At 42.6% G+C, this 144,179-nt stretch overlaps 1 protein-coding gene and 2 long non-coding RNA genes across 5 annotated transcripts; 1 reads left to right on the top strand and 2 right to left on the bottom strand.

Annotated features, from left to right (window-relative positions):
- The first annotated feature begins 27,802 nt into the window (after positions 1–27,802).
- LOC109282882 (uncharacterized) lies at positions 27,803–56,429 on the top strand. The gene is made up of 3 exons (XR_002089918.2): positions 27,803–27,902; positions 54,582–54,655; positions 56,311–56,429. It is a non-coding gene; the product is annotated as an uncharacterized LOC109282882 (long non-coding RNA).
- On the bottom strand, positions 31,318–103,901 carry LOC109282881 (uncharacterized). Of its 3 annotated transcripts, none has more exons than XR_009459129.1 (3): positions 103,814–103,901; positions 37,283–37,376; positions 31,318–32,048 (listed from the first exon to the last, which is right to left on the bottom strand). It is a non-coding gene; the product is annotated as an uncharacterized LOC109282881 (long non-coding RNA). The 3 variants fall into 3 exon arrangements; XR_009459130.1 differs by lacking the exon at positions 103,814–103,901 and adding an exon at positions 93,540–93,601; XR_009459128.1 differs by lacking the exon at positions 103,814–103,901 and adding an exon at positions 57,936–58,243.
- LOC132247742 (uncharacterized) lies at positions 79,803–90,205 on the bottom strand. Its single transcript, XM_059720830.1, has 2 exons — positions 81,089–90,205; positions 79,803–80,363 (listed from the first exon to the last, which is right to left on the bottom strand). Exon 1 carries the CDS (start codon positions 87,000–87,002, stop codon positions 86,097–86,099), a length of 906 nt encoding a protein of 301 aa, XP_059576813.1. The 5' UTR covers positions 87,003–90,205; the 3' UTR covers positions 79,803–80,363; positions 81,089–86,096.
- Positions 103,902–144,179: the final 40,278 nt, after the last annotated feature.

Genomic DNA, 144,179 nt, shown 5'->3' on the forward strand with positions numbered 1-144,179 from the left:
AATCCCAGCATGCTCTGGGCTGGGCAGGGCTCTTTGCTCCATAGCTGGGCTGGCCCTCCCCCCTGCCCCCTGGCTGCAGCTCGGCAGGGACTGCAAGCTATTCACCCACCTCCCCCTTGCCTTGCCAAGAGGTGTCTGTGTATTAGCTAGCAGACTACATGCTGGCTATGGTTCCTGCTGCATTAACGGGTAGCTGGTAATGTCCCTCTGTTATTTTCTTACTGGGGTGATAAACACTGAGTTAGGGGTGATAAACATTGTTATTAATTCCTTGCTGGGCTAATAAGAATGTCCCGCTGGAGGCTGGCCATGTCACCCCTCAGCTCAGTTCTGTGCAAGTGAAGGGAGGGCTGTTCTAGCGCTTCCCCCAGCTTCTAGCCTGAGCCACTACAGACATGCACCTGCATTTCTGGGATGTCTGTCTCATTACAAAACTGATTTAGCCTAGCCAGGTTAGACTAACCTGCAAAGATTGAATCAACTCAGGCTTTTTAAATGTGTGTCCCTAGCCAACAAGTGAATTACAGCTAAACAAGTGAATTACAGCTAATTTGGTTATTTTAGTACAGACTATCCTGCATTCCATTTGGTTCATTTGAACATGCCAGCCTTTGTCATTAGCAAATTTTGCTAAATTAGTTTGTTAAGAGAATAAGAAACAGCTCAGGGAAAAATAAATAAGGAAAAAATGTAGCAGCTTAAGTTGGATGAGCAGAACTGAGACATATCCATGTTCTGATCTATAAGCTACTGCACATGCATGAACATTTAGTGGGGACAAGTTCTATTAGGATATAAAAGGACATAACTTATTTGAAGTCAACAGAGTTCATTTTCTTATATAAAGACTGAATTTGGCCCATTACAATGGTCACACTTCAAATTTCTGACAGTTTGAGATATTTTAATAGCTATTTCCTATTTATAGACTCTATTCTCAAACCAGCAAAAGTTTTTTCTGCAACAGCTGTCTGTCATGTGAGACAGGGTTTGGGCAGAAGGCAATTTAGTAGCAGGCACTCTGTTGTCATGGGAAGAAAGGGGATGATCTGAATTTCATCTAAAAAATTGCTCCCTGTGTTTACAGGAATGTTATACTTTGTTGAGGCAACACTCATACTACTGTTTAAAGAACATTTCACATTATGTTTGAGAGCCTCACGTTGTTGATACACTACAATGGTGCCAACATGAGAGAAAGGGATTAGAGCAATAGGATTTAAAACAGGGAAGATTTTTTCAGGCTTCTGCCTGTCTGCTCTCCTCAGCCTCCTCCACAATTGTCGTCATCTCCTCCTCCTTTCATTTCACTGTGTTTGGCTTGGCAAATAAATAAAATGGAAAATGACAAATAAAATAAAGGGCAAGGGCATTGCTGCAAAGTTGCTCTTACTATCTGACTTAAGTTGGACCTCAGCTTCATGAAGCTTTTAAGAACAGGCTCACATATGAAGTCCCTAGAGATAAGAAACATTCTGGTTTTTTTTAACCAGAGGTAAAAAAAGTATCCTAAACCTCATGGCATTATCCAAAAACCACAGAAAATTAGAACCAATAGACTAGTCACTAATAAACAACGAACAAACGACTCAACTCAGAGCCAGAAATCTCTCCAAGACAGAAGGATCTTTCATTCCCTTCAAGATGAGGGCAGGATCATGCAAACTATTATTTCCTTTAAATATATTTTCAGAATTAGAGGTTGGTTCCTTTGTTTTTTTTAATTAGGTCATCTAAGAAAAACCTTGCATTGTATCTCAATACATTTCACTGAAGCAAAATTCTCCCTCACTTAAAGGTGAAATGGCAGCTGAGGCAAACTCTTAGTAAACTCCAACAAAAGATGAAAAAGTGAAAGTGCAAATGAACTGGTGAGGATAAGAAAGGAAATAATATGGAGACAAAGGCTGACTTACAAAAAATGTTACCACGTGCACTTAATTAACCTGATCTGCTACAGTACATAGAGGAATATAGAAATAGCCCTTTCGGAGGCCTATGGAGCAGTTGCTCATACAAGCAATTTATGGGAGGCAGAACTACTTATTTAAGTAATTGCTTCCCAATAGGCATAAAGGGTTCTCAATTTGATCCTCACCCTGCAAACAGTGCTCCATATAAGTGTTATTAAGCGTGCTATTTTTCACAGACTCTGGAAGTCTCCATGCGTCTGATGAATGGAGTAGTTTTGCTGTACTGAACAGACAATGGCAGAATGGGATGAGGGGGTAATCCGGTAACATTTGGAAGCTTACATAAAAATAATGAAACAGTCCATGCTTCTGTTCCTGTTTCTTCTATATGCTCTTTTACCTAAATTGTGTATAAAATTAAACTCAGGATAAAGAGATCAGAGTTAAGTGGGACCCCTGATATGCTTCATGTAGCTCAGATGTGTAAATGTTTACAGCTCCAAGACCTTAGAGAGGTTAAACAATGACTGAACAGTTAATAAGTTCTACTTTCACATACATACCTAACAACAACGTCACTTAACTGTTTGTAACAGCTCTGGGCACAGTTCTCTGTGCATCTGAGCAGCAGACGGATAAATGTGACTGACAGCAGCCAGCCTATCAACACTTATTGAATAATAATTCTTTAAGCCTAAAGAATTTACATTCCCCTCCACATCACCTCTGTGCCTTTTTCCACCTTGTACTCCCTCTCTGTCCAATATAGTAACTAGATTGGGTCCTGGTTTTGGCTTGGGGTCCTTAGGTGGTATTGTAAAATAATTAATGCTATAATAAAATATAAGAATAAGCTGAAAGTATCAAAGGCAAAACAAATCCTCCAGAACGTTAGCATATATACAGGTACATTAGAAGTAAATGACAAGTAATAAAACAACTTAAAGTTTTGATTTTTTTCTCCTATTCTGCTACATGTAATAATTAGCCAGTAATACACAATTCTAAGCTTCTGGTAAATATGGCTTAGTTAATTCAGCCATCAATGTTCGGTATTAAATAGCTTATAAAGCTAAGGTTAAATAAGACTACAACATTAATGCTTCTACCTTAACAACATTTATAAAAAAGGTACTTCTGTTTTGCTTGCCATGCCAATTCAGTTAGTTTGGGGCTGCCTCTTCCTCTGGAAAAAAGCTTACGTTAATATAACTTAGAACAAATCACAGATTTTGGATGCGATTAAAATTGTTATTTTATTTATTTAAAAAAATGTATTTTAACCTTGTCACAACCCAAAGTTGTGATTTTGTGTTTTGTGTGTGCTTCGGCACTGCTAAATTTTTTTCCCGCTAAATTGCAGCTTCTTTGCACGGTGGAGTTTTCTGCTGCAGAAGACAACCCCGGTGCAATGGAGAATTTCCACCAACTTGTAGCTTTCTTTGCAGGGTGCATTTCTTTTTGCATCTAAGAAATGCTTGGTGCAAAGAGTTCTCGCCATTTGTATTGAAATTCGAGCCACATTATTGGTTCACATTAAATTATGCATACGTGGCAGCTAGCAATTGGCTTGCTAGCCGTATAAAGAGCTTGGGTGGTTACCGCCCAAGTCGGAGTTCGAGAGAGAGAGAGAAAAACCTTCGCCTTGCGTGAAGATCTCTAAGCGCTGCGGATCCTTACGGACCCAACGCATTTCTTAAAAGGCAACAGGGGCCTGATTAGCCTCTGGCCTCTCCTCGTCGCTGATAGATTCCTAGACGTATCCCTCCCTGCGTGCAGAAAGAGACAGACCAACGGAGTTTCGACAACTCCGTAGGAGATCGAGCTTGTCGTAATCCTCAAACGAGGATTTAAGCGGAGCTGTGCCTGGAAAACTGTCCAGCCTACACCACTACCATCTTTGGTGTAAGTAAACAATCTTGAATCAACCATTACACGTCCATGACCAATTCTAGTTCGCCCCCGGTTCTCTCCGACCCCACGTGCCCGGGCTGCTGGCCACAGCACGCGTGCATAAGACAGGCCGCGGATTGCTCCCGGCCTGCACAAACCTGATTTCCCTTTATTGACTTATTACAATCGAAAGCAAAACTATACTAGAAAAACAGTCATTGGGAAAACATGGTATCTGTGAGACCTTGAACATCAAGGGATATTTGCCAATAGTCAGTGGAAGTATCTGCAACACTAATATATTCATCTCCTTCTTTTAAAAACTAGAAGTGCACTTTCTTTTCAAATTGATTCTATGTTGTCAGGCATCAGATAAGTGCATTCATTCTCATCACCACTGGATATGTCTAGTCAATTGATTCTCAGAGTTTCTTTATAATTTTTTAGTTTTACATGTTACTTGTAAATTTTGGTCTCATAGAATGGATAAATCTTTGCTGTTTAAACAGCAATTACCTTAGAGTTCAAGCAACTGTAATCAATGTCCCCAGTCCCTCCATTAAATTCGTATTGCGTATAATTTTCATTTGGATTGCAAAATACCCATTATCCATTCGGTCCCTAACTTCATGAACTTTAATCCCCAGCATATGCTGAGTTCCAAACTCAGCATTACAAAAATCAACTTGCTTAAAAAAATGTTATAACTCCAAGTTGTTATTACAATTTCTGGCAGTTTGTTTCCACTATATCTTGCAAGTTGCTCACTGGCCTTCTGGAAATGATGTCATAGGGTGGCTTTATTTTTTCCACCTTCCTTTCTAAGAAAATAGTTTGTTCTTCCCTCAATATGTTGCTGCCTGATGTTCAATTACATTGGAAAGACATTAGTATGAACTTTTAAACCAGAAAAGGTACGGATTTTGTAGACAGATTTCTTTTGCCATCTTAATATTTCTGCTGTAACAGTACAAAAATGGGTTTCTGTAAAGATGGGGGAACTGCCTATTTAAACAGCTTTGGCAAGCTCTCACAAGAAGAAAGGAACTGACTCCAAGTTTTCCATCAGCGCACACACTTCCCTCCCAACCCTACAACATCAGCAATACCAGAAATGAGGTGGAACATGTTTCTCTCTCCTTGGCAGTCACTCCATGATTGGATCTCTGGAAGCATTTCCAGGGTGTGCAGACCCAATGGAAGGACATGTTAAGGAAATAAGAAGTTCCTTTACTTGAACTCTTTTCCTAAACTAGTCCTGGTTGCTTGATAAATTTTATTTTTCTTTGATCTCTGTATGAGACTGATTGGGTGATTTCCCTCACAGGGTAGTTGTCCAGCTGCAAAGATCTTTACTGCTTGATGAAAACCTAAAATATTAAGTGTATGATGGGTCCTAGGAAGACACTTTTTAACCCCTAATGACATCACTGAAATCATGATTCTGAAGGCATGTGCTCCTGTACACAGTGTAAGTCAGTGTTTTCTGTTAAATTACGATAGTGGTTTTCAACCTATAGTCCACAGACCCCAAAGGGACTATAGGGTCTGAGGGGTCCACAAAAGATGACTATGATCAATCAAAAGTATGTGAATACCTACACTTACAAATCAAAGGGGTCCACACCTCCATTCCAAATTTGAAAAGGGGTTCACTGCTCCATTCAAATTTTTTTAGACGTCCACAAAAGAAAAAAAGGTTGAAACCCACTGCATTAGAGAGATACTTACAGTCTTTAGTTCTGCTTAAAATGATCACATTTATCCAAATCCAAGACAACCTTGAATTTAAAATGACCCATCCTAAATATTTAGATTAAAATTAATCTATATTAGATATTATAATAGATCCCATTAGGACCAGGGCCATCTTTTTCCAGGTTTTGCAGAAACATGCAGGTCACAGGAAAAAAAGAATTCAATGTTTTTTACCCAGATTTTCCAAACAGCATATGTATATGCGTGAAGTTCAGCACCTGTCTAGTTCCAACTGTGCTAGATTGTTTGTAGGGCAGGATGCCTACTCCATGCAGGGGAAAACTCTCTGGAAGGCAATGGGACATGACTCCGTTCTATGTGAAGGAGCAATGAAGCCCAGTGCCTCAGGAGATGTCCATAGCCATTCTCATCCCTGTTGTTAATAGAGTGGTTAATGGTTGAGGCACTCTCTGACTGCACAGTAGAGCCTTTTACAAAACTCTTTACTGGGTACACTAACAGACTGCTTGATGGCTGTAACAGGAAGGGCCTTGCCACGGGGGAGGGTTGCAGTTGAGCATGTTGGACCTCTAAGTGACAGCGTGGGTTGCTGGGCTTAGCTGAAACCAGCAGCTGTAGGTGGGTCCCTCCTTCCATGAGCTGCTGCTTCCTACCCAGTCCCACTCTACCCCACCCCCCTGTTGTCCCAGTTCTTCCCTTCCAGGAATTCCTTACTAACCCCCACACCTCTGTACTCCTGCCTGCACCCCACACCATGCTGCTCCCACCCTGGTCCACCCACAACCTTATTCCTGCTGGCCTGCTCCCCATGCTCCAACAAGGATCCCACCTGCCACCTCTCCCCATTCCTGGCCTCTTAGCTCCATTCTGACCACACAACCTCCTCCCTGTCCTGCCTGGGGATATGTAGCCCTGCCTACCTGTAGGGTAAGCAGCCACTATTAGCAGGTGATGGTCAGGACATGCAGCAGCAAAGTGTGGAGGTGGGGAGGGTGGTGGAGAGGAAGAACTACAGAGGTTTCCATTGTCTACAAAGCTTTGAGATAGAGCTCCTTGCAGGGAGCTGAGCTGTGTTCCTGCTCAGACACCAGGTGGTGTTGCTCTATTCTGTCTAATACTCCATTCTAAGATGAGGTTTCTCCCCCCACCCATGTTGAATGGAAAAAATCCTTATCTTGGAATCAAGTAAATATGGTATTAACTGTTGAATCAGGATTCTTAAGTATTTACCTACAGCGGATGTTCTCAAAGGCTGGTTACAAATGTGGAACCCTCCCCCACCCCAAAAAAAGCATGGCATTTCACTTTCAGCTTCATGCACCCCCATGTGAGCACAGCACAGACTGAAAAAGGCACCCCAAAGTCCGTATAGATTGGGCACTTCAGCAGGGCTTTTTGGTGCTTTTTTCTAAGAGCTGATTGAATCAGTGCCAAAAAGCCTTGCTGAAGCACCTGATTTATACAGACCTGGGGAGCTGGGTCAAACTAACATGCTTCCTCTTCCAGTAAACCATTGTTTGGTGGTGGTGGTGGTGGTGGTAGGTGAGGCTGTTCCATGTCTGTCAGCAGTTAAAGACCATCCAAAACATGGTTTTGGGTTACTACAGATAAAAATGAGAGGGAGCAAGCTTGTTCATTAGAGGAGATGTCACCTTTGTCTGATAGTGCCAGAAAAAAAATGTAATTAAAAACATTTCCCCAAGTTCCCGTCCTGACCAAAAGGACAACCAGCCACAGCCTGAATCAGTCTTTAACTAAGCTATAGCTTGTCAATACATTTCTGATTTCATGAATGCTGGAAAAAGACATCAACACTAAAGTAATAACTCATTTGCTCTTTCAGGAAGGGATGGCAAGAGCTTAAAATATCTTTGAACTATAATCAATCACCTTTTGTCTTACAAGTACACTTCCTCTTTTTCTTGTGGTTACAAATATTTGGTCAGTAATTGATTTTTTTAAAACTTGAATAATTAAAACCAGCTAGTGAAAGTAATAAATTTTGACTGAGGTGAAGAGGGCATCTCCATTAAATAGAAAAAGGTGGAGAAAAGAGATATTAGTTGAAAATGAAAATATTCTTATTACCAGGAATAGAGGACATGTAGAAGAAAAAAAGCAAACGAGAAAAAACATGGTTTATATTACCATAGAAATGAATAAGTGTTGACCATTCTCCTTCTTCACCCACTCCTTCCACTATCCAACCCACTGCTCCACTCCCCCAAACCTTCAATTTAACTCCAGATACTTGAAAAGCAAGAAGGGAGAAGTGCACATTGCCCTCCTTTATGAGAAAACATTCTACATTTCTCTGTAATGGGAACTGGAAGGAAACAACATTGGGCACATAGCTTTGAAGGAAAGGGTCTAATCAGGTTAAGTGCCTTCCTCTTACAATGTGTCTATATCATTTTCTAGAATATGCCTGAGTCTGAGAAGCCATACCTATAAGAAACCAGAGATACAAACTTCCGACTTATGTTGAGCCAATAGCATTTAGACACATACAAGGCTTTCTCTCAGGTCCAGAAGATGGTTTTGTATTATTACAGATAAAAGAACATTATACGTGAGTTAGGGAACAACATTTTTGTAATTGGATGTATCTGTATTTGTAAATGGCTAAAATATTTTTACCATGAAAGCAATGATTTGTTCAGATCTTTCCCCTCTGAAAAGTTACTAGGTGGGAAATGTGGATGTAGAATGACTCATCCATAGCTTTGTTTATAGACTTCATAGATATTAGGAGCTGGAAGGGACCTCATGAGATCATCGAGTCCAGCCTCCCCCTGCCGCCAGAGGCAGGAAGTTGGTGGGGATCAAATGATCCCAGCAAGATAAACATCCAAACACCTTTTAATGAGTCCAGTGTAGGTGCTTGCACCACCTCTGGGGGAGTCTGTTCCAGACTCTGGACACTCAGACTGTGAAGAAGTTTTTCCTTATGTTCAATCTAAATTAGCCTTCCAGAAGTTTGTGGCCTCTGGACCTTGTTATTTCTTGGGAGTTCTGGTGAATAACTATTCTCCCAGATCCTGATGCACTCCCCTTATGTACTTATAGGCTGCCGCCAAGTCTCTCCTAAGCCTTCTCTTCTCCAGGCTGAAGAGTCCCATGTCCCTCAGCCTCCCCTCATAAGATTTGCTCTGTTGGCCTTTGATCATATGGGTGGCTCTCCTCTGGACTCTCTCGAGCCTATCTACATCCCTCCTGAACTGGGGGGCCAAAAACTGGACACAGTACTCCAGTTGGAGCTTCACCAAGGCTGAGTAAAGCGGGAGAACAATGCCCCTGGTTTTGCTAGAGATGCATCAGTGGATACATGCCAGAGTTTGGTTAGCTTTGTCAGTCACAGCATTGCATTGGTGGCTCATGTTCATCTTGTGGTCAATCAGGACCCCGAAGTCTCTTTCAGACATGGTGCTAGTGAGGGTAGCACTGCCAAGGCTGTAAGTATGATGCTGGTTGTTCCTCCCAAGGTGAAGCACCCTGCACTTCTCTACATTAAATGCCATCAGGTTTTAGTTCACCCACCTTGCAAGCGTGTTCAGGTTGGTCTGTATCCCCAGTCTGTCTTTTAGTGTGGCTGCATTCCCCCATAGTTTAGTGTCATCCATGAACTTTACCAGTCTACATCTGGTGCCTGAATCCAGATCATTAATGAAGATGTTGAAGAGTACCAGTCCAAGAACTGAGCCTTGAGGGACTCCACTGGTCACCTCGCACCACATTGATTCACTCCCATCAACTAGTACTCCTTGGGTCCAACCCTGGAGCCAGTTCCCCAATCATCAGACCATGAGAGGGTTAAGGCTGCAGTTCCCCAGCTTAACCATGAGGACATCATGGGAGACCAAGTCAAAGGCTTTCTTGAAATCCATGTATATAACATCAACCTTGTCTCCTTTATTGAGGCAATGCATCATCTGGTCATAGAAGGTGACGAGATTGGTCAAGCAACACCTTCAAGTAACAAAGCCACATTGGCTAGCATTCAGAAGTTTGCCTTCTGTTAGCATGTTGCATATGGATCCCATGGTGATTTTCTCCAGGATCGTTCCAGGGATGGACGTCAGACTGATTGGCCTGCAGTTCCCTGCATCTTCCACCCTTCCTTTTTTGAAGATTGGGACCATGTTGGCTCTTTCCAGTCTTCTGGCACATCACCCAAGTGCCACAAGTTCTGAAATATCTTTGCCATAGGGCATGCTATAATGTCTGCCAGCTCCTTCAAGACTCTTGGGTGCATACCATCTGGGCCTGAGGACTTAATGACATCTAGCCTTTTGAGGTGTCCCTTCACCTGATCAGTGTCAATTATGGGCCCATCCCCCACTCCCTGGAAGCTTTGCATTCTGTCTGACAGTATGACCCCCTTGGGGGGATGGCAAACTGACACAAAGTATTCATTTAGGAGATTGGCCTTCTCTTGGGCATCAGATGTCAGCTGCCCCATTTTATCTTGCAGGGGTCCAATGTTGCCTTTGTTCTTTTTCTGACTGCCCACATATCTGAAGAAGGATTTTATGTTGTCCTTGATTCTGATGGCTAGCCTGAGTTCAGTTTCTGCTTTGGCTTTTCTGAACTGCTTTCTACAGGTGTGGGTAAGTGCTGAGTAGTCCTCCTTGGTGATGATTCCCATTTTCCATTTAGTGTAGGCTTCTCTTTTAAGTTTCAGGAGGTCCAACAGTTCCTTGTTTAGCCCAGGGGGCTTTCCTGCCCACTGATTGCATTTCCTGCAGGAGGGGATGGACTTCCCTTGCACTTCTAGGATTGAATTCTTAAGGAATAACCATTCCTGGTGGACTCCCCTTCGCAAGGGGCCATGGTCTATTAGTGCCTAACTGACCAGTGTCCTGAGTTTGTGAAAGTCTGCCTTTTCAAAGTTGATGATTTCTGTTTTACTGAGGGATTTGTCCACCATCAGTTGAATGGAGAAGGTTATCAGTTCATGGTCACTGTCACTAAGCTTCCCCTTGATCCTCAGGTTGCTCATCACATCATTCTCTTTGGCCAGAACCAGATCCAGCAGTGCCTCTCCCCTAGTCAGCTCATAGACCTCCTGTGTTAGGTAGAGGCAAGAAAGCTATGAGACCAGTCATATTTGGCCATGTGCTCTTCCCAGATGATGTTGGGGAAATTGAAGTCCCCCATGACAATCATACATCAGGAGCATGCAGCCTCAGCCAGTTTCCTGTTGAATTTTTGATCCAATTCTTCCTCTTGGTTGGGAGGTCTGTAATAGACTCTTACAGTTACAGTTATCCCCTTCCCCATGCTCTCCCCGTACTTTAACCCAGAGGGTCTTGAGGTGCCATTCTTGGTTAGTGAACCTGGTTTGTAGGGAGGTGTACTGCTCCTTGATGTAGAGTGCTACACCTCCACCCCTCTTCCCAGCACAGTCTCTCCTGTACAGGGTATAGCCTTCTATACCCACAGACCAGTCATAGGTGGAGTCCCACCAGTTCTCCATTATCCCTACGACGTCATAATCTTTATTGCACAATAGAAGGGTCTTAACAGGACCCTTCCCTGCCCTACCTTACCCTAATTGCTTGTGTCCCAAGCTCCTGGCATTTGTGTACAGGCAGTTGAGTCGGCCATGGGAAGCCACAGACTTCCTTGTGTGATGTGGCATGACCTTTCCTTGGGCTGTTGTCAGAGTGGGTTCCCTTGGGCTACGCAAGCTGTTACTACTGTGACTGCCATGACCTGGGCTAGAACTGTTTATTGACTGCCTGTCCCCCAGAAATCTTAATTTAAAGCCAAAAAGGACAAAGAATCCCAGGTACTTGTGTTTGTCCTACTGACTGACCCCGGAGTAGACAAACCAAACTCACTAGGAATGATGGAGAGAAGACACTCATTCTAGTATGGAACTGCTGCTGAGATGGAATAACTCATTAAAGTAAAAGTGAGCAACTTCCTTCTCTCTGAAAGAGATCTCATCATACCCACTCCTTCATTCTGCAGTTGTGCTGGGGCTGCTCCTGTGGGAAGTCTGAACCCAGAGTAGTTTTCAAAACATTGTTACAGTTTAAAGTTAATCTGTCTTTGTGAAAGAGTGGGCTGTACTATTTGCTAAAGGACTTTAATTCAACTGTTAAGGAGAAGGAGATATGTGGCTAGGTGGGTCTTGATTGCTTTCCCTTGTCAGTTCTATTTTGGAAGTGTTAAATGTGAGCGCATGCTATGTAGACTTCTTTAGAAGTGCTCTAGTTTAAAAGTAGGTGATGGTTTGTAGTTACTTATTACACTTAGCTCATACTAACTGTGGAATGTTAAGTGGTGCTAAAGCTAGAACATGCTGTGAGCAGTCACAAGTGAAGGGTTAACACCATTTCTTGCCTGCACAATTCTGATTTTCCACTGGAGGAAAGGTGAGCAGGGACATGGCTAGAAGTCAGGACACCTAGCCTCTATCCCCATTCACAGTTGGGGAGACTGGGACCAGTGCATCCTTGGATGGTGGAGGACTGCAAATGCTCATTTTATCTCCATGAAGCAGACTGAAGCTGCCCTAACATTAGCTAGGTAGCACAGCCCAGAGCTAACCCTCCTGAAATGGGATCATTTTGAGAAGCTCAGAGGACACTTAGTACAATTGAGCTTTAACATATGAATGCTTTTGTTTTACGTGGCCTTAGTATGGTCTAATTGTAATGTATAACTTCACTCTAACAGTGCACAGTAAAACAAAAAAAAATATTGGCACCTTCTGAGATGAACACAGAAAATGCAAAACATCTCCTCTGGTGCCTATTTTCATTGTAGTATAAGATACCACAATACCTCACATTTATGAATGAAATATTCTTGCAACACCCTTGTGAGGTAAGGAAGTACATGGGGATACAGGTCATCATTTGGTTCTTACGTTCAGCATAACTCCTTGGTAGTATTTCTATAGATCAAATTTCCAATTAATAGTAATAAAGAATAGGACAGACTTGTAGTACATTCTTGAGGATTTTTTTCCTTTCCCATCTCAGAAGTACACATACCCCTTTTACAAAAACGTATTGCAACAGTTTGTGGGAAGTAGGGCTCTCTGATCAAGGGATCCAGCTAAGATGCATAGCTTAATTTGGCTGCATGTTATAGATCCCCCGTGCCCCAGGATTTGTTCCACAGCCACTTAAATTAACAGAGCAGAGAAATATGACATGATTATGTTCTACAGATTCATTAACACATTCCTTTGGTGCAATGGGAGACGAGGACTGCTTGAGCATTCAACCACCCGAGGCATGTATGAATGTGACTGACGCACCCCATAATGTCTCAATATGTAAAAATACTACTATATTACAATATGTAATATAACTTCCCAATTTACATCTGTTTAAAAAAAAGATTGTGAAATTACATATCTTTTTTTTTCTTATAAAGCAATTCCCGGTATCATAATACTGGTGCTGGTGATGAGGAGAGAAAAGGGAAAAGACCTAATTTTCCAGTAATCTAGTTTTCAGAAGTAATACAATGATTTTTCTCATCCACATTCCTCCCATTATCTTACCTATCTCTCAATGAATTTGGCAAAGCAAACTATGCTTTTTCAAAACTGCCATTTTTCCCTTGATGCATTTGCCCAGCTCCTGTGCATTTAACAGTCATTCACAGAAAAGCTGAGCTGCTTTTGAGCTTGTTTGTAGTTAAAAGACTAAATGGAAAGCTGATCACTGTTCCCCATTCAGATTTTAAATACAAACAACTCTGTATTTGTGTCTGCAAATAGGAACAACTGTGAAATTTACCAGCCACATCTAAATCTTTACTGAGCCCAGAGGCAGTATAGGGAGTGTTTTCCTCTTGTGGGAAGAAAACACTACCAGCTCCAAACACCACCTGTTTATAAATCAGCAGGTGGCAATCTTCCATTGGAATTAATATTAAATCCACCACAGTCTGAGGTGACACTGGGTACATCTACATGTGCAAATCCTGTGGGAGGGTTTACTCTAGAGGAAATTCACCCTGGGCAGGTGTCTACACACATGAGTATGTGGGAGCAGATTTACTACTCCTGGCAGTAGTGTGCTCCCACCCTCTCCAGCCCTGCAGCAGCCCCCTGCAGCAGCCAGGGGGAGCTCTAGGCTCCCATTGGGTGTTAGCCCAGGCTGGCAGGGAGCCTGGGGCCAGAAGACAGCTGTCTCATGGTGGGAAAAGGAAGCTTGCTCCCTGGCCCCAGGAGCTGCCTGCTACTGGGGTGGGCTCTGCCACTGAAGCCTGGGTGGGGACAATGGGCCTGGCTCCCTGACTGGAGGTGGGGGGCTTGGAAAGAGCTGCAGGGGATGAACAGGTCTCAACCTCTGTGCCCCAATCCACCAGTGGGACAGCTAGCAGTGAGACCCTGGCTGGGTGGGGAATTCCCACCCAGCTGGGGGCTTACTGCTAGCTTCCCCACTGGCCAATCAGGGCAGGGGGCTGGGACTTGCCTGCCCCAACCCATAACTCTTTCCAAAGACCTGTGACTCAATCACCTGATCAAGGCATGGAGCTTGGACCTGCCTCTGATTGGGACAGTTCCCAGCCAACCCTGAGCTTCATAGGGAAGTCTGTACATGCAGCCCAGAGCTGGCTGGGAACTGCCCAAAATGGGACAGTGCCCACCCACTTCCTGGCTCCATGTGCAGACTTCCCCACAGGTCCCAGCCAGTTACAGGTTGGGCAGGGAACTCTCCCCATGCAGAGAGCTCCCAGCCCCGACACCATGATTGTGGAGCAGGGGCTGAGAACAGGCTGGGAGCTGGGAAGCTTTATCAAACAAGCTCCCAGGCCCCACTCCACAATCAGGGAATGGAGCTGGGAAGCTCCCTACTGCCAGGGCAGAAGAACATTGTCTCCACCTAGGCTCCAGTGGTGGAGCCTGACCCAGCAGTAGTTAGCTCCTGGGGGCAGGGAGCTATCGCCCACCCCTTGCTGTTGACACATGCCATACTGAGCAGTAACTAATCCTGAGTAAATTTGGTAGTTGTATTTACAGGTAGCAAATTTACTCATGATTATAGCAAATTACTGTGGAGTAAGCATGTGCACATATAGATGGTGATGCTTACTTCACAGTAACTTGCTCTAATCTTCAGTAAAGCATCTCATGTATATGTGCCTACTATGCTACTGAAGTGATCATTTTGGGGGATAGTATGTAAAACTGAGTTTATTATGTCCTATATTTATTTAAAATTTCCAAATATTTTTCCAAAGAGTAAGGACATGGTCCTCATCAAATTCCATTTGAATCCATTCTGCCTACCTTAATTTCTCTTCTAACTTGCATAGGGTTCTTTATTGCCAGGCTTAAACTCTTGTGACTCAGCAGAGGTGGATGAAGATATAGTCATACCTCCAAATTCTAACTCCTAATCCACACCTGTAATTGATTGCAGGGCAAGTCTTTTGCAATGAACCAAATTCAGATTGAGATTGTTTTGCTTTTAACTCGCAACAAGTTAAAACGATTAGGATCCTTTTGGGTGAAAGGGTGCGCACACACCTACATACACACTTAAATATTTATACTTGCACACACACTGAGGGGAGGGGAAAAGATAGAGGAGAATAGAATCTCTGTCTGTGTCTGTATGCTTGTTGTCACTGCTGTACAAAATAGCTAGGTACTAACCCGGGAAATAAGCAGGATGAACTAGCGCTCCTGCTTGCACTAAACACCTATGACTTAGTGGGGCTAACGGAAACCTGGTGGGATTCATCCCAGGACTGGGCAGTACATATTGAGGGCTATAGATTGTACAGAAAGGACAGGGTGGGGAAGAAAGGGGGAGGGGTTGCGCTCTATGTCAGTGAGCAATATACATCAACCCTCATCAAGACGGAATCCAAGGATGAGGAAGTAGAAGAATTGTGGGTTAGGCTACATGGGGTGCAAGGAGAAAGGGATTTGGTGGTAGGGGTCTGCTACAGACCCCTACATCAAGGGGAAGAAAGAGATTCGGGGCTCCTGAGGCAACTCTTGGAGACCATAAAAGCTAAGGAGGCGGTAGCCATGGGAGACCTAAACTACCCGGACATCTGCTGGGAGTCACAGACAGCAAAGTCCCACCACTCACGCAGGTTTCTAACCTGTGTACAGGACCTCCACCTGACACAGGAGGTACACGGTCCCACTAGGGGGAATGCCATACTGGATCTGGTATTGGCAACAGGGGATGACATGGTAGGAGACCTCCAGATCGGTAGCCATCTGCGGGACAGTGATCACCTAATAATAGAATTCACCATAAGACGTCGAGTGGGTAAGATAACTAGTAGGGTGAAAGTGCTAGACTTTAGGAAAGCTGATTTCAATGAACTCAGGTGATTAGTCAAGGACGCACTGCAGAGTAGGAGATTTGAAGTGATGGGAGCCCAAGAAGGGTGGCTGTGCCTAAAGGAAACGATCCTTCGGGCACAAAGCAAGACGATCCCCGAGTGAGGCAAAAGAGGGAAAGGGGCCAGGAGGCTTCCCTGGCTGACCAGAGAAATCCAGGGCAGCCTAAGGGACAAAAGGGGAGCACATAAAAAGTGGAAACAGGGAGAGATCACCAAAGATGAATATACCTCCTCTGCTCGTGCTTGTAGGGAGGCAGTTAGACGGGCCAAAGCTACCATGGAGCTGAGGATGGCAACCCAAGTAAAAGACAACAAGAAATTGTTTTTTAGATATATAGGGAGTAAAAGGAAGGCCCAGGGCGGAATAGGACCCCTACTAAATGGGCAGAAACAGTTGGTGACGGACAGAGGGGACAAGGCTGAACTCCTCAACGAGTTCTTTGCCTCAGTGTTCCTAAGTGAGGGGCACGATAAGTGTCTCACTGGGGTTGTAGAGAGGCAGCAGCAAGACGCTAGACTACCATGCGTAGACCCTGAGATGGTGCAGAGTAATTTGGAAGAACTGGATGCCTTTAAGTTGGCAGGCCCGGATGAGCTCCATCCGAGGGTGCTGAAGGCACTGGCCGACATCATTGCAGAGCCACTGGTGGGAATATTTGAAAGCTCATGGCGCACGGGGCAAGTCCCAGAGGACTGGAAAAGGGCCAACGTGTTCCCCATTTTCAAAAAGGGGAGGAAGGAGGACCCGGGCAACTATAGGCCAGTCAGTCTCACCTCCATCCTTGGCAAAGTCTTTGAAAAAATTATCAAGGCTCACATTTGTGAGAGCCCGGCAGGACAAATTATGCTGAGGGGAAACCAGCACAGGTTCGTGGCAGGCAGATCATGCCTGACTAATCTAGTTTCTTTTTATGACCAGGTTACGAAATGCCTGGACACAGGAGGAGGGGTGGATGTCATATACTTAGACTTCAGGAAGGTCTTTCATACAGTATCCCACCCCATACTGGTGAACAAGTTAAGAGGCTGTGACTTGGATGACTACACAGGCCGGTGGGTGGTGAATTGGCTGGAGGATCGCACCCAGAGAGTCGTGGTGGATGGGTCGGTTTCGACCTGGAAAGGTGTGGGCAGTGGGGTCCCACAGGGTTCGGTCCTTGGACCGATACTCTTTAATGTCTTCATCAGTGACTTGGACGAGGGAGTGAAATGTACTCTGTCCAAGTTTGCAGATGACACAAAGCTATGGGGAGAAGTGGACACGCCGGAGGGCAGGGAACAGCTGCAGGCAGATCTGGACAGGTTGGAAAAGTGGGCAGAAAACAACAGAATGCAGTTCAACAAGGAGAAATGCAAAATGCTGCACCTAGGGAGGAAAAATGTCCAGCACACCTACAGCCTAGGGAATGACCTGCTGGGTGGCACGGAAGTGGAAAGGGATCTTGGAGTCTTAGTGGACTCCAAGTTGAACATGAGTCGGCAGTGTGACGAAGCCATCAAAAAAGCCAATGGCACTTTATCGTGCACCAGCAGATGCATGATGAATAGGTCCAAGGAGGTGATACTTCCCCTCTATCGGGCGCTGGTCAGACCACAGTTGGAGTACTGCGTGCAATTCTGGGCGCCGCACTTCAAGAAGGATGAGGATAACCTGGAGAGGGTCCAGAGAAGGGCCACTCGTATGGTTAAGGGCCTACAGACCAAGCCCTATGAGGAGAGACTAGAGAAACTGGAGCTTTTCAGCCTCAGCAAGAGAAGGTTGAGAGGCGACCTTGTGGCTGCCTATAAGTTCATCACGGGGACACAGAAGGGAATTGGTGAGTATTTATTCACCAAGGCGCCCCCGGGGGTTACAAGAAATAATGGCCACAAGCTAGCAGAGAGCAGATTTAGATTGGACATTAGGAAGAACTTCTTCACAGTTAGAGTGGCCAGGGTCTGGAACGGGCTGCCAAGGGAGGTGGTGCTCTTCCCTACCCTGGGGGTCTTCAAGAGGAGGTTAGATGAGTATATAGCTGGGGTCATCTAGACCCAGCACTCTTTCCTGCTTATGCAGGGGGTCGGACTCGATGATCTATTGAGGTCCCTTCCGGCCCTAACATCTATGAATCTATGAATCTATAACCCATAAAAATAAATTTATCTTTACCCGTTACTTGAGATTTTGGAAAATACTATCACCCTGCTTTACAGATGAGAGGAAAAAGGCAGGGAGGACTGACACCATAGAAACCTATTGGTTCAGAGAGTCATGAGCTTTCTAGACAATGACTTAATTCATCAGATTTTATGAGTAGACCTGTTCAATTTTATGGATGAGGAACGAAGGCATAGAACCATTAAGTAAATTGCCAAAAGTCATACATGTAGATTGTGATAGAGCGAGCTGGTGAAGCCAGGTCAAACTACTTTACTAGAAAGCCATTTTTCCTCCTTATTGACCACCAGTGAGAAATACAATTATATTATTCTTCAGGTAGGGTGTGATCTTGCAATATTTGGCCATTTGGCAGGATCAAGTGTGGAATGGGAAGAGTAGTGTTTCACTTACAATTTTATCTGACAAAGCTGTTTGTAAAGGAATATCTTCAATAGATTTGCCCTGCACATCCATTCCAGGTCTGTATTCTGTTCAGTCATGTAGTGGCATGGTCTATAGCAAGGCTGTCCAACTGGTGGCCCATTGGGCATATGCAGCCCTCGAGAGGTTAATATGTGGCCCTTGAACTCCCATCTGGCCCCTGGCAGTAGCAGCCAGGGCTCCCCTTTCCTTCCCTCAATTTTTGCTGTTTGACCCAGCTCAGAAAGCAGAGCAGTATGGATAGGCACAGCACAGTACGGCACAAGAAGTCGTTCCAGGGAAGGCAGCAGCCTGGAGCACTGGTGCACCATGGTGCCCCAGGGGAGCCTGCAGGAAGCTGCAGGTGAGGTAGAGCATGGGAGTACTCTGCCACCTTGTATAGGGTGCAAGCTGACCTCTGCTAGTGCAGCCCCCATGAAATGCAAGCCTTGTTGGTGCAGACTCTTGGGCATGAGGCCCTCATCTACTTAGAGATTGGACAGCCTTGCTGTATAGAAAAAAGGAGAGGTGCATGTGATTTCTTCCTAGAGTGCCCAGGCAGCCTTTGATAGTGCATTAATGGCCTATCACAGCCAGTGGAGTGAAGAAATGAGAAAGGCCCATTTTATTTTGATAGAATTTTTACACTTAATTTGCCTAGGTATAAGTAACTGCACAAGGCACGAGTCCACAAAAATTCAGGCCCAGATCATTTAAGTGCGTTGCCTAAAGACACTGGCAGTCACTGTTATAACCCAGCGTTATTGGATTATTGTTCAATTTGGTCCCATTGTTCAATTAAAAATACTTAAATTCTAAACTCAGTTAAATTACTGGCATTAACCACATTCCTCCACTTAAGTGTGTGGTAAGTGTTTGCAGAACTAGGACTAACTTAGAACTGTGAAGTTTCAGCCTTCATCCTGTTCTCATATTACCAGACCATTTCCCTCTATCAGAAGGTTATGGTTATTAATCTCCTGAGAAGTAAAATTTATAAATGTTCCATCTCAGTTTTTCCATGTTAACTAGGAAGTCTAAAGCCTATCTTGCCAGAGTGCTTTAATTGTAAAGTAAATTGTGAAGTGTGCGCAACATCAAAAATATGAAGGGAAATAAGTGATAACAATGAATGATTACAATGAATACATTCAGTGTGAAACTATAAACAAAGGACTTTATTTGTATTTAGATCATGACTCTGATCTACAGAATTAAGTTTTTTGTTGGTTTTTTTTTTAGTTCCCTCTAATTTAGGTACACAGTCAACACGGAAGGAAACCCATGAACCATGGAGGAATTGTAGTGAGTAGAACCATTTACATGGCATTTCTATTGACTTTGTTCTGTTCAAAGTATTAAATTGTTTCATAATTCTTCTATTAAAAGACACTTTTTTTAAAGAACAAAATGATTGTGTATTGGACCACACTTGGCACTTTCTTGTTTAACTCATTACTTTTGGAAAGCTTTTTTTTTTTTTTAATTATTCCTCCAGCTGTCTTCTATGAGTGGCCAAAATCATTTAATTGGAAGGAGTAGCCAGCATATAGGAAGTAATTTAATGATTCCTAAGGCAATTGGTGCGGTTAAATCCCAATTATGGCTATCTGGGTTGGGTGCAGCTCCCGAGGAACTATTGGCAGCCTTGTGGTTGCATCTGAAACCTTTAAATAATATTGGCTAAAAAAAGATATGACCTTTAGTACATGGTCAAGAGATGCATTACCATTAATTGTTAGTTTCGTATTTATAGCAAACCTTACATCAAGAGAAAAATGTTGCGGCTTCTGCTGCTTCATCAAGTATATTAGCAGTGTTCAACTAAGTTAAAGATGCCTAAATTAGGTTCACCTAATTTAAGCTGATTTATGATAAAAGCAGGCTGAAGAATTACCTATACAATTACATATTATCTGATGCTTTTTCATGTTGTATGCTTGCTTTTAGGCATCACACCACTGTACCTTAATTAAATGATTTGCAGCTTTAATAGTTACCTATGCTGTCTGGTGACAAGATGAAGCAGCAAGTAGAGAACTTCTTTTTTCCATTAATTGATTAAAATGAACAGAATTAGCTGGACTAAAACTTCCATTTGTCACTGCAGATATATTCACAGCAAGTCCACTGTATTTGGGGGAACTAAAGTACCTCAGATTGATGGGAGGAGGGCCACAGTCCTACCATGCAGTAAGGTCCCTCTATCAATACCAAATACTATTAACCTAAATGAGGCTCTGCCTACATCTGAGCTGATAGATAAAAGGATTTGTTTTGGCAGCAGGGTGGGGGTAGGAAGGGAGAGCACGGGAGAAGGGAACACAGATTTTTTTTATTTTTTTTTTTTGCATTTGTATGCTGTAATTAAAACCACAGAAAAGCAAGTTATTATAGACACTGTGGCGGAGCACAGGGTGCTCCTGCCACTTTAAGGGCCTGGAGCTGGCAGCCTCCAGGTGCCTGATTGTGGCAGCCATTTTGGGGCCTATATAAACTAGGCAGTTTGGCTGCAGGAGGTCAGGCAGCAACATTGCCTGGCCTTAGGGCTGCTGTGTATGACCTGGAGGTAAGAGGGAGCTGCAAGGGGTTGGCAGGAGGCTCCTGGTCCTAGGCATGACCTGAAACTGCACCCTGGTGGGAGTGGGTGGTCTGGTGGGGCTCTCAGTGGCGCTGGAGCCCCCAGGAAATGCCAGGCCAGTGATCACCCTGGTGAAAGGTGGGTCAGGGTGCCTTAACCCCTAGCTCCCACCACCACCGGGTGGGTGACCCCTGAGTTGGAGGAGGGCCGAGAGGGCCCGTGTGATGAGGGCTGAGAGGGCCTGTGGTTGTGAGGGGCCCAGAGAGGGCGGACCCGGAGAGTGGGAGTCATGTGGGCAAGGTGCCCGCGGTTGCTCCTAGGAGGAAGGGAGTAATGGCACGGTGAGGCCCGAGCAGTAAAGAGTGGCTAGAGAGACCCAGCCCGAAGGGGAGAGTCCCCTCGACTGGCCCATGCTGGGGCCAGGACCAGTGAGGGTCAAAAGGGCCGGGGGCCCACAGCGAGGGACGCCCAAAAGCCGGGGGCCTGGGGTCCCGACTGGCCTTGAGGTGGGCCAGGGCTAGGTAGCCGAAGGTTCCGGGGGAACCATACCCGAGAGGGGAACAAGGCTTCGGGTGGGGGAGGTAGCCCAGATGGCGGCGGAGTGGCCGCCTGTGTAGTGAAGATCATAGTGGGGTCTTGCATGGAGGATTCTGGGGCCCCGTGCAAGGGTCCGGTGAGGAAGAACACCGTGATGCCATCTGCGAGGCTTGGGCTGCGGTATTAGGGGAGGTCGGAGCTGCAGAGCGCCCCTGGGCATCGGGGCAGTCGAAGGGTAGCCTCCCGCTCAATTATCATCATAATTGAACTCATTATCATCAAAGGCGTGGCGGGCAAGATGAGCGGGCAGTTGTCCAGAGACAGGTGGGCGGGCCATGAAGAGCTCGGCCCTGAGTAGGCCTGCTGTCACGGTAACAGGCGGGTGGGCCACAGAGCGCGGCCCCGGGAGGCCCCCTGTCACAGACACAATAAAAATTATAATTTACCACAAATGATTTTCAATTTAAAGTAAATTTACAAAAAAATTCCTCTGTTGAGGATCAAGACGTTAACAAACTGTAAAGGTGCAACACGGGGATCAGCAAAGTTTTTGAGTGCAGTGCTGGAAACACCTGCAAACTTGACTTGTAAGATGTTGGCATGGCAGGGGCAGATGGTGGGGGAGCCACAAAGGGCCCAATCCTTGTTGTGGCAGTGCAGCCCTGTCCCCACCCCGAAGGCACCCCCTGCTCCAAGGCACATGATACCAAGCAAAAGGCCTTCACGTGCCATGTTCTGGCACCCGTGCTGGGGTGTTGCCTATCCCTGGTGTAACATGAGATCTAACTAGACAGTTCTGTACCCTGGGCTGTTTTAGCACATGTACACACGTGTGTGTGTGTGTGTGTGTGTGTGTGTGTGTGTGTGTGTGTGTGTGCACACACACACACACACACACAGGGAGTATCTACACATTTATTAGTGTACCATAGTGCATTAAGTTTAATAGTTGTATAACCAAGTACCAAATCAATGTGCAGTAACTGGTGCTACTGCACAGTAGCGCTGACACATGGCTCTTTAGTGCAGTAGCCTAATACTACTGTGTAGTAGTACATTAGCATGGTTTTTGCTGTGACATGCTACTGCTCAATAGTATTAGGTTACTGTACATCTGAAATCCTACAAAGCTGACACAGTTTCTATTTGTACCCTTTTTCACTATTCCAGAGTATCATAAGCTGTTTTGTTTTAATCACTAGCATAATATCTTTGTGTATTACAAGCATGTCTGAAACACAGAAAATATAGTAACAAAGCAATTTCCCTACAGAATCCCACAAACCTTTTATCTTGTATCTTTGCTCTCACTAACCCATCTTGCTCCCTGAACATGTTATAGGAGTCAACTGAGAACCCCACTCCAAATAGTATATATAATAAAACAGTGATGGTTGGCTTTAAAGGGGCAGACCACTTTGTTACATTGTTCAGTAAGCATTTGAGGTAGTCCTCAGATATCATTAGTGTAGTCTACTTCCTGCATGCTTGAATCTGACAGCTGTTACCTGGGGCCTCTTGCTCATAAAATTGTAATGAGGTACAAAGACTTTACTACAGATCTTATCAAATGTATTACAAACAAGCAAAAGCCACAGGTAACAGAGAAATATCACATATACCCAGATAATTCCCTCAGATTTCCACCACAGAAGTGATGAAATGTGTAGAAAACATCCTTAAACAGTGGAGAGTAGTTGAATCTAAATGGCATTAAGCAGTACACTCCAACTGAAGATTAGCTCTACATGGACGTATCTACGTGAGCATTTACATTAGTTTAAATTTACTGGGCAGTAAATAACTGAGCAATAAGCAAGAATAGGCCAGCATTTACATGTGCAGACGTTAAAGTTCATTAACACTATGTGTGGACTGGCTTGGGACTAAAGTTAGTACCAAGTCAGTCTACACACACACTGTCACTGCAGAGTTAAGTGTCTACATATGTGTTACTGCACAGTAACTGATTGGGTGTCAAGTAGGCATAAGTTGCCATATTTACTGCACAGTATAGGCAGGCATATGCCTGTACTGTGCAGTAATTTCAGTTACTGCACAGTAAACGCACACATGTAGATATGCCCACTATGATACTGTGGGCTACTGTGCCATATTTACTCAAATCCAAGATGAGGTCCCCCTGCCCATTTTAACATGGATTAAAAAGCTGATCATCTTGGATTTGAATACAAGGTAGTAGAGGGGTTGGAGACTGCTGTGGCCCTGGCCCTGATACTGCTGCACTCTCCCCCTTCATCTTTTCACCCCGTCAGTATCCCCCTTCCCACCACAGCTTCTGTTCCTGCTTACCTTTCAACTCTGGCTCAGGCAGCTCCCTCCAGCCCCATGCCAGCCTGGCAGCAGCATCAATAGCAGCAACAGCCACTACTAGGCCAGGCTGGAGCAACTACATGCTCCCTGCTTCAGGTTAAAGCAAGGATGGAACCCTGCCAGATCCAGATGGTAAGCTGCGGGGGGTGGCAGATGTAGGCAGACTGGGAGAGACAGTGGTGGTGGTAGTAGGGTGGGGGCAAGCAACAGGAGAGAGAAGTGGTGGGAGGGAAAGACATCAAGGGACAAGGTGTGGGGGGAGGGCAAGGAGCAGAGGTCAGGATGTGTAGCTCTTACTACTTCCTGCCCCCAACTGCCCTCCTACTACCCCCCTCCTGCAGCAGTGAGGGGGGTGGATTTAAGACAACACTCCCCACTAGATTTTATACATAGAAAATTATAACAAATTTATAATGTTTCTATGTCAAGAATCTAATTATTGGGGGGGGGTTGTGTTAAATTCAGAGTCAACTTAGATTCAGGTACATACAGTAATACTTGGGTATATGAATGGAGGAAAAACAAATAGGAAAAGGGAAGAGAAACAACTTCCAGATATAGCACGAGTCTATATTGTGTTCTATACTGGTGTTCCTCTTCAAATAAGGGACACTGAAAAAAATTATGAAAGGTTCATAAGAGACTTATTTGAGAATTATTTGATGTTATAGGACATAAGTCTATTAGTTTGGTATTTTCTCCTCATCTTTTTCTTCATCTCCAGTTACACAAACTCTTGTTATATCCCTTCTGATGTTCACAAATTGCCAAACCTGCCCTCTATTTTCCACTTTCTTTGTGGTCACTTCCTTTACTCTTTGAATCTAGGATGGTAATGCTTTCCCATATCTTGTTCACTCACTCTCTGACACTATGCACTGTTGGAATTTTTTTTTTTAATCATGAATCTTCTTCCAGGACAGCCACCAAGTGGGACTCTGGATGGAGGAACTCCCTTCTTGGAGGAAGAAAGAATTATAGCATGGCATGTCTCTAGTACATCACAATCACTTTTCCCTTGAAGGCTATCATGGTATTGAGTACAGAGTTTCATTATAAGGCTTAGAAAGCATGCCAAGAGATATAGCTAGTTATTTCTATGTGCTAGGGTCATGGGAGGGGGTTCTGAACCCAAGGGGATGGGAGTGGAGGGATCAGGCAGTCTTATCTCTGTGTTTATTGTAGCTGTAAAAGCCTTAGTTGAGGGGTGACTGTGAAAGGGTTAACACAGTAGTAGTTGGATGCAGAGCAGGAGGAGGAAGAAGGGAATAAGCAAGGGGAGTCCTACCTGAAGCTGGAAGCCTCTGGGCGAGCCTGTGCTAAGCCTACCCCTGCAACATCACTCTGGTACCCTTACCATGATCAGTGCCTGGGTCTTGCACCCCAGTCACTCACCCCTTGGTATGCTACTGGGAGTGCCTCATGGGATTTCCTCCAAAATCTTTGCTTGTTCTTTTGGCCTACCCAGGAATTTGTCTTGAAATATTTTTCATATAAACTCTACCTTTTTTTGTGTGTTGAGAAAAAGGATTAACCATTCAGACTTCAAATACCATGGCTTATCACAAACTCTAGAATCCCAGTTATGCAGTTTTCATAAAAACACAAACAAAACAAATGGATCTATCCTACCATTCACCAAGTGTTGGATAGTGACACCTAAAAACTCACTGGTTTGGCACTCTGGAGTTTGCCTGGCGACTTATAAAATACTGCTGTGTTCAAGTCCTTCGTTAACAGAGATTCCAACCCTCTGCTAGTAGAGACCCATGATCTTATATAAAACAATTTAACTTTCTTTTTCTTCTAATATTTCTACTTTGTTTTTTAAAGATATGGTACATATGTTTTAAATTACAAAAAGCAAACGTTGAAAAATAAGGATATGTTCAATTTGTTCAAGCATCTTTAAATCTACCCTCACTTGTATATTCAGGCTGTTCATTGAGTGAGGCAAGGATCCTATGGGAATAAAATAAAATAGTATGTAATCATGGAATTAAAGACTGTATCATAAGTGCTTTACTGGGTTAGACCAATAGTTCACTTGGCCCATTAACCTTTCCCTAACAGTGACAGTAGAACTACTTTAGAAGGAGAATATATAAACAACACATGCCTAGAGTGACCCAGGACCTACCATACCCTCCACCATCACTGATTTAGTGATATCAGAGAATACATTCCTGACTGTTTTATTTAATGACTATCAGTGGAGCTGTTCCCCAAAAATTGTTAATTCCCTTTCTGAATTTGTTTATACTATGAGTCTCTCTATAACCCCCTGTGAAAATGAGTTCCACGTGTTAACTACATGTTGTGTAAAGAAGTATGTCCTTTTGTTTGTGTTAAGTCTGTTTCCTGTTGTTAATTACAGTGCATGAACCCTACTTCTTGGATTCTAGAACTTGGCAAAAGACAGTTCCGTATTCACTTTATCCACACCCTTCATCATTTTATAAACCTCTTTCATTTCACCCCTCATTCTTCTCCTTTCTGAACTAAGCAATCCTAGCCTTTTAGTCTCTCTTAGTACCCCTGGAGAGACTATCAGCCCCTCCAAATGCCTGACCATCTGTGTTGAACTTTCCTAATTCTACTGAATCCTTTTTGAGATGCAGAGGCTAGAACAGCACATAGTATTTAAGACGTGGCACATAATTTATTTTTACACTGGTACAATGATGCTTTCTATTTTGTTTTCAATTTTCATCTTAATGGGGCCATGCTAACCGAGTGCTGAGCCTAGCATCACTCGCATGGGATTGGAATGGGAACAGGCACCAGGCTGGGCTCGACTAGACTAGGCTCAGCATTCAGCTGGTGCAGATCCATCTCCTGTGAGCGGTGCTGCCTGGGCCACGCCAGTGCCACTTGCAGGGGATGGGGCCGTAGCAGCTCAGCACTGAGCCTGGCACTGCTCATAGGGGATGAGGCCGTGCCAGCCAAGTGCTGAGCCCAGCCCCTTCCCTTGCAAGCAGCACCAGTCTCAGCACTCGGCAGCGCTGATCACAGAAAATGGGGACAGGCTTGGTGTTCAGCTGATACAGCCCCATCCCCTGCAAATCTGGCACAGCTGGCAGGGGATGGGCTGGCTCCAGCTAGGCACTGACCCTGGCCCTGTCCTCATCCCCACATGAGTGGCATGCCCCTAGCCAAGTGCCAAGCTCAGCACTGCTCACAGGGGATGGGGACAAGGATGGGCCAGGCTTGGTGCTTGGCTGGTGTGGCCTCATCCCCTGCAAGTGGTGCCATACGTTGCGTCCAGAAGGTAGGTAAGTAGGAAGATAGGAAGTTAGGTAGGAGCCTGGGCCCAGCTCTCTCCCCCCTCCACCCACATACTCCACTGCTACAGCTTCTCCAAGATGTCCCAGATATTGTGTGTGCAGCACCTGTTTCTATGGCATTGGGCACAGTCTGAGCATGTCAGATTGCCCATGTTCATTTTGTCTGGCTGCCAGGAATTCCTGAGCAAAACAAATGAGAAAACATTATGGGGATTTTTCCTCAGTTAAACAGGAAATGTACTTCAAGGGACAAAGAAAAAGTTGGTATTCTTGCCCTAGGGCTTATTCCTCCTATGCATTTGAAAGTAAAACAATGGAGGTATGACATTGTCCAAAAAGATGGTCACATAAGGAACTTTATGTTAAAACTTGCTTAACATATAAGAATATAGGACTATAGATAAACTTCTGTACAAACATAAATGTATTTATTTAGTTGGAAGCCATACTGCCAAATGTAGCCTATGAAAGGGCCAAACCTTAAAATGATGATGAAGCAAAAAAGTGATATCCATCCGTCATATGTACTGTCTTGCCAATGAGATACCTCAAAACTCTGATGTTATATAATGGCTCGTTTGCTCCCATTTCTTTCATAGCCAACTAACCCAGTGTGAATCTTTTCATGTTTAGCAGATATTACTGTTGGTAGAAGACTCTCTGATGCATGCAGTAAGAACAAAGCTGAATATTCATTAGCGTGTGGATAAAAGCGAGAAACAGTCCATGGCAGACAGGTAATTAAACCTTGCCCTGACTGACCTGTCTTTTTAATTAATACATTTAACTATTTTTAGTAGACTATTGTAGGATAAAGGATAGGCTAACAATGTATCATTTAGGCATCTCAGTGCTTTTATCTACTTTAAAACAATGAAGCCAATTAAGGGGGGAAAAATTCCTCCTCAGGGTCCTATTCAAACTTTTTCAGGTAGATTGTAAGAACTTGAAATCTGTTTGCCTTGCAAAGCTTCATATAAAGGGGAAAGCTGTCTGAGGCCAGATTCTGCCACTTTTACCAGAAATGAATAACACTTTACTTTGCAAACAGTATTGCTGCTATCAGTGAAACTCTTCATGGACTTGAGATGTACTCAGAGTGAACAGAGATAATAAAATCTGACCTTAGTCTGTGGGAAGTCTCGTGAGACTTCCACGAGAGATTTGGTGGGTAATTTAAGTTAACAAGTGTCATAAGCAGACTCTTTCAACATTTTTATTTAACTTTTCAAAGGTAAAGAGAAGAACAAATGAAAACTGAGAAACTGTTAATTCTTTTGTCAAATTTAAATGAGAAAAATCAAATGCAGATTTAAATGATATTGAAACTTACCTGAAATGTTATCTTGGTCTTTACCCCATGATAAGAATAACTTCTAGATGTCCAGCTTAGGCATTATTTTAGCTTGTTACATTTCATATATACATTTGTGAAAGCAATAGGAAAGAAGGGCTGTAAATTATAGGTTGTGTGTCCATAATTCAGTTCCTTAAACATTATACTGGAGTCATACCACAGATTGTTTTCCATTTTGTAGAGGCAGACAGCAAATAATAATGTCCTTAAGATTTGCAATTCCTCCTATGTTTGAAGAACAAAGTACTTCAGAAAATGTTTTGTCATGGCATCATTTTTTCATTGATCCTAGTACATTATGAACCACCTGAATTCTCTACCAGGGAGAATCAAACAGGAAAGGTTCAAATCACCGACAAGAATCTGGCTAGATCTTCAATTGTTAAGACAGAAGGGAAAAATATGTTAGATATTTTTGTATAACAGGCCCAGTCTAGTCAACCTTTAATATTTCATTGCAGTTCATGGTGAAAATATACTGTTTGATTGGCTGGGGTATAAAGAAAAATAGGAGTTGCCACAGCTTGCCATCGTGTGAACCAAAGCATAGAGCTTCAGATGTGGTGCTATTGTTCAGCAAATCCTTTGCTTTAAAAAACGGACACCTGTAAGCATAACTGAACAATATAAGAGAGCACATTTCTGGTCACATCCTTAGGGGATGTAAATTGGCATGGATTCATTAACTTTAGTGGTACTAAACAGACTTATACCAGCTTCAGGGCTGCCTCTTTGTTAATGGAGATTTCTGATCCATTTTATTTACAGTCTGTGTTTAACTGATCCAAAACACTGGTTTACGCAGCTTTCATTTTTCAAAAAGGATTTTAAGATTAAAAATTAAAACATTCCAGGTTTAGAAATTCTCATGAAATAGTAGCTGTCAACTGAGTTATAAATCACATGCTACAAAGGCAGGATACTATATAGTTCCACTTTTTCCATCCTGATATTTCTAGAGAGACTTCCATATCCTGTTACAGTTTAAATATGTAGGAAGGGTCCATTATAAATCTAGGTCCATTAAGAAGTAAAGCTACTACTGTGGTCAAATGGCCCTTGGCACAAGTCAAGACTGAAGTTTGAGCTCATGCTTCTGGATCTTCAGTGAAATGCCTTAGCTGCTCTGTTGCTGTGCTCTTTTTTCTGTTAATGAAAGGTTGAATTGCATCCTCTTTTCAGGAACCTGATCTAAACAAGTTGGTGTCTAACAGGAGAAGCTCTTTGCAACTTTAGAGTACAATAATATTTCAATATTGCATTACAAGTGTTACAAGAACATCTCCCATTTTTATTCAAATATAAGACAGCTCTGAATATAAGATGAGCCCCTCCAAAAGTTAGATTTTATATATGGAACATTTATTAATTTGTTATAATTATCCAGGTATAGAATCTAACTATTGGAAGTTTGGTTTGAATGCGTCTCCCTCCTTCTGTACCACAGGGAAACTAAATCTGAGGGGAGGTGTCAAATGGCCCCTTTCCCCCTGCACCACCCCCAACTTCTTCCCCCTGCAAGCCCTTCCCCTAATTCCTTACTGTCAGACCCTGCTTTACCTGAGCACATGGAAGTAAATGAAGGGCAAATTTCAAAACATTGACGTCACAATAAACATGCCTGTGATTTTCAAATTACTATGGTTACGCATAGACTTAGTTCATCCGGAATTGATGCATTTTGATTTTTTGGAAACTGCTGCAAGTTTTAGAGCAAGTACTCCATAAACACAATTTTAAGCAGCAGTTCTGCACCTACTTATATAAAGTAGGAATAATGCATGATATTGGTCTAAAGTCAAAAGAGTTACCATGTGGTTTACCAGGCTGGGTGGCAGCAGAGACAGCAGAGTTTCAAGCCGTGGTGACCCCACAGTTAGTTTAGTGCAGCTCAGTATGCATGTGTACTCCAGATATCCCTGCCACACTATATACTAATCAGCCCCCAACTCACAACAGGACCCAGGTGTTCTTGTCACAAGTCCTGGCATCCTGCAAAAATTTATATGCAGATAAGGTGCAGGGCAACCTGGCCTAGCTCCATATGTGGCAGAAGGTGGGAGCTAATGGGGCTTAGTCTCCCCAAATGCGGGGCAGTGGTAGGGCAGCAAGGCAGCCCAGCCAAGGGCTTCCAGTGGCTACAGCAGGGATGGGGAGGGAGTGGGGCTGGTGCTGCACAGCTGGTGGGGCATGGGATTGAGCTGTGAATGGCTCATCCAAGGGGGAGGGGATGCAGCTCCTGCTGCTACACTCTGGGAGGCATCTGGCTTCCCCCTGGGTGGTGTGAGGCTGGGGCTGATGCAGGGTTGTGGGGCCAGCAGATTAATTGATGCAGGGGGTGCCAGCACTGGGCAATGACCCTGGGTGCAGGGGAAGGGACAGCCACATGGGTGTAGTGGGTCTCATCCCCAATCCCAGTCCTGGGCCTGGCTTGGTTCAGCTCCCTCCCTCCCAATCCCTGCCCAGCCCCAGTCCCGCTCCCCATGGCCCTTTACCGTTTCCCCCCCCCCCCCCGCAGACTTTCCCACCGGGGGGTTGCACACACATGTGCTCAGTTCCCCCACCCCCATTTTTTTCTCCCTTTACCTATGATTGGCTCTACCTCATGGGGGCGGGGGGTGCACACTAATAGGCAACAGGCTGAGCAAGGAGGCAACAGGGGGATTCTGGGTGAATTGTTTGGAACCCCATTCGGTGGTGTTTGCCAGACATACAAGGCTGGTGAAAAGACAGGAATAATTGGAAATGGAAAGGAAAGTGTAGCTCAGCTGTGGGAGGGAAGAGAAAAAGTCCAAATATAAAACCGTATGTAATTTAGTGATTTATCATGACTTGAAAAAGAGTTTTTGCTGAGGGGGACTGCACTCAATAGGCCCTCGCATATTTTTTATTCATATACATTGCACCAATTTATCCTTGTAGTAAGCTCCCATCACCATTTTTTGTTACTAGGAGAGGCTGTTGGAGCTTGGTCTAGCCTGTCCAAGTGCTGGCCTGATACTACAGTACCTCCAGGCCTGGTACTCATTCCCTCCTGAGGGGAACAACTTCCTTTTATTTATTTTTTTTTTGTATGACCCTTAAAAAGCAGGAGAGGGCACCCTTCCCATAAGTATGTTTGCCCAATATGGGTCGTGTGTTTTATAGTCATGCTCAACATTTGCTGCATTTAATCAGTTGCATAGTTGGTTTCTATTACTGAGCATGCACTGCTTTTGGCAGTAGTTTAATGATAGACAATATATTTAATGAGGTGTTTGAATATGCAAATGTAAGATGAGAAGCCCTCCCCCCCATGCTGATGAGGCGGGGGGAGTGGGGAGGAAAAGGAAAAGAACAACAACTCATCTTCTATTCAGGTAAATATAATAAATCCAGTCCCTTGATAGTTGTTTACAACTTCTGTTCACCAGCACGCACTGAAGTCCTGGTGTACTCAGCCAGATGGAAGGACAACTTTCTCTCCATGATGAACTGTGTCTTCATTTTTTCCTTAGTTCTTTTAAGCCCTTTAGCTACAGCTTTTCTGTAAGGGAACAAGTTGAGTTATGGCAAATGCTATAAACTTGAGGTTGGGATGAAAGAGAGAGGAGAAGAGTTGCTTATACTCTCCACTCCTTACCCTCATTTTCTTATAGCTATTTTGGGTGGGGGAGAACCACTCCTTTTTTATACTTGACTGCATCTTAAATTAGCTTTTGTTATCCTTTCATTGGCCCAGAACATTAATGGATTGTTTTTAGTAATATCTTCTGTTCATAAATATGCATTCTATTTAATGCACATGCACTATTTGTGCTTCTGGTGGGGAATTCTCACAGCATCTTTAAAATCAGCTGAATAGAAGATAAAGTTGGATTAAATAATAGATAAACTTAACACTTTATTTCCTGAGCTATATCTTAGGTTTAATTGGGGTTTAACAGGAATTGAATTTTGTTTTAACTGAATCCAAAGAGTCTTACTCTTTTATACAAAGAGTTTCAGATCTCAAGATAGTCTTTTTATTTTAATTTAAATTGATTCTTAAAGAGTCTTTGAAATTAAATAGTCCTTAAAGAAATATTATCCTTTCTTCTTAAAGGACCTTTGGAGAGGTGAGTCTAATATTTCCAATTTAGTTCAAGTTTTATCAGTTAACTAACCAACTTCAATTAACACCAATAATAAATATATATATATATAGGAACATAGTTGTAAACATAATAACATTTTAGAATAAATAAATAAAATACATTTATTTTATGCAAGACTTATTATATGTACAACTATGTTCCTCAGGACATAGGAAGTCTGAGGATCACATTGATTATCATAATAAATTGGAAAATTATGCTAGTGCCAGTGATATTAACAAAGGGATCTAGACCTAGAAATGTTACAAATATGAGATATTTCACTTGAATACTTGGAGCAGTGACAGCAAACAGAGGGAACCAAAAACACCTGGTTAAATGGGAGAGCAATACTTTGCAATGTAACATGTTGAAAGGAGACCTGGAAATTAATATTGAAGAACAATTAATTCTTTCACTGCATGCAATAAGAATTACTGGAGAGGAAGACAGAATGCAGTGGTGAGTTGCAAACTAAGAAAGATCATAGAACACATTAGGCAAGCAATAGTCCATTATTGTATGGCACGAGTGATATTATGACTGTAATAATATGTATATAGAATAGTTTCTTAGTATTTGAAAGATATCAAGAAATTGGAAGAAAGACAGAAAAGAACAAGTAACCATTCAAAGAAGCTTAAGATTTGGCAAAACAACAGCTAGCTCAGGTCCTAGACTCACATGCATGTACACTTTTTGTACCCCAGTGAAACTAATTACAAAAAGTTAGGGTAAGCACATGTTAAATCTTTTCTGGATCAGGGTCTAAAATGATATCAACCATCATTATGCTTGACAAAGATGAAGAACAAGGAAGTAGTTGGACAGAAAGGAAAGAAACAACTGCAACTGCCAATGACTTGTCCAGCAGCTTAGGGAAAAAGTTCTTTTCAAAATACTTCCAAATTTAACAACAGTTGAATGAATGTCATGTATTAAAATTACCATGGGGAGATTGTGACAGGACCCACCCAAAGAGTGGCTCAGATGCCCCTGACTGCATACTAATCTTGAACTCTCTGGTGCCTTTATGATCTCTTCCTCTATGCTTGCCTGACACACCCTGATGTAAACTTAATATCTGGGAAAGATACCCTACAATCATAGAAGGAATCTCAGACTGGTCTCTACCATTGGCTCTTTTCCTCACTCTGGCTTCAGCCCCTGCTCCAGCTTTAGCCCTGGCTCTCACAGAATTAAGACTGCAATGTGTTCCAGTATGTCCCATTGTATAGGCTGTATAGTTACCCCCAGGCCTTCAGAAAGCAAAATCTTAACAGCAACACAGCCCCCTGCCCCTAGGTAAATGGAAAGAAGCATTAACAAAAATCTTTAATGTACCCATGAAGTCACAAACAAAGAAAGTCCCTGGTCCTACTTGTGATTCCTTCCCTCCTTGTAGGCCCTTAATTACTTGCATCCTTCAGAAGAGCTCCTCTCTACCCAACACTCAGGGCCAGAGAGGCTAGTTTGTCTTAGAGGCAACCCTATATATTGGCTATATACCAGCGCCACCCCGGCCCATCAGCTGATCCCTGCTTCTCAGTCCCAGTGCAGGGGTTCCTTATTATCCAACTGATAGTCTGCTTAAGCCTGCTCTGCTGGAGGTGGGTTCACAGCCCTGGGTCATACTCTTCATTAAGCAGCTTCTGTACCAGCTTTCAGCTCTTAGTTTATTCAACGTGTGGGGCAGAAGAACCCTCATTAAATCAGTCTTTGTGAAGCTGATCCCTGGACAGCTTATTGCCTTCAGGATTTGGTAGCCCTGCTCCTCTAGCTTCTGTCCTCCTTGGACCATTTACTCCCACATACTCCCTCCTTCCTTCCCTTGTAGTCTCCATTGATCAGAGATTTCTCTCTTCTCAGTTTTGTTGAGAGGGTTAAAGTCCTTGCCCTACTCTGAAGCCAAGTACAAGCCATCTGAGTCCTTGCCCCTCCAGGCCACAGAAGTCCTATTCTTAAAGAGGCCCTCCAGGTTTTTCTCATCCATAGCCATTCTATAGTAACAGGGACATCTGTTACAAGATAGATGATAAATGCTGTATTTCATCTGTGCTATAATGGCTGTTACAGAATAGTGTTATTGGGTGTGTTTAGATGAAATGGGGGCCCTAAATTGAAGCAGTGGGTTTTAAAAAACACCACTTCAATTTAGGGCCAATTAAACACCTGTGTCATGCACACCCCACACTGACCTATCTGCCTCTCTGGTGGGGAGGGGAGGGCGATCTGCTGGGAGGCAGAGCTGTCCCTAGGCTGCAGGAGAGGGCAAGTTGGTGCTTCCCTCCACGGCAGTGGTGGCTCCTCCCCAGGTGGCCCCCACCTGCAGGGACCCAGTTTGGGTGGTCCTGGGGGACACTGCACCTGCAGAAGGAACACTGAACCCCCACACAGCTCATGCAGGCAGGGGGAAAAAAAAGATCAGGCTTGTCACTTTTCTTGGGCAGAACCTGCTTTCCTGGACTGTTGCCAGGTTGCCTGCAGGGCTTCCTGCAGAGCCACAGAACTGCATGGAGCCCAGTCCTTCACTCCATGGCTTTTGGGGAGCAAACCTTAAAGGAGTTTTAGTTTGCTGCACCCCAAGTCATTTAAGGTGCATTACACCACCAAATCTCCTACAGTGGCTGAAATTAACGTGCAATATGCCACCGAGGCATGCAAACACTGACACCATTAAAGTGGTGCAAAGGGATTTAGCTCTCTTTAAAATGTCATGTATATACACCTCTCGTTTCATCTACACACAGCCAGCAATATCAAAATGGTTGCTTGAATACATTATTACAGTTGTGCAGACATGGTATCAATCAGTCATCAAATTTGTGAAGAGTATAACTAATTTGATTGATGTAAATAATCTTAACAACCTTAGATCCAGGGCTCTAACAGACATGCAGGTCCCCACTCTAACTCATGGCACTTCACAGAAAGTGCCATGAGTTAGAGTGATCCCCACCGCACAACAACAGACATGCACCTATTGGGTTGGAGGGGGAAGAGGTGGGGGAATCCTCAATCATGTCATGGATTGACAGAAGTTCCCAAAGGCACTGCACTTTGGAGTGCTTTCATCTGATCCCCCATCAGATGAGGGTTAATTTGTTGTGTGATTGGCCATTCTTAAAGCATTCTGTAGCTGTGCACTTTTGTTAGGGCACAGCTGTAAGGCACTTTCAAGGGGTCAATCTCATGACAAATGTCACTCCTCTCAGCACCCACAGAGTATTGCAACTGGCTGCTATCATGTTAATCCCAGGTAATAAGTTACATGAGACAGTTTAGGCATAGTATATTTCGTCAATTATAAGATAAATAATACTGAGTCTATCCTCCATATTGACTCTTTCCAGGGAAATAGTTTGTATAGTGCTTTGATCATCAATTCCAAATAACATACAATGGTTTTCCAAGCTATGTTAAAATATTCCTTGTATTATTCATAGAGCCTGCAGGTATTGAACTATGGATGTGTACAGTTCCACCAGTTGAAATACATTGTGTAAAAGTGCTCAGAGCACTTCAACTATTCTAAAAATGGCTGATTTGATGGGAATCTGCACCATGTCAGACAAGGTTGAAGTGCTAATCAAATGGGCTGCAAACATTTGAATGAATGCTTGTACACATTGCAAGTCAACCTGAGCTATTGTGCCAGCCTCTGCAATCCCATCTGCCCCACCCCAAAGGGGGACATTCTGTGACTTGAGATGTACTCTAGTGCTGCAGTCTGAGATGAAGCAAGCTCCTTCCCCCTGGAAGGAACTTAGAAAGCTTAGCTCCTCTACATAGCCCAGGAGCTGTGCAGTTCTCAGACCCTGAGCAGATGGGGACAAGCTACCCACCAGCACCCTTGGACCTGGACCCCGCAGACCCTAGGCCAATCCCTAACCCCCTGATAAACCCCTACCAACCCGCATACCCTGCAGGCTTCATGCCAGTTCCCAGGCACCCCTACACCGCCTGCAGACCCCAGACCCCACACTAGTCCCTGAGCTGGATGCATCTCCACCAGCACAGACCAAACTGTCCCCTTTCCCACATTCTCAGGCCTCCCACATCCCCTCCCCACTATGGACCCTACTTGAAAGCCCAGGCCATGCCCATGGGGGGGGGGGGTGCGTGGAGGGCCAGGGATTTTTGGTTTTAGCAGGGATGGGATTCACACCATTTGGGTACCAGAAGGAACAGGGTCTTGTGGATCTGGGTCCTGTTTGAATGGATCCTTCTTGACCTGGACCTGCCAGACCCTACCCCATCCCATACACAAACTTTGTGGATCCTGCTCCCACCAAGACTGGGGATTCCCTAACCCTCCTTGCCCCCTGCATAGACACTGCCACCCCTCACAGGAACTGGAGACCCTGGACCCATCCCCCTCCATGGACATAGATAAGGTTCCCATGTAGAGTCCATGGAGTGTGGGTCTGAGAGCCTAGTCCCCATAGGGGAAGGCAGGACAGTGCCCATGCAGGTGGAGAGTCTTGAGCAGAGTCCCAGACACTTCCCTTCCCACCTCCCACAGGGACCAGAGACACCAGACCCCTCTCATGGACACTGCCTGGAGCTTCCTGACCCACAGCCCACAGAGACACTGGCCAGCTTGTCCCCACCTCTCATTCCAAAATCCCAAGACAAACCATACCTGAAGGGCTGGAGAGTTGAGGAGTGAAGATTTTTCACCTGATCTGTGCTGAATCTGACAGCTGATGCCACAGGGGTAAGGTTCCATTCAGCTGCTGTTGGTAAAATTGACAGACTTAAGAAAGAGAACACCCACCTGGGTCTGCTGTCAGACAGCTGAGGGAGGGAGAGAGTGTTGTAAGGATGGGGGTTGAGTCTTTTGGGGCACTCTCAGCTGTATCCAGCCTGATAGGAGAACCTGCAAAGCATACTGGGTTGTGTGATCTGGGTTCCCCTGGCTGGGTGGTTTATAGCATTGTAAGCTGTCTTCAGGGTGATATGAGTCAGAATTAAATATGTTTGCAAAAAGTGCTGTAACCACAGTATAAGGGGAAGGAGTCACCACCACCTTCTCCTGTCATATTTAAAACTAAAGCAGCAACCTGTACTACATGTCATGTGTTAATCCATTAGGTGTGTTAGTGGACTCAATCCATTTCAAAGATATGGTGCTGGGCTGATTTTTCTTATAGTATGTAGATGCATTGACCATTCTTTCACAGGGCACAGACAGAAGTGACATTTTTTGTGTGATTTGGCATTTGGCTCCTGAAAGTGTACTACAGCCATGACTTCACATGTGCATAGCTGCAGAAGCCTTTTAAAATGGCCAATTGTGTGAAAAAGTAACCCTTGTTAAATCAGGTAATAAATGAAGGCACTCTAAACTAGAGTGCCTTAGGGAACTTGTGTACAGTTCCCTGTGAGGATTACCTGTCATGTCCTTGGTCTGCCACAGGAAGGAGACAGAGTCTCCTCCCTGTACAGCTGTGGAGTGAAGGGAAGAGCACAACCGTGTGTGTGTGGTGGGGTGGCCAGTACCCCCACCCCCGGGGAGAGGGTCCCCAGTGCCCAATGGCCCCACTCAGGGAGTCCACCCCCTGAGAAAACACCCCCACATGGGGGAATCCCTGACAGTCTGGGCCAAGTACATTTAAAAAAACCAAAAAATTGCTCTGAAGGATAAAACTGTAGTTAATTCCATATGATCAATGAACTCCTATGCTGAGAATAAGGCACAAAATAAATTACAACTTAAAGAAAATATTGATTTATCTTAGGTACAAATTTACATACAAGACAAAAATTGTGCTTCTTCAACTCTTACTCAAAAAAGATGGTCCTATTTGCCTTACTGGGGCTACTTACATGAGTGAAAACTATTCAGTGTGAGTAGAGCATTTAGAATTAGTCCCTAAATACAGAAGCCACCCACATGTGTGTGGTAGTAAGGATTAAATTTTTTGACAAATTTTCAATAAGCACAGGGACCTCATCCTTATTTTTCAAATGAATTAAGGGTCAAGTATACTCTGCCAGAATGAATCACAATGAAAAATTAGAATGAAGTAGTGAGGACATAATTTTCTACATTGTACTGTTCTCTCAGAAATATGTATGAAAACTCTGTATCTCCTGACCCCAATAAAATAAATGCATAGAAATTTTGACTAAGAAAACTGTCCTCCATTGTTTTCAACTTTGACTTATTTTGAAAAGAAGAAAACAAAGGAAACAAAATAAAAGAAGAAAAAGAAAAGAGAAGGAGCAGGAGCCAAAGAAGGAATCTCTCTCAAATGGCCATCTATAGAAAAATCTTCTCATAGGATCATAGGAAAGCCGGGGTGGAAGGGACCTCATGAGGTCATCAAGGCAGGAGCATACCTCATTAAACCATCCCAGCCAAGTGTCTGCCCAACCGAGATTCCACAATTTCTCTAGGTAGCATTTTCCAATGCTGGACTGCCCTCAAAGTCAGAAAGTCCTTCCTAAACTCCAACCTAAATTTCCCCTGCAAAGCTTCAGGTCATGATCCCAGCCCTGCCCCCTGCAGCCACAGAGAAAAACCCATCTCTATTATCTCTGTAATAGCCCTTCAAGTATTTGAAGACTGTTATCAAATCCCTCGAATCCCTCCTCCCCCCCCCCCAGTCTTGTCTTCTTTAGATTAAATATCCCTAGTTCTTTCAGCCTCTTCTCATAAGTCTTGTCTATACGCATCGGGAGAAAATATTATTTGGAGGGGTTGGAGGCAGTGCAGGGTGCAGTGTGGAGCATGCTGCTTGACCCCTACCCCTCCTCCATGGCCGTAGTAGGGCTGGCACATGCTGCTGCTGTACTCAGAAGAGAAGCTTGCAGCAGGGGTGCTAGGTGTGGTGCTGTGGTGGTGGGGTGTTGCAATGGCATGACTGGAGCTGTATTCGGATGCTAAGCCCTGCTTGCCACGGCCTTCCATCGTCTATGGTCTTGCCTCCAAGGCCCCTAATAATTTTTGTCACTGTGCACTGGAGTCTTTCCAAATTGTTGCATTCTTATTGAGGTGTGGTGCCCAAAAGTGGACAAGGTACTCCTGATGAGATGTCACCAGTGCTCAGCTGAGTTGAAGAATTGCTTCCCTTGATTTGCAAGTGACACTTCTGTTAATACAACCCAATATATTGTTGGGTTTTTTAGAAACAAGAGCATACTGTTGACTCATATTCAGCTTATCAAAGAGTCATAGAATCACAGAATATTAGGGTTGGAAGGGACCTCAGGAGGTCATCTAGTCCAAACTCCTGCTCAAAGCAGGACCATCCCCAACTAGATCATCCCAGCCAAAGCTTTGTCTACCCAGGTCTCAATCTCCAAGAATGGAGATTCCACCACCACTCTGGGTAACCTTTTCCAATGCTTTACAACCTTTCTAGTGATATATATTTTTTCAAATATTTAATCTAAACTTCCCTTGCAATTGGTATACTGCAACCCTCTGGCCCTTCTCTGCAGTACTGCATTTTAGTTCAGTTTGTATTTGTGCATATACTTTTTATATCCCAAATGCAGGACTTTGCACTTCTTGTCAAAACTCATCTGATAAATTGTGGACCATTTTTCCAGTCTGTTCAGCTGGGCTGTGTGAAACAGAATCATTTCATTTTGACTTCTGTTTTGCTGCTTCAATGGGACAGTATTTCAAGTTTTGTTTCATTTTGAAGCACTGTTCCATTTCGTTTCATCAAAGCTGTTTTGATGCTGTTTTGATGTTTCACCCATAACTTTGTCATTTTTTGGCAGATTTGGATGAAAGCAGCAGAAATGGTAGCCCCTTATGAAGGCATGAAATCTGCCAAGATTCAAGGAGATAGATGCAGAGGTTTCTGGGAAACTCTACCTCAAAGTCTTGAAAGCAAAACTCATGTCACTCGTCAGTGTGAAGGCACAGGGTGGTGCAAACAGTAGATATGGTAGCCCCTGCTGAGACCATGCAGTTTACCAAGTTTCAAAGAGATAGGTGCAGGGGTTTCTGGGAGACTGCACCTTAAGCTGTTGACAAACAAAATTTGTGACGTGTGATTTTGTGTGTATGCTAAAGTGCACCCTGAGTGGCGCTGGGACCTCCTCCTCCCCTACATCTTTATCTCAGTCCACCACTTTAAATAACAAAAGGTAATAACTTAGTAAGCAGCACAGTACCACTAGCAGCATCTCAGGAAGACAAAATGTCATAGAGCCTTTCTTTCCTTTCCTGCAGGAGCTTCTTCTCCAGCATCTGCTAGAGAACTCCCTGTTATCCCTAGCCCTGGGGCTTAGATGTGCCCAGGGCCCTGTGTCCTTCTGGTCAGCGGACTTGGGACAGGCGCTAGGGGTATTGGTCTTAGGACATGGTACTGGCAGACAAGGTTCTTTGGGCCAATCTAATCTGGTATCTTTTAGTAGATCAACTGAATAGTTACAGAAATATATTTTAGCAAGGTTTCAGGTTGAAAAACTCTTCATCAAGATGAGAAAACACCTGCAGTTGGTGTGTGTGCTGTTCCTGGATGGAAGGAATAGTAAAGAAGCCAGAGGCTGGCATGCAATGCAGGCAAGAAAGCCAGTCAGCAAAAGTGGAAATGGAGGCATCACGGGGTGAGGAAATAGGTGTGGATGGAGTGAGGAGGGTGGCATTCATTCCATCAGCACCTGGAGCTTGGGGAACTCCAGCAACAGGAGGTTCACCTTCAGGAACACCAGCTGCTCCACCAAACCAGGCTCCAAGGAGGTGTAGTGGGGTGTCACTGCATCACCAGAAATGCTGAACATCCTTTCACTTGCAACACTGGCTGGTGGACAGGACAGGTGTTCCCAGGCAACTGTGGCCAAGGGGTTGCACAGCAGCAGCTCTGCGTCCTTGGTGAAATAGGCAGCCACCAAGGCCTGAGCACTATCTGCTTGATGGTGGAGTCTGGTGCCTCTGGACCCCACTATGGAAGCCATGCCCTTGGACCACATTGGTAGCTCCTGTGTTGGAGTAAGAGACTGGCTGGTGGATGGCATGCTGGTATGGGATAGTGGATCCCCCTCTTTCATGTCCCCCCATTTCCACCGTTCTACCTCTCTGGCTCTTTACCAGCACCTCCGTCCATTGATTCAGGCATTGGCTGCTGCATATGCTGCCCTTCACTCTCAAGTTACACATGGCTGCCAGCACATGGATCTTACTGGACTGCAAGGGATCAAGCCATTTCCTGATGCCCTCCTTCAGCCACCTCACCAGTGCCTGCATGTCTGGTGACAGCAGCTTGCCCCAGCCAGGAACATTGATCCCCTGGAAGCTCTCCATTTGGCTCTGAAATTCCCTCACTATGGGGATCACCTAACTAAGGAGGGCATTGCTGATGCTGAGGGTCTCAGTGGCCTCGAGGAAGCACTTTAAGACCACCAAGATCTGGGAGATGTTATTCCACTTAGCTCTGTTAAGAGGGCCACTGACCCCAATCTTCTCAAGCAAGGCCATCTCAAGGATGGCCCTCTCTTCCTCCACCAGCCTCTCGAGCATCACATATGTGGAGTGCCACCAAGTCTTCACATCCTGCATGATTTTGTGCTGTGGGATGTTCAGCTCTGCCTGTTTGTCCCACAGCATCTTGTCCCGCTTGATGCTCTGGTGGAAGTAGCCTGCCACCTTCCTGTATTTCAGAATTAGCTTGCTGGTGGTGCTGGTGCTGTCACTGACAGCTCTGTCCCCCTCCAAGGCATCTCTGACAATGAGGTGGAACTTGTGTGCCACAAAGCAGGTGTCAACAAAGTTGGCATCATGGACCACCTTGATCATATTGGCCCCATTGTTGGTGACCATGAACCTGTGGGCGAACTCATCCTGCCAATGAGCCACCCCCTGTCCCAAGCAGTTCATGTACCGCATGATCTCTGTTGCCATGTGGGACTCATCCATCACCTTGGCTTGAAGGAGAGCCCACCAACAGCCTGACTGGTCACACCAGTAACCTGTGAGGGAGAGGTAGGTGTGATCTCCACCCCGGCTGCTCCAGATGTCCAAGGTGAAGTGTAAGGCCAACTGTGGACCTGCATTGTGTAGCTCCTCTCTCAGGTACTCCCTGAATGCCTCATACAGGGAGGGCACCACCATCCTGCTGAAGGTGGTGCATGCGGGCACTTGGTATAATGGGGCCATGAGCAACATGAGCTGCCTGAACCCTGGCCACTCAACTAAGAAGAAGGGCTGGCCATCCACAGCAAGCATCTCCTTAATGCTCTGGGTGATCTTGCTCGCATTTGCAACACATTCCCTTTCTATCCACTTTCCCCATACTGTTCCAGGGTGGCCTGCCTCTTCTGGGGGGGGGGGGGCTTTGGAGTGGGAGGGGGACTTCCTTTTGGGCATTCTCCTGCTGGTGCCAGGCTGAGGAGGAGCAAGGGCAAGGGGGTGGTGCCTGCAGAGATGCATCAGCATCCCCATGGTGCTCATGTGCTTTGTTCCCTTGCACCAGCTACTTTTGGCTTGGCAGTGCAGGTAGATAGTGTATGTGGGATCAATTGCCAGTTCAAAATGATCCCAGAATACACTACCTGCTTGCTTCTGGGGTGTGGTTGCATGCGTGGATGCTGCAATTCCTGTCCCCCCACCCCAGCAGACAGAGGCACAGCCTCAGCTGAGCTGCTTGCCTCCACACCCTCTACCTCAGCCTCCTCTGAAGTGCCTTCTGGGGAAAGAGACCTGGCTCTAGGGGAAACTTGAGGGGTTTCAGGCACAAACTCAGTTAATTCCCCCTCCTTCCCCAGAATTTTCCTTGCTATGGCACTCAGATCCAGCTCCAGCTCTTCCTCTGGCACTGGAAGACTCAGCATGGAAAGTGAAATGGGGGTGGAGGAGACTGTCATGCTGGTGCTGGTGTTGCTGCTTGTTGTCATGGTAGAAGTGATTGGTGCGAGGGTTATGGCTAGTGCTCTTGAAAGGGATGTGGAGTCAGGCACAGGCAGTGGCACTGGCACTGCTCCCCTGTCCTTGATGCCTGTAGTAGTGGAAGCCTCATGCCTGCTTGTTGTAGCAAATAGGCTGTGTCTCAGTTTGGGGGGTGGTAACTTGCTGCTCTCCCTCTACCTCCTCTTCTGCCCCTTCCTGAAGGCTTGCCAGCTGCCTTTCCACCACACTTTATGGTGTATTTCATAGTGTCTTGTCTTTGCCATGGTGTGCTGGAAAATCTGTCTCTTCTGTAATGTTATCCATCTGATTTATGTAATATATGTAGCTATTAAGATAACTATGTATGTATTTATGAAATGTATATATGTTCGTATGTATGTATTTATGTAATAAATAAAATAAAAATATATAAATGTATGTATGTGTTGCCCTATATAAATTTTATTTTATAATATGCAATATAATTATGCTCTGCTTCCCTGCACAGTGAATGGAATGCACACTGTAAGAGAAAGCACAGATTTGAAAAGAATCAAAATAGACTAAACAAAAAGAGGATTTTTGGGGAGGAATACATTGAAAGGAATAAATCAATGAATATAATAAAATACAAGAGTATAGAAAGAAAGAAAAAGATATTGCTGAATCCCACTTGCTAGGCTAGCAAGTAGGAAATGATTGGTAGTGTTTGTTGTCTAATGCTGTTGAGCTTCTGAAAGACAGCTCAGTAACTGACCCCAAGGCAGAAAGCAGCCCAGTTCAAACAATGCTGCTTTTTATGTTGGTTTTCCATCCCTCCCCCAGAGCACTGGGACCTCAGGGAATGATCACAGTCACTGGCCAGTTACACAGCCAATGTCAGAACAGTCCTTCCCCACTCTTCCCCCTCCCTTTCCTTACTTTCTGTTTCCGTGCAGGCAAGCCCAGCTTCAGCTTTAATACTCAAAACATTTCAAAAGTTTTGAAACATTTTGATTGCCCTCATTTCATTTCAAGGCTGTTTCAAAGCCCTTTGTGCCCGCCTCTGTTCTATCAATCGTTCTCTTGCAGCCTTGGCCCGGACTATTGATTTTGTCTGTCCCAGGCCTGCGAGTGGACCCCAAAGGCTATCCCGACTGATGTCCGGGGGTCCCCTTAACTCACCTGCCACGACTTTGAATGGAACCTCAGTGGAGGGGTTCCCCTTTGAGGCAGCCTTCAGGGCCATCACGCCTCTTGGCGGGCACTCACAAGGCTCCAACCTCTCCTACACCTCGACCACTTGCCACCTTCGATCACGGGACTTCTCGGTTTCTATCCTGGCCTCCCGTGGCTCTCCAGCCATGGGCCCCCAGTGACCCTGGGTCATGGTTCAGGCGTGAAGGCTCTGAGGCCCTTTTGTCCTAGCCCCATCTGTCCCTTGTCCCTAGCTCCCTATTCCACCCACACTGTGACTCACCGTGTGATCCCCACCACAGTGACTGTCGGAGAGATGTGACCAGTGGGCCAGGAGGCCCCAAAGGAATATAAAGTACCCCTCAGTCTACGGGCCCTGTGTTATTCTGGTGCCTCAGTACCCAAACCTGGTGGCTTGCCCCACTCGGGGCTCCTATCTCCCTCCATGGCTCGACCCTACTCCAGGGATGGTGTCCCGGTCGACCTGGGTCCTATGGGTCGCGACTGATTCTCCTGGGGGATGCTGTGGGCTCATCTGAAGGCTTCCTTACTCCGTTAACCAGTCCTGCTTGGGATCTTCTGCCGCTCACCCCGTGGCTACCCCGTTGGGGTTCCTGTCGTCCCTGCCCTCTTTACCTCTGCTCCAGGCTTCCCTGTAGATGCTCCAGGTTCCCCAGCACTCATCTCCACCTCTGCTCTCCCCACTCACCGCTGCTCCCTTAGTCAGCTTCTCTGCCAGCTTCTCTATCAGCTTCTCGGCTGGCTTGCTGGTCAGCTCTTCTGCCGGCTAGCCAGTCAGATTCCCTGCTGGCTCCTCTGCTGGCTTGCCAATTGGCTCCTTTGCTGGCTTCTCTGCCGGTTTGCCAGTTGGCCCTGCTGCCAGCTTCTCCGCAGATTTGCCAGCTGGCCCCACTGCCAGCTTCTCTGCCGGCTTTTCTGTGGGATCCTTCACCGGCTCCACTGCCGGCTTCTCTCCCACTGCCGGCTCTGCTGCTGGCTTCTCTGCTGGCTCCGCTGCTGGCTTCTCTGTTGGAGCCTTCGCCGGCTCCTCTGCTGGCTTCTCCACTGGCTTCTCTGCTAGCTTCTCTGCCAGTGCCTCTGCTGGCTCCACCTCCATCTTCCTGGACTGACGGACGCTGAGGCTGCACCTTTCGGGCTGTGGGCTTCCCCGCGGAGCCTCCGCTCACTGCCCCCCTGCGCCCTCGGGGCTGCCTTTTGTGTCCGCCGTGTGGCATCTCCAGGTGATGTCACTCGGCCCCAGCTGGATATGAGCGGGGCTGACGAACCGTGTGGGCGGTTTCTCCGCATGCATTTACCCATTTCAGCCCCTGCAGGAGGTAACTTGGGGCTTTCTTTTATTTTGACCTGTGGTTCTCTTGTAACCCCAGCACCCTTGGGACACCCTTTGTTTTGTTCAGATTTCTCTGTTTCAAGCTTGAGATGAGTCAAAACATCATCTAAATGAAACAGCCAGAGAAATTTTACACCGCCCTACTATTCAGGTCATCCTGGATCCTACCTTACAGAGTTTCTGCAACTCCCTCCAACTTGGCGTTATCCACAAATTTGTTAAGTGTGTACTTCATGTATTTAAGGGAAGGCATTCAGAGATATATATAGGGCCCAATCTAACACTCATTATTGTCAATGGCAAGTTTCTGCTCTATTTTAGTGCTCATTTTATATTGGCCTAGGGCAATGTCACTTTGAAAACTAGCCTAAGGCATTGGAAAGCTCCACAGTGCAGCCATCTAAGTTAAAACAGTTTTATACACACATTCATATGGATTTTGATGTAGATAAATTTATGAATAAGACATTCTTGTGCCACATACAGACAATAACTTATGCATAGGCCTTAGTGACCTGAATTTTTGAGCAACACTTACATTGCTATTCAGGGTTATATCTTTTGGCAGGGAAATTTACTTTCCTTGTCTTTAGCATTTGTCCCTTCTTGGTCACAGGTTGACTTAGCAACTTTTATCTCCGATTTAGTGATTTTTATCTCTACCTCATCTATTCTTCTGACTTTGTCTCTTCCTATGTCATTCTCAGTGATTAGGTAACGAAAGCTCAGCTGCCAGCTTTTATGACAAGAACAGTACTCTCATATGTATTCTAGTATCCTTCATCAAAGGAAACTTTCATTCCAGAGACAAAGTCAAACACATTTGTCTTTATCTTCCTATCATAACTCAAGGAAGTTTCCCTGAACCCTCATGATCAAAACAAAGAAAAGACATATTAAACAAAACAATACATATACCATCATAAGTATTGCTAACTGTTCTCAGGAAATGTAAGGCACTACTCTGGGGTCCATCTGGCATGGCCACTACTACACAAGATGCTCTACTGTGTGATAAGCACACGCGTCTACATGTGTGCATACTTACTGTGCTGTAAATTACACTAATTGCACGTAAATTTTCTGCCTGCAAATGTAGCAAATCTTTCCAAGTCCTGACCAGGACAGTTCCCAGCCCCAGTTCCACAATTGCAGGGCAGGGGTTGGAGAATCTGTTCCCTACCCAGGTCCACGATCATGGAGCTGGACGGGGAACATGCTGAATACTGTGTTCCCTGTCCAGCTCCATGGTCACGGAACTGGGCAGGGAGCAGGCTCCCCAGCCCCTGCCAGCAGGGACTTCCCAGTCCTCTCTCTATGGCTCCATGTGTGTGATCCTGAGCAAGTTACTTAAGCCTAGGTCCAAATGCAACCTAAATGTTGCATGACCTAATTTTTAGACAACTGCCTCAGCAGTGGAGACCACAGAACTAAATTAAGTATTTAGGCATACTGTACAATTCCCAAGCAGAGGTAACTCTTGTTTCTTTAAATATAGCAGTCAGAAGAGGAACTGCCACTGCCTATGTTTTTACAATATACTAGTATGAGAAGCACTAACCCAACCTGGAGGACAGCTGGTTAAATCTCTTCTTCTACCTGAGGGCATTCATAAACATATCTCCTATCCCCAGAAAGTTCCAGATGCTAAGCTGAAGGTTCTTAGCCTTTTTAGATAGAAGGCACCCTTCAGAAAACACCAAACCTTAGCTTTCACTCGTTTCTTGATTAGGGGAAAATAATGTAGCAATTCTTCTTTTTCAAAGAACTCAGAGCATTTTTGACACTATGAATTTGCATTTGAAGACTCTGGATTTATCTTGTGAATCATATGCACATGTTTGCATATCTAATATTGCACAGCACCCTGCAGCACTGTGGTTGCATATCACTGTGCTAAGTTCTTTTGGAGTAAGTTGAGAAGTACTTTGAGCTCCTACTGTTGAAATGTCTACTTTACACAAAAGAAAAAATGATTCATTGGGAGAGTTAAAGTAAGCATGACTCTGGCTTATTGTTTAGGGCAGTGGTTGGCAACCTTTTTCCAGCCACAGACTAGAATGACCTACCACAGGTCAGAGGCAGGCAGGTGAGCAGGTGCCAGGATCCATCTGCAGCCAGCACTTCTTGCCACGGCAGCACAGGAAGAGCGCTCACAGCTGAAATTCCCTACTTCCAAACACCAAATCCCCACATAAGTGGGTCAAATCCAATAGCCCTGTGGGCACTATCTGGCCCATGGGCTGAAAGTTACCTACCCCTGAGTTAGGGAACTCATCTGATAGGTGAGAAACTGAAGATCCATTTCATGCCCTAAGGACTGTTTACACACTAGCCTATAGACTAATAATTAGACACTCACTGCGTATAGCTACATGAGATGCTTTACTGAGCAGTAGACTAATCTAATGTGCTGCAAAGTGTCACCATCTACACATGCTCACATTTCATAGATTTCATAGACATTAGGGCTGGTAGGGACCTCAGGAGATCATTGAGTCCAGCCTCCTACCCCAAGGGCAGGAAGTCAGCTGGGGTCAAAGGTTCCCAGGAAGATAAGCATCCAAACGCTTCTAAAAGGAGTCCAAAGTAGGTGCTTGCACCACCTCTGGAGGGATCCTATTCCAGGCCTTGGGGGCTTGGACAGTAAAGAAGTTTTTCCTATGTCCAGCCTAAAACAGTCTTGGAGTTTATGACCGTTGGTCCTTGTCATCCCTTGGGATGCTCTGGTGAGCAGCTGTTCTCCCAGATCCTGATGTACATCCCTGATGTACTTATAGGCTGCCACCAGGTCTCTCCTGAGCTTGTGCTTTTCCAGGCCTGAGAAGTCCCATGGCTCTCAGCCGCTCTTCATAAGGCCTATTCTCCTGTCCTCTGATCATGTGCATGGCTCTCCTCTGAACTCTTTCAAGCTTCTACACAACCTTCTTAAAGTGTGGAGCTCAGAACTGGATGCAGTACTCCAGTTGTGGCCACCAAGGCTGAGTATAGTGGGAGGATGACATCCTGAGATTTACTTGAGAAGCAGCTATGGATGCAAGCCAGAGTTTTGTTTGCTTTATCAGCTGTGACATCGCATTGGTGGCTCATGTTCATCTTGTGGTCAGTCATGACCCCCAAGTCCCTTTCAGCCTTGGTGCTAGCGAGTATAGCATTGCCAAGCCTATAAGCATGCTGCGGGGTGGTTTTCCCCAAGATAGAATACCTTACATTTGTCCATATGGAAAGTTATCAGGTTTGTATCTGCCCACTTTTTCAGCCTATCCAAGTCTGGATAGTCTTGTATCTTGTATCTGCCCACTTTTTCAGCCTATCACCAGCCTATCCTCTGGTGATCATGATCATGGAACTGGGCAGGGAGCAGGCTAAATTTGCTAAGATTTGCTACATTTTCAGGCAGAAAATTTACGTGCAATTAGTGTAATTTACAGCACAGTAAGTCTTGTATCTGCCCACATTTTCAGCCTATCACCTGCCTATCCTCCAGTGTGGATGCTCTACCACAAAGTTTGGTGTCATCAGCAATCTTGGCCAGTCCACTTCTGACACCTGTATCTATGTCATTGATAAAAATGTTGAAGAGAACGGGTCCCAGGACAGAGCCTTGGGGGACATCACTGGTCATGGAGTGCCATGATGATTCACTTTCGTTGACCTCCCACTCTCTGAGTCTGGCCTCAGAGCCAATTTTTCAGCCATCAGACTGTGATGTAGCTGAGGCCACAGTTTGCCAAATTTTCCAAGAGGAGGTCATGGGACACCAGAGCAAAGGCTTTTTTGATGTCCAGATATATGACGTCAATCTCTTCTCCCTTGTCCTGGTGATATGTCATCTGGTCGTAGAAGGAGATGAGATTGGTCATGCATGACCTACTTACAACAAAGCTATATTGACTGTCCCTCAGGATGTTGCCAACAGCCAGCTTGTCAAGAATGGACTCTAATGATGTTTTCCAGAATTTTTCCAGGGATTGAGGTCAAGCTGATTGGCTTGTAGTTCCCTGGATCTACTTTCCTCCCTTTCTTGAAGGTGGGCACCAGATTGGCCTTCTTTCAATCTTCAGGTACCTCACCTGAGTGCCAGGAGGTTTTGAAAATCTTTGACAGTGGCTGGACTATGACTTCTGCCAGCTCCTTAAGTACTCTGGGGTGCAATCCATCAGGACCTGCTGACTTGAAAGTGTCCAGCCTCTCAAGGGGTTCCTTTACAAGGTCTACACCAATGCTGGGTATAATTTCACCCTCACCCTAGCCGTCCTGAATCTTGCTAGGTAGGGCAGACCCTTTGGGTTGATGAAAAAATGACACAAAGTACCCATCAAGCAGGTTAGCTTTTTTCCATGTGTCGGTTGTCAGTTGTCCCATTTGGTTTAGCAGGGGTCCAGTGTTACCCTTGCTTTTCTTCCCACTCCCCACATATCTAAAATATCTCAGTAAATTGGTCTACTGTGCAGTTAGCTACTACCTATAAATAGAGGTAGTAAACTAACTGAGCAGTAGATACTGCACAGTAATACACTTGTAGACAGTGGCTGGAAGCAAATTTGCTCTCAGTCAGCCTAACCAATTGGTGGCCACAAGGGACAGGGAGCCCTCTGTCCCCAGTCCTGGTACTGCTCAGCTCCCTGGCTTCCTCCAGGATCTGGGAGCTGATCAGTACCAGGACTAAGAAGCTCCCTGCCCTCTGTCCCAGCTCCTGGCTGGCTGTTTTAGGGAGAGCAAGCAGGGCCTGGGAACCCAGTCCTTGCCTGTGCCCCAGACAGACAGTGAACTGGCTACTCTGGGGGACAAGCAACTGCTGGATTTCCAGCCTTCTGCTTGCTCCATGGAGCTGGCTGCTCCAGGAGACAGGTGAGGGCTGGATTCCTAGCCCCTCCCCCCCTCCCCAGAACAGCCAGCTCTATGCCAAGCATGTCAGCAGCCCATCAAGAGGCTCACTCACAACTTCCCCTCACGCAGGACAGCTCCCATAAATACCTTCTGGGCAGGGGCTTTGCCCAGCAGGGGGCTTGTTGGCAGTTGTATGTCCAGATAAGCATGGGGCCAGAAGAGCTCTGCCTGCTGCAGGGGCAGCTCTCTCAGAGTCCCATGCCCATCAGGTCCCCTCTCAATATGCATGGAGCTAGGAGACAGCTGCTGCTGCAGACAACAGAGCTGTCCTGGTCCCATGCCCACTGGGACCACCCTGTGCCACTTGCCAGACCCCAGGCTAGCACTGGGGTGGGGGGGGAGCCTGGAACTCCACTTGGCTTTTATAGGGAGGCAGAGCAGGACAGGAGAATCCCTGACCCAGGCTGCTCCCATTGGGAGCAAATCTGCTCCCAAGAGGGAGCACATGTACATGTTCTCCTGGGCAGGCTTACTGCACAGTGTTTTATTGTGTAATAAGCTTACTTTGAATTAATAGCACATTTAGATGCACCCTCTGAGAGGTAAGAACTGTGGATTTGAACCCTAACATGCAGAGAAGAGAAATCAACAAATGCTCCCAAAGCAGAGTCTCTTCTAACCTATTGGATTAAAAAGTGCAAAGACAGTTCTACACCTTCTCCACACACTCTCTGCTGAAAATAAAGCAGTGATCATTACTACAATTTGTGAAGAGGGTGCTATAAGAAGATGTCAGGGGCTATAACTGGAAGGATGCCTAATTTATGGCTTCCAGCTAGGCTCAGGGCACTGATTATGTCAGACTGAGGTGTTTTGGGGCATGTTCTGAACTGTGACTTTAGGCACGTGAAGAAATTCAAGTTTAAAAACTTAGGCACCTCCAGGATGTCTCCCAAACTCATCTCCTCTTCCTCCTGTTGGCCATAACATTTGACTGCAAGTCCTGTCTGTGTGTATGAATGAGTGACATTTCCTTGTACTCTCTACCAAGTCTTTTGTAAATGCAGTTCAACAGATCTTTACAATTTATACAACTGCTTTGCATAGCCAGGAGCATTAAAGCATATCAGATAATATCTGATGAAGTTGTAGTTCACACAAAAAGTCTGTAAGGTTCACCTCTACTTTGACTTCTTCTTGACTTCACATTAACACTGCTAACTGCCTCTCTCAGATTATTCTTTGCTAACAAGACTCTTATTTCTCCTACACCAATGTAAATCAGGACTTTATCCATTGATGTCATACTGCTAAAAAATGAACTTAGATCCATTACATTTTGTAACATTTCTCTTTTCCTTAGCTTTCTTCATCTGCGTTGGTATCATTGACCACTTTTCTCAGCACTTATAGTTACATTTACTTTTAGTGGCAGGGCTGCAACTGCATTCCAGGCTTTCTGTAACAGAACTCTGCTCATGTCAACTGTTATTTTTGTTGTTCTTGTCACCTCAGCAGTGTTTGAAGCTTGAAACTCCTTCTCACTACAGGCAAATACTTAAAAGAATACCCTTCTAGCCTTCCACATTCAAACTCAAAAGATCATTGTAACTTGTTATGACTCTTGACTGGTCTGATAATGCTGGGAATTAATCTACTGCTTTTCAAGAGCCCTAGGCCATACACACTAACTTTGACTGAGCAATCTTCTGTGATTTCTGTTGGTTCATTTAAGATTCTCAGAAGAGTACAAGAGCAGAGAGAAAAGGTTCCTTTTTGCAGCTTTTATTTTGGAGATACATTGCCTCTTAAGAGTGAACTTGGCAGCTGCATTGAACGTAAAATGATTGAATGTAACAAGTACACAGAGAGCTGCTAAGTCTTTGAAGCTTTCTAGTTTGGATTGGATTGGGGTGATTCCAACCATAGAAAAAACTGAGCTGTAGATAGTTGGTAATTATTGTTATTCAGTACTTTTGAACCTGGCTTTTTATTAGGTTTTAATGCACATTAGTGAGGATGTACAGGGCAGGGAGGGGAGGGGGGAAAGAACGGGTTATAAATTGGTGTGCTTGTGTATAAATTTTAGATTCCCAAAGCTGATTGTGTTTCTAGAAAAACCACAGTACCATCCACTCTTAATAAGTTGACAGAACTGCAATATGAGGGGAGAAACAAGATATTATTTGTACTCTTTAAATTACCTGGAAAAAACATACATTTTAGATGTCCTACAATTTGAGTAGCCTAAGGAAAAAAAAATCAGAGGTCAGGTAAATAAAGATACTTTGGTTTAACATACGAGGTATCAATTTTCCCCACTGATGTTCATGTACATCCATAAGATGATAACTTGTCTGATAGCAAGGAGTAACCAGCTAGCTAGCTACTGCAGCTTAAAACCAAGTCTCCACAGGTACAAATCTGTTGTTTCTACTGACTTTAGCAGACCTTCAAGGAAAATCTAGCCTTAGTATGTTATGAAAAAAAATTATCTTCTATATGTGAATTATAGAAATGAGCATTATATGACAGAAAGTCACTCTGCAGCATGAAAGGGTGTTGTGTTATATTGACGATTACTCTGTCTTTGGCATTTGAGTGCAATATTGCTAAACTGTTTCCTACTGCCCCTCGTCTTCTTTCTGTATTATGAAAGCTACCAATATTACTCCAGTCCTAATTTTTAATGACTTATTATTACATTAGTGAAGCTCTTCTGCAAAAGTAAATGGTATCTGATAATAGACACCAAAGAAATAGAAAACATTGTCACTACAGTCTCTAACTTCTAGAGAGTATTTGGAAAGTGCTTAGAAGCAACAGTATTCTTTTGTTCATTTACTAACTAACATACTCCAGTATCTTCCTCACTGGTTCACTCTGAGACTGATTACCGAGTAAAGAAACAGTTGTTTTCTATGCTTTTCTTCTTTGCTTCCATAGCCTACACTTCTCTTTGGATAGAAGCATCCCATTTTACTCTCCATGGGAAAAAATTGTGATACAAGGTAGGGTTAAAAATTATAGGACCCCAAACATTTGTTTCAAACTATTTTTTTTTTTTTCATTTAATGGATCCTTTCTCTTTTCTAGCACAAAACACACATGCTCTGGGTCAGTGGTTTTCAACCTGGAGTATGTGTCAAGGGATACCTGCCTAAGTTTTAATAATGGAGGTGGAACTTCTGATTTGATCAACGTACAATGAGTAAATGGCATTGCCATGTGCTGCTATGTTGACACTCTTCCTAAGGAACGAACAGACATGTCATGTGTAAGGGGTATGAGCAACAGTATTTTGCAGATAAAGGGGTACATATTCAAAAGAGTTTGAAAATCACTGCTGTGGGTAGTTCAGATACACTCAGTGTTTAGGGAGTTCTTGATTTGTTGGCCCCATAATACTTCTTCACACTCTTACTGCTTAGAGAGCTATTCCCATAATCCATATAGCCAGAATAGGCTAATAAGTCTCCCCTGCCTTACTGGCAGGTCAGCAGAAGGTACACGACATTTCCTTGTAAGCCTGCTCCTTGTAAGCCGGGAGCAGGCAGTGGAAGGGTAGATATCATGAAGGAAGAACTGACAGAGTGAATGAACAGTATCAGGAACTATAAAATCAGCAATTCAGGCCAAGAAACAATGAAAGAACAAGCTCTATAGGGCTCAGAAAAATAATTGTTTGAATATTTGTATCCAACCACTTATCTGTATTCTTAAATATTGTGTTTGCAGTGTTGTCACATCCTTGGTTGGAAGACACTGTTACAATGGGTTTCTAATACAGACAAAGACTGACAGTAATACAGGTAGGTGTCAGTTGCTGATGATCTCTGGGAAAATAAAATTTCCATAATTAGCATGAGGATTGAAATTTTGATAAAGGAAACTGAAAAAGGGTAGAACAAGACAAAACCACAGTAGGTGAAGGTTACATCTAGAGAAGCTTAAGCTGATCAATCATCTTCCAGTTCATGTTATTGCCTAATATTTCTCTTTTTACCATTCTGCAGAGGCAAAGATTAACATGTCAGAATATAATATCCTGAGATATTGGTTAAGACCAAGACAACAACTGAGATTTTTTTTCTCAAAAAATCCTGAGAAAGAAAATGTCTACATCTGTTACAAACAAGTGAGAAAAGCCCAATATTTAGTCTATTCTAACTGCTTTAAAATGACGTCACCTTTTCCCTCCTTACTTCAGACTTCACATCGGTATAACCCAGATGATATTAATATTATGCTTTTTGATAGACTTTGATTCAGCAAAACACTTAGGCACATGTCTAATCTTAAGCAGTGGTTAACCAGAAGGTCAGGGAAACAGTGGTGTGCTTCCAAGTTTTACCCATATAAATCATAAATAAGATACTATTTACAGTAAATGCCATGTATATTCAAACTGTGTTTCACATGTCATTTATTGCTAGTGTGCTCCCTGAACTCTGCTTCCCAGCATTAACAAAAAACAGTACAGTAAATTGTACAGATTTGTGATTTGCCTCCCTCTCCTTTCTTACATAGAAATGAATGAGTGCACAAAGATGACATCTAAGTCATCATTAGTTCTCTGAGTTATGACCCCACTGGGATGATGGAGGCAGTCCATGCCAATTAGGCCTACTATTTCTTCCACACCCTCTTATTTCTACATCATATACTGGTAAAAGTCCTGACTTCATGTACCCGAATCAGTGGGATTACTCACATTTGAAGTCAATGAGATTGCTTGTGTACTTGCAAAGTTTTATCATGTGCTTAAGTGTTTTATTGGTCTTGGGCCTTATAGAACTACAAGCAAAATCCATTATCAAAAAACGTTCATGTGTTAGTCTGGATAGTCTCTTCTAAAGATGTCAGAATTTAAACATAATGGCTTCTTAACTAGAGGAAAGTTTCCAGTGTTGCTAACAATAGCAAACGTTTTTAAAATCCAAATTAAAGTTATAAAAAGTAAAACATTTTGCAGAGGCCAAAAATAGCATTGGTGTGATTGCAGCTGGAGTACTGGGTCCAGTTCTGGGTGCCACACTTTACCAAGGATGTGGTAAAGCTTGAGAGAGTCTGGAGAAGGGCCACCTGTATGATCAGAGACTTGCACAGCAAGGCATATGAGAAAATACTGAGAGGATCCGGAACTCTTCAACCTAAAAAAAAGAAGGTTGAGATGGGACTTAGTAGCAGCTTACTGCTACATGAGAATTATACATCAAGGGCTTGGTGAACAACTGTTCACCAGGGCACCCTTGGGGAACACTAGGAGTAATGGCCACACACTCCTGGAAGACCGTTTTAGGCTCAACGTTAGGAAAAATGACTTCATAACTAAGGTGTCCAGACTATGGAATAAGCTCCCTCCAGAGGTGGTATAATCACCTACCCTGGAAATCTTCAGGAGGAGACTGGACGGTCACCCTCCTGGTGTCACCTGACCCCCAGCTATCTGTCCTTCTTGATACAGGGGGACTGGACCTGATGATCTTCTGAGGTCCCTTCAAGCCTTACTATCTATGAAGACCACTTTTCAATCATTTGCAATATATGTAACTCTAAAATAAATAAACTGTTCCATGTTATAAAGTGCCATTTACTGAAATACTAAAATATATTATAATGGGTCTATAAGATGCAATATATTATAATATGTATATAAGATATAAAAGATATATTATATCATGTATAGAAGATATTTCTGTGTCCTTTTTTTATATAAAAAAGTGGTTATAAGTGTACTTTGTTGTGCAGCAAGCAACAGTATAAAGTGCCAGCCTGTCTTTTCTCTTCTTAGAAAAGGATGTTCTGCATGCTGCACAAGTTAATAAATGTTCACAATTCAATCAGCTTGAAATCCATATCATACAAAGACCTGCTTATGTAATGGTTGCTAATAAGACAAAATGTCATCATTGCAAGGTAGGGGACCTATACAGGAGCTGAGCGATTAAACCAACCACTCAATTTCTTAGACTAAGCAGTAGTCAGTAGAGGTGGTCATCAACAGAAACAGTTTAGTACCCTAGAGATTAGTCCTAATGAAATGTTTCATTTAAATGTATGTATTTTTACCCTGGGGTAGTAGGGAGCAAAGCATAGACAATATCAGCTTTAAAAGATTTATGTGCATTTTCTCCTGCAGTAACAGAGCTTTTTCAGTGTTGTGGCATTTACAGGCTTAAGTCTTGTAAATTGGTTCTAATTTTCAGAGATGCTGAGCACCTGTCAAGTATATTAACACAATATTTCTGGGGAAAACAAACAAACCTATAAGTATATTTAATAGGCCCCTTCTACATGTGCAGGTAAAGGCTCAATGGGATCTAATGTGATCTACGCAATCATGCTTTCTGCCATATCGCATGTGCATGGCAGGAGGTGCGATTCTGTGGATCACGTATTAGATCCCACTGTGCCTTATTGCCAGTGCAGGGGGAACCAATTCCAGGCTCCCCATGCATTGACAAGAACCAAGCTCCTATGGCTGGGAGCCCCCTCAGTTGAGTTACTCCCAGATATGGGGATGCCCCATGCATCCCTGAGCCTAGGAGCTTGGTTTCATGCACCCCTGGGGCAGCTGCACCCACTAGTTGCCAGGACCCAGCTGGGTCTCAGCATCCAGCATCTACAGCTGTGGGACTCAGGGTCCCTGTGCTTCTGGGACTGAGAGTCAGCAACTGCTGGGGCTGAGAGTCCCCTCAGTTGTGGGACTCCCAGCCCCAGCAGTGCATGGTGCTGCCCTACAGCTGGGAGCTCCTTCAGCTGACAGGGGCCCCAGCCACAGGGGACACACTGCTACATGTGCAAAGTAAACCTTAATAGCAACCAGCTATAAAGCCAATACACATTTTCAAGGTCTAACTTTATAAATGGTTGGAGCTTTTTATGGCACGATAGCTACTTTGCACATGTAACTGGCTTGAAGGTATTTCTATAAGTAACCATTTCATTGCATGATACCTTTAACGTGTAGAGGGAGCCATAGTATTGTTTGTGTACTAAAGTAATGAGGCCAATTCACAGTCATTTGTTAATATCAGATAAGCACCAGCTTCCCAGTGAAGTGCCTGAGGTGAAACTGAGGACACTTACCTCTGAAAGTCTTTAGTTGACTGATTGTTGCTATATTGTCACAGACATCTCTTCAATAACAGAATCTATTTGTAACAAGACAGTTCCTAAGAGGGTTATTGTAATAGTTTATGTTGTCACCTTCCACTCTTACTTTCAAAGCTGTTCAGGGCAGAACACCCAGTTTCCTCTTATTTTATTGCAGCATGATTTCAAGGGCGGATCAAAGTTAGGTAATTTTCATCCTTCATTTTCTCATTTTATGTGGTAAAACTGGTCACTAGGGTAGGGTGAAATATAGTGGAACCATAACACTGCCCCCGTTTCCCATGTCTCTAGGTAAAGAGAAAATAAAAGCAAAGTAAATAAGATTACATTCCTCTTTGGTAACTGTATACTGCACATATTCACAAAACAAATTTGAAAGCTATGGCAACTGGAATAAATTACACAGTAGTTTGAGACACTATATAAAAATGAAGGGACACTTTCAGGGTATTCTTAAAGTTATGGTCTGCTATGAAAACTGATTGTAAATATTGTAAAGTGATTCCTAAATTACACTGGGAGGCTTGGAGTTTGTTGCTCCTTCAAATTCTTTATCAAAAACCACGTCAAAAGACTTCTTCCTTTAACTGTGACCCATATAAACAAGTGGTGTGATCTACCACCAAGCTAAAGTTTTTATTACTTGCAAACATCACCAGTGGAAATTTTTGCAAATTCTATTTTGCCCTTAGTTCTATCAGTGAAATGTCATTTCCATTTTGTATTTTCATTTCATTTTTCACTTGGCATTGAAAGAATGCTTTTCATTTTCAAAGTCCTTATTAATATCAACCCTCAGCACATATCTGTTATGTAAATAGGAACGCATTATTAACTTTTGTCACAAACACACCACATAAGCAGGAATGATTAGGGGGTCAGAGCCAAGAGCTAAGTTTATTTTAACTAATCTTGTATTTGGTCCCTTTCTAAAACTAATGATAAGCTGTATTTATTTGTATTTGTTTTATTGCTATATGGATTATATGATGTTGTATGTATGCATCATTGCAACTTTGTGTCACCGCTTAATCAAAAAGGTATAGCCAGATCTCTAGTTAAGTACATGTCAGAAAAGCTGTGGCACAAAGGGGGAAGGCAAAACTATTAAGTATCACCGCCTAATTTATTTATTTATTTTAGAAGAAGGGCATTTGTCACACTCAAACACATGGCAGAAAGAGCTATTTTGGGGACTTTTACACAAAATATTGGGGGTATGAATTTGCCCATAAGGAGAAAGTTCAGTGCTGTAATAAGAAGTACATTTCAGGGAGCTCGGCCATTAACTGGGGGAATTCCAGATTTCCCAGGCAGAAGGAAAGTTTCTGGGGGGTTCTCAGACTCCTCAGCAAATAGAACAATACTTATAGGTGGAGGGCTGTTTTGAAGGTGTTTGGAAGATGTCTGTTAGGTAGAGGTTGTCTTTGGATTTTCCCATGCCTGTGTGGAGGTTTGTTCCCCAGCTAGCTGGGCTGGCAAGAGTCAACAGCAGGAAGGCTGGTATCTGGACAGACTGACAAAACTCTCTGAAGCACTCTGAAGAAAGTCAAGAAAAGTGAGAAGCGTTATCTATTTTTCACATACTATTCTTGTCTTCTATGCAATAAATCTTCTTGATGTTTTGTTGTCTTACTGATATGCTTACTGCCTGTAGAAAAGCATCTTCCCAAAGCAAGTGATTGTCTGGGTATGCCATTTCTATAGAGGGAAGGAGGCATACAATTTGGTCACAGAGCTGGCAAAAATGTCTCCTGTAGCTGCAGAATCTGGGGTAAGGGCACTAGAGCTGAGGCTTGCAGGAACAAAGAGTTATCCCAGGGTAAACCTTAGTCTGTTCCTTGAGAAAGCAGCTTGGGCAACAGGGAGAAACATGGGGCCCAGGGTACACCACAGTTGGGTCCATGGCAGCCCCCCACATAATTCATAGAGAAATAGAGTTAGTGAAGTTTAGTGACTTTTTAACCATTGTAAAAGGCAATGGTTACACCTGAGAATCAGATCGTGAGAAGCAGAATAAATGTTAGATCAATGTTTCCTAACCAGTGTGCCGTGGCACATAAGTGTGCCATCAGAAATGAACAGGTGGGCTGCGGAATTTTGTCATGGCAATGAGCTACAAGCTACAATAGGTATAAGGATGAGGAATGCCTTAACAGGTGTGCTGTGGAAAATTTTTATTAATGTAAATGTGCCTTGGGCTAGGAAAGGTTGGGAAACACTGTGCTAGATGAAGTTGCCATGCAATACCTAAGTCAAGGTTTTCAGACATCAGTTAATCAAGAAAGCTCCAGCTAAAATTAGAAAGGAAAGAAAATCAAAATACTTGTTCCCATGTTGATTGTGCAGGCAGATTCAGCTCCTACTTTAAGCTTTTCTCCTGAATGAGTAAACACATTTTACACCCTATACAATTTGGCTCCATGTCCTACATTCTACTGACATCACTTCCATCTAGAACTCTAGTATTTGTTCTTGGCCAGATTTCCAAGATCTATGTTCGACCCTTGTCTTTCTTGACCTCTCAGCTTCTCTTAACACCCCTAATCATACCCTTCGTGCTCTTGTCAGTTCCTGTCTTCAGTCAGAAATGATGCTACCTTGACTTCCAACTCTTACTTCCCCCAAAAAAGCACATTCCTGTTTAATCCCAAGTAAGAAGACTAGTATGAGTAAGTAGAGCTCCCAGTCAGGTTCTTTACAGCCACAACCTTATTCTGTTTCACATTCTTCCTCAAAATTTATTTTTCTCCAATGCAAATAAGAAACCCAACCTGACAATGCTTAGACAGATCATAAATTGAGATTATGGTACATGGCTGTCTAGGAATTATGTACAACTGGTAAGATTAGCTATACTCCTTCTGCCATTCAACTTGTTAATGTCTCTCTACTACCTATTCTGTATAAATATTAAGAATATAAATTTGGTGGGGGTAGGGGCTGTCATTTATTGTTTCTAAAGTGTCTTGCACAACTGTAGGGATTTTGATCAGACAGGCCAGCCTAGGCCAAGTACCTTAGCAGCCACACCTGAGGTAGGCCTCAGTTAATGAACCCTGCCCCAGTTTAGGAGAAGGGAGCATTTTGACTGGTTGCTGGGAATACCACCTATCTATTTCATACCAGCTGAGGCCCTGGGGTTACAGGCCAGTCAGCCATTCTGCTGTGGTAGGCCTCCTGGTTCCTGACTCTGGATTTCACTTTGGATTTCCCTGTGGATCTGTTTTCTGGTCCCTGACTCCAGCTAGGCTCTACTCTTGGACTTCACTTTAAGGATTCTCCCTCCAGTTGGTACTTGCAACATCTGATCCCTGGAATCTGACCCCAGACTGTATTGTGGACTGTGCCCCTGGATTTCCCTCTGGTTTTGGTAACATGACTCCCATCCTCTGACCCAGTTCCAGGATGTAGCTTTTCCTCTGGCCAACCATTAGGCCAGACTAATTATACCCCAGTCCCTTACAACAACCAACAGCCAAAGTGATAAGCTATCCTCTAACTAAACTAAGGAGTTTAGGATAGTATGTACATGTACATATGAGTATATGACAGGCCAGCATAGTCTTGACAGTATTGTAATATAACTGCATTAGAAGTAATTCAGTTTTTTGGAATTGGAATTATCAAAGTGATCTTGTTAAGTTCAATTATCAAGGTGGGGCAGGTGGGGGGGGGAGTTTGAGGGTAAAGATGGATGCTTCTAAATGAATTGGATCAGCTGTGGCACTTTATTGGGTAAAACATAAATCACCTGTTGTCCTCTGCAAAAGGGATGATGGGTGACATCCTCTCTTTGCCTGGGGATTCTCCACTTCCCTGCCCCTCCTTGCCAAGACCCATACTAACCCATGCCTCATGTGGTACAGAGTGGTGTGGGTCCCAGCTAGGAGGCATGGGGCTGTACATGTCTCAGCATGGAGGCATAGGGCACTGGGGATACCCCGGCTTCCATGCTTCCACATCAGGAAGCATGTCGGCTTTCTCCACTTATGGAGATGCGCAATTGGAGATCACAGGGTGGGACCCCATGAGCAGGTAACCCCAACTTCCCTCCCCCTTACAGAGAGGTGCCCCTAGGTTTTCCAGTGCCTATCTCTGCAAGCAGGAAAGCCAGGCAGGTGCCCCTGGTTCTTGAGGAGCCCGATTCTGTGCAAGAATTCCCAGGACATGCAGGATCAGGCCCCAGGAGTCCTCAGAGCACCTACCTGTGGTGCCTGGAGAGTGAGGGTAGCTCCAGGTTTCCTGCATTCTCCCGTCATAGAGCAAATAGATGTGTACCACAAGAAAGTAGCACTATTTTACATTACCTTTTTCTTGTGGCCACTAGTATGGCACAATCAAAGGCAGGTACATCTATTTGCTCATCATTTGTACCAGCATACATTTTATGGAAGCACAAATGCAACATCATCTATTTCTATCCTGAGTTAACTAGGAACAGGCTCATCCAAGGTCTGAAAAAAAAAGGAGTATAGACTATGCCCCCTGGCAGATGTTTTACTTAAGAGCTATTAATCTATTAATCATATCTTAAGTAGTAACCCAGCCACACATTCAGGGAACTAATGGCTCTACAAAAAAGGAAACTAACCACAAAAATATTACAAGAAATGTGTACATTTTTGTGACTTGTTTCCATCTTGTGTCTTAAACTGAATGTGTGGCAGGACTAGGACTGTGCTAAAGTCTCCAACTAACCCTGTTACACTCCATTATGATTAAGACCCCACCAGAGCTTGACTGGCCCAGGTGTAGTCCCCATTCAAGGTGCAATCAACTGATCCATGGCAGGATCAGGAGTGCACTGGGACTGGAAAGCAAGGGAGTACCCAATGCAGGTGACCATCAGCTGATTGTCAGTTAGTAGTGACTGCACTGGGGTTGGGGCTCTAGACCTGGTGTGGTCCCAATCTACTTAAGGATCATACAATTGTCAGCCAACACCAAGGACCACATTGGGTCCATTTGAACCCCCACATGTTTCTGAAGCCAGCAGACAATCAGCTGATTGTCAGGCACCCAGCTTTCAACTTGCCATGGTGCGGCAGCTTGGTATAAAGATCCTAGGCTCCCTGCCTGCTGTCAAGTAAGGTATGATTTTGATCTAATCCCAAGAGTGCACATCTTGCCATGCACATGTGGCATTGCAAGAGGCATAATTGTTGGGACTGGGGATTAGATCCCATTGTGCCTTCAAACTAACATTTGTCAGGCATCTATACTAAGTATTTTCTTCTTCAGAACTTGAAAATTCATTAAATCTTTTTTTTCCCCCCAGCAAAGAGTAAGAAAAAAGAGCAGAAACGGTCTGTGTAAGCTTTACTGTTCTCAGCCTAACAACACACACAACACCATTCTATTCTTCTGAGGCCATTTGATTGACAATCTGAGAAATTTAACAGAGGAACATATTCAGTTATGTCAACAACATGGATCTCTAGTGCAATTTTGGTAGATATGTCCCCTGCAAACCTACAAAAAGAGGCTACCAGAAAATCCATATAGAAAGAAAAACAGGAAACCTTTATATCACCTCTGAAAGGACCTTTATCAACCTGTTTATTCAATCTTTTATAGCCTTTTTCCTTCTTTATGTATGTTGCTCTTTTTTCTTTTCTGACCTACTCTTATTTTTTTTCCCCAGGAACTACAAAATACCTGTGTGTAAATGGCCAAAATTGTTCTAAGCAGCATTAAAAAGACAAGACTTACACCTGTTAAGTCAGCAGAACTCCATTTGATGGAGCTCTAAAGATTTTCTTCAATAAGGGATCTGGCGTAGAATTGTTATTTAAAGGTTTACAAAGTAGTAATTATGCTTTTACATCTCAAAAGTATTATGGAAAAATACTCTGGCATAACGTTTACCACAGTTAACTTTGATAGTAAATACAACTTGAAACACACCTACATGTAACATATATAATAGATTAAACATTTTAAGTCTCAGTAGCATTACACAAAGAATCTCATCATTAGACTGGATGCTGTTGTGCAAACATAAAAGCACGGCTGTACTGTATACATATGCAAGCCCAGAAAGTAGGATGAATGCATAAGGAGAATGCTTTTGCTTATGGAGTTCCTCCACCTTTCTTTCAAGTTTAGTGACCAGAAATAAAATAAACCACATGACTAAAAATGAAGTGCAAATTGTCTAGCCAACCACAACTATGGCCTGATAGTTCTTTCCCAGTTCTTGGAAGGGGAACTTTTCAAATGAGAAAATCCTTGAGTTAGATCTGTCATAGAGACTGCTCCATGTCACTTCTTTGCCTTGCCCCTATTTCTCCTCTAGCCCAAAGTCTGCCTCTAATGGTAGAGTTATCAGTAATTTATATTAGTTTTCCAGCTGAACTAGGAAGATTCTACCCTTCTTATGTAAATGAAAAATCCAATAGAAATTCCAAAACAAGCAGGGACTTTGGCAAGCCATTCTTCATCCTCTCCAAGAGACGGTCTCTTAGGATCTGTCTGACTTTTATCCAATATTAACAAATCCAAAATTGCTTCCCTTTGTATGGACTCCAAAGCAGATAGATCACTCTAGTTACTGTTAGGCTTTCCCACTCTCACTCAACTGCAGTAAAAGCTGGATGACCTCTGGAATTATCCACCACTGTCATATAGACTTCCTTCTCTTGTAGTTGTTATTTATAGATTCTGGCTTTCCTCAGATTGCTCCTTTTAGAACAGCTGCAGAGTCTATTCCACCACAAACTCAGTCCCCTCCCAGACTTCCTAGCATGACCCGACTGTTTACTTTTTTATTTTGCTTTGCTTTGTTTTTTTGTTTTTAATCAGAGATGGTCAGATGAATCTTGAACTCTTTTTCCTGCGTTCTTTCTTACTGGGTAAGAGGACTGCCTTTTATTTCTCCTTTTCTCCTGTGTATTACTCTTGAGTCTAAAATTCCTACAGCCTCTCCAGGAATTATACCCAATTTTGCTGTGTGCTAAACAGGAACCAAATTCTATGAGAGTTAAAGATCCTATTAAAAATCCATTTTACCCTGTGTTATACCTATCAATAGTCTGTCATAGGGTGGAAAAAACTGCCAACACCACCCCAAAACTGACATAAGTTCCAGAATTGGCAGAAGCCAAGGTTCTCTTCAATGGCGTTGTACTTCTGTTCTGTATGCAATTCCATCTCACATTAGCCTTACTCCTAGGGACTCCCACACCCTTGGTAACCATTCATGAGTATGTGGAGGTAGGGATGGGGATGCTATACTGAAAAGTTAATACCACTAGGAAATGTATTAAATATTCAGGATAGCTTCCATGGACCTAGAACAGGGGCGGGCAATTATTTTGGGTGGAGGGTCGCTTATTCAGTTTTGGCAAGCCATTGAGGGCCACATGGCAGGCAGCCAGGGGCAGATAAATATTTATTTTCTACATTTTTTAGGGGCCCCATGGGCTAGATAGAATGGCTTGGTGGGTCACATCCGGCCCGCGGGCCACATTTTGCCTATCCCTGATCTAGAAGGACAAAGAATATCCCATCTTCATCCTTGGCCCATTCATCCTTCACATTGACCCACTTCAACTTCATCCTTACCTTTAGGTGGATCCTAAATTCACTGGATGGCCTATAGTAGCATGTGATTTATGCTGCAGTGGCTGCTGAAATCTTTTCCTTTATTCAAGATGGATCTAGAGGTCCCATTTTGGCCATAGATTTTAAATGAATCTTTTTTTCCTTTTTTAAAAATTTGTTTCCCACTTGTGCTTTTCTCCTACCTTGCTGGTAGGTATCATGATGAATCATTCTTATCTTTACTGGACAAGGCAGGCAAACTACTTAGCATCAGATTTAGGGATATACAACATCTTGAATATGATCTCCTTGAATTATTTTATCAATGTCTCCATTTCATTATTTTGGGGCACCTGTAATATGTTCTAATTCTGATATTTTAAGTGTGACCTTACTGAGATTTATGCTTGAAGAATTTAATAAATGAGATCCTTTTCCTATTGGGATTGTCATACCACAAGATTATATTTTAATATAAAAATGTGCTGAGAGAACAAAATGTACTTATACTCAGAAAGATGCTTGTGTTTCTTTATTACTCTAAAATATCAGTACAGCTCTGGTACCCCCAAATCCTTTCCTATGATTTTCAGTCCTCCAGGGCTTGGAAGGAAAAATACTTCTCATAAGGTTACCATAGAATCGGAGATTCAGTCTCTTGGCTGAAATAGTTTTCATGTTTTTTGGTAAAGAACAAAGTGTCCTCTGCACATTCTCTAGCAGCATCCATTTTTCAGTAAGCAGTAGTATGTAAAATGGAGAATGGATACATGTAACTATATTTCTTTTGCCTCTTTCAAAACCCACACTTGCCCCCTCACAAATCTTTACTGTGTGGAGATACAAAAAGGAATCATTACAGAACTAGAATCTATTGCTATCTAAGGGAATGACTCAAAGTCCATTGGGGTTAATGGGAAGACTCCTAGACCACATCCAGATAAGCAGTGGTGTGTGGTATGTGCCACATACCACACGTTCCGTTGTTCCCCACACTGCAAGGGAGCAGCACGAAGAGGTTTTTTTTGACCCCTGGATATCCAGGGGTAAAAAAAAAAAATGACCAAAAGTGGAGCAGTGCACATGGCAGCAGCGTACATTGCCCAAAGTCAGAGCCTGGCCAGCCAGAGCTGCACTCTGCTGCCAGCCAGGCTCTGTGTGGCAGGAGCGATGCAACTACAACCCTGGGAGGCCCCAAGGACCCCAGGTTAGGCTTCTGGGGCCACCCTAGTGATGGCACCAGCCTCCCCTACCCCACCCAGGGCAGCTCACCATGCACCAGAATGTGTGTGGCATGGGTGTTCCCCAGGGATAAGTAGTGGCAGTGCAAGGTGTGCCACTGCTAGTTGTCCCAGGGAACCAAATATCTATGCACATCTAGCCGCAGCCCCAAGAACTTAATTAATTTGTTTTGGATTAGTTCTTAATAGTTTATGCATTCTCTGCCCAAGCTGCAGAAATCCTAACATCCCTTTTGTGGTAGAATTTCACTGGTTTTGCTGAAAGACAGACTCCCTTTAGATCATAAATTTTAAAGACAAAATTTGTTCCATAATGGCAAAAAAGACCTTTGAAAGATTTCTCTCACTTTCTACCCAAAACTTTTTAAAGGCCATAACTGATTTTAAAAGTTAACAGACAACAAGGCTAAGTACAGATAGTCAAAAATCCCAAGGCTGGATAGATTCAATCTTCATAGGTTATTCTATGCTGCATATATTGAATTGATTAGCAAGTGAACAGACATTGACTTTTGATTCCAGAAATGCAACCATATGCTTACAGTGGCTCAGGCCAGAAGCTGGGGGGCGCTAGAGCACACCTCACTGCTTAACTGGAACAGACAGCGTGAGCCAAAGGTAGCCTGCCCACCCTGTCGGGGCGGGGGGTGCTGTTTGCAGGGGAGGTACAAAGCATATTGGGATGCTGGGGGACTGTGAGGTAACTTAGATCTGGAGGGGATCTGGGACAGAAGTTCAGTAAACTGATTTAACGTAAGTACGTTAAGTCTGATACTATATCCATTCACATTTATTGTAAACTGGCTTCAGCCATTTTGAAATCAGTTTATATGCACCAAACTTCTGTTGTATTATAGGTTTGAACCAGTTTCTGATCACTTATACTGGTTATGTATAATTTCTGTCCCTACCCCAAGTTCTTTCTGGTGTTTATTTTGTGAAACACTGTTTTCCTAAACTGTACATTCATTTATTTCATATCTGTTTACATGGTTATTGGTATGGTTGAAAGGTCTGTTCACTGAGTTCAAATCGTGTTTGCAGTATGGCTCTTGACATTAAAATAATATTCATTTTTTTTTTAATTACCTCCCAAGTATTTTAGCAACAGTTATTTCACACAAATAATCTGAGTGGTTGTTATTGGGGGTATACTCTGGTTTTGTGGCACTAATATCTCATTTTAATTTTTGCCCTTAACTTATTGTTCCTGTAGGAATCATCACTTCAACACTGCATAATAAAAATTTAGCTGCCACTATTCCATCTGTGCTTAACTGGGACCAGGTCTTGTCTGAATTAAAGTTCCACTGTAACCTGTGGCATATGCACCAGTAGTCTGTCAGAGGTGTGGGACTCTTTCCTTCTCATGTCAAAACATAATTTAATATGTAACCCTGGGCACGACACTACATGTGCCCTCACCTGAATAATGGGATCCTGGGGTACCCGGTAGCCAGTAGCCCTGCTCAGCCCCCCTGGAAAGCTGCTGCAGTGCCCTGAGCGGAGAGCCTCCCCCTACAATCAAGCACCCTTGCAGACAATTTCAAACTATTTACAGGATTTAATTATTTACAACATAACAAATAATCATTAAATAAACCCATGGATATACCACCTAATAAACCCTCAAGAACTTATTTACACAGTCTCTCACTTGCACACGGTGTACTGGGGATCCCGTGTGCACTGCCTCTGGTGGGGTATCTCAGGGAGCGGGACTGTCTGTGTCCCTGCACATGGTCTGTGGACACTCCCTGGCACTGGTGTCCGTCTCCGTGCTCCTGGGGTCTCCGGGCAACAAGCAGCAGCTCCTCTGCAGTTCCTGCAAGACAGCCTTCCCCTGCCTTTGACCCCCTTCCCTGGTTCTGCTGTGAGCAGTGCCTGGGCTGCAGGCTGTAGCAACCCTCCTGCTCCACACAGCCTCACAGCCCCAGCAAATGCAGCCGGGGGCTTGGCCTGCCCCTGGGGCCCCTCACCCCTCAGGGAAACTAGGGCAGACTCTGGCAGTCCCCTTCCCCCCCCCCCGGCTCTGCTGTGCTCACCCAGCCACACCAGCTGCAGTCAGGTCTCTCCAGGCTTGGATTCTCCACACCAGCAGTCCCTGCCTGATCCTGCCACTGCAGCTTCTCCACTGCTGCTCCTGCAGGCCTCTCCCAGGGGCTCTCTGAGGGACCACTCTGCTGAGACACTGAATCTGGTCTCCAACCTGTCCCTCAGCCCCCCCCCCTCTCTGGTTCCCCCCCGTGGGAAAAACTGCTCCCCCTTTTATCCAAGCCTCTCAGCCAAACCCAGATCAGGGCCCTTCCCAGGGCTAACCGCTCTCTTTCAAAACTTTGCTGGGGTTACATCACCCCTCCCACTTCCAACAGGGCTGCTCCCAAACAGCTTCACTTGCCCTCAGAGCCTACAGTGTCCCCTTTGGGACAAACTCTGTCTCTCTGCCAGGCAGCCCTTTCCATTCTGTTCAGGTGGGTCCATTTTTAAAGGCTGCTACAAAAAGAATTATACATTATTATGATTTTATCCATGACACAGCCTCATAACATTGGATAATGCATGGAGACAATTGTTAATCAATTTTGCAACTGGTGCAAGCAATTGTGCAGGTTGTGTTAGCAGTTGGAGGAACTATGTCAGAGAGCCCAGAGAAAATTTTCTTCTCTGGTATTAAGAATGGATGGATTGAGGGTGCTGGGGAGGGGAAAATCCTTCCCTCCCCATTCCTCCCCTTCTAGCTTTATTTCCAATGGGCAGATTTTCAATTTAATGATAAAAGGTTAGAAGTCATAATTTTAAAGCAATATTTGAAACCTGGCCTTTATCAGATATCCTGGAAAAGGCAAGTAATTTAGAATGTTGATATGGCTGAATACTTGTACTGTATAAGTGAGTGAGACTCAGACCACAATAGTAAATACTGGTTTTCACAACAACAACAACAACAACACCACAACTGGTAGGTTTGAGTTATCACTACTATTGACAGTCGAGCTGGACTACAACCTCAAAACAGTTTGTTGGGTTTTCAACCAGAAATATAATCCAAACACTCAATGTGATGCACTGGCATGGCATGGAAAAGCTCATCCACAGGGTAGCAAAACAATAGAACATTTTAAGGAAAGGTAAAACCCCTTTTCAGTCTCAAATACTTGTTTTTTGGATTCATATTATTCCTACCATGGTGTGTTTGTGTCAGGCCTGTCTGTTCCCTTCATTTCACAGGAAGAGATCTATAGCTGCTTCCCTTCCCCGATTCCCCTTGATTCTTTAGATTACAACTGAGGCAACTGTCAGTAATCAACCAGTCAGAGGTTCTACAATGTCTTTGCCATTTTAAAATGGTAAAGAAGCTCTATGAATCAAGTACCCATTCAGTATACTCATTTTCATTTTATGTAGTAATTAAGTAAAATATTTCTAGCAAAGTAAAGTTACCAGTTTGTTTGTCCAAGTTCTCCTGTTGGTTATGGAAGTGAACTTGCCCCCTAGCTCAATAAGAGGGATGTTTAAACTGGCAGGAGAAAGAAGCCTTATAGTTTTGTGTAGATGAAGCTTTGGCTTCAATGGATCCTCAAATCCTTTAAAAAAATGCACAATTGGGGTCATGTCTGGTTGGGGAGCCAGCAAGGAGAGGTAGTGAGATTTTATTTTTCTACTTCTGGTTTCCATTAGTAGGAAGGGGAGACAGAGAAAGTTAATATTCTCATGTATCCTACCCCTTCCTGTATATGAAGCACCCAAGGCATGCATCTTCTCTTCTGATAAGGTTCCTGCCTTTCTTTATTAGAAATGTATAGTCTGGACTCTGTTTCTGTGATGCCAAGGTCTGGATCAAAGTCAAATCAGAAAGGAATTTATCTCAGGGTAAGATTGGTAAGGTGCCTAATGTTGGTTTTGTCCGCCACACCCTCCCTCCCTGTTCCTTTCCTCAAAATATCCTGGACAAAATATTTCTATTTGTTTCTTCCTGCTCCATGTCAGTTCTCTCTGTATGGGCTGCACATGAACGCACACATGTACAGACACAAAGGATCATTTCTCTTATCTCCTCTCCTACTCAAAACTTCTGTCCTGCTGTCTGAGTTTATACATCCTACCACAAACACCCGTTCCTTTGTTCTGCTTCTAAGGATTTTCCACTCTTTATTTCTTCCTCTCTGAAGAGAAATTGGAGGAGCTACTACTTACAGCTTCACCCAAACCATTGTCCCAAGTTGTTTCCATGTGAATAGCTGACCTTAAAGGTTTAACAACCTACAGCTAGTTTTGGTCTGGCAGATATGTTAAATGGCACATGTCAGCTTATAGCAGACTGACTACACATTGAAGAATTTCATGATACAGTGATTTTACAACATGGACCAAAAATCACATACTGTACAATAGACAGATTTCCAGTTTCATAAAAAATGTATGAGTTAGTTGTTAATTTCATTTCAATCTGAGGCTCAGAGGTTCAGTTCTTTAAAAAAAGGTACCTATGAGACCCAAGAGATGGCTGGCCAATCCAATTATCCTAAAAGAAAAAGAGAAACATTTAAATTCTTTACTTATATAGTACACTTATGTAACCTGATTTACTTTTGCAAGGGGTGGGTAAGAAAAGTTAAAGGAGGGCAAAAGAGGGCCAACAGTGATTTTTAAATAATTGGCATTGAGGTCATTTAACAGTAATAGTAGATCCAGATGTGTTTGACATTTGATGGAAGAGGCACAATCATTCCCAGCAATAAAATTTAAGTTACCAAAGCTGTGACTTTCTACCTTACAAAACAGATGTGTGCCTGTTTCTCTCTTTCTTCCACGTCCCACATAATTTCGTTTAGATAGAAAGACAGTCACATTTCCCTGTCCCTCACAAATCTAATTTTCAAGCTCATACACCTATGTGAGATGATTTTATCATAGAAAAAGGTTTGGGGGGGGGGTTCCCCCCCGTGAGATATTGCTTCTTGGTTACATATCACTCATCTTCATACATTGCGATCAGTTTTAAACCATAACCAGAAACTTTTTTTAAAGTACCCTTTTAATACCACCCTTTTCATTTCCTAAACTGTTGAACCTTTTGAACTTGTCAGTCTCACTTTCATGACAGTCATATTAAATGCAATTTTCTGATTGTTCAATTACTGAATAGGAATTACAGTTAAACCAAAATAATATCTTTTCCCATCACTGTTTTCTTTGTCTCAGGTGCCCGGGGGATTTTCTCACATGCAGAATATTTCTGGGTTGACTGAACACATTCTGTGTTCGCCAAGTCCCAGTATAGCTGTCATTCAGCACTTGTAGAAGTCTCTAAAGCATCTCTTCAAAGAGAAAAATCAAATTTACTCATATGGGACAATCACATGCAGTAAAAGACGGCTATGCAATATTTGGTGATGGCTAACACAAAGTAGATTTTGGATGTGCCAGAGTTTCTCTTTCAGTCTGATGGAAGTTTCCCCTATCATAAATTTTTCATCAAACTCTGTTCCCTGTAATAATAATAATGACAGCAACAAAACGCAGAAGTGTCATTCCTCCAAGGCCAATTAGCAATGATATTTCCCAACTTCTGTATTGTGTTGTAGTCCCTTTCTCTCCCTTTGAACCTTTTAATTTATTTGGTAGAGGAGGAGAAATTATTTTAATAGAAGGGGGTCCAAGAATTTTGGCACTTATTTTTCCACTAACTGTTTCACTTTTGTGTAGCAGTTTAAATTACACGGCACATTTATGTAGAGCAAAAACAAAATAATGCTCAAAACTTTAAACTTTCAAGTAATTTTTCCCTGTGCTAACTATATTTATGCACTGCTTTCAAAAGTTTACATAGTCAAGAGATCAGATATTCACATGGAGAAGGAACAAACAAGCAATTTAGGCAGCTTTGAGTTAGGTGCTATGACACCCAAATATAAAGTGTGTGGCTCTAGGAATAAAGCTCAACATTCAGAGACAGGTACCTACATGTCTAATCTTCCTCTGCAATGCACTGGTGAATTAAAGTGTCTCACAAGATTGGTTCAATCCCCCAACATACACACAAGAAAGTGCCACCTTGAGCTAGCCAATAGGACAGAGTTACAGGTGTATATCCTTATCTGCCTCTCTCCTGAGTTTAGGTGCGAGTCACGGCTGCTAGTGAGGTGTCCAAAACCACTTGGGATCAAGAGGTTACAATTTGTCTTGTTGGTGCATCTACAATTGTTCCTTGAAGGCTCAGTGTTTTTGGAGGTGGAGTTGAATGCCTTTTATCCTTGAATGTCTTTTATCTAATAGTTCAGTGGTTACAGCCCTTGCCTAAGAAATGGGAGCTCAGAGTTCTATGCTCTACATGATGGAAGGTCTTAGACTGGCATTTCTCAGAAGAGGTCCCTAACCAGCATAAAAACAGGGGCATTAGAGAGTGTTGGTGGGGGTGGGCTGTCAACACCCCTTATGTTGAATATGTGCTACTGTGCAGCCCACAATTCAAGATTTACTGAACCAGTGAATGGAAACAACTTGGAGCATGACTCTTCTGATGTAGAAAAAGAGTTCTCACTCCTATGTGGGGAGTTCAAGACTGTGGCTCCTGATCACAGGATCACTTAATGTAAGAAACAGACAGCCATTGGACTTAAAAAACAAAACAAAAAACCCCAGCACTGGTCCAAGGGGAAGAAATAAGACCCATTCCATGTCTTTGCAAGAAAGTGTTTAAGAGTCCACTCTTCTCAGGAAAAAGAATCTGATCCCCATTTTTCCTGGGTGACAGCTCAAACTACTGACTAGGCTACCATGTGGAAGGCAAACACTGACAACACTACTAGATCTTCTTCCTCCTCCAGTAGCCACATTTTTAAAGAAACAGCTACCACCACATTTTGTGGAGGACCTAATCCTATTCATGTGTTTGACATGTTCAGAACATACTTGCCAGATTAAACTCTTTAAGGAATTTAGATGCTGTACTACGGTTCAACTCAGGGGTAGCCATGATGCCCCCGGAGCTCACCTCAGTCCTTGCCAATCTACCTCTCTTCAGGCAAATCTCCCTTTCTACGCACCTGCCATGCCTTAACAAAGGGGCTTCTCAAGTCAGATCTCCTCATGAGTACCTTAAGGGCTAATTATGTGGGATCTGTCTCCCCAGTACCCACACCCATGCTTCACAGATGTTATTCATTCCTCCCTCTTTCTCTCTGCTCTTCTTAACATCCTCCTCAGGCTACTGACCCCCTGGCTCTGCTGACATGCACCCCTTCTGGGCTACAGGCTCCTGACCCCTAGTCCTTATCTGTCCTGGGCTACGGGCTCCATGGCCCCCTTGGTCTCCAGCTGTAATCTTCAATCTTTGGTCCTTTATCTGGGCCCTGACCCTGCTCCTAGTCCAGTTGAGACTCAAGGGCTCCCCTGGCCCTGCTAGTCTCTGGCTGTGCGTCTCCCCCACCTTTGGCCCCTATTTCTGGACCCTGACCCTGCTCCTGGACAAGTGAAACCTTAGGGCTCTCTGGCCCCATTTCATGTACTCATATCAGGCTCTGGTCTCAATCTCAGACCTCATCAGATCAGACCTGCATTCTCAGTCCCATCTGGGGCTCAGGCCCTTTCACTGTATCAACATTTCCAACTCCACTTCTGCTGAGCTATATGGCCCTACCTATTCAGCTGCTTCTGGGCTCAAGCTCCTTCCCTCTGGGCTCCAGGGCCTCTATTCCATATTCCCAAGCCTGTTGGGACCTTCTCCTCCCCTTAGTCCTTTCCTCAAGCCTCTAGAGTTGCTTACCCCAGCTCAGATGTTAACTAGGAGCCCTTCTACAGCCCTGCTGCCCAGCAGCTCCTATCTTTATGGCTCTGGGGGATAGAATGCCTAGCCAGCTCAGACCCAGGGTTTATATACTTCAAGCCCAGCCCCCTTCTGGTCAAGTGACTGTAAATTGCTCTCTGGAGCACCTGCAGCCTCCTTCTACTGCTTCTTGCTATCTCTTAAAATAGCAGGAGCACCAAGCTTCCTGCTACAGTTGCTCACCCTGTCTAAATCCTTATGGGCCTTAGTGGGGAGCTTAGCACCAGACTACTTGTTCAGTCTGGGAGTACACAGTAGCAGAACTTAACATGTCTAAGAAACCCTACTGAGTTTAAACACCTCCAGCATTAGTTTACTGCTGAGCAGGAGGTTTCTGGGTACAATTTTGGATGCAAGTCCCTAAGAGTTTGGACTTTGAGTAGCGCTGTATAAAAAAGCTTATTGCTGAGTTGATTGGTTTTGTAGCTTGCAGACAAAAGAAGGGACTGGTAAGAGAATTCAAAATCAGAGCCAGAAGACCAGGATCTTGAAAGCTAGTCTTTGTTAAGATTATTCCCAGACACAGAGAAATGAGGGCAATTTGGGGATCAAGACCTTGATTATCATCCATATGTCAAGTCAGATATAGATATTGATATTGATATCTGCCCTAGGTTCTCAGTTAGCACATATATGGAAGTCAACCACTGGAAAAACCATTGGACTCTTAGAGTCCACAAATGAGCTTGCCTCTTAATACTTCCAGTATGGTATTTTGCTGAAAGAAATACAGGCAGAGATGAACTGTGGCTGCAGCAAAGGCCAAGAGCCAGTAGTAAAGGGTAAAAAGAAAGCAACAATTTTTCCTGAAGAGTGGCTGCTGGAACATTTTTTTAAAGCCATACATTGTAAACTCCCTTCCCTCATATGATACTATGATATGATATTTTATTTCCCTCATCTTCACAACAGGATAGGGCTATGGTCCTCCTCTCTCTCCTTTGTTTTCAGTAATCACCAGTGGGAGTATTAGACCTCCATAGATCTTTTAGGGAAGTCAATATTGCAGCTGTTAATTGCAGCTTCACTAGGGCCTCTGTATGGGGAAAAGTTTCTTGCAGACTCAAACATAGAGTGCTGTGGTTCCTGGTTCTTCACTGCTTCTGGTTGTTCAGAAATATTTTATTTTTACATGCAAATTCTGTCAACATTTTGTTTTATGCTATTACCCTGCTACTAAAAATGAAACACCACTATATATCTGTCTCTATATTAGTGGTGTTTCATTTAAATCACAGAAAAATGTGGATTTGAGGTTACTTTTATAAATCCAAAAATTGGGGATTTTTTTTTAAATCGGAGAAAACCAGGATCCCTGCTGATTACAAAGGGTTTGGTCACATCCCTGGTTGGTTAATTTATTTGCTTCTTTAATACTCTAGCAATAGCAGTAGAAACCATATTCCAATTTCTATGGTATGTAAAACATTTTTTCCATTGCATATAATCGTCTGTCTTTATCACAGTTACTAATACAAAGTAAATTCATAAGCTGAAAATGGTCATTTCCTAGTTTACTAAATTGGATCTGTCTTTCAGGACTGGTAAGAAAGTTGAGAAAAATTCTCATCCTTCCCTTTCAAGCCATATCCTTTGCCATACAAAATATGGGATTGCTGATGTGAATGCTGAAGCTGATCAAATTACTCAATAAAAATAATTTGTTAAATGTATTTCTGCCCTTGGGTGTCTACAATAAGACAGCAATTTTATGAAATGTGTTGATAATTTGAGTTTTTAATACAATATTTATGAACTTATTTGTGAACCCCTGTAGATTGTGGTAGCGATACTTTTTTAGCCACTGATCTTGCAAAAAGTTAACTATTTAAATAAGTTTGGCATTCTGAATGAGACTACTCATAGAATCTTTTTTGATACAAACAGCTGGAGGGAACCTTAAGAAATCATCAAGTTTAATACCTTGCACAGAGGCATGACCAAGTACACTTACAGCACCTCAACAGATGTCTAACTTATTACTAAAACTCCTAGCTAAAGAAATTTGCAGCCTCCAATAACCTGTTCCATCCTAAAAGAGTGATAGTTTGCTGTTTTAGCCTGAACTTGGACAGAAGGCAGGGCAGAACGGCACCTTATAGACCACTTCATAGAGGCATAAGCTGTAAAGCAACAGCTGACGTCATCTCATGATGCAATCTGTTGCTTACAGTATCTTATGCCTCTCTGAATTAGTCTATAAGATGACATTCTGACCTACCTTTGATCATCCCAGCCATTAGACAGAATTTCCAACATGAGTTGCTGTAACTTAAGTTGATTTCCTCTTTAATTCTTCAAGGCCACTGAGAAGTACATCAGTATTTTCTTTGTAATAAGCTATTGCATATTGGAGGATTGCTTTCATGGTTTTTGTTACCCTTTCCGATATGAAGCAAACCCAATTTCTTCAACCTTTTCTTATAAGTAATGTTTTCTAATGTTGCCTCTGTTCAAAGCTACTCATACGTAGAGATACTAAGAGCTTCAGCATTTGGATCAGATCATTATTTGATGTACACTGGAATGCATGCACTGAGTTTGGTGCTGAGTTATGCCAACATTCATCTGCTAAAAATCTAGTCCTCTGGTAGTAAATTTATTTATTTAACTATCTGACCAGCTATGCCTGTAAACCCTGATGGAATAAATGTTTTCAGTAAAATAATCTGAGGGACAAAATTTCTGAAAGAAATATATTAAAATATTAGAACTCTGAAAGATGAGTGGTTGATTCCCCCTCCCACCTCCCCAATTGGCATACATTTCAGTGCAGCAAAAAAAAAAGGGGGGGGGGGGAAGGGAGGGAGGTTACAACTTATAGAGCTAGAATTCATAATCAATTATAAAACTGAAATAAAAAGGAATTCCATGTAAGCAAAAAGATGAACCAAAGTGTGGACTTTCCCAATTGAGCTCGCTCTACTGTAGCATTCAGCAAGCATTAAAAATTAGACAGGTGTCATTACAATGAAATCCTGTTGACTGGTGCCTTTCAATTTTTTTAGTTATTTCAGGAAGTTACACAGACACACACACACACACACACACACACACACACTTTTCTTGCAAATGTCTTGATAAGGAGAGGTTTCCATAAGGTCATACTCTGTTACATTATATATATATATATGTAACAGCGTATGACTTTATGGAAACCTCTCCTTATCAAGACGTTTGCAAGAAAAGTGTTTTATTCTTACAAGAACTGTTGAGTCCTTTTAAGATAATTGCCTGAATATATAACATTGCTTGCAGTTTGTGTCCAAAAAACCTTCAGGATTTCTATAGAAACATGAGTTACATTATTGTCTGATTTTATATGCAAAATGCATTCCAAGCATATACTCTATCTTATTTCATTTGAAAACAAAGTTGTTATAAAATAATATGATTCCCTTAACTGTTAAGAAAAATGGAAGACTATATTTCCAAATGCATTCCTTGTATGTGAATTTTCATATTGTAATAATTATCATTCAAGATCTCATACAAATTAACTCAATCTCATGAGGTATTCTGTGATATCATTTGCTTATGTTTTGATATCAGTTATTAATGTTGATTTAATGGTGGATATCTGGAGACTTACTGGAAATTCATCTAATCTTTTTCATTATTTCTTTTAATTCTTATGTCTCCCTGCCTCTTCCTTTATAAAAATATGTAACTGAATTGTTATTAACTTAGAGGTTGATCGACTCTGGGATCTAAACCATTTCCTGTACAGAATTAGATGCCATCAGAAGAATGGATGATAGATGAACTGATGTTATTCTGACTGTGTTTATAAAAAAAACCCTTAAAAGAATTTGTGCTTTCAGGTTTTCTTATGATGATGGAAATTTCCACCAGCATCTGGGTGTTAGAGACTTCCATCTAGACTAACTGTTCCATTGAGGTCTTTATTGGCTCTTTTTGTCTTTGCTTTTCTTTGAGTTCTTAATGTTGCTCTTCAAATGACATGTTTCTATATCTCCCAAATTGTTTGCTGCTTGTTATATTTATTGTTATATGTTCTTTAATATCCTATGTCCCATGCTATATCTGTAGCTAAACATAAGCATTTTTCAGCATTTCCAAACCAACATCCATAGGATTTCATTTTTTGCAAGCCAATGACTTTCACAAGATGTTTATTTATAAAACACTATTTAATATTTATAAAACACTATTTCTCCCTCCACTCCCACCCCATCTCTAATCCCCAAATCCTTTAGAGGAAAAGAATAATATAGTGCTCTGTTTTTCCCCAGGTTGAACCTGAAAGGAAGGTGTCATGAAGTTTTCCCTGTGTCAATATGAGCACCTCTATAATTTCTAATCTCATGTAATTTTTTTCAGGGGTTTGTGTGAATTCTTTCTACTGCTCTGTGGTCATTAAACAGACCTTATGTGGCTTCCCAGTGCTTGCATCTACATGAGATGCTGACTGTGCAGTCATTTAGTACTTCAGCAATGCAGTAGCATTGCCGAATGGCTTTCAGGTGACTCTGACTACGCAGTAGCTTGTTACTACTGTGCAGTCAGCATCTCACATAGGCATACCCACTGAGTACTAAGGATCAAAAAAATAATTAGAGGTATGCCAGAGAACTTGGCAAGAGATTATTCACAGCATTGCTGGATTGAAGAATTCATTTGAATTTTTTAAGTAAACAAGTTCTAAGGATGGAATTTTTATGAAAACTCTTAATTCTTTTTTTTTATTATTTTTTCTGCTGAGGGTTTTGATTAAAATATAGGGGGAAATATCAAGAACTTGGAATTAAAAAAAATATATTTATTGAAAATAGTTAATATTTTCTGCACCTTTACTGGGTACTATAGGCTGTGTCTGCGTGGAAATCATGACAAGATTTGAGCATATGTAGGCTGACCTATTCTAGGTTTAATCAATATAAACTGAATTCTGATATCTGATAAATTGTAGTAGTGCAGCATTCAACATAATCAGCCCAAACCTGTCCTATTATATGCTCAGGGGTTGAAGTCCAAGCTACCATGAATGGTGAGGAGACCTTCAAGTTTGAGTCCTAAGGTGACAAAAACCCACTGGCCAATGTGAATATAGGATCAATGGATGAGGAGTGGTAGAATTAGGTTTAATTACAGAGAAAGGATGGGAAAGCATAATAGAGCTAAAAGATGCAAGAGGAAAAATGGGGCAGTTTACAAACTCTCTTCACCAATGAATAGGAGGAACAAGTTAGAATTTAGGCCACGTACACATACAAGTGTTTATTTTTCTACTGGGAAAATTAGTGCTTCCCTAGTAGAAGCTGTACTCATACAAGCATTCCTTCAATCTCTCCCAGGAGAAATATGCCTCCTCTGGGAGAAAGATCTTTCAGGATGACATCTGGGAAATCTCCCTGTGAAAGGATATTCTTGCAAGAATGAATGTCTAGACTCCCCCCTCTTCGTCTGGTTTGGAGTGGAGTGGAGAAGCAGAGTTATGCCTCCAGTGCTTCCCCAGACTGAGGTCTGCCCAGCAGACAGGAATGGACAAGGGGCATTGCACAGTCTGGTCCAGATGAGGAGTGAAGAAGCAGGGCAAAGTCCTGAGAAACTGAGGAGAAGATGCTCATTGCTCACTGTCACTTCCCATACCAGAGGCCTCTGTCTGAAGAGTGGACAGGGGGCTTTGCCCTGCTGCTCTCTCCATTCTGTGGAGTGGAAGAATGGCCACACATAGCTCTATACACACATTCTTAGACTGGGGACACTTTGGCTGGTAAGCAGGTGCAGGGCTTGCTCTGAGATCCAAGAAGGTGAGAGGTATATCTGTTGAGTATAGATAAGTAAAGATAAAGGTAGAAAAAACAAACAAACAAACAAACAAGCTGTTGATTTGACACGTGCCAGATCAACACTCAGGATCTCAATATTGTGCTGTTAGGCAGGAGGGCATGATACAAAATTATATACTCACACACAAACTATACAAACACTCTATGGGCTCATACACACATGCACATATACAAACACGCACTTCTGTGGATGTGTGTTAACACTAAGGGGCATTTGGGGTAACTTGGGCTCGGGGTTACTTGGGGTCACAGTGCCCCAGCATTACTCGGGTTCACTTGGGGCCCTGGGCAGAGGTGAGGGAGAAATCTGGGGCTGCAACAAGGAAAAGCGGTGGAGCTGGAGGTAAGAGGTAGTGGAGTAGAAGCCGGCACAGAAGGTGGGGAGAAAGAGAGACTGGACGAGGGTCAGAGGGACAGGGAGCAGAGATTAGAGCAGGGTCGGGACTGCAGAAAGACAAACCCAACTCAGGGTTCCAAAAATATCAGTTTTATTAAACAGGTAATGCACTATACAGAGCACAAAATTATTGGTTCACACACACACGCACACATGCACACATGCACACACAAACACTCTTTCCCACATGCTCACACAAAGATAGCAGGAGAGGAAAAGGCTTGGTAGAAGGATTGAAGTCAAGGTATGCAGGGACAGAGTTCAGGTCCTTTGCTTGGGGAAAAAAGCTGGGTGATAGCTACCTATCCTGGGCTGTAGCTGATCCTCGATGGCTAGTCAGGGTCTTCTCCAGCAAGGTGTTGTCCAGGGGGGTGTTGCTGGTAGGGCCTCTGGGTGGATAAGTGACATGGCATAGTGCTGGTTCAGATGGAGAAGGCATCCCAAGGAGGACACACTCTACCACTCCTTTTATAGGGTGTGTCTCCTATGGGAAGGACATACTCAGGCAAGGAACAGTCCTGCTCAGATGCATACGTGCAGGTCCAGGTCTCCTCATTGTCTGGTGGGATACAATGGTGGGGTTGCTGGTTTCTGTAGGGTCTTTGTCTTACAAATGTTGGGTTCCTGTAGGTTCTTTATCTTTCAAATGTTGCGTTTTGTCTCTGTTCCTGGGTGAGGTCTGTGGTTCCTAGGTGAGTCAATGCAAGGCAATGGCTGGGTGGTTGAATGAATTGATGGTCTGGTCATTACTGGTCATTCAGCAGAGGCCTGATACCATTATGCCTGAAACACCCTCGCTCATTCCCATTTATTTGGGAACCAATTTACATAGGAGGGTTAGGTATGCATCACAGTTGCAACATACTATACAATAAGGTATGCTCAGGCAGGGGACACAAGATGGAGGCTTGACATCACAAAATGGAAACTTGACAATACTTTGGTTAACTTTACAGACACCAGCCTAAGCCATACAATATTAATATGAAACAATAAAAACCAATGGAAAAACAATAGGAATACAATATAATACTATATAAAACAATAAAAATCAATACAAACGTAACAGAACACTATTTACAATATATAAAGGGGCTTATTACAATAATAGCATACAAGAACTTATCTTACCTATGACTACTTACAAGTAATTATAAGGGATAGAGAGGGCAGAGAGAAAATCAGAAATGGTTGGGGAAGGAGAGGGAATGTATTTTTAAGTTAAAAAAAAATAAAAACCTGGGGGTTTTGCTACAAAACAAACAGTAGTGATGTTAATGTGAGGATCAGCAAACCAGAAAAAATGAAGCAGATGAGGCATGTTTGAAACAGGCAATAAGGAAATCTAAATGACATGCTTTTGTAGTACTAGGGGTTATAACTTCCCTGATATATTTTGGAAGAAAAATACAACAAAGTACGGGATGTCCAGCAAGTTCCTAAAGTACATAAAGGACAATTTTCTAGTTTAGAAAGTTGATGAAACATCAAGGGGTACCTCTGACTCTGGTTCTGACCAACAAGGCTGACCCAACAGTGAACCTGAAGGTTGTTTTAAACTGTTCAAAACATAAGAGAATTTATAACTCTAAGAAAGGAAATAAGAAAATAAAAACAAGGAATTTGGACTTTATCGAGGCAAATTTCAACAAATTCACAGAATTAGACAAATTAAAAGACATGAATCCAGGAAGGCTGGCATTCTGGAAAGACTGATGTAGCTACATATGTTGCTTTTAAGCTCTTGGAAAATCAAAAAATACTGAAGGGTAGGCACATCACTGTAAGGAAGCAGATAAAAGAATAGTATAAATAGGGAGAAAACCAGGAAAGCAAAGGAAAAACATTGGTTGCAACTAACAATAGATGTTAAAAGACAACAAGAGGCCCTACAAATATGTCATATGGAAAAGAACAGTCACAGAGGCAGTGGTTCTGCTCTTTAAAGTTACCAGTTAACAGAAGACACAAACACGGCACATCTGTTCAGTGACTACTTTGCTTTAGTCCTTATAGACAACAAAAAATCCCTGAGACCATACCACTGGCTACTGGCAAAATGGGTAGTAACAAATAAAGGAAAGGGCTACTGTTCAGAATAAGCAAAGAATGCATGAGGGAACTTTTGACAAATTTGAATTGAATTAAGTTAGAAGGACTGGAAAAGAATTTATCCCAACATGATGAAGAAACTAGCTAAAGAAGTCTCAGAACCACTGGCAAAAATCATTGCATGAAGACAGATAATAGGCAAACTTCCAGAGGACTGGAAGAGGGCTGATAGAGTGCCCATCTTGAAAAAGAGGGAAAAAAAAGAGCGGTTTATAGACTAGTCAGCCTGATTTTGGTATCAAACAACATTCCTAGACAAAATTTAATCAATCTGTAAGTATTTGGAAGATGAAAGAATGATCAGAGTTTGTGCCAGATGTGATCTTCTTTGATAAACTAACACATTTGTTAGATAGGGAGAATGATGTGAATATAATCTAGAAAGGTACTCTATATGCATATACTATGTCCTGGTAAATCTTTCTACAATTTAGAAAGTTGTACCAAGTGCACTGAACTGGATGATCAAGTCAATATTATACCTTAAATATGCCTTCAAATAATTTCAATACGTATTACAACAGGGACTGTGTCCTTTTTATCACTTTTCCTGGAAAGGATTCCATTATCTTCAAATCTTGTTGTTAAAAAGCTTTTTTCCTGATATTTATCCAGGAAGGTAGAGGTGAGATCTTCAAATACCCAGGGCAGGGAGGCAGAGTTGCGGGATTTATGTCCAATGATTGGAGATTGGGGGGCAGTGGGAGAGGAGCAGGAAGTGGTATCGTACCTGCCCTGGCTATCTGCACTCAACTGGCACTGCTGTTGTAGCTTGGACTGCTGCAACTGGAGGCCAGGCTCACAGCCCTGTGGTGTGAGCCCTCCAGGGACCTTCCATGGTGACCCATTCACTCCCCCCACCCCAAGTACACTACTGGGAACAGGGATGTGGCTGCCATGGTAAAGACTTTTGGATGGAGGTATCATTCTGGTGCCCATGTAAGTTGGTGCCTAAGGCTGGTGTTCTGTTATCTCCCCTAGTTATGCTATGGTATTCAGCCTACATTTTCTACTACTTAATTTTAATTTCCTCACTCCCTAGATATGCTCCTTCTGCATTATGGTTTATTCTCCAACCTTATAGCACTCTTAATCACCATTTTAACACTAATGCAGGGATTTTAACTTGAAAATGAATATGTTTTGTTGGGTTTTTAATTTTAATGTAGATGGAATGATGTCCAGCTGAAATCATTGTTTAAGTTAGACCTGCCTAAAAATGATTGTGCCATCTAATACTGGATGTAATTTGATTGAGAATGAGTGCGCTTATTTGGTTTTGAGAATGTCTATATTTTACTCTATGCTTCTCTACTCTTGAAGATTGGTAAGGCTGTAGCTCTAAGGTCTAGAGTCTGATTTTAACAATCATATGAATTTGGTTGAGAGAGTAGCCATCTGTTATGAGCTGTGAATTTTTCATTCTGAAATATATTCTTACATTATTCTTTTTTTTTTTTTACCTCATTTACAACTTTCATAAACAGGGTACCATGAAAGAGTTAAATAGTAAAAGTTGCTTTATATTCTGCAATAAGAAAAGTGCACTTAGCAACAGAGACTCTGCAACACAGGTGCTCCCAGCAGGAATTTCCACCCCCTGACTTACAAGATTTTCACTGTAGTCTAGATAGACATTTTAAATACGTTGGCACCCACAGAGAATATAGGCCTCTATTATCTTTTCTTTTGACATTATAGTTATTGCTTTATGGTAAGTAAAAAAAAAAAAAAAAAAATCATCAAAATAACAACAACCAAAAAACCCACCGAAAAGCAAATTCAAGTGTCCAAATTAACAAACATAAAAGCGAGCTTCTTTCTGGGCCTTGGTTCTGGAAAAATTCCCTGGGCAAATGCTACATCCTGCCCTTAATAAGGCTGGATTTGAGGTTGTGCTTACATGTTGTCTTGATTCAGGATCTCAGCCTCATAAAACTGCCCATACAAGAGGTATTTCAGGCTTTCACTAACTTTCTTGTCTTCTCTGAGAAAGAAATCAGGAAAAGTTTTTATCCAGCTGCCTGGCTTGCAGCGATTCAACATTAGTTAATTTTGTCATTCAGAAGTGTTTTCATTCTCAGAAAAGAACATTTTGATGAATATTTTTGTTGAAAAAAAAAGGAAATTTCCCCTGGTTTTGAGTGTCTGTCCACCTATCCATCCATGTGTTCCCCCATTGCCCAAAGGAAATGAAATGCTTAAGCTTTTGGTATTCTTGTGTCCATTCCCCACCACCTCACCCTATTTTTCCACATCTTCAGTGTCCATTGTTTTGTCTGTCATCTTAGATTAAAAGTATTTTAAGACAGGGACTATGTCTATTCTGTGTTTTGTACGGTGGCTACATCAGTGGAACTCTCATCAGTGACATGACACTAGTTTAATACAAATAGACAAAATGCTACTATTACTGGAATACAAATATGTAACAATAATACATTATTTAAAACCCATAAAAGATAAGGAGAACTTTTCACAAATGTTTTTAATTTCAGCTACCCAAATACTATCTAAAACTTCTCACAAAAACAAGGGATAATAATATAAGGTTATAAATTGCCAGAGGCACAGTGAGGTTGAGGAGGAACAAAGGAAAGAGGAAAAGAAGAGTGCAATCCCAAAATCACATGGAATACTGTCCCTGATCTTCTTAACTTCTGTCTTATTTCTGCAACCACTAATGTCAATGAAAAAAATACCTATTGATTTCAATGGTACAGAACTCAACCTACCTCCTTCATTCACATTTCCTATATAAATTTTGTCTGTCTTGAAGCATGCAAGAAATGAGGGGAAAAGTGGGAACAAGTAAGAAACAAAGCTAAAAAATGTTGTCAAGGCCGCAGTTCTCCAATTTTGCCATGAAGATATCATGGGACACCAGATCAAAGGCTTTTTTTATCAACCTCTTCTCCTTTGTCCAGGTGATGTGACACCTGGTCATAGAAGGAAATGAGATTGGTCAGGCAAGACCTACCCACAACAAAGCTGTGTTGGCTATTCCTCAGAATGTTGCCTTCCATTAGCCTGCCATTAATGATTTCTTTGATGATTTTTTCCAATATCTTTTCAGGGATTGAGGTCAAACTGATTGACCTGTAGTTTTTTGGATCTTCCTTCTTCCCTTTCTTAAAGATAGGCACCACATTAACCGTCTTCCAATCTTCAGGTACCTTGCCCGAGTGCCATGAGTTCTCAAATACCCTTGCCTGTGGCTGCGCTATAAATGTCAGCCAGTTCCTTTAGCATTTTTGGGTCCAATCTATCTGGACCAGCTGATTTGTTGGTGGCCAGACTCTCAAGGTGTTCCCTCACAAGATCTATACCTATGGTGGGCGTATATTCACCCTTGCCCTGGTGATCCTGTATCTTGTCAGGCAGGGTGGTCCCTTTGGGATGTTGAAAGACTGACACAAAGTAATCATTAAGCAGATTGACTTTTTCCTGGGTGTCATTTATCAGCTGCCACATTTGGTTTAGCAGGGGTCCAATGTTGCCCTTGATTTTCTTCTGACTTCCCACATATCTGAAGAAGGACATTTTATTGTCCTTGATTTGTGTAGCCAGTTGGATTTTGGTTACAGCCTTGGCTTTCCTAGTTTGCTCCTTAGAGGTGCAGATTAGTTCTGAATGCTCCTTCTTAGTGGTGTTTCCTGTTTTCCATCCTTCATAAGCTTTCCTTTTCAGATGCAGGCAGTCCATGAGTTCCCTATTGAGCCAAGGGGGTTGCCAAGCCCTTTTACTACCTTTCCTACAGGCTGGAATGGACTTCCTCTGTGCTTCAAGGATCACTTCCTTAAGGGGCAACCACTCATTGTGAACTCTTCTCCCTGTCAGATCGTGGCCTCTCAGGGTCTCAACAACTAGCCTCTTGAGCTTATGAAAGTCGGCTTTCCTATGGTCGCAGATTTCTGTATTGCTGGCTGACTTCCCAGCTTTGCGATGGATAGTGAAAGTGATCAACTCGTGGCCACTGTCTCCCAGCTTCCCTTCAATTATTAGGCCGCTGACTAGATCATACCCTTTGGCCAGTACTAGGTCCAGCAGCATCTTACCTCTTGTCAGCCCGTAAACTTCTTGAGACAGGTAGAACTCATCCATGCATGTGAGGAAGTTGTGACAGATCAGATTTGGCTGAGTTCTCTTCCCACCAGATGTCCGGGTAGTTAAAGTCTCCCATGACAACCATGCACTGAGAGCATGCAGCCTCAGCCAGTTCCCTAACAAATTCGTGGTCAAGCTCTTGCTCCTGATTTGGAGGTCTGTAGTAGACTCCTACCATTATATTCCCTTCACCATGTTCCCGTTGTACTCTAACCCAGAGGGTCTCAAGTCACCCTCCTTGGGTGCCAATCTCTACTTGTAGGAAAGTGTACTGCTCCTTCACAGACAGCTACATCCCCACCCTTTCTTTCAACACAATCTCTCCTGTACAAGCTATAGTCTATACCTGTAGTCCAGTCATAGGTGCAGTTCCACCAGGTCTCCATTATCCCTATGGGATCATGTACTGGGGTTTGTACTGGTGGTTATCTGCCCATCTGCTGGCGAACTTAATTTAAAGCCTGGTCAAGCAGGTCAGTCATTCTGGCTGAGAAGAGCTTCTTTCCCAATGGAGTGAGGTGGAGGCCATCCCTTCCCAACAAACTGCTACCTCTCTCTCTGAAGTGTGGATTGTGGTCATAGAAGCTGCAGCCTTCATGATGGCACCAGCGCCACAGCCTTCTGTTCACTACTTCAATTTGTCTCTACCTCCTCAGCCCATGACCCATAACTGGAAGGATCAAGGAGAAAAACACCTGCACCCCCAACCCCTTGAGCGCTGCTCCCAGAGACCTGTAGTAATTTATAACCTGGCTGGGATTGCTCTGAGTCATGTCATTTGTGCCCACATGGATAAGGAGCATGGCATAGTAGTTGGAGGGCTGAATAAGTTTTGGGATCCTATCAGCTATATCCCAGATACAGGCCCCTGGGAGGCAGCAGACCTCGCAGGCTAAGGGATAAGGGTGGCACATTGCTCCCTCTGTCCCCCTCAAGAGGGAGTCTTCCATGATGACCACTCTGCATTTCTTCTTAGGGATGGCAGCTGGTTGCATTTGTTCCTCACGTGCAGGAGCTGGCAGCTCTGCTGGTTCTATTGGTGCTGCAAGGGGTTTGTACCTGTTGTGGAGATCCAGGGGGGAGGTGACCCTAGTGCAATGAGCCTCGGGGCTAAAGACAACCTTCATCCAAACCCCTGCCTGGACAGTATGGGAGCTCCTCTTGTCCACCCTTGTCCTGGCAGGCAACCTAGTTCTTCCCTCTTTTTTCTTCAGGTGAAGAGCCTGGCAGTAGGAGTCAATCTCCTCTTCACTACACCTGATGGCATGCAGCCTCTGCACTGCACTCTGGAGCTCCCCTATCCTTACTCCAGAGACTCCAATATGGAGCAAACCTCACAAGGGGCAGTGTCATTGCTCCTGATCCCATGTGTCTGCAGTTATGCCAGGCAGCTCCCACAGATGAAAGCCAAGGGCACCATCTTAGTGGAGGCCAGAACTATGGGTTTCACCTGGGTGGAGGACTTGGAGGTACTGGAGGGTGGGGGGCTGGCCCAGTCATGGAAGTGATCTTTGGGGCATGGCATATCCCCACCACAGTGCAGGTAATAGTCTGGGCTACTGCTGTGCAGACCCTTCTCTTCAGGCTCACCACCTAGAGCCTCATGCCCCTCCTGCTCGTCCTCCTGTGCGAACTCTCATGTTAACTCATGCACTGGGCCCGGACTATGCCTGTTTGCATGCTCTGTTCATGAGGCTCTGGTCACATGGCTCCCTGGGGGGCTGGGCCAAGTAGGAGCTGGATGAGGGCATGAACCTCCTTAGCTCTTCTCAGCTGCCTCCCACAGCTGTCTAATTCCCACCCACTGCAGGCCCCACTTACCTCCCAGCTATGCTGGGGGTCAAGGACGGGGGCCATGGGGGATTCTGCCTGTGAGTCATTCACTGGAGCTAGACCCCAAAGAATTGAGGATATTTCCTTCCATTCATCCATTATTATATATACAGATTTAAAAAAAATAGTTTTTGGCAGCTATGGCTTTGTTTTGATTAAAAATGTATTGCTAGAAATGGGTGATTGTTGGAGCCACTGACCCATATAAGGTAACAGGGCAAACATATTTATATTGTACACAACAGTGAGAAAAATCAAGTTTAGTGCCATGAACAGCAAAACATTAGTACAAAGACAGGACCGGTCCAAATGAAACTGCCAAACCAGAAGTCACAGGGGGCTGGTTGAAATACTAGCTGATGTTTACTGCACTGCTTACTGCCATGCTCATTGTTGAGTACTGAGCTGATTCATGTTGACTGAGAGCTCTGTAGTAAGCTATCTTTATCCTTGGGGGAATCAGGATGCCGCTATATTTTCCTTGAACTTGGCTGGAACATGTTGCAGGCTGTGTCCTCTTTTTATTTAGCACTAACCCTCCATTCATTACAAAATTCCCATTTCACTCTCTAACAAATACAAAGCTGTTCTGGATATGTTCTTCTATTTTCTATACTTAGAGTAACATGGAAAATTGGGGCAGGGAAAGTGGAAGAGGTAGCACACTGAAAGTTGTAGCTAGGAAGCCCAGTGAATTTGGCTTTGCAGAGTACCTCAAATTTGTGGAATCAGCCTAGTACAAAAGCTGTATTAAAGCTATAGAACTTTGTAAACTGACATAGGCCTTGTGTAAAGTAGCTTAGTTCTTCACAATACTAATGATCTGACTTTTCATTCTATTAGGAAACTATTAAAAATATATCTAGACATAATGTATTGCATTTTCATGCTGGATAGGACTCTGCTGCATGGGCCCCAGGCAGCATATTGTGTCTACTGGCTGGATCCAGCCCATGGAGGAACCAGGTACTATTTATCTGGCTCTGCACATGAAAAGATTGAGCACCACTGATTTAGGTCAAAAGAAGACATGTTACTAATTCTGCACTATAATCACATGTAGCCTGAAACTTATTAGCGATGTAGTTGATGTTGCCTCTGATTCTTTGGTGAATACTTGCTGTTGTTTGGAACTCATTCCTTATTGCTGAGTTTTCCACAGAACTTCTCTTGAGCGGAAAGCCAGCATTTTTCTCCCAAAATGAAACAGCTCCCAATCCAGCAGGATCACAGAAGATCTCTGTGGTGACTTGCTGGCTTCCCAAGTGGATGTTTCTTTCTTCTACATGCACACAATTTTTTGCTTGGACTCTTCCAAATTTGAAGGGAATTATATTGATAGGTTATTCCTGAATATTATGCAGAAAACAATCCTGCATATGGAAAAAGATGGACAAGATGACCTAGTTACTACTTTCCATTTCTCATTTCTATGAAGACAGGGGAGGGGGAAAAAGACCCAATTCTGTTCTAAAAGAAGACCTGGACAAATAATTTATAAATTTATTTGCTAAATGTATTTATTCAATAAGTTTGATTTTTTTTCAAATCAACTATTCAACAAGTTTTCTTCATTATTTGCCCAGCTCTAGTCATGAATATAGATGACTCACATTTCATTTCTGAATTCAAACCAATATTCACAAACAATTTTTGTACTGTTTCTCCACTTCAACTTCTAAGGCATTTAACAAATAATAGATAGGCATAAGACTGGAAAGAATTAAAATGAAGAACTATTTAGGCTGATTTAATTTCCTTCTGAATTTTTAGTGGAATATTCCTGCCTTGAAGGTTTAGGGATATTTTGTCATGTAAGGGAAGACCTTTTTGATATACTGGAAGTTCAGAAATTGTGTCTAGTAAATTCTGTGTGTAAACTGTCCAAGAGTCACTGTGTCCTATGGATGCATGTCTCATGCTGCAAGCTGCATTGTTCCAGATAGAATGAGTCTTCAATATTGACTGCAATAAGCACTCATCACATTTTAAAAATGCGTCTGGAAATGTTCCCCAATTATACATCTGTCTCCTTTTCTATCTCATACACCAGAGAATTAGGCTGACTGTGTGTATTCATTCAGAATTGACTTCTCTTATTCTTTCTCCCTCCTTCCCTCAAAGCATCTGTGGGCAATTTCTGTCTGCTAGCTAATAGCAACAAAAAAAGTCAAAATACCTGTGTGAAATATATGCACAGATGTATAGTATGTATGCTGATTATGGTCCATCTGTAGAACATGTGTCAGCTAGTTGACAGTAAGAGCCAATGACTAGATTTCCAAAGGTATCTAGGCTCTTTCATTGAAATCAATAGGAATTAGTCACCTAAGCTAAATATCTGGGCCCAAATCCTAGAGTTTTCACTCAGCCACTATCCAGGCTCCTATTCAGATAAAATTCATTAGCTTGAGTAAGAATTTGGCAAGGACTTTAAAGTTTGAGTCTGCACAGGGAAAGAAATGAATCTGACAGAGGGAGAGGAAAAGTAAGTGTTATTGAGGGACAAATCTGGTTCTCTGTGGAGAACCCCCCCTCAAAGAAACTGTTCTAACTGATGCTTTTCTATGTCCTGCACTCATACGTCTACTGGGGGAAGGCACATCGGTAACAATGCATGCACTGGTGTCACTCAGTACTGATGAGATAATGCCTCAAATACCAGCCAATTCATTTTTAGCTTGAGCTTACTGCCAAGTCTTTTGTAGGTCTATATCCATGTTACTCCATTAAAATCTGGCTTCTGTTTCATGTGGAAACACATCTATGCTCTGTATCCTACTAACAGTTCTGTGTAAAAGAGCAAGTATTTAAAATACACTTCGCAAAGGATGATACTTGCTATATGAAAAATAGAAGAAATGTCCCATTAAAACAAAGAAGAGAGAGAAATACCTAAGTATAATGCATTTTTTCATGATTTATTAACATTAACTTCCAGAATTATGATTTATTCACATTAACTTTCAACATCAAGTATATTGCCCTGATTTATGCATGCTGCATGTAAAAGTTCTTATTAGTGAATCTTAGATTTTAAAGTTCTGATTTAGTATGTTAGTTTATGAATCTTCACGTTAAAATTTCAATTTAGAGCCCTGATTTATATACACTAGGTTTCATGCTATTTGTGAAGCATAATATTAAAACTCTGATTTAATATGATAGTTACTGTAAGGAGCATTAGTGTAATAAAATATGCAATACCCAAGAGACTTAGATAAAACCTATCAATGATTCTTCTACTGTATCTGGGGCTAGATTTTTTTAGCTTCGACTTCAGTGGAGATATACTGTTTTACACCATTTGACAATCTGGCTCTTTATTTGTGTTATGCAGATATTGTCAGAAGCATTACATTTTGAATAGCATAATAAAAATAGGAGGCAGTGGAGTTACATTAAAATATAACAGAACTCTTAACCCTGTTCAACAGGATTGTATACAAGAAAACCAACATTTTCAAGAAGAGTCACTTGACTCTGCTTTCCACTTTTTACAAATCATTATTGGCTAGTCAGCCAAAGAAAATATGCCTAATGCAGTTTTATGAATGCACACACACTTGTGGACGTATGTTATAGATTCTCTGCTAGACAAATTAACATATATGTCAAGTAAATAAGCTGTATGAATAGTCATCAACATTCTTTTAAAAAAACTCATAAGCCTATTTTTGATGTGGGTAATATTTCATGGTTTTGGTTTAGTTTGCACTGCAGTCTGGCCACTTTATTGTATTGTTAATCTTTCCCACATAATCTAGAGCAATAAATTAAAATCATCTTTTGTTTTCTACAGCCAGTATGAGTTAGCCAAGCAGCAAACATTAAATCACCCTCCCATATAAGAAGTGAAATTGTAAGGTTCCAGGCTGAATTGTAGTTACATGTTGTTAGTAAATCTCCACAACAATCACCCACCTGCATTTATTTCTTCTAGAGCCAAATCCAGTAACACAGCTGAAAGTCAGAGTAGCTGACTTTGTGCTGGTCAGCTTTCAGCAGGGTTGGCCTAGGAGGCCTGTGTCCTTTCTCTTTTCTTGGCCTTAGCTATGGAGTAGTCACAGAACCACTACCAAATAAAGAAGCTCTTTGTTACTCTTCTCCAGGTGCAAGGAAGACTCGGAGGTTGGTGGGGAAGTTTGGAGGTTCCCTACACTCTGACCTATCACATCGGTATTTTGTACCCACATCTGTCTTCTAAGTAACCCCTTACCTGTTGATTTTTTGCCCACAATTGGTTCAGTCACTATTTTTCACTTAAAGAAAACTGTCTGTGAAGAGATGTAAACACTCTCCTAATGAGTTTCATTGTAATGAAAAACATATCTTCTTTATTCTGAACAGACTATTTTTTTCAAAAGAATAGAGCTCTGTATACCTTGCCAGTTCACAGACTAGTGGGAAAGTGCTATAAATAGAGTAGCCCTCAAGAGGCAAGCAAAAGAGCAGTAAAACAGTAATAGAACATTCTGGGTAAGCCCATTCCTATGGTCTAACCAAGTACAAAAGGACAACAAAACTGTTGAGATCATCTGTCTCTTAATTTTTCTATTTCCAAATGTGCTATAACCTTCTTCCCAGATCCCCTTTCCCTTTCTATTGATATGACTATACTTCTAAGATGCCCAGTGACACTGGGCTAAAGACAACACCTAATAAGACTAAGGGGTGAAGTCCTCCGGCAGTAGAACATACCTACTGCATCTGGGGTCTTGTTGCAAAGTCCATTGAAGTCACTGGAAAAAACTCTTGTGAACCTAAACAGAAATAGAGACGTAAAAGAAATTCTGCATGGGTTTTTGTAGCACATCTGATTGCTGGAGTGAAGTGGTAAACTAAATATCACTTTTCTTCTTCCAAACCCTAATGTATTCCTATAGATCTGTACATTAACAAACATAATGTAAGTAGTACTGTCCTTACCCTGGGGCATTCTATTAGCCAAAAATGTAATTTTCCTTTGTTTCAGAGCTTTTAATTAGATTATATTCTACAATCTGTCTTTCTTTTTCTTCTATGCGTTTTCCACCCTGCTTACTTCCCATGGTGATTGAGCCTGCCTATACACATTCAAATCATCCAGATCAACTCTCCCAGGTTTATCTTCCTGAGAAAAAAACCTGACCTGTACAGAAGTTCAGACAGAGAAGCAAAGAGCCTGCAGTGTGGATGCCGGGCTTCCAGAGCTCCACAGAGCACACAGCCTAGAAAGCTTTGAAGCATTTTTTAAATCAATGTAGTCAGGGATCAGCAGGGTCAGGGAAGCTGGGGGCAGGGTCTGTACCATGCACAGAAGAGTCATATAAGCTTTTCCCTCCCCCATGCTGTGTTTGAGCCCAGCTAAGATTGGGCAGGGAGTATTATACTTGTATGCTTCCACACACCCAGGTGATTCAGGCAGGGAACAAGCCAAAAGCAAAACATACCCCATAAGTGCTTTAATATGGGGCTTTTAGTCTGAAGCACTTAGGGTACATGTTCTCCTTCCTGCTTGGGAGAGACTGATGCACACTCTCCCTCACCCTATGGGAGACAGGAGGAAAGAAAACAAAGTACATTGGGATTGCAGAGGTCATCTCTGCATCTGCTGCCTATACAGAAGTTTTGTCTCCCGAGAAGTATTCTCTGGGGAGCCACTTTATTTAGGTTGTTCTTGAGTTATTTTCTCCCAGAGTGGTCTCTTTTACTCGGGGAGAAAAATTATGAACTTCTGTACATTTGTGGTTTCTCCCGAGAGATCAGGGACTCTCTCCAGAGAAAGTGAACATCTTTCCATGCTTTCTGCCTCGGTCCAGCAATGCACGCCCAAGCATAATTTTGATGAGTTATTCTTTCCCTACTTTATTTGTGGAAGTCATGGATCACATTGAAAAATATTTCACCAGTATAGTTGGGGGGGGGGGGCGTGTATCTAGAACTCATTGTATAACTCATTTCAGCTTGAACTAATATTTAAACACCAAATCTGGTGACAGGAGATGTATCATAATACCATATCTAGGATATTAAACTGCATTGCCAGCTCTGTGATCTGTGCTAACAGCTGACTTAGTCTTTCAGATCAGTTTTTCAATTAATCTGATTCTTTGTGACATCACAATGTTGAGCTCTTATGTCATAGACCAATCTGAGTAGTCATCAATGTCTCGATATCTTGTTGGAAGGAGGGGTCAAGTGAGGTTCCCCAGGGGTCTGTCCTGGATCTGGTATTGCTAAACTTCTTCCTTAAAGTTTTGGATTATGGGATCGAGTGTATGCTTAGTAGACAACAACATGTTGGATGGAGTTGCAGACACTGGAAAGCAGGGCTAGGTTTCAGAATGACCTGGAGAGCCTGGAGAAATGGTCCACAATAAATCAGATGAGATTTAACCAGGGCAAGTACAAAGTCCTGTACTTGGGATGAAATAATTGAATGCACAAATACAGATTGAGGTATGGCTGGCTAGGCTGCAGTTCTGCAGAGAAGGGCTCGGGGCTTATGGTAAATCTGCTGCCTACTGTAGGCTACAATAGTGCTACAGTAGATGATGAATTTGAGCCAGCAGTATGCTATTGTTGCAAAGAAAGCAAATAGCATACAGGGTTGTATTAAGAGGCGTGTCACTTGCAAATTAAAATAAGTTATTCTTCTGCTTTATTCAACACTTACCTAGAGTACTGTGCTCAGGTTTGGGCCCCACATTTAAAAAAGGATGTGAACATATTGGAATGCATTCCAGCACAGAGCTACAAAAATCTTTAGGGGACAGGGAAGCAAGATTTATGAGGAAAGTCTGAAAGAGCAAGGGTTTTTAAATCTGGGCAAGAGAGGACTGAGGGGATATTTGACAACAAGCTTGAAAGGTGATCATCACAGTGATGATGGAGATGGACTTGTCTCTGTAGCCATAGGGGACAGGACTAAAAGTACTGGCCTCAAGCTTCAGCAGAGGAAATTTAGGTTGGCAGTTAGAAAGAACTTCCTTACTTTGAGTATGATCAAACATTGGGACAGGCTCCCTGAGAAGTTGTGTAATCTCCATTCTTGGAAATTTTCAAGAGCAGACTGGACAGACACTTGGCTGGAATGGTTTAGTTAGGGACAATCCTACCTGAGCAAGGGACTAAATCATCTTGTAAGGTTCCTTGCAGCCCTAGTTTCCTATGATTTCTTATATAAGTTACTTTACATATATGTTAAGAAGCAGCTCATTACAGCAAGTAAGTTAGAAACTCAGGGCCAAATTCTTATTTCAGTTACACAGGTAACTGAGTAACTTTAACCTCAGTGTTAACTGATGTTGGGATCATATCTTCAAGGGTGCTAGAGAAATAATGTATTTAGCAACTCACAAGGTTAGAATTCATACTTGCTAATCTGTCTTTTTCCAGTCTCTTCAACTACATGGTAGATCTGCAGTCCTGTATTATTGAGCTCAATTTTAGCAATTTAGACCTTAGGCCTACAATTTGAAAAGAAGTAATTAGTATCATGAAGGCTCATCTGTCAAATTAAACTTGTGACCCAACAAAAATATTCTAAAAAGCAAACAGAGAAAACAAAGCCATGTTTAGCTCTTGATGAATTTAATCAAGAAAGACTTCAACAGATGTAGTTCAGCATTATTGTACTGATGAGATAAAAATCACATTTTCCTTTACCACTAAAACTATGCCATGCCAAAAAAAAAAAGTTAATGACAGAGCAAAAAGACATTTTTGTGTTTATGAATATGAATTAGAATGGGAAAATAATATTTCATATCCAAATCTTTGCATTTTTCCTAATAAGCAGCATTAAAACCCCAAGCTATTTTGCATGCAAGACATTTACTTGAATGTCTCCCATGTCAAACTCAGAACTTCATATAATTATTGGAACACCAAACCCGTTGCCACATGCTATATAATAATGGTGCTTTACTCCGTAGCTTGGCTAACAGCACTGCACAACAGTCACTCTAAACAGTCTTTTCAGGCATTGTCGGAGATGATTCTAGGACCAATAATTTCACCGTCACTGGAAGCCTTAATTAAATGTAAAAAAATAAAGAAATATATAAATAAAAAAAGAAAGAAAAGAAAAAGGCAGTGAGGACATGTTTAAAACCGCTGCTTTGTAAGCATGTGCTGTTGTGACCTACTAATGTGGACAGTGACTCAAACAAAATGTGATCTTGCAAAACAATGCTCAGTGTAACAATGTTGCAACAGAAAAGAGTGAATAATAATCCTGTAAGAAGTCATCTAAGCATTTGAGACGTATTCTTCTTACTTCTTAAAGCCTATGACTGTGATCCAAAGATCCTCAGTCCTATTGTTACCATAGTACAGAAAAACCTGTTAAGTGCCTGACTAGGGAGCCGTGCTCATGTTTTCTGGGTTAAACTGATCCTCAAATCATCGGTCAGGATGGGATTGTCTCCCAGGTCAGATTGGCAAGGACTGTTAAGGGCTATTTTATTTTATTTAATTTTCCTCTTTCTAATGTGGAGTGTGGCCCATGTCTAATGTGGGGTGTGGCCATCACTGCCTCACCGGCTTATTTTGCTTAACTGATTTCCTGCCATTGTGGAAGCCCAAAGTAGTAGCATTGCCCCTGTTACTATCTCTGCTACTTTAGGTTGTTATGGTTTGTTTTTTTTAGTAACAATTCTACCTCTGTTAGGCAGGGGATACATGCTTTGTGGCTGTGCTGTGAGGGACTTGAATGGATGTACTTGTGGACACTTTTGGACAAATATTTATATGACATGATATTATATTTATTGTATGATTGCTTGTGATATCAGGAGACTGGAGATCCCTTCAAGTCATATTTTCCTATGTACATCTGGAAGGACCCATTTATTCTTTTTCACAGTGACTACTCAGGGGCCTTTGAAGTTCTTGGTTCCAAGCAGTACAGCAGCCTCCTTGCCTCATCTCACCAATAAGGAGTCCCAGGAAAGAGGAAGAAGCAGGGTCAGAAGGAAAAATGACAGAAGGTGAGGTTTGGGGAAAAAAAGAAAGAGAGAGACAATTGGTTTATATGTAGGGCGAGGAAGAGGCAGGGAATAAGAGAAGATCAGAAGAGGAACTGAATGAAGAAGATCTGGAAAGAGATCAGGTAGAATATGTAAAACTGAAGGAGAATTGGGAAATTATTTCAAAAGCTTCAGATTATCACATTACTTTATTTGCATATGAAACTGCACAAAATTTGGCAACTACAAAGATTTGTCGTAAACAAGATATAGTCAGCTTTGAAATTCATATTTTAAGCAAACAGATGTATTTCCATATGCTATTTATCATATATTAGATTATAAGTATTCAGAGAACTTAATCAAATACATTGGCTTTTACTATTTGCTAACTTTCTGTTAACTTGCAAGCTGAGCAATGAAATCCAATAGAGATACTTTTACTTTATTGCCCTTTTCATTTTCAGGTCTAGATCTTTCCAAATTAAGGTTGCACATGGTAAAGGGAATACTTATTACTAAAACAAATATTAGGATATTCAGGAAGTGTGCACTAGGATTTAAGAGGAAAATGGATTATTATGTTCCCATTGGTCATAGGTTTTGGAAAAGATTGCTTTTATATGAAGAGAAAATGTGGAAAAATTTTGAAGTGAAGATACTTTTAATATACAAAAAATTCGGGAAACGAAGAGATTGTTGATTAAATTTGCCAAAATTGAAAATGAAATGTGTGGTGAGTGAATAATCAAATAAGAATTAATGAATAAAAGCTCCTTATATTTTTTCTGTATTTGAAATGTTATAGTCAGAAGTCCTCTTCATGGAGGTGCATGAGGAAGTTAATCCAAATTATTTGTTTGAATATACAATGGCTTTCTTAAACTGAATTAAATCCCTTTGTAGAAATTACCATTTAGAATGGATCGGGTCTTAATTTGATTTAGTTTAATTCACTTCCAAAGTAAACGCAAGCTAAATTGAATTAAGGTCACTTTGAAAAACCCCACTCAAAGACCTAATGCCCTTTAATTCAGTTTTAAAAAAATAATTCAAATTAATTTTTTCTGTGTGTTCCCATGTAGACAACTTTTTGATTTGGTAGAATGGAGATGAGATGCCTCCACATAGCTCTGCAACTCCCAGTATAGGAGCTGTTCTTTCACCGGCAAATTCCCCTGTGGATCTTCAGTAGCCACCACAGGAGTTAACAATGTTTCAGCAGCTCACTATGGTTTCCCTTTAATGCTGACAAATTATTTATACTAACCCCAATATCACTGCCTCATCTAGAACTCACCTTTAAAACTGAGAGATAGTATATATAGAATTGAAATACAGGTCTGGAAAAATATCTTTATAATATGAGAGGTAGATGAAATTATTCTAATTTTATGCTGGAAGATTGTGAAGCTTTTTTTTTTTTTTCTTTTAAAGAATTTATGTAATACATGTACATTGGTACATCCCCAATATTGGCCCATTTTTTATTTCAGTGCTCACTCTTCTTGCCGGCATAATATTACAAGACAGGGAAATACATTCATTCAGAGAACTATCTCCTTTTTCTTTCCATCCCTCCTGCTTCCCTTGCTCACTATAGCCAATAGTGAAACAGAGCTGAAGTTGAGCAAGATCAGCTCCCTATTCATTATTCCACATTCTTACAGAAGGAATAGAACTTTTGAGATTAATTTTCAGGGCAACAACAGATTTAGGAAAAGCTCCTACCCTGCAGTTTTAATTCTGTTTCCAAACCAGCTCTCTCCAACCAGCATACACCTCATACAACATTGTTTCTGATAAGGCTAGTTAAAAAATGAGAGGCTTTCCCTATTAGTATCTACACCTTCAATCTCAGATAATCACCCTCTCTGCATTACATACCAGTAATGTAAACTAACTATGAAACTAACTATGAAACTAGTAAGATTGATTTCAATGAGACTATTCACAATGCATAAAATAAAACATGTGCATAAGTCTTTGTGGAGTATAGTTATCAGTTACAAAACAAAGCTGTTTACATGTTAAATACCAACTATCTTCAATGAAGTTATAAGTTCATGCATATGGAGGAAGAAATGCTAGAGTTGATTGTTAGAAAATATTAACTCCAATAATAGCTTACTTTAGCAAAATAGCTTTTACCACTGAATATTGTACTAAAAGTGCATGGACATTTACTTTGTATTGTCTTGGTATGCAGAATCACTTATTAATGCAGAAACTGGTAAAAAAAAAAAAAGGAAGATTTTTTTTTTCAAAATTTGCAAAATTCAAAAAAATTACCACAAAGTAAACTTTCAGGATTTAGGGACCTATTATTTTTTTAACCACTATCACTGGTGAGAGGATTTGCCTCTAGAGGACAATCCCCTGGAGGCCACTCTGACCCTATTGTCTTGCTGGTCTTTTGGGCCACTGCCCTAAGCTTGCCTGGAATTCCTTGATGGACAATTAATAATTATGAAAAGCTACTCTCGGAGACCTCAGTAAGCCTTGGGTACTTTACTCTGTTTTGCTCAGTGCCAAAAGGTCTGGAAAGGGAACTGGATAATGTCTGGTGGTATAGTGTTTGGAGCATGGTGTAGGGAAGTCATACACAAATCCCTGGGCAACCATATTTTGGCCCCAGTCTCTGAGGAAGGCATTACTCTTTTTCTCTGCCTCATTACTGCAGGCCTATCAGCCCTGCCTCTTTGGTTCAGACCCTAATTGTGGTCTCAAGCCTCCCTCATAGCCATGTCCATGCCACACATGTCTTTCCTTTATCAGTTTTTCTCACCCTACCTGAGCTCACTGAGGTCACTGTCCTGCCCCCAAGCCCAATGAGCCCTGGCCTTTGCAGGTCTGTCCCCAACTGCAAAATTGCCCCAGGGCACCTATCCCTGTCTGAGTGTCAGCTCACTGATCACTTACTTGCCTTGTGGGCTTCATCTCATTCCACACACCAGAGCCTGGGTCCTTACCGCTTCTACCTGTTCACTAAGTCCCTGGCCCTGTCTCAGTTTCAGCCCATGCAGCCCACTCAGTCCCAGACCTTTGCAGGACTCTATCTTGGCTTTGGCTTCTTATGGTATGGAGTGCCTCCCCAGCCTTCCACCTGTCGCATACAAAATCACCACTTTTAGTCACTCCCTGCTCACAAGTCAGAACTTAAAACTCTAAAGAGGAACAACTATAGTACAAAACTGCTTACTTCTCTGAGGTGCTCAGGAGAATTCTTTCTTCTCACAGGATCAGGACCATTCTGAGCCTCTAGTGCTGGCTCAGGCTTCTATGACCTTTTTCTTCCCTCTTCTAGATACCTGACCTCATAATAGGGGCCAGGCTCTGCTACTTATCTCAGTCAGCAACCCAGCATTCTTCTGTTTGTAGGCTCTGACACCTATGTGCTACTAGCACCTACTACCTTTTGCAGTTAACCTGTGACACTTTTTCTGCCTAACTAACAGGGGTTCCCTAGCCCTTTGTTATTGGCCTCCTATGTTCTCACTTCACATTCAGATAAGTTCTGCCTTCAGATGTCTAGCAAACTAACTTGCCCTTTCTGCTACTACATCCTTCAGTAGTATTGTCCAGGTTTAAAAAGGCAGGCGGATCACACTATTGAAAATGCACATGGCTATCATAGGTAGTAAGTTACAGAAGCCATTTGCCCTTCCCATACATCTCAGTGACAAAAGCAACATGTGCCAGCCTAACTGTACTGGCAATTTCATGGTAACTTAGCTGTTCATATCACTTTCACTGCTAGGACCAGGCAGAACTTTACTGTCAGCATACTGTGAGCACTCCCTCTCGGTGTCCAGGGAGCGCAAGCCTCTTCCCAGTGGAGGCACTGCACTGTGGGTAGGAGTGGGCATCAGAGGTGCTGTGGACTGCGGGGGGTGAACAGCAGTACCAGGACTTGGAACTGTGGCCATAGGCCCCCAAACTCCCCTAGCACCACCACTGCTCATCCCATGCCATCCGCTGCAGCTTTCCTCACCCCACAGTGCAGCACACCACTGGGAAGAGGCTTGCACTCTGGGACACCATGACAGGGGGTGCTGCTCCCATCAAGGGCCCTGCCCCTCACCATTCCAGCAGCAGGGTGGGGGTGTGGGTAGAGGCTGGTCAGCAGCCCCCTTAGGTGAGGCAGCAGGGAGGGGGGGTTATTCCCCCCTCCTCCCTGACTCTGGAGGGGGTAGGAGGGGGCTTATCCCACCACTCACCCCACACAGAGAATTATGAGTGGTGGCAGTTGGGGTGGGCTTACCCCAGCTGTGGTCCCCTGGGGCAGAAGATACAGAAAGGGGAATAATCCCCCTGCCTCAGGGGCCATGCCAGCCAGAGGGAAGCACTTGGGTCTATGCCGGTGAGACAGGGAGGGGGAAATTAAACCCTTCCCTGGCCAGTTCACTCCATCCTACTGCCCGGGCTGGCCACACCCCTGCCGCTGGGGCAGCCAGTGGAGAAATGTATGCTAGGTCTGTGCTGGTGGGATAGGGGAGGGAGATGGGAGAATAAATGTCTTCCCTGCTCCCTTCCAGGGCCAGCATCTGGCTAGGCCCCCATCCCTGCCTGTCTCTGCTCGAGCTAGGGAGCAGAAGGGTGAGGCCAGCCCTGTTTCACTGGAGCAGAGAGCCCTGCCCAGCCCAGACAGCATGTCGGGATGCTGGGGGACTGTGGTTTAACTTAAACCAGGAAGGGTTCTGGGATAGAAGTTACATAAGCTGTTTTGAGCTCAATCAGTTAAACCTGATACTACATTCAGTCAGGTTTATCTCAAACTGGTTTCAGCCATTTTGAAACTGCTTTATGTACACTGAACTTGTGTTCTGTTACAGGTTTAACCAGTTTCTGATCACTTAAACCAGTTTATGTGTAACTTCCATCCCGAGCCCCTCTGCTCCCTTTCCCCCATCCCATTCCAAAAACAGTGACAAACTGGGAGGCAGTGCAGACACAAGTTACAGAAGTTGCTCTGATTTGAAACATCTTTGTCTAACCCCCTCCTGCAATGGGGGTTCAGATTTTTGCCCAACCAGACATTTTTGAAGCAGCCTACGCCATGCAATTATGTCTGGTCACAGCTATAGAGTACTTTCTGTAACCAAATCAGACAGAAGTGTCACTTCTGTCTGTCTGATTAGATTATTTAATTTTGACATGAATTATTCATTTTCAAATGCTGTCCAGTTATGGGTAACAAAAGCAAGTGCACAGATTTAGAAAACATAAATATCAATATAGTTTTATCAACCAAACTGAGTACCATAAACATTTTAAAGGATCCATGAAATAAAATATATATATATATTTTTAAAGATTGCCTATTGAAGGAGAAAATAACATAACAAGAGACATTGTTCTCATTGGAGACTCATGCCATATAAATAGTTTTCAACCATATAGATTTACAATTCTGATTTTAATCCATTTGAACAATTTACCTTCGTAGGGGCAAAATGGTAAATTCCAACAATTTCTATTTAACTTGAAAAAAGTCTCAGTGAATCTTAACAAAGAAGGCATCTACTACTTATAAAAGCTCAATTTACCTGCATTCTTCACTAAGCTGTATACTTTTTGATTCCAGAAAATGATGATTTATTGAGTAGAGTAAATTAAAGAAAATCAAGAAAATGAATCACAGCAAAAATTCAAAAAACGTCTCAATGTATTGTATTTTCAGAGAAAGTCAATCATATGATGTCTTACCACTGTCACAAAAAGTAAATATGCATTGGGGATTACTCACTAGGGATACAGATATACGTCTTCTAAACAGGAAACTGTAATATTATACATAAGCAATTTTTTATAATATATTTTGTTTATATTAAATAACCATACCTAATAGATTACTTGTGTCCTATTAATTTTAATGCAAAAATGTCTCTAAAAGTCAATAGTGCTGAATAGTATTTGAGCTACAAAACTGTAGAATTACTAAGGACAGTTTAGCACTACTCCTGTCAGTCCAAGCTTGATAATTTTTGTTTTGTGCTACCAAATAAAATGCACACTTACTTCAGATTCTCATAGAGCAGGAACTGATTCCTACCTAGTTTCAGCTGGCATTATCTCAATAGAACTGTACTGATTTACAGCATCTGGGTGTCTGATTGGTAATTGAGAAGTTTGAAGTTTGACAGAACCTTTGAAGTTTTGTTTAGCATTTTTAGCCAATGAATATATGAAAGGTGGGGGTTTCCCACTTCCTGGGCAAGTATTGGGCTACAAGGGAGAGGGCCTTCCTCCTGCCCACTCACAATGATCATAGAGGATCTCAAACTGTACATACATTTGCAGTTACATGGCTGAGTACCCATCACTTGGGCAGGTCAATGGTTAACAGGGTCTGCCTCCAAGCTGCTCAGTACAGGAAAGAATGAAATGCTTCTGGACATATCCAGAAACAAAATTTTAGATGTCTAAGAATTTTAGAAGGACTTCAGTGTCAAAGATATACCTAAAATACCTCTAGGGTTTTATGTCAGTTAAACAGCAGTTTTCAGGATCACAATTTTGGGAGGAGAAGCCTAAAAATTAACTTGGATCCTCCCCCCTCTCCCCCGCCACTAGACTTTCTCTGGGCATCTGTCCTCCAGGTTTAGAACAAGGATAATGGTGCTTCCAGGTATCACAGTGGGAGTTGTGAAGATGAATTCATTAAAGATTTTGAGGCATTCAGATACTACAGAGGGAGAGGTCATATAAATACTTGAGAAAGAAAATGCAAGCCCTTGTTATCTGGTGTCAAGACTGACATATGTGCCCCTTAAGACATGAGCACTTAAATGTCTGTTTCAGAAAAAAACCTGTAAAAATATTTTTTTTTGCCTGGCATGCTGTAATTAAAAATGTTTTTCACTTTTCTGCCTGGCCTAATCATCCCACCTCTATTTTTACCTAATGGTATGTTTCCCTCCAACCCTCCCTCCCCCTTTCAGTATAACCTTTATACCTCACTTGGTTAATTAAAGCTGCTTTTTAAGCAATCTACTAATTCAGCCTTGCAAATTAATATCAGTGGGCAATATATTTGGAGCCAGCTGTTCAATATAAGTTGTTTCATCATATGCTAATGTTTTTTCATCATTTATTCAGGTTTTATGTATTTTTATATTCTGGTGGAGGTCAGTACTAGATGTGTCCAAGCAGTTTCTCATGTTCTGAAGCAAATGGATGATTAAACAGCTATTTTAGTATCATCTGTGCATTCTCCTTCCAAATAATGTATCCTGTACTACACTGCACTCAGGTTTAAAGTCCCTACATAGTGCAGTGATAATGCAGGGAGTATGGCTTGCCAGGTGGACCTGCAATATCAAGCAAAACTTATAGGACAGCTGTGTTGGTATTATTCCTGAGGGTGTTCAAAGAGTAGGATTTATGCTGTACAGAAAAACAAAACCAAAATCCCATGGTGAAATTCTGGTCTTCCTCAAATCAATGATAAAATTCCACTTGAATTTAGGAAGTTGGGATTTTCTATTGCAAGACTGAAATCTTCTTGGGACAGAAGCTGAATTTTTGTTTCTTGCTCCTACACTGCATAGCACAGCATAGCTCCTTTGGGACCTTTAAGCCTTTCAGTAATACAAATTATTTTTATTAGTAGTAGTTGTTGTGGTAGTTACAGAAGACCAATATCTAATGGGCTATCATGTCAACTGCATAGTGACTTGCCCAAGGGTGTCTGTGGTGACACCCCTTAGTGGTCATCCTGCTCCTGCTCCCACTCTAGCTTCTCAGTATACTTTGCCACTATATCACCTACCATGTCTTGATATATATCACTTGGGAGGATGACTGAATCCTGGAGCACTCCTGAATGCCCATAGTCCCATGGTCATGACATCTGCCCTGTCCAACCTCCTTGGAGGGCAACATCTGCTCCAATAAGTGGCCTCCGTAAGCCACTCTTCTTGGAATTTCTTACCTTCTTTTTGGGTAACTTGATTGGCTTGCACCTTCTACTGACAACTTTGTGTCATTATTAACCCTAAGTATACATGCAAATGGAGGGGAAACCAGATGGAGTTAACTGCTTTTTGCTGCTGACCATATACTGCTTCTTGTCATTTTTATAATGTACCATGTGAAAATGTGACAATATATTTCATTTTAATGCCATTATATTGTGTCATGCTGGAATGAAAGACTATAAAAGTTATATGCAAAGTGCTTCACAATGGTGAATAAGTCAATCAAACATGTTGATCTGTCATTAAAACAACACAACAAAAATATAACCAAATTCGTTATATCTGACTATATTTTTTTGCTGCTCTGAGATGTCATTTAATTTCAAACATACAAATTGTTACTCACATCAAATAATTCTGGAAAAAAAGTAAAATTACTGGGCATATAAAGTTCAGACTATTAATTTAAACAAAATATATGGAAGTTTCATGATACATAACTTCTCAGCTTGACGAAAAGAATATTTCTGAGCTGAAGCAAAATGTGTGGTTAACTCTTCTACCCTGCTAGTATAAGGGCCCTGTACCATCACTTATATCCTACCTGAATTTGTCTACCAGTCATCAAGGGAGATTCCTGAGATGTCCAGAACAGAGAATCATATAACTGAGAGATCACTAAATTGAAAGCAAGTTGTCAGTATCATAATATATTCAATTATTGTAAAATAAATGTGTTTTAGTATAGGATTTATCTGGGCTCAAGGGGTTGGGAGCCCAGGTAGTCTTTTTTCTGTGCTCCCTGTTGCAGGCCATGGTCCCAGAAGGGAAGGATCCATTAAGCAAGTGAACTGGCAACTCCGATGCTGCTGCCACCAAGAAGGCTTTGGATCCTTGACCACGATGTTTACTTCAGGGAGAAAGGAAAGGGATGGCATCCACCTGATGTGGTGACCTCCTTGTGGCCAGGATGGCTGATATTCTGGACAGGGCTTTAAACAAAGATTGCTGGGGGATGGGGATACACAAATACAAATGTGTCCAGGGACCAACATACAATTAAGCCCTGTAGACAGGGTTACAGGGACAGCCACTGTTGTGGAGCTGAGGGAATACTTCTGCATCAGAGGGACAGGAAGATGAGGGCCTCAGTAGGAGGAGTCAGGTGTCTATATACTAATGCCAGGAGCATGGGAAACAAGCAGGAGGAGTTAGTTCTCCTATTCTCCAGTGTGCATTATGACCTAGTAGGGATTACAGATATCTGGAGAGGTTCATACACATGACTGGAGTGTAGCTATAGAGGGCTATACCCTACATAGAAGGGACTGGGTGGGGAAGAAAGGTGGGGGTGTTGCTTTCTATGTGGAAGAGCAATACAGCTCCTTGGATGGTGACATCAGCTCCAAAAATGGACAGCTTGAAACCCTCTGGGTCAGGTTGCAGGAAGGCCATGGCAAGAGAGACCTAACTGTAGGTGTACTACAAACCACCAAACCAGGGGGAGGAACTCAATCTGGAGTTCACTGGAGAATTGACTGAGGCTGCACGTGCATGTGACATGGTCATCATGGGCGATTTTAACTATCCAGACATGTCCTGGGAGGAACAGTCGTCCAAGCTGAATCAGTCGCGATCCTTCCTGACCTGTGCTGAGAAGCATTTCCTGACTCAGGAGGTGAATGAGCCAACCGGAGGTGATGCTAGACTTGGTCCTGATCTGGTGACCGACTTAAATATAGAGGGAAGTCTGGGCGATAGTGACCATAAAACCATCATGTTCACTGTCTGATGTAAGGTAGACAAATTGGATAGCAGGATTGAAGTCTTGGGCTTCAAAAATGCAAAATTCAACAAGTTTAGGCCACTAGTAGGGCAAGTGCTGCAGGACCAGGAACCAAAGGCAAAAGATGTGCAAGAAGAGTGGTTGTTCCTTAAGGACACAATCCTTAAAGCACAAAGGAAGTCCGTTCCTATGTGGAGAAAAGGTAACAGAAGGGCTGGGAAGCCCTCTTGGATAAACAGGGAAATCATGGTCCTCTTAAAAAAGAAGAAAGAAGCTTATAAACAATGGAAGCTTGGGGTGGGCCCCAAGGAGGACTATTCCACGATGGCCCACATTTGCAGGGAACAGATGAGATGGGCTAAAGCAGCGACTGAACTTAGATTAGCAATGGCAATCAATGGCAACAAGAAGTCCTTCTTTAGGTACATAGGGAACAGGAGGAAAACAAACGGGAGTGTGGGGCCATTGCTCAACAACTCAGGAGAGCTGGTTATTGGCACCCAGGAGAAAGCTGTACTCTTGAATGACTAGGGAAGTGGTGCTTGCCTCTACCCTGGGGGTCTTCAAAAGGAAGCTAGACAGCCACCTAGCTGGGGTCATTTGACCCCACATCCTTTCCTGCCCAGGGCAGGGGGTCAGACTAGATGATCTGCTTAGGTCCCTTCTGACCCTACCAACTATAAAACGATTAAACTACTTTGCCTCGGTCTTTCACCAGACCAAGGTGAAAACCACACCAGGTAAAGTAAAGGATGAGAATGGTAGGAATGATCGCCTTCCAACTATTGCTGTAGAATTGAGGTATGACCAATTAATAAAATTAGACGCATACAAGCAAGCAGGAATGGATGATCTTCATCTGAGAGTGTTGAAGGAGCTGGCTGAAGTCATTGCAGAACCGCTGGCAAAACTCTTCCACAACTCATGGCGCTCTGGAGAAGTCCCTGAGGACTGGAAGAGGGCCAATGTTGTGCCCATTCACAAGAAGGGCAGGAGGGAGAACCCGGGTAACTATAGGCTAATCAGCCTAACTTCCATCCTAGGGAAAATCCTATGGCTTTATCATGGGGAGGTCTCACCTTACCAACCTCACCTCCTTCTATGACCATGTAGCTCGCCACCTGGACACAAGAGAGCAGGTTGACATTGTATACCTAGACTAACAAAAGGCCTTTGATCTGCTATCCCATGATGTCCTCATGAGAAAATTGGAGAATTGTGGGCTTAACTCTGAGACAGTCAGGTGAGTGCGAAGCTGGCTGCAGGATAGGACCCAGAGAATCAGAGTGAATGGATCTGTGTCATCCTGGTGAGAATTGAGCAGCGGTGTCCCACAGGGGTCAGTACTTGGTCCAGTACTTTTCAACATCTATATTAATGAATTGGATGTAGGGGCAAAGAGCTCACTGGCCAAGTTCATGGAAAATACCAAGTTATGGGGAACCATGGTCACACTACAGTTACAGGCAGACCTAGACAGGCTAGCAAGTTGGGTGGATCAGAACCTGATAAAGTTCAACATTGAGAAATGTAAAGTGTTCCACCTCGGGATGAGCAACCCCCAACATGCCTACAGGCTTGTTGGCACCAAACTGTCTAGCACCATGAATGAAAGGGACCTGGAGGTAATAATAGACCACAGTACAAATATGAGCTGGCAGTGCAATGCTGTAGCTAGTAGGGCAAATAATACTTTGGCATGCATCAATCGATGCATCTCCAACAAAGCCAAGGAGATGATTCTTCCAGTCTACTCAGCATTGGTGAGACTGCGCCTAGAGTACTGCATCCAGTTCTGGGTACCACACTTTAACAAGGAAGTGGACAAGCTTCAGAGAGTCCAAAGAAGAGCCACCGGTATGATCAGAGTCTTACATGGAAAACCATATGAGGAAAGGCTGAGGGATCTGGGACTCTTCAGCCAGAGGAAAAGAAGGCTGAGAGGGGACCTGGTAGCAGCTTACCACTACACTAGGGGAGTACATCAAGGGTTTGGAGAGCAACTGTTTACCAGGGTACCCGAGGAGAAAACCAGGAGTAATAGCCACAAACTCCTGGAAGATAGATTCAGGCTCAACATTAGGAAAAACTTCTTCACAGTCAGGGTGTCCAGATGGTGGAATAAGCTCCCTCCAGAGGTGGTGCAATCACCTACCCTGGAAATCTTCAAGAGGAGACTAGACAGTCACCTTGCTGGGGACAGCCGACCACCAGTTATCTTTCCTGCTTGGTGCAGGGGGCTGGACCTGATGATCTTCCAAGGTCCCTTCTATCCTTACAATCTATGAATCTATGATTCAATATGAAAAATACACAGTGAATTAAATGCAGCAAAACTGGTACAGAAAATTATGGTTAGGAATATATCAATTATCAGATTCTGCTATAATCAAAGTCAATACATTCTAGTATGTATATCAGAACTGCAACAATGCATGTTTCAAGAGGAAAATGCAAAAACAAATTTGATGTGTCCAATAATGAAAAAAAATCTCTCAGTAGGTGAAGTTTCTTCTTTGTAATCCTTATTAGTTAATTGGATTTATAAAGTTTATAACCCTCTTAAAAGACAAAATTATTCTATGTGAATTAACTATGAATCCTCCCATTATGTACATATACGTCTAATCCTTTTCTAAATCACATTAAGTTTCTCTCAATTATTTCTAGAAGCAATGAGTTTTTCAGGTTAATAAGGCACTGGTTAGGACTTAGAGTACTTTGTAAGTTTTAAATGCATTATCTTCCATTTCCACTGACTATCTCTGTGATTGTAAATAGAAGCACCAGATTTCCCTATGTATTTATTTGATATTCATTATACATCAGAATCTGTCTATAAAAATCCACTGTTCCTCCTAACCCCAGTCTTTTGCTTTTTCTTTTCCTTTTCCAGAGATCTTTCATAACTCTAGCCATGCTTATCACATGTCCCTGAACAACACTGATTTCTGCTATAATTTTTCTTTAAATAGAATAACAAAAACTGGCCACTGTACACCAGATAAGGAAGAACCATTATTTATATAGTTACTATTTAATTACCTTTTATATTCTTTGTCTTCTTTCCTGACTTTGTTTGCTTTTTAAATAATTGCTACACCTTGAGCAGAGCTTTTGAGTAAACTGCTGAGAATGATGCCCAAGTTACCTTCCTGTCCTCTTGTAATTTCAAGTGAATTACAATTCACAATGCAAAATATCCTTTCTAGTGTTCTTTACCCAGTGTCTATCCTTGGATCTCATTTATGTCATACTGCTGCCTAGTCTATTTAATCTTGTATAGTTTTTTGGAAATCTCTCCCAGTGTTCTTTAGTGTAACCTACATTACTTTATCGGAATATTTTTCTACCTAACTGTTAAACTCCTTTCAAGATCCCTAGTAAGTGGCACAAATGGCACATATTAACACTACCACTTTGCCAAGCAGAATTTTAATTTTTAGTTTCTAGTCTTTATTTTCTGCCTCTTATTCAGTGTATATTCCAATACTTATCTTTTACTCCCTAACTTTTTAGAGTTGAAGAACCTGAGAAGAACTCCCTGATTTTCTTATGTTTCTTTTCTTTTCCTTAAAGGCTGAATAAATTGTATCAATTAAGTCTGATGTTATCAGTACTTTGAAAATGTTTAGATAAATTCATTCTGGTTTAGCAAAGGATGTAGCACCAAATACTATTTTCCCTCTGAAAAGACTTGCAAGATATCTACCTTTGCTCTTCATTCAAGTGTTTCTGTTGCAGAACTCAACTTTAACTCTCACCATTTCATAGCAGCTGGACTGGCTGGACATCCAAGATGACCTTCCCTTTTATTCTTGTATGCAGTGGTATAGCCTGCCTAGGGCTTCTGCCACCTGTTTTTTACCCCTAGCAGTGTACTTCCCCCTTTCAGGCACATAATGCACACGTCCCACATCACCTGTCACAGCTTATCATTACTAACGATAAAGTTGGGAGGCAGTCCTAGAGTAACCCAAAGGATGCTCATGTTGGCTTAGAAATGGTATTTAAAGGCCTGTTTCTTGGGAATTGGCTTATGTAAGTATAGATATATGTACTTTAAGGGGTCAAGATGGGCAGCAAGCATTAACTGATTTCTAAAGAGCTTGTATCTCAAAGTCACACAGGGTTCCCAGCCTTCAGAAGCTGACAGAGTGTGTAACACAGTCAGGAAAACAGCAGGGCCACGCATCCTGGGTCACTGAAAACGTCCAAACTTCATTTTCATAATAGAGATAGGCCTGGCTCCAGGGCTTCAGAGCAGTAGTGCCTGCTTGCAAAAAGCCTTAAGCTTTCCGGTTTTGGGGGATTAGACCAAATTAGGAGAATACCAGTAAAGTCCCAAATTAGGAGGTGGGCATGTGATAAATTGTGAAAATGGGCTTTTGGCTGGCAATATGGGACGTGTCGCTGTGTGACCAACCAATCAAGGGTCTTCAGAAGTCACCAGGTGAAGAAAGAATACAAAAGAAGGAGTTTTAAAAACAGAAGAGGAAGCAGTTGGCATCAGCCCTGACCTCCAAGGCTGCTGACAGTGGACACTTAAGCAAAGGACCTCAAGGTGGCATTTACATACCGGCTGGCCAGACTGCTCGCCTTGTGTATATTTTGGGACTAGGGAATTTGGGTAATGTATGCTGTATTTGCTTTGCCTGTATTGCTTTTATTTCCTATCACTGTATATCAATAAACTTGCCTACTATCAACTGGCAGGTGTTGTGGTCGGTCTGAGGGTTGTGCCTGCCCGGAACAAAGGTATAGGTGCTGGGTCCAAGTCTAGTGTCAACAATTGGCGACTCTGCCAGGATAAGGGTAGTAACCTGATTGATCAGGGAGTTTGTTGATGCAGAGTGAACCTCTCTAGAGGGGTCAGCCAAAACTAGTAGTGGAGTAACGCTGTGGAACTGCCAGTGGAGACCTGTTGGTAAGGTAAAACTGTGTAGTTCCAGCCAGAATATTAACCTAAGTAACTATGTCTGTGTTAGAGTCTTTTGAGCAGGAGGTTGGTTCTGAGCAGTTGTAGTTTTCTGTTAAGTTTAAAGGTCTGGATGCATGGAGCAAGCTGCAGTCAACTTGGGATATGCTGGATAGTGTCAAACCTAAGCTTGATAAGAGCAAGTGTAAGGAAGCCGCACTGCATGGGCTTTTGCTGGTGTATAAATCTTTGCATGAAGAGGTGTCCAGGCTACAGGGAGAATTGGATGAGAAAGAGTATTAATGCCACACCGAGTAAGGATGTGGAAATGTGGCAGGTGCAGGCTCAATCTATGGTGAGTCAGATTCTGGATAAGACAGCGGAAATTCAAGTTGCTATGAGAAAAGTATATAAGAAGGAGCTGGAATGTCGACAGTTAAAGAAGGAGGTGTAGACTTGATAGGCCAGAGCAGAGGAGTCCAAGGCAGGGATATGACAGGTCCTTAAGGAGACTCAGGAGATAGCTCATGAAAAGGTGAGCCACTTGAAGTGTTACTCAGGAAGCAGTTGATGGGACCACAAGGAATTGTAGCTGCTGTGAAGGATGGAGGATTCCCTAAAGATGATTGTGAGCTGTATCCCCTGCCCTACAATCTCTCCTCCTTGGGGTATTGGCACAACCTTGATCCAGACAGTGACAGTCCTGTGGAAAAGTGATATCACAAGGCAGCACTGATCCCATCTGGTCCTGCAGAGCCTGTAGCACCAGTGGTAAATTACAGTTGCTTTTTGTGCATGTGTGTGTGTATGGCAACTGTGGTATATTGATGACTCAGACTGATTCTGTGGTCCATGAAAATTTCTAGCTTCTTCTCAGCAAAGATATCACCCGGCGACTTATCTCCTACTCTGTAATTGCAGATTTAATAGCTGGCATCCTTTTATTTCCCTACCATGTTTCCAATCTTTTTCTGGAATAGTTTGATTCTGAGACACATCCATCTCATGTGGTAGAATTCTCCCAACTGACCATACTCCCTCAAAAATTTGCCTATTTCTGGACCATAAATACATCTCATTTTAAGGGGGTGAGATACAAGAGACACAGGATTTTAAAATAATTGTCTTTTATTGTGCAGATGGATATGTGAGGATCATTCTTCAAGAGGAACTCCCATTCTTCAGCACTAATTTTGGATCCAATGTCAAGAGCCCATTTAGTCAGAAGTAATGCTTTCTCTTTTATATGGCTATTCAAAATAGCTTTATATAACAGAGACAATAGGTTTGCATGTTTCATAAATGTAACCAATATTTTCTCAAATTCTATCAAATTTCTATAAAGGTTTACATTTCATTGGAAATGTGTTGAAAATGTCTCAGTTGCATGTATTGGAAAATGTATTTGCACATTTGGTTATTCTTCCCTAGGGGTAGCATTTATCTGCTTTGAACTTTTTTGAAATCTAGCCAAATTATCCAGTCTATCAAGCTACCTTTACATTTCTCCTACCTTCCAAAGTGTTTGCAATCATTGCCAGTTTTGTCTCATCTGCAAACTTCATCAGGAAGCTCTGTATTCATAGAATCATAGAAAATTAGGGTTGTAAGGGATCTCAGGAGGTCATGTAGTCCTACCCTCTGCTCAGAGCAGGAACATTCCCAACTAAATCATCCTGGCCAAGACTTTGTCTATCCAGGTATTTAAAACCTTCAGGGATGGAGACTCCACAACCTCTCTGGGTAACCTGTTCCAGTGCTTTACTACCCTCCTCATAAGAAAGTTTTTCCTGATATTTAACCTAAACTTCCCCTGCTGCAACTTGACAGTTCTGTCATCTGCCACCACTGAGAACAGTCTAGCTTCATCCTTTTTTAATTCTATTCTAGCATCCAAATAATTTATAAACAAGTTAAGCATTACTGGACCCAACGCAGATCTCAACTGAAACTTCCTTCTTTTCTGTCTTTTTCTTTGGTTACTGCACCAATTTTGCATGCACCTAATATTAATTTTTATCAAGCCAATATTTCACCAGCTTGGTTTTGTGAATGTCATCTGGGTCCAAATCTAAAGTCCAAGTATACTATATTCACAGCATTCTTTTCATCCACCTAACTAGTTATTTAATCAAAGATGAAGATCAAGTTGGTCTGTCAGGATTTGTTCTTCAGGCTGGCTACTAGTGATCAGGTTCTTCTCCAGATGTTTACAAATTGAAAATTTAAAATTAGGGGTCTACTCAACTCAAGGATGCAGCCAGCTGATTTTGTGGGGAGATCGTGGGGCCAGCCACCATTTTCCTGGGCTGATCATGATGCCTCCATGCCCCATGCTTCTGAGTGGCCAAGGGACCCCACTGGCCCTGTCTCTCACTGCTGACTGGTTGCAAGGGCTGTCTGTCATGTGGCCCCACCCCTTGCTGCCATTCAGTGGAGAAGAATGGGACAGATGACAAGCAGCCCTCTTAGCCAATCAGTGGTCAGGGTGAGAGTGGCAGCCATCTTGGGCTCCTTGTCTTGTTGACAGCTCCCCTCCCCCTTTCCCTCTGGTGGACTGCACAGCCAGGCTTTAGCTCTATGGGGATTGCTAGCTCCCTCTGGAGAACCAGCATTTTATTTTTGGTTATGGTTTTTTGCAGATTTTGCAGGCATTGCCCAATGTCATGGACAATGCCGGATTCCACAAAATAATTTGTTCCTATGACTTCCCAGGTAATTAAGTCAGGCTGACAAGTCTATACACCCTTGGGTAATCCTGTTCTCCTTCTTTAGTTGATGGATATTATGTTAGCTGTCTCCTAATTCTCTAGAACTTTGCCCCTATACCACAAAATTGTAAATAGTATTGCCAGTGGCTCTGAGATCCCCTCTGCCAGTTCCTTTAGTGCTCTGGGATTAAATTCATTGGGTAATGCTGACTTAAATTTACTTAAAGTAATCTAAAGTTTTTGACATTGTCTTTAGTTATTATGACTCAGCTGTTCATTCTCCTTATAGTCATTTTTTTTCAGCTGTGCTCTTGAAACTTTTTTTTTAAATCTTTGTGAAGACTGAGGTAAAGTACCTGATGAGCAGCTCTTCCTTTTTGTGGCTTCTGTTAATAGTTCATCCTGGCTGCTAATTAGTAGCCCCATGGTTTCCTTGGTCTTTCTTTCCTGTGAAACATATTTATGAAAACCCTTTTTGTTCTCTTTGGCTTCCCTCATGAGAGTCCCACATACATCCCACTGGACCCTCATCAGTTGTAGCTCATTTTTTACTTTTTCTTTCATGATTTTGTCCCTGCAAATTCTTGCTATTTCTTGTGACTCTCTAGTGACTTGACCTTCCTTCTATTGCCTGTATTTTTCCTTTTGATTTTGAGTTAGCTAAGGAACTCCTTGTGTAGCCAGATTGGTCTCCACCCTTCTTATGTTTCCATTGTGTGAGTATAGTTCATGTTGATCTTCCAATACTATGCCCTTTAGAGTCTGCTAGTCTTTCTGGACCCCTTTATTCTTCAGTCTGTCTTCCTAGAACTTTACTATGCCTCTGAATTGGTTGAAATATGCCCAATGCCATCCTTCTGCTAGCCTCATGCTTTCCTTTTCTTAAAATCATGAATTCTTTTAAATCAACAGATCATAGGAAAGTAGGGCTGGAAGGGACCTCATGAGGTCATCTAGTCCAGCCCTGCACTCAAGGCAGGAGTATACCTGACTAAACCACCCCAGCCAAGTGTCTGTCCAACCTGTGGGAGATTGTGGGTTGTAGGGAGGAGGAGGGTGACTGGGACAATGTGTGTGCCTGTGTATGGTGGTGTGTGTGTGGGACCCCCCTACAAACATGCCTCCCTCACATCCCATCCCCATTCCACATAGCCTCTGCTTCCATTGGCAGCAGCAGGCAATGGGTCTTCGGGGTGCTCACGGCCTGTGGCAGACTGAGCCCCCCAGGGGCATGCAGTCCCAGTGAGCCCCAGGACTGTACAAATCTGGGACAGCAGTTCCTCATGCAGGTCTTGCTCTCATGCCCAAGCCCTGTGCTGCTGAAGGCAGCCCCATGCAGTGAAGCCATTGGTGCAGGTCATGCAGCACGGGAGGGGCAAAGCTGGCCTGACTTTATAGTGTGGAGCTCTCCACCATTCCCCATGACGTGCACATAGCAATGAGTGGGACTAGGCCACCAGCTCCATCACACAGGGCTCCCCCCAGAGGTGTGTGACTTGAACATAGAACACAAGAACTGCATGCGAGTCCAGCGTGATGGAGCCAGGTGGACCCCATTCTCCCACCAGCCTGGGATTCATGCTCTTGCCACCCCACCATGGGTCCCTGAGGCATCAGCATAGGACCCGTGCTTCCACCCAACTGCTATTTTGTTCCCACCTGCCACTGCCACCACACTGCCCCACCCCCTGCCACTGCCACCTTTCCTCTGCTTCTTCCCTACCTTCCTTCCCCACTACCCGCTGCTGCCACCACCACCCTTCCCCTGCTCACCACTTCCTTGCCTGTGAGGTTGCAGGGCCATCCTGTCTGCAAGGGTGGGAGTGCAGCATGTGCTGCCCCTGTGGGAATGAGCAAGGCTCCACCGCATGCAAGCACAGAAGGGGCAGCCTGCAGCCAGACCAGATACAGTGAATTGGTAAGCACTCACCTGTGGGCTGGGTGAAATCGCCAGATGAGATGGATGAAATTACCTGGGAGTCCAGATTCAGCCTGCGGGCCATATTTTCCTGCCCCTGGTATACTGTGACTCCCAAGTCCCTCTCACCAGTACTGCAGTTTAGCTGGTCACCCCTCCATCTGTATTTGTGCATGCAGTTATTGTGTCCCAAGTGCAGGACTTCGCAGTTGTACTTGCTGAATTTCATCTGATTGATTTTGGAATTTCTCCAGGTCATTAAGCATCCTAGCCCTGCCTCCAGAATATTTGCATTTCTACCCAAATTAGTGTCACCCACACATTTGCCAATTGTGCACTTGATATCATTGTCCAAATCATTAACAAAGATGCTAAATTCCAGATACACGACAGACCTCTGGGAACCCCATTTGATACCTCCTACCAACTGGGCATTGAACCATTGATGACAACTCACTGAATATGATGATCCAACCAATTATGTGTCTACCGTAAAAGTATTTTTACATCTAATTGGTATTTCCTTGGCTTGTTAATGATAATGTTGAGTGAAAAAGTGTCAGAAGCCTTGTTAAAGTCAAGTTTGTCACATCTACTGTTCTCCCCCTACCCACAGAAGGATATCAAAATAGTCAGACGTGACTTCCTCCCAGTGAATCCATCCAGGCTGTTCATAATCAGATTGTTTATGAGGACTAGCTCCATGATCTTTCCAGCTATTGAGGTCAGGCTGACTGGTCTGTAATTCCCCAGATTCTCTTTTTTCCTTTCTTAAAGATGGGCACTATATTTCCTTTTTCCAGTCATTAATCCTGATTGTTTATTCCCAGGTTTCCAAGCACCTCCACATTCTTTACCAGTTCTCCCTTATTTGTCAGAACAAGATCTAAAAGAGATGATACCCAAATCATACCCTCAATTTTCTGGAAAATAAAATTCCAAATATGGTTTTCCCCTACACATGTTAATAACTTGCTTGACATTTTAAAGTTAAAATCCACAATTAGTACCATCACAGCCACAAAAGAAATCCTTCATCTACTTTGTTGCTTACTAGTAAAGAAGAGTTTGAAATAAATGAAGTTAATATGTGGTATCATTAAATTCTTTAGAAAGAAAAGGCGAGACAAATATTGGGGAAGTTTAGTTAGCAAAGAGGACAATCCATTTTGTTTGGCCATGAATAGAAAATTTTAAACATTTTATTTGACCCTCATGTGTAATTGCTGTATTATTACTGTGCACTTCAGAGCATATGAATTAGGTGAGTTATTAGACTTGTCAAAGTTATTTCATGAAATTTTTTGAGGCTTGACATTTTCCATGGTCTTAAGTAATTAACTCTAGTCTAACTGCACTTTTCCTATTTCCCTTTATGCACTTAAATGACAATTTTACATACATACAAGTGTCAGTTTTGGTACATATGCAATGCTGGCAATTCTGTTACCCATGAATTCTTGATGCCTCAGTGTGCATATGTAGACTGAGCACAGGCAGTTGGCTACATATTAGCTGACCATGTACATTTCTATGTATGCCCATTCTGGATGTATAATTGTAAGTCATGAAATTGTTTTACAACAGCTAGTCAGAAACCCGTGACAAATGAGTGTTAGAAGTAGTGGGAGACTAGTCCCATGTTTTAGTCATCAAGAGCTGAGTATTCAGGGAGCTTGCTCCAGACACAGGAAACCCAGGTTCTATGCTGGCCTTGCCCAGAGACAGTTTAACATGCATCTCTCTAGGCATGTCTACACCTTCATTAGTGTCATAATTATGGCGCATTAAGTTTAGTACCTGTAATAACAGGCATTAACTTAATGCATCATAATTGGCATTACTATGCATTAGCACAAATTAATGTCTTTTAAGTGCCTTTAATGTGCATTAGATTAAATCTCATGTAGCATTAAGCATCTCATGTAGACACACCCTCTGACGCAGTGAAGTAACCATGAAGGCAGAGGTTAGGAATTACCATGCTCCTTCTCTCAACTTCCTTTTGAAACTGGTCTCGTGGGCATTGAAGGGGGAGATATGTGAGGTCAAGAGGAATAACAAAAACTAGAGGATGTGTGCCTGAATGGAATGGGGAGTACTCTGCAAAGGAATGGCTACCCTTGACTCTTGTTCCCACTAGGGCAGAAACTTCTGCACTGCTTTCCACTTATTTTATCTAATAACTATTAAAAGTAGAGAGCTGTCTCAGCCTCAGAAGAAGTGTTTGGGGATGGGGAGGGTGGAGGGGGTATGTGAAGCCTGGCATGCACAGAGTGGTTTAAAAATGGTACAGCCTGGTCTAAGATTTGCACGTGCCCCACCTCCCCCCACACAAAAAGCAGATGTGTGTGCTGTTCACTATTTATCTAAACTAAACTGCTCACAGAAAACCGCATAACTTAGATCAACTACACCTCAGGCTGTTTGAATGTTCATATCTAGCCTCTATGTATTCACATGCTTAGGTGTCAAGGTGAGCACAACAATGGCTCAAAAGCAGATATTTAGGTGCAAAAAGGAAAATTGTATTCTGTTCATATGCATTGATATTTCAATAAGCATATCATCTTGCTTTCTGCAGTGGCAATTGCTTAATGAAACATGTTTCTACTTGGATTTTTAGCTAGCATACTGTATGGTTATTGGGTTGTATGCATTATAATTAGATCACCTAATTTTTCAGAAATAGTGCACAAAGTTATAACACACCCAAACCAAAAGGGAGATTATCAGTGACACTTATAATAAAATGTTTTAGATATATTTAGCTATGTATTTAGTTTAATGAGAATATACTATTTAAATGTCATATGGATAATAAAACATTTACTGAGCATTAAAATAACTATGCAATGGATATATACCCAGGGAACATTCACAATTCAGTAGATATTATTTAAAGTATTATTAAATGCTGAATTTCACTATAATTACATATTGGCTGACATTTTCACACTTGGGACTGGAAGTTAGGTCCTGGTCCTCAAATTCTTCCTCTTGATTTCTATGCAAGTTAAATACCTAAATAGGAATTAGATATCCTGAGTATCTGTGCTGAAAGTAATCTTAGACACCTGATTCAAGTTAGGACTTTCACATTTACATGTATGTAGTGTACATGGTAATTTGGGACTCACTGTTTCTTAGATTTCTGCATATTATTTTTTTTTTTTTAAGAGTAAAGTGACACTGCTGGGAATGTGGATAGGATACTAATCCAGGGATTCAGAGAATGACTAATACAAGCTAGTTAATGTGAAAGTAAAAGGGACCTACAGCCTTTAGACACTGGGATGGTTCATTTAAAAAGAGAAAGAGAGGTTAGAAATGTCAAAATGTCTTGCATTCTGGAAAATGGACTTGTTTAATAGCTCAGTACCTGCTCACTTATAATCAAGAGATTGGAACAGTTTATAATAGCTACTGGTAAAACTGATGAGAAAAAGGTGGTGGTTTTATTGAATGTAATGGGGGATAAAACTTATAACCTGCTGTGTAGCCTAAAGGCTCCCATTAAACCAGGAAGCAAAACATTTGCTAAGATTCTGAGAATTTTACAAAATCATCTCTTTCCAAAGCCACTTGTGTCAGCAGTGTGTTTTCACTTTTTAGAAATGGAATAAGAAGAACAGAAAATCTTTCTGTCATGACACTCAGTTAAGGAAACTGACAGACTACTATCCCTTTGGAGATGGTTTAAAACAGGGTTGTTCAACTTCCAAGCAGCTGGGGACCCCACAGGCCACAGAGCTGCATATCCACAGGTCACACGAATGGGAGTTACATGTGCTCAGGCCACACCAGGGCAAGCCCCAGGCCTCTCAGGCCACACATGATGTGGGCCACGCACCCCCAGCTGCTGCACCATGCTCCTGTATTAATGTTCCCCACCCCACATATGGCTCCAGGATCAACCTCAGCTCTGCAAGCTACATTGTGCTTGAGTGGGAGGGCAGGCAGCAAAAGCCAAAAGAGGGAGAAAGAACTCATATACTCTGGCTTCTGTTGCAGCTAGAGTGATGGGGAGAGCAGCAGCCAAACAGGAACCTGGGCGGCTACTACTTATTCCCTTGTGGGCCAAACACAGCCTTGGACCACTAGTTGGACAGCCCTGGTTTAAATGATGTACAAAGGAAGCATGCACTGTGTAGCATGCAAAATAAAGCTGTCTTAACTCAGCTATTGAATGATGGTGATCTGGCTCTAAATCATCCTCTAGATCATGAGTGACTGGTGCTTCCTGAATCGCAGGGGGGGGGGGGGGGCGGGGGGGCACCTGCAGAAGCCACCGATGGCATCAGCCCTGGCGACAGCATTGGTGTCAGCCATCGGGGGGGCACTGACCCCATTGGGGGCAGGGGGCGGGACACATGCATCCCCATGCATCCCCTACCAGTTCTCTATGCTCTAGAGATTGTTATACCTATAAAGACAACTGTTAAAAGATGTCATGGAACTACATCTTCATGGAATCTGAGGCTAAGCAGAAAGCACAAGAAAATATGTCAAGGCTTTGTTCCTTCATTGGGTGTGATGGTCTCACAATGCAAATAACTCTTGGTTCTTGGACCTGCTCTGTAGAAAATGCAACAAATTGGGGTGCATACAGAAAATGCTTAGCTTGTTGTACAATAGAATTTCAGATTCATCACCTTACAGAAAGCTATATGATTGAAGACCGTTCAAAATACCATGTAATTAAAAAAGCATAGTAACACTGAAACTCTATACCTTAAAGGGAAGTTCACAGGTAACTTCAAATACCAGGATATTTGGTGAACTGCCAAACAGTCATGCTTCTTTTCTGGAAGTATGTTCAATATGTAGATGCTGTATAAAAAATTGCCACATGCTTCTGGGTAGTATGCTACTTAACTGATCAATTAGAATGTCCTGTTCTCCAAAATTCTTTTTCACCCCATATACTCAGAATTTCTCTAAAGTAGTCTGATGCATGTCTATATAGACTAGATTAAGAAAAAAAAAATTAAAAATTTAATTGGACTTGGGGTACTACCTAAATTCAAGTTGTTGAAGAATCCAATTCATCTACCTATTTCTGGAGGTGCCAAAATACTGTACACACTCCAGCTTGTGGTTTTAAGGCTCCCAAAGTTTCTGAAAGATGAGCTTTTATTACCTGCAGTTTTCTTTAAGTTTTGCCAGAGCTGAGCAATCTGGCACCTAGTTCATAACTATTTTTTAATAGGAACCAGAAATTAGGCACTCATCTGTGTCTGTCCCCTCAAGGAGATCATATACTGGGTATAAATTGACCAATACGGTCTCTAGATTTTGGTGCCATAGTCAACTTATTGCCACAAGCAGCAGCAGTGTGTTTCAGGTAGAGGTGGTCTACCCATGTCAGAAAAGGAATGTCAATATAGCAAGTAGTGTGTGTAGCTGCCATATTGGAATCCAAGATGACTGCCATGAATTCATGTTTTCATCAATATTTCAGCCCCCCAATAGAGTTAGAAAATTAATTCCAGTTATGACACCAACATTGTATGAACTGAGGAGATCAATTGTAACCTATCTGTTGTGGTCGCTATCTTGGATTCCAAGATGGCTGCTACAAATGTACAGTTTTGTTCATTGTTAGATACCCCAAAATTTTGCTAAATTGCTATACAACTCTGTTCTGGTTCATATTACCGTGGCATGAAAACCTCCAATGGAGATTATCGACAAGAAACTCATCCTTATTGCTCTTAAGCAAATGTTACACGAGAGCTGATAGCATCACTGAGCCCAGCAAAGCACGGGAGGTATGAAGGATGCATCTATATGTGCATTTATGCTGGCTTAAATTTACTGTACAGTAAGCGGGAATAGGCAGCATCTACACATGCAGGCATTAAAGCTCATTAACACTGTGTGTGGACTGACTTGGGACTATATTGACACAGTGTTACTGCACAGTAATGTATCTACATGTGCATTATTGCGCAATAACTAATTGGGCATAAATTTGATACCTGCAAGATGCAGATATCAAATTTCCACTCAAGTCAGTGTAAGTCACCATATTTACTGTGCAGTACAGGCACGCACATATAGATGTTAGCCCTACTGCATAATAATTTTGGTTACTGTGCAGTAAATGCACACATGTAGATGCACTCAGAATCTACAAGATGCTTCATATCAAGATGCAGCACGCAGAGATGGGGGAGCAGGCTGTGCTCGGCTGCTTGCTCCCCCATCTCCAAATGTATAGATTCATAGATTCATAGATTGTTAGGGGCTGGAAGGGACCTTGCAGATCATCAGGTCCAGGCAGGAAGACAACTGGGGTCACATTTATACTGGTGCTTGCTATTTTTGTGTGCTTTGTGCCAATTTTTGTGCTGGTTTTTTTTTGTTTGTTTGTTTATTTGGGGTTGTTGGTTTTTTTTGCTCCTAGAACATATCCTGATAGCAAATTTTGCCCTCACCCCTGCTGCAAATTTGCAGTACAGGACACATTTTAACATTCACCATGTGCAGTTTTCAGTGCCACAACGAGGCTTGTGGCACCACAAGCTGCACGTGCCTTCATATCTGAACGCACCCAGAGGGCAGGACCAGATGAGTGCACATGCATGTTTCTCCAGGGACAATATATGCCACTGCTACTTGTCCCTGGGAAACACCCATGCACGGGTGCTCTGATGCTACAGCAAGTTGTCCTGGGTGTAGAAAGAGAGGCTGGGGACAGCATTAGGCTAGCCCCAGCAGCCTTACCTGAGGTCCTGGGGGCCTCCTGGGTCTTCAGCAGCAGTGATCCAGCAGCAGGGACCCTGGATGGCAGCCAGAGTGTGGCTTCAGCTGCCCAGGCTCCAGTTTTGGGTGGTGTATGCTGCTGCCATGTGTGCCACCCCACTTTTTTCTGCTGTGGTTTCCAGCTGTGACACCAGAATCTCCCAGTGTCCAAAAAATGCCCCACACTGCAACTTAGCAGAATGAGGAATGCCTGCATGTGTGACATGTATGGTGTGTACATTCTAGGGTCAAAAAAGCTTGTCCAAAGAAACTCCAGAGCAGTGCATGCAGGGGCAGTGTGCACCACCCAGAACAAGAGCTTGGCCACTACTGCCACACACTGGAACATGGCACAGGCTTACCTCAGGGACAAGTAGCAGCAGCACAAAACTGCCCACCACTGCTACTATTTCTAGATGCCCTGGGTGCAGGGTTGGGTGGAAGCTCCAGAGAAGCTCCTGCCTGTTTGGCAGGCTTCATGCAAATCAAGGCTCAGCCAGGGACAGTGGCATCAGTGGGTGAGACCCTCTTCCCTGCCTGGTTCCCCCAGTTTTTCCTGCTAGCACAGGAACTAGGGATAGGGAACTCACCCATTGTCACCACTACTGCAGTGCCTAACGTGTCCTTCTCCTGGCCCCCAGGTCAATTGGGGACAGCAGCAGCAGCAGCAGCAGCAGCAGGCTGGAGAGGGGGGAGCGGAGGGAATGGAACATGATGCCACTGGGCATGCAGGGGAATGAATGAGGAAGAGTCTTCTCTGCTTGAGGGACTTAAAAAAGATCCCCACTGCTGCTCCAGCAGTGATGTTGGCCCACCCTCATGTGAAAGGAAGAGGTTGGGAGTTGGGGTGCAGCACAGGTCACTGCTCCTGAAACCCCCTTTCTGAAATCCTGGATTCACTCATGCCACATCCTGAGTGAGTGCTATAACTGCCAAGGTGTAAGGGGCCACAAGCAGAGCACAACTGCCCTTCTGTCTCTGCTTTAAAGATATAAGATGATCCCTGTCCATTTCTTTGAAAGCAAGAGTATAGGTGCCTATGCTCAGGAGACAATTTTTGACTGAAACAGTCAAGTGGGTGGAGATGCCTGCCTAATAAAGGCACCTGCCAGCCCTAATTAAGGCATTTGCAGGTAGGATTTGAGAATCCCCCCAAGCTTTGTGTTTCCCTGTTGCTCAATTCCAGCTCTAGGCAGCAGTGTGCTAAGGGCAATAACTTTTGGTGTCTCTCTGCTCAGCATACCTGAGTTTCCCCATGAATTACAGAGAGAACCTACACATCTCTCTTTGGGTTCTGGAATCCGCTCTGGCAGCCACGTGCCTAAAAATTAGACATTGCAGCATCTAATTCTTTAGGGTCTTACTTCCTAATATAGGATCTAGCCATATATTATGTGAGAAGTGTTAAAGACTTGTCAGGATTGAAAAATTAGAAGTTGTATATCAGTTTTTACAAAAAAACATAAGAAAAGACTTCAACTACAGTTGGATGAAAAACCCTGAAATTTTATTGTTTTAAAATAATATAGAGATGCATTCTTGCACAAATTCTTTAACTCCCTGCCTCCCTTCCCTCCAGCATTTTCAACCAGCATCAAAAGAGCTGAATTCAGAAAGGAGGTTTAATGGAAAAGGGACATTTTGATGAACTCTCTCCCTCTTTTTTTGACAATGTCAACATATGGCTTAGCTTATAAAAAGAACTAACCTGTGCATTTAAAAAAAAGGTTTATATTTGGGCTGACAAGATGGTACATGGGTATGGATTTGTTTATGTTACATTAGCAAAAATGTTGTAGACATTAGACTAGTACTATGAAAAGCAACAATACTAGTGCAGTAGATAGGAATTCCCATTCCCCACTAGGTCATCAATATAAAATTGAACAATTGCTTTCAGTGCTGTGTTCTTTGGTATGTAATAATAAAAACACATAAATAAGATGTATAAAAAAAAGAGGAAGAAATGGCTTCTGTTAATATCCTTTCACCACAGTCTATGCTATTGGAAGTGGAAAATGATAAACTTATTTATAAATGTGTGTGGGGAAATATACCAGAGAATAACATAGAAAACAAATAATTTTAAAGGAGCCAGTCTCAAGGCTACATGCCAGCTGCTTTTTACTACTTTGGTATCAGAAAGCTGCCACAAACCTAGATGCACTAGCTAGATAAACTCTTTATTTACAAAATCATTGTCTCTTTTGCATCCCAAATGTGAAATGAAGCAGCTGGGATGTACTGGTGAATCTGACCTGAAATATTTCAAGAGTATATGAACCTCTCAAACATCTTACCCTTGATTTTTCAGTCTTGTTAGTTTGTCTTCATACCATTACACCACAGAATATCTAGACCAAGTGCCGATCCAATGCCTGTTGAGGTCAATAGAAGCCTTTTTGTTCTATTGACAGTCACTTTATAACTGTCTCAAATAATAAATAACAAGGTTGGCTTATTCACAGCATACTGTAGGCTTTGATTTCATCAGTTCACATAATATAATGTAAATCTGACCTGAGAAAAACTTCCTGAAACTGTGAATTAGTGTTTTGTTGCACAGTAATTCTCTGTGTTTCTTGCTGCATTTGGGAGTACATGAATATTTTTTATGCAGAAAGATGTCTTAGAAAGGCCAGAAACCTAATGAGCATAAGGTTGTATGTATAATTTATACATACTGTCCCATGCAAAAATATTTTTATAAAGTGACCTCTTATTGAAACTATATAAAAGCAAAGATAGAAAATGAATTAAATATCTGAAAAAGAAATGCATAATAGCAACTCTAAATTTATTTATTTTATTCATGCCAGATACTGTGAATCAGAATGACTGATTTCTTCTGCACATACATACTGTTACACCAAGTGTTATGCATGCATTCATAGATATTTTTAGACATTTGGGCTGGAAGGGATGCTGGAGGATCATCGAGTCCAGCCCCCTGCTCCAGGGGCAGGAAGTCAGTGGGGATCATAGGATTCCAGCAAGATAAGCATCCAAATGTGTCTTGAAGGTGTTCAAAGTGGGTGCTTGAACTGCCTCCGGTGGCAGTCTATTCCAAACCTTGGGGGCTCGGACAGTGAAGAAGTTCTTTCTTATGTCCAGCCTGAATCGATCGCGGTGGAGTTCGTGACCATTCAATCTTGGCATCCCTTGGGACGCTCTTGTGAACAGACGTTCCCCAAAATCCTGATGAGCACCCCTGATAAACTTATAGGTGGCCACCGGATCACCCCTGAGCCTGCGCTTTTCCAGGCTGAAGAGCCCCATGGCTCTCAGCCTCAAATCATAAAGTCTGTTTTCCTGACCTCTCATCATGCGTGTGGCTCTCCTCTGTACCCTCTCAAGCTTCTCCACATCCTTTTTTGAATTGTGGAGCCCAAAACTGGATGCAGTACTCCAGCTGCAGCCTCAGCAAGGCCGAGTACAATGGGAGAATGACATCCCGGGATTTGCTTGAGAAGCATCTATGGATGCAAGTCAGCATTTTGCTCACTTTACTAGCTACAGCATCACACTGAAGGCTCATATTCATCTTGTGGTCAACCATGACCCCAAAGTCCCTTTCATCTGTAGTGCTAACCAGCGCAGCACTGCTGAGCCTATAAGCATGCTGCAGATTTTTCTTCCCAAGATGGAGAACCTTGCATTTTTCGGTGTTGAACACCATCAGGTTCTCATCCGCCCATTTCATGAGCCTGTCAAGATCCGCCTGGATCACCCTCCTGTCTTCAGGTATGGATGCTTTCCCCCAGAGTTTGGTGTCATCAGCAAACTTGGCCAGTCCACTTCTGACAACATTGTCCACATCATTGATGAAGACGTTAAATAGTATAGGCCCTAGGAGAGCCTTGAGGGTCCCTACTGGCTGCAGCACACCAAGACAATTAGCTCCTATAGACCACCACCCTCTGGGTCCTACCACGAAGCCAATTCCCCAGCCAGCGGATCGTGGTGAGGTCGAGGCTGCTGTTAGCCAGTTTAACCAAAAGGTGATCATGCCATACCAGATGGAAGGCTTTTTTAAAGTCAAGATATACAACGTTGATCTCTTCCCCCTTGTCCAGGTGATAAGTCACCTGGTCATAAAAGGAAATGAGATTGGTCAAGCAAGACCTACCTGCAAGAAACCTACCCGCAACATTATTATTGGTCAAGCAAGACCTAGCCACAACATTATTTTCTCTATTATAGCTTTTCCTTTCTCCAGAGTATTTTTTTCAAGAAGGGCTATGCCAAAGGTTATTTGGAAAAGTGTTTAATGGGCCAGTCCTTGCCCCTGGAGAAAGGTACATACATTGTGGGGGCATCTACACAAGATGCTAAAAGCACAGCAGACTAAATCTACTGTGCATTAGCACATTATGGCGAAAGCCATGCTAATGCATAGTATTAGGCTACTGCACATTATTGTCACCTAAAAGACATGCACTGGTGCTACTGTGCAGTAGCACCAATTATGGTTCTTTAAGTTTAGTACCTGTTATTACAAGAAACTGGGAGACCAGGATCTCACCAGAGAGATGTAGAAAATACTGTAATAAGAGGTACTAAACTTAATGCACCATAATTTTGGTGCATTAATCTACGTGTAGATGTGCCCCATGTAAACTACAATCCCTTAGCTTTGTTTCTTACTGGATCAGCAGTACCAAACTCCTTGTCATACTTCAGCAAGTTCTTCTCCAGGATTCTGTGTAGTTAAAGTGACCCCATCCTATTTCTCCTTTGACTGTTGTTTTATACTACCTATAAGAGAGGGATTCCCTTGTTTCTACCCAAGAGCTTCTCAAATTTAGTTGGGATGTGCAGCCACTCAGGAAATGATTTTGTTTGATTAGTGAAAAAGGAAAGGTATGGCTATTGGCAAATGTTGCAGGTCAGAGAAACTAAGCTACAGGTCAGTGTATGAGAGGTCTAGGCCAAGTGGCCACAGCCTTAGTGAGTTAAAGGGTACATTCAACATTAGTAATGAACAGGAAAGAAGAGAGTCAAATTGTTCAGTGAAACAGAAACTGATGAACTTAGAAGACCAAAATTTGGATATGCATCTAGCTGGGGTCATCTAGACCCAGCACTCTTTCCTGCCTATGTAGGGGGTCGGACTCGATGATCTATTGAGGTCCCTTCCGACCCTAACATCTATGAATCTATGAAAAGCAGTAGGTGAGAAAGGAACTGAATTTTCCTGAAAAAAAACATAGTTTTAGGTAGGAAAGATGCACAGAACATCATCAAAGCCTCTGCAAAGCCAAAAATCATTGAACAGCATTTAACTGAATATCACCAGCAGTAAAATGCAAAGATTCAAGCAGGGTTATTCTCCCTGTGTAGCCATAGTGTCAAACTGGGCATGAGGACAACAAAGGGAAGGCATCAATAGTATGAAGAACTAATTAGAATGAATACACAGCCAACATGGTAGACTGTTAGTCCTGTATGCCAGATGACGAGTCGATATATTAACTATGCCGCCTACGGTACAACATTGCAAACTTTTCATAGAGAAGGAATACAAAAAGGAGTGGAGTGGACATTGAACAGAGGGAGAGAAAAAAATACATAATTTATATTATAAGAAGATTCATGAGAGGCTGTTTCAATAGGTAATGTAAGAATAATTTTACACCAGGGATGGGTGAACAATCTGTACTAGGCTAATGAGGGCATGTCTCCCAGGAACCAGCAAAATCCTTTGTAAACATTCTGAGCTCCTCTGGTTAAAGATATGATCGCGTTCTTCCCTTTTTTTTTCTAAGGGGGGCTTTTTAGCTTGCTCAGGGAAAAAAGAGAATATCTGGATGTTGATAGTAAAATGAAAACAGCTGTTCTTGTGGTGCTTCCAGTGAGATATCCTGGGATATACTTCTCATAACATTCTGTATAATGACTGACAAAAAAATCAACATAAGCAGATGGGGGAAGAAAGGGAAAAGTCAAGAAGGGGAATGGGGAGCCAAATAGAAGTGTGAAGGTGATCAAAAATGGGAAAAGATACAGAAGCTGCTCAGAAACAGATTAAGAAAAAATAAGAGAAATGAGGCAGAAACATGGAAGGATTTAAAAGATGGATAGTAGGGGAAATGTCCATGTGATATGATTAAAACTCACAGAATTCAGTGAGATTCTGGCTACATCCATAAACAGTTTTGTTGAAAATAGGACTTATTTTTGATAGCTAGCTATCAAGATAGAAAGCCAGTCAGCTATCTAGATAGATAGCTAGATAGATATGCAAAGTGCTGCATCTGGGAAGGAAAAACCCCTAGCACACCTACAAGTTGGGCATCGCTAACCTGACCAGTACTACAAATGAAAGGGATCTGGGGGTAACAATAGACCCCAGCATGAATATGAGCCAGCAATGTAACGCAGTAGCTGCTAGGGCCAATGAAACTCTGGCATGCATCAACTGATGCATCTCCAGTAAATCCAAAGAAGTGATTCTCCCGCTTTACTCAACACTGGTGCGGCCATAGCTGTAGTATTGCATCCAGTCCTGAGTGCCACACTTCAACAAGGATGTGCTAAAGCTTGAGAGTGTCCAGAGAAAGGCCACCCAAATGGTTAGAGGCTTGCATGGCAAGCCATACGAGGAGAGGCTGCACACACTTTTTAAAATCCTCTTAGATGTATGAGACAGGTATCAGAAGTTACAGTGGCCAAAGGAAATTGCCTAGAAAACCTAAAATTCAATAACTTCCAGATGTTGGACTAGCTACACAGGTAAAAAAAAATATGAAGGATAACTTTAAACTTCAAAGGGAAAAAAATGACACATCATTTTATTGCTTACTTATAGAACATGTCTATGTCTGCAAAGCTAGAGAGGTGGTTAAGTATCTTACTGAATTATTGTTGCAGTAAGCAAATGTCTAAAATCTATAACTTACACTGGTAAAATTTAGAACTAAGTACCTGCAATTCAAATGACTACATACTTGGGGAATCAAAAGAGAATACATACATACATATATATATATACACTGGAATTTCTATGACTATAAATATTTCTGGGACGTGAAACCTATTGAGAACTGTATGTAGATTCCATATAACAGTGTTCAACATTTGTTGTTATGTTGTTCAAAACTTAAGGTAGGTGTTTTAAAAAGATACATTTCCTACACATTTCCATTGGTGCATGTTTTAAACAATATTTACTTTTCCTGGAGATATATGGAAGATTCTTGTTTGTAATAATTAACATTGTTCAATGCTGAATAAGTTTGTGATTAAAAATGATTGACAAAAAGGGGTTATCTTTAATTTCTGGGTGTTCTTTGATGTTGCATTAGAAGTTTCAAAGTAAATCTTGGAGCTACAATGTCTGTATTATGTTTCTTGAATGGGTAAAATAAAGTAGGAACACCATAGAACTAGATAACAGGGCATATGCACAATGCTTGTCTCAAAACTATGTCTGTTTTCCAGCTCTTTTGTCTCAACTTTCTTAACCAAACCAGCAATGACACAATATATTTTAGATTATAGAAAAGTAAATGTTATGTTAAACTATATGTCAGAGATATCAAAAAGAAAAACTTTAAAAATGGTGTTTCACTAAAATATATGGCTTTGCCGCATGAAAATACCAGTGTTTATCTTCCAACCCTTTCAGCTATACTCTACATTTACATAGAGCAGTTACATTTTGTAATGGATAGTGGCAAATCTGATGCTATACATAATTCTCCCGAGAGAAAGAAATTACAAAATATAATTGGTCTTATTGCTTTGAAAAGGAAAGGAGAATTTTAAGGAGGGCATTTTATTTAAAAATATATAACTGACTATTAATGAATTGTTACAACATGTATTTTTTGCCATAATAATGAAAATCAATCATCCTCTACTGGGCCAGGCAGAGAGAAGTCTTGACCTTACCAATAGAACTTAAAGTCAGGTGAGACAGTCAAATAACACTACAAAAACAACATATAAGCAAAATGTGCATATGTTACAAGTTAGAGTTTCCATTCCCCCTCAAAAAAATACACCCCCCAACCTGTTTCTGTGTTCAAGTGCCTCAGTTAACATAAATGTAACTATGCTAATTTACACTTTTTAGTTGACCAAAGAATAGCAGCGTGCATTTTTAAAAAGGCTTCATTTTGATCAGCAAGAAAAGTATCTGCCCCCTAACTTGATAACTCATCCAAAGGACAAAATTCTACTTCCAACTGAATGCAGCTAGATCTACATATATAAATCCAAAGGAAAAATATAGACTAAAATATATCAGTTAGGAGAATGGAAAATTTGGAAAAGAGCAAGCGTGGGTGATACTTGAAAATCTGAGGGATAGTCTGAACATAATACAGCTCTTTGTGCGGGTTCTGTATGTATGAATTCACTCTTATGCAATGACCCTTTTTATACCAAAAATCCGTTATATGCAAGGTAAATTCACTTTTATGCAGTTGGCGTGATGGAAGACCACAGTCAGCTGCTTTGTGTAGTGCGTTGTGGGAGCAACATGCTCAAACATAGTCTCCTGTGTGGATCTGTGCTTCTCACTCATTGTCTGAGATATGTATTTCTGTAGTATTATGATAGTGCTCTGTACTTGTGTGTACTGTCTGCTGTTGGTGAGTACCAAAATTGTTTTGTAAAGATGGTAGAGATGGGTCTGGGGGTCAGCACAGCTGAGGTCTTGGAACGTATCCCTATTTGTTACATTGTAAAGTGGGTTCCCTTTATGCAAATTTTAGTTATGCGCCATTTTTTAGGAACACATGTACAGCATAAAGCAAGGGAAACCTGTACTCTATTTAGCATGATTTTGGGAAATAATCTTAAGGCTACTAAATTGGGATGTAAGCACCCAGCAGTGATAAGGAAGGCAGTATGGTAAGCAAAATAGAGTATCTGATAGTTTACATGGCTGAACTTGGAAACTGTCTATGTGTGTTAGAAACAAGAATGTCACCACCATCTTTCCTTACCTAGTCTATTTTTAAACACCTGTTTTAGTTAAGCCCTACAATGTTATCTTACTAGCTAATAAGTACTCTCAAAGTAAGACAAGAAAAGCAACATGAGGAATGAAATTCTGATATCACTGAAATCAAAGGCAAAACTCCTATTTATTCCAGCTGGACTTGGATTTTACACAACACTCGTTCACCTCCTCAGTAATATATAACTGATTTCTAAAACATTAAAATTCTCCTGATTACAATTATATATATATCCACCTTCCCACCAAAGAAATCAAGGAATAAACCAGATTATTTAACATAAAATAGTACTTATAATGTTATCATATCTTATTGGTAAAGAAATAAAACAAAAAAGCTTGGCTGTAATCTAAACAGTTCTTTCTATGCTGAGATACCAAGTTGGGATCAAAGTTGAATAGTACAGTTTATAGGGCTGTGCAAGTCGGCAGCAATCCGATCTGGCTTCAGATCCATCCACTTTGGATGGCCGCAATCTGATCCGGAGCTCCAGACCAGGTTTCTGCTTCAAACTGGCTGAAGTGGCTCCGAAGCTTTGTAGCCACCTCAGAGATCCGGCCACAGGGTATAATGGGGAATCAATGGAAGATCTAGAACTTTGTTGTTTTTTGTATGATTTGGATGAAGCTTGCCGGGATGTTAGCCTCTGCTAAGAAGATAAAGCCTGCCAAGTTTCAAGAAGATCAGTGTAGGGGTTTGGGGGGAACTGTACCCCAAATTCTTGACAGCCAAACTCATGTCACGTGTTACACCGCAGGGAGCTGAAAACTGCAGGGGTGGTAGCTCTTACTGAGGCCACAAAGCTTGCCAAGTTTCAACAAGATAGGTGCAGGGGTTGGGAGGAACTGCACCCCAAGTTGCTGACAGGCAAAACTCGTGACACAAACGACCCTGTGTGTGTTAAGACACAGCGGGCTGAAAACTGCAGGGGTGGTAGCTCTTATTGAGGCCACAACACTTGCCAGCTGTGTGTGTCCCAGAGCAGGCCTGAGTGAGTGCTGGGCCCTGCTAGGCCGCAAAGCCTGCCTGCCAGCTGTGTGTGTCTTGCTGGGGGAGTGTGTCGTTTGGGGCCCTGCACCCCAAGCTGCTGACAGGCAAAACTCGTGATGTGGGTGGGTGATATTGTGTGTGTGTGTGTGTTAAGGTGTGCCCTTCCTGGTGCTGGGGCCTGTGCACAAGTGCCCCACTGAGGCCTCTTCCTCCCCTACAGCCTCACGCCTGGTCCTCTGCTTTATGTGACAACAGGTACCCAAATGGAACTGTCATAAAGCCTGTCGTTTTATAAAGGAATTGACAGCAAGAAGTAAAGATGTTGTTTTGTGTTGGACATAAGATGTTATTCATGGTGTGTGATGGCTTATCTTGTGTTTTATGTCTATGTGTGTATTATGAAAAAAAAAGGAGTACTTAAAAAAATGTATCTTTGGAAGCTTTAGGGTTGAAAACCCCTTTGTCAGTCTGAGGAAGTACCTGCAGTTGGTCCTGGATGGAAGGAATAGTAAAGAAGCCAGAGGCTGCCTGGCCCACAATGCAGACAAGAAAGCCAGTCAGTGAAAATGGAAATGGAGGTGTCAGGGGGTGAGGGGTCACAACATCCCCAGCAATGCTGAACACCCTCTCGCTTGGACCACTAGTCGGTGGACATGACAGGTGTTGCCAGGCAACCGTGGCCAGATCCTGCCACATCTGGCTGCAGCTTGCCCAGTAGGCCAAGGGGTCACATTCTAGTGGCTTCACATCCTCAGTGAGATAGGTAGCCACCGAAGCCTTGGCCCTACCTGCCCTAGGCTGGGGTCTGGTGTGTTTGGACCCCAGCATTGAAGCCATGCCCATGGCCCACGTTGGCAGTGGCTGGTGTGGAGGAGACTGGCTGGTGCTAGTGCTGGCACCAGTGCTGGGAGTGCTGGCATGGGAAAGTGGGTCCCCCTCTTCCACATCCCCTCACCTCTGCACTTCAGCCTCCCTGACTTTGTTCACCAGCACCTGCGTCCAGTGATCAAGGGTTTTTAGGCTGCCAGTGCACATGCTCCCCTTCACCCTCAGCTCACACATGCCCACCATCATGTGGACTGTACTGGACCGCAAAGGATCCAGCCATCTCCTGATGCCCTCCTTCAGCTGCCTCACCAGTGCCTGCATGTCTGGTGACAGCGGCCTGCCCCAGCCAGGAACACTGATCCCCTGGAACTTCTCCATTTGGTTCTCCAGTTCCCTAGAGGGATCACCTGGCTGATGAGGGCATCACCTGCACTAAGGGTCTCAGTGGCTTCAAGAAAGGGCTTGAGGCCCAGCAAGATCTGGGAGATGGTACCCCATTCAGCTCTGTTCAGCGGGGCGCTGGTCCCTATCTCCCCAAGCAAGGCCATCTCATGGATGACCTTCTGTTGCTCCAAGAACCTCTCGAGCCTCTCGAGCATCAGGTATGTGGAGTTCCACCAAGTCTCCACATCCTGTATGATTCTGTGCTGCAGGATGCTGAGCTCTGCCTGTTTCTCCCTCAGCATCTTGCCCCCCTTGATGATGTAGTGGAAGTAGCCCACCACCTTCCTGCATTTTGAAATCAGTTGGCTTGTAGCAGTACTGGTGGCTGCATCGTCACCGGCAGCCTTGTGCCCCTCCAAGGCATCCCTCACTATTAGGTGCAGCCTGTGTGCCACACAGCGGATACCAACAAAGTTGGCATCACGGACAGCCTTTACCATATTGGCCCCGTTGCTGGTGACCATGAACTTGCCGATGAGCTCAGCCTGCCCAATGAGCCACCCCTGCACCATGTGGTTCATGGCCCCCATGATCTCCCTTGCTGTGTAGGACTCATGCAGCACCTCCGCTTGCAGTAGAGCCCACCAACGGTCTGACTGATCACACCAGTGCCCCATGAGGGAGAGGTAGGCGTGATCGCCACCCCGGCTGCTGCAGATATCGGAGGTGAAATGCGAGGCTACCTGTGGCCCTGCCTTACACAGCTCCTCCCTCAAGTACTCCCTGCATGCCTGATATAGGGAGGGTACTACCGCTCTGCTAAAGATGGTGCATGTGGGCACTTTGTAAAATAGGGCCAGAAGTGCTACAAACCGCCTGAACCCTGGCCGCTTGCCTAGGCAGAAGGGCTGCCTATCCAGAGCAAGCATCTCCCCAATGCTCTGGGTGATCTCACATGCCTTAGAAATGCACCCCACTTTCTGTTCACCTTTCTCCCACTGGTCCAGGGTGGCCTGCTTCTGCTTTAGGGCTAAGGGGCTTTGGAGTGAGCGGGGGACTTCCCTTTTGTTACACTCACACTGGTGCCAGGCTGAGCAGTGGGAAGAAGGGCAAGGGGGTGCTGCCTCCTCAGATGCAGCAGCATGGCCATGGTAGAGAAGTTTCTCATGTCCTTGCCATGGCTCATGTTCCTTCGGCAGTACTGACAGATGTCAAACCTGGGATCATCTGCCACCTCAAAATGATCCCACAGTACACTACTCCCCTGCTTCTGGGTTGAGGGTGAGGATCCTGCCTTTTCCCCTTTCTTAGCAGGCTGACGCTGAACAGCAGGAGGAGCTGCCTCAGCTGAGCCACTTGCCTCCACAACCTCAGCCTCCTCTGAGGTGATGCTTTCCAGAGGAGACCTGGGTCTAGGGGAAACTTGAGGGGTGTGGAGCACAAACTCTGATTCCCCCTCAGTCCCCAGAAGTGCTTGAGCCAGCACGCTCAGCATCCCTGGTTCCAGCTCCAGCTCCTCCTCTGGCAGTGGGAGGCTCATGCTGAGAGCTGAAATTGGGGTGGAAGAGGCAGTGATTCCACTACTGGTGCCCACTTCTGCACTGAGCAGAGGCGGTGCAGGTGCAGGGACATCAGGTGCAGGCACTGCTCCCACCTCCTGCTTCTACTGGCAACACTGGTGTCATGGCTGCTCAGGAATAGAATACATCTGTGTTTGGGGTGGGGTGGGGCTTACAGCTCTAGCTCTTCCTTACCCCCTTCTCCCTCCCCTGCCAGAAGACCTGGCACCTGCCTTTCTAGCACACTTCATATTGATCTTTCCTGTGCTGCAAAAGGTGTGTGTGTGTGTGTGTGTGAGAGAGAATCCTTTTGTATATCTGTCTTGTTCTTCTGTGAATATCTGTATCTATTTTGTGCTGTGAATGAAATTGTTTTTGTGTCTTCTTTCTGGCTCTGATGATATTGCCTATCGGTCTTGTGCTGTGAATGAAATTATTTGTGTGTGTTCCTGTGTCTCAATATATTATCTGTGTCTTGCTCTTCTGTAAATATCTGTCTGTTGTCTTCCGTTGTGATTATTTTTTCTATATTCTGGGTCTCTGTGTACGTGTGTGCATGTGTGCATGCGTGCAAGCATGCCATCTGTGCCTCCCTGCACAGTGATAGATAACACTGGCTAGGAAAACACAACTGCCTTGTTGCAAGGTTTCCAAAACAAGTTTCCAAAATAAATAATTCAAATAAATAAATTGAATTCTAATACTACTAATAATTAAACTAAAGTTAAGCTAAATCCTAACCACTCCTTTATAACATGAAAAAGCATCAGGCAGGTCTCAGTTGCAGTGTTCCTCTCTCACACAGCTGCTGACAGGGAACAAGCTGCAAAAGGCACAGAAGGGCTGGAAACAGGGGCTTTTATAATTTTTTTTAGTCCCACCCCACAAACACTGCCATTGGAAAGGTAGCCAGGGAGAAATCCTTCTCACTGGCTACCTACAGACGTCAGTCTTCCCCACCCCCTGCTTCCCTCCCCTGCTCCCACTCTCCAACCCTCACCCGCTCCCCCTCCCTTTTCTAATTGCCTCAAAATGGCCGAAACGGCTCTGAAGCATCCAAAGCAGGTCCGAAGCGCTTCAGATGCCCCCAAGCCGCTCCGGACACCACTGCTGGTATCCCGCTTCGACCTGGAAATGCCACTTCAGATGCCGAAGCATCCAAGGTGGGTCCAGATCCGAAGTGGGATCCAAAGACTCACACAGCCCTAACAGATTAAGTAACCAATATTCAGAGATTAATCTATTATGAACAACATTTAACAAAAAAGATCAGAACTGTACAAACAGTTGGGAATGACTGTCTCTAAATATTCCTAATAATTTGCAAATAAATTAAAACAAGTATTTTATGTATTTAAAAATTATATTTAAAAATTTACATACCCTTTATTTCCTTAGGCCACAAACCGGAAAATACTTATTCATATGCTTAGCTCCTAAGCATATACTATATTTTATTGTCTTTGAATTTAGGCACTGAACAAGCATGTACAGAATTAAAGGCTTTAGATTTTAAACTTTTTTGGGAACAGGAATTTTCTCTTAGTTGGGATCTGCACAATACCTTGTATAATGCTCCCTTGCCTGAGAAGATGCTACTGAAATCTAAAATTTCAATGAAACCATGCACCACTGATAAATCTAAAATCCTCAAAAATTGCATTTGCCACCTAGGTATACCCATACATGGAATCATAAGTTTATTTTATCATTTGAACATTTCTTATCAGCCAATTTTGTCTGTAGCTTAACTGCATCTCTTTTTGAACACAAACCAACCCTTAAAATATTGAATTCTGCTTACATCTGGGGAGACTGATTCCTTCAGGAAACAGCCTGAGACGAAATTTTATATCAGTCATATAATAACTATTATATGGTGTTGACTTTGATATGGACTGGATTGGGGACCTTGATAAGACAGGAACTATGTCCTTATTACTAGTTCTCTGTGCCACTAAGACTCCTCGGAAAGCCAGTTAAAAAAACCCCAAAAGAACAAAAAAATCCCAACATCCCCCACCAAAAAAACAGAGAATTTCCTAAAAATATCTCATTGTTATTATCATTTTAATTCATTTTATGTCTGCAGCACAAGATAATAATAACATATTAAATATTAAGGAAATATTCAAAATACCCAGTGGAACAAGGTAGTTAACTTAATATCTGAGGCTTAAAGTATCATCTGTCAGATTTAGTATCAATAAAAACATGTAAATTCATTTTTCAATGTAGGATTTCTTAAATGGATAATAGCACGTATAGATTTTAACATGAGATATTAGAAATAATAAGATTTTAATAGAGACACCATCAACTCAGATGAACTATTGTGTCATTTCCCAAGCTTGTATATTGACACACATTCATAGAAGGCAGAGCCCATTCCCTAAATTGCAATGCACAAAATTGCTCCCATTAAAGTTATTGGAAGTTCCAGGCATATTTTAACAGACTCTGTTAATGTGCACCTGCAAAATCAAACCTTTATCCTATGATGAAGGCCTAAGAATGACCCTAGAAGACTTGGGGAGCACCAAATCAAACCATTTACATTGTTCTGAGAGATCTTAGCTTCCTCCATTTCTGATTGCCTATTAGACAAATATCATTTCAGCCATTTCCTTTACTCTAACATATTTGCTAGCAATTGAGTTTTAATTGCTTAAGAAAAGGTTCCAGTGCAATTATTCAAGAAATCTTTGATTGCCTGAGGTAGGGAGATATAATTTCTTAGTCCATACAAATTAGTTATCATTGATCTGGTTGACATTTCATGCATATATTTTTATTTTATTTTAAATATTCTTGTTTATTAGCCGAAGGCTGTTTGCATAAATTTATGATCGTGATGATTCATGGTACACATTGATGGATTTGCTCAGTAGAAACTGACATTGATTAATAGTTAGGCTAAGAATTATTGCTGTCATAAACGTATATGAATAAACAGCACAGCCCTTTTTAAAGTAAAATAATATCTTGGCAATCAAGGTTCTGAAACAAGAGCAAATTGAATGATTGAAGTTCACCTCTCAGAAGAAAATTCCAATGTGTTCTGTGGAAATGATTTTTTTTTAGCAATTGACATTATTTATGTCAAGATATTTTGTTGCTGCTTTGCATGTTTTGCACTAATATAAGCCCATTCTTCTGTGCTCTGTCTGAGCTTGCCCTTGATATTCAGAGCTAATTCAAAGGGTTTTTTTTTCCATCATGTGAAACTCATGTATGTGTCTGTGTAATGGCTCCTCTCCTCTGTTACTAGAATGGGAAAGGAGCCAGGTTCTCCTGGCCCTTTTCCTCTTCTTCGCTCCCCTCCCTACACCTTTTCCTCCCTTACCTTTTGTGTGTTTGCCAGTGCATCCTTTCCCTGGTAGAGGTACCTTCCCTCTGGTTCCCTGGTTACGTGATTCTGATTCCCTGCACCTTCTCACTACCTTCCACTTCATCTCTGTGTCTCTTCTGCCTGTGCCCCAGTGGTGACTCCAGCGGCAAACTCACAGGCAGGGACTCTGTAGCAAAATGGACACTAGGTCCAGGTGCAGAGCCTTTGTCCTGCCTGCACCTGCACCTGCACCTGCTCTGCCTGTACCTGGACTCAGTGGCCATTTTGCTTTATGCTCCCCTGCCTGTGAGTTTGCTTCTGGGGTCACCACAAGGACATGGGCAGAAGAGAATAGAAGAAACTAAATGTCTGCACAAGGCGAATGTCTGTATTAGACACCTTATAAAGAGCTACCATGTGGTGCTTCCTTCCCCTTGGCACTCAGCCTGGGATCCTTTCCAGAGGACAAGTTCCTAAGCCCTTTTATTTAACATATGGTTAGGGTCACTCTTTTTCTTTAAAAAAAAAATCAGTATGGAGAGTCAGAGAACAGGCTTTTTCCTTCCTTTCTTGCACGAGTTCAGTGGTGACAGCACTCACATTGTAGGAGACCTGGGTTTAGTTCCCTTCTATGCCTGATGGGATATCTCATATCACAAGTGAGAGTCCTAAATTGGGAGAGTCCTAAATTGTAGTTCAGGCTACAGAGTCATGTTCATTCTCACATTCGATACATTTTTCATTCAATTTTTTTTGCAAAGTAGACCCATGCCAACAGAAAGGTTGTACCACAGGACAGCCTATTATTTGGCGGTTAGGTCACTTTCTTGTCAGGTGGGAAATGTGAGTTTGAATCTCCTCTAGCAGAGAAGGGAGTTGAACTCAGCTCTCCTATGCTTATATTAATATCTAGCCTCCATACAGCTGAGAGCCTGACATCTGCACATTGGTGAATTATGCTGTATTTCAGTGGTCTCCAAAGCCTGTTACACTGAAAGGGACAGCTCCTGCAGCATGTGCCAGCTTCACTTCCTTTTATACCTGGCATACCTTGGTTAACACTCATGTGCCAGTGGTGAAGGACAAAAGGAAATGACACTGCTGACAATTTGCTTGGCTCATTAGTTACCATTAGGGCCACTTTTTAGGGTCTCTTTTCTAAGTGGGGCCAGAATATGCTCAAACATATTCAAAGATGTAACCCGTTGTTAATTTTTTCCTAGTGAATTCCCCTCATTTACTGATCTCTACATTTAAACAATTTTCTAAACTTGCATACTGTCTGTTGCTTCCTCAGCTTTGGTTCATTCAATCCTGTGTTTGTCAGTTATCTTACAAAAAATGTTGTTGTCTTTACCTTATTTTGTATCCCACAATATGGTATGCATCAGTCTAACTATAACATTTTTTTTTCTTAACTTTTCAGTGTTATAATTCCTGGCTGAATTGTTATCTTGAGATACTTTGTTCATCTCTTGTCTGCTTTGTCTATATTATATCTTTCCCACATATTAAATCCCAAACTTTAGATGATAGATCAAATACAGTCTTACCAACCCTGTGGTGCCTTCGTGATTTTTCCTGATTTCGGCCCCTCTGTTCCAATAACTCATCTCCAGGCTTTGCTTACAAGATTTTATTGTAAAATCTACTTTTTTCCCTGAGCAACATGGTAAAAATCATACACACATACACATATAAAAAAGTAAACATTGGTAGAGTGGGCTAGAAACACTGCATATGCTTTAAAGGCTGGTTTAACAGTTGATGGATCACTTGCTGTAGGATAGTTCTATTGTAGAAAGTTAGCCTCACATTGATTCTTAGTTTTGTCCAAACTCCATATCTTCTTTTGAGGAAACTGAACAAAAGAAGATATTCAAAGCAAATTTTCAGCTGCAGTAAGTTTATTTGTCACAACTGCAGTCAGCAGATCTATATAAGTTTGTGTGAGTCAAAGATCTGGTCAAAGAATGGTTTGAAATACAGGTGGTAGTTTTCCCTCAAATTTTGGCTATTCTTTCTGAGCAATGAAACTATATCTCATTATATCCTATGGTGCTATTAAGCTGCCAGTCACTAAGGTAATAGGACTGTGCATATTATATTTTCAGCAACATAATCTCTATAGTTTGAATTGTTAAATTTTTTTAATATCCTGATGGGATATTATTCTGTAGCATAGGAAATGAGGCATAAACACTCATTTTCACTTACAAAAAACACCACTTACCTAACTGAAGTATGAAGAGATTTACCCAATTATGAGTTTTCAAATTAACAGTCCTAAAATACAGTGAGATCAAGGACTGAAGGAATGGAGCTCCCCTTCTCCACCCCCACCCCCCCAGCCCTCTATTTTGGCTCACAGATCATTTCCATACAAGAGATATATTTAGATTTTTTAAAAATAAAATAATAGGCCTGATCCTTGCCCTTTCTGTCTGCTTTTCACCAGAATGCTGATGCAAAACAGCCAAAACAAACACTTTTATTAAACCTTATGAAAATGTGATTGCACTGGGAAAACTTCTGGGACCACTGTAACAAAATGGCTATGGTAAAGTAGAAGTAGCAACTATTTTGGCTTTTCTCCATTTGATTTCAGCCAGAAGAACACTTGTGGACAAATAATGCCCCAGTGTACTTACTGATGTTCAAAATATTTTGTTTTTCCTTTTTTATGGTTTTATTTTTCTATTCCTTTTATGGTTTTATTTCCCTTTTTTCCTGTAATTGTTCCACTGTGTTGGATAAGACCAGAAAATGCCAAGAGGCCAAGCAAGCATTCCAGGTCTGATTGAACAAAAGACTTAGCCATGTATGTGAGTGGCTCTACTGCTTTCAGCTGTACTTAAAGTTAAGCATGTGCGTAAGTGCCTTCCTGAATTAAGACTTATCAAATGCAAAGATTTCAAATTCATGTTCTTTAATTCCAAAGATAGTGCCATATTGGGAGCTCTCTGAGTGAAGCATCAAGATTTTCAGTTGCAGGGTCACGTGATATTTCTCCAGTCAAACTAGCCATTCAAAAATTGTTCAATGAACTACCTACTGCATCTACATGTGTGCTTTACTGTGGAGTTGGCTAATTAGCTCTGCAGTAAATCATCATCATTTATATGTTTGGTGCTATTAGGATGCAGTAAACTAATTAACTGCACCATGGGATAGTACTGTCCAAGACAAGTACCATCTTATGGCAGAGCATTGCCTGTTCCAATTTCAAAAGCTTTCAGACCATCATTCCCACCTGCTTTCTTCTCTTGTAGACTGTAATTGACATTTTTGACATGGGTTAGCTACCAACTCCTATGAACTGGCCTCTGGATCTGGCCTCCAGAATAAGAGATTGAATTTATATAGATATTGAGAATGTACTATAAGACAAATTGTCACAGCAGAGTGCAACAGATGCATCTGCTAACAGGAACATGCACTTTCTGTATTTGAAGAGACATGTATTTTCATGTGAAAATTAGATACTGGGTAAACCCCTATTTACAATTGCAGCCATCTCATTCTGAAAACAATTGAGTGATGCAGAAGTATTCATTGGAAATGTTACAGTGAGATTTGAAAATTTGGCCAAATATCTTCTGTTGTATAATGAAAACATATACTGCATCACATATTTCACCAGAAACATCAATGATTTTAGTTATAGAAATGCTAGTAATGGTGCAACATTACCTAATATAAATGATATGTGCCATACAGCACATCACAAATTACTGAAGAGTACATTGATGCAAATATTAATTTTCAGATATGTTAGAAAAAGACATTCCAGTCCTTAATGAGAAATAACATCAATTGGTAGACAGACTAATTGCTATGGGACAGCTGGTCCTGAAGTTTAATCCTGGTTTTACCTACCTTAACCTATCTATAGATCAAATTTTGGTCTCAGTTTCACAGACATAGATCTACTATAACTACACCAAATTCACATTCATATGTATTTTATGCATGTCATTTTTTTTTATATGCCTCATAATATTTATCCCCAAAACATTCCTGGGGGGTAAAGAAATAAGATGACTCATTGTATAGGTAGGGAACTGTGAAACAGAAAACAAAAGGGCCAGATGCAAGGGAAGAAAGAGATTATGTCTGTGCTGGAGTCCTTTTGAGACTTCAGTGTAGTGTAGAGACATTTGAATTAGGTTTCAACTAAACAGAAGGCAGGACAGTGTGGTACCTAACTCAGAAAGGCATGAGCTTTTGTAGGCCATAGCCTACTCTGTAAACTGCTCTGCTTAGCATCTAATGAAGTAGGCTGTATCTTACTTAAGCTCATGCCTCTCCCTGCCTT

The sequence above is a fragment of the Alligator mississippiensis genome, chromosome 1, assembly GCF_030867095.1.
Source record: "Alligator mississippiensis isolate rAllMis1 chromosome 1, rAllMis1, whole genome shotgun sequence".
NCBI classification, from domain to species: Eukaryota; Metazoa; Chordata; order Crocodylia; family Alligatoridae; genus Alligator; species Alligator mississippiensis.

Coding starts and splice junctions, on each gene's coding strand:
- LOC132247742 (XM_059720830.1), bottom strand. CDS start 87,002: ATGGATGAGTTCTACCTGTCTCAAGAAGTTTACGGGCTGACAAGAGGT.